The sequence below is a fragment of the Rhipicephalus sanguineus genome, chromosome 3, assembly GCF_013339695.2.
Source record: "Rhipicephalus sanguineus isolate Rsan-2018 chromosome 3, BIME_Rsan_1.4, whole genome shotgun sequence".
NCBI classification, from domain to species: domain Eukaryota; kingdom Metazoa; phylum Arthropoda; class Arachnida; order Ixodida; family Ixodidae; genus Rhipicephalus; species Rhipicephalus sanguineus.
In genome coordinates this window covers 210,463,913-210,588,583 of record NC_051178.1, presented here as the reverse complement: position 1 = coordinate 210,588,583, position 124,671 = coordinate 210,463,913, and the positions used below count along the sequence as shown (strand labels likewise).

General features: G+C 46.1%; 3 protein-coding genes and 1 long non-coding RNA gene across 5 annotated transcripts; 2 read left to right on the top strand and 2 right to left on the bottom strand.

Annotated features, from left to right (window-relative positions):
* Positions 1 to 18,834: 18,834 nt before the first annotated feature.
* LOC125757754 (uncharacterized) lies at positions 18,835 to 23,354 on the top strand. 2 transcript variants are annotated; one of them, XR_007415521.1, is made up of 5 exons: positions 18,835 to 18,868; positions 19,098 to 19,205; positions 19,434 to 19,554; positions 22,001 to 22,418; positions 22,648 to 23,354. It is a non-coding gene; the product is annotated as an uncharacterized LOC125757754 (long non-coding RNA). The 2 variants fall into 2 exon arrangements; XR_007415520.1 differs by lacking the exons at positions 18,835 to 18,868; positions 19,434 to 19,554 and having other exon boundaries at positions 19,108 to 19,205; positions 21,880 to 22,418.
* LOC125757752 (uncharacterized) lies at positions 21,949 to 23,552 on the bottom strand. The gene is made up of 2 exons (XM_049413866.1): positions 23,309 to 23,552; positions 21,949 to 22,163 (listed from the first exon to the last, which is right to left on the bottom strand). Exons 1-2 carry the CDS (start codon positions 23,550 to 23,552, stop codon positions 21,949 to 21,951), a joined length of 459 nt encoding a protein of 152 aa, XP_049269823.1.
* Positions 23,553 to 27,009: 3,457 nt separating this feature from the next.
* LOC119388215 (sodium-coupled monocarboxylate transporter 1-like) lies at positions 27,010 to 76,101 on the bottom strand. Its single transcript, XM_037655882.2, is given in 17 exon segments — positions 27,010 to 33,600; positions 37,162 to 37,274; positions 37,863 to 37,963; positions 39,077 to 39,267; positions 40,290 to 40,376; positions 42,216 to 42,283; positions 42,422 to 42,479; positions 42,481 to 42,538; positions 46,001 to 46,089; positions 46,426 to 46,555; positions 47,104 to 47,244; positions 49,489 to 49,643; positions 50,398 to 50,465; positions 53,355 to 53,406; positions 53,492 to 53,557; positions 62,168 to 62,522; positions 75,694 to 76,101. Coding segments are annotated over 17 exon segments (2,814 nt in total). The 5' UTR covers positions 76,074 to 76,101; the 3' UTR covers positions 27,010 to 32,898.
* A 36,795-nt stretch (positions 76,102 to 112,896) lies between these two features.
* Positions 112,897 to 115,223, top strand: LOC119385245 (phospholipid-transporting ATPase ABCA3-like). Its single transcript, XM_037652739.1, has 2 exons — positions 112,897 to 113,026; positions 114,549 to 115,223. The coding sequence occupies exons 1-2, from the start codon at positions 112,915 to 112,917 to the stop codon at positions 114,842 to 114,844; spliced, it is 408 nt and encodes a 135-aa protein (XP_037508667.1). The 5' UTR covers positions 112,897 to 112,914; the 3' UTR covers positions 114,845 to 115,223.
* The last annotated feature ends 9,448 nt before the right edge of the window (positions 115,224 to 124,671 follow it).

Below are 124,671 nucleotides of genomic sequence, written 5' to 3'. Positions count from 1 at the left end.
CGCGTCTTTTTCGCATTTCTTCAAGTTATACACTCCTTTTAATAACAGTATGTAACGTACGACTTTGTAAGAAGGAAGCTACAGCATAGCAAGAAGCACAACTATTGGGAACGTTCGTTAGTTTAATAAACAAATAAAGATAAAAACTTGCAGAACAACATTTTGTAGCGAACGCTTAAAATTAATATTTCAACATGGGCAGTTGCGGACGTAAATAAACATCAACCTTCTTATTGGAAGGTTCATCTCCAATATTATTAGGGCTCCGCGTTTTCGGATAAATTCTAAAAAATCCGATAAGCATTCGTCGGTAAAATTTTCACAATTCGGATTTATCTGAGAAGCTCCGATTTTAGAAGGGCATTTTGAATGCTGACAAGCATCAGTCGAAAGCAGCGCACCTCCATTAGCGCCAGAAAGCTCGTAAAGTGTGCTTGCGTCTATTGCAACAAGCTTTAAGGTTGTAATACGAACAAACGTAGGTGTTTTGTATTCAAGTATTTGTGCTTGTATGTATTTGTGTTCGTGCGTTCAAACCTTCCGGACATCTAAAATACAATTAGAGTGTTCACACGTTTTCGTGTTCAGATATCATCTAAGATTTGAGAATAATAATAATAATAATAATAATAATAATAATAATAATAATAATAATAATAATAATAATAATAATAATAATAATAGGTCCCTTATTTTTCATGAAGAAGACGAGGGAGGCTGGGAGAAAAAATTCGGCAGATCCCACGCCTTGGGGGAATCGGTTTCATGCGAAGGAATCAGCGAGTAGTTGTCTATGCTGCATTTTTTTTTGCTTTGATCTAAGCGTTACGAGGTGGATCGACGTGTTTTTGCAAGCGTGGTAGTTGTGTGCACATCGTGGCCTTACCAGGCGCGTCAACTACACTGGCGTTTAAAGGATAACTTACGGAGCACAGACCGGAGTATTATCGAAACGAAGGGCACTTTACGGTGCGATGATGTGACTGTCATACGTAACTTTCGTTACGCCTTATTAGCAGGGTAAATGAACAGGGAGTGAGAAAAATGAAAGGATGCAAAAACAGGATTATGAGCAAGAATGCAGCGCATTTTCATTGGAAATAAAATTAATAAGAAGACATTGCAACAACTTATAATGCAAAATTAAACACTGAATTTCGGAGAATTGGAGATTTACGAGAAATAAACTCCGATAAACGCCCACTTTCCTAAAAAAAAACTCCTAAAAGCGCTGTCCGAATTTCAAGAAAAATAAACTCCGAAAACACGGAGCCCTAAATATCATGTCCCAAAAGCAATTTCTACGAAATTACGATAATAACAACCAGTTAACACAAATAATTCTGGGGTAAGAAAGGACAACAATTTCACGTAAATACCTAAAAAATGCTAATTATAATACAAATTGCTTGTGCAAAATCAAGGATTTCTGGAGGCTATTTCAATATAAAATACGCAGCAGCGAGCAAATTCTGCTCTCGTACATAGTGTGAACGTACAAGGGGTGTTCAAATGAAAAGGTACGAAACGAGACTGTGGATATAAATGAAGATTTCATTCAAAGTATACACCATAATCCTGATCACAACGATCCCTTCAATGAACGAGCCGAATGATTCCTTGTTCCCAGAATTCTTGCGGTCGTGACGAAACCCAGTCCTTCACAGCGTCCTTGAGTTCGTCGTCCATGTTGAAGCGCTTCCCATTTTCTCACGGACTTGTTGGACACAGTCTTCCCCGTGTACGGTCACCATCGCGCGATGAATGGTGGCCGGTTTAACACCTTCCGCTGTCAGAAATCTGATAACGCCTTGCTGCTTCTCAATCGTCGAATTTGGCAACGTGAACGCCACCCCATCCTCACACGCATTGCCGCGTCAATTGGACGGCGCTGCTTATAAGAGCCTCTATTCTTTCCTGCGCATGTGGGCGCCTCCGCATGCACCTATCCACGGCGGAGACTACAATCGCAGACCTAGATGTCATGCTACGTTAATCCCATAGCGGCATTGGCATCTATGTTAACGCTTACGTTGTTGCGACGTTTCGTACCTTATCATTTGAATACCCCTCGTACAACTAAAGAAAAAAAAATGACGAAGTGGCTATGGAACAGCGTTCCGCAGCCAAAGCTTCGAGACTAGCCCTTTAAGCCTTGAATTTTTTATTTTGGTCGGATACTGTTTTGGTGCGTGTTTTCGTAATAGTTGGGACCTCAGAAGACCAAAAACGAAAAATTGAGGCAGTGGTGCAAGTATTCATGGATTAACAAACAAGACGTCAAATTAGGTCATCAGGGCTCAGTGGTCGTGAAATGAGAAAAATAACTTCTTTATTCCTGCTACTCACTGGAGTACACAAAATTATGAACCAACGTCTTATTTGTCAGTGTGATACTCGGTGAAACATCTTCAAGGCGTCGTCTCGAAAATGGCGCTTACCCGCCTCAGCTTACCCGCCTCGTCGTCACCCATGACTTTGGCCAAGCTTCTTCTTCTCTGTTGCTACCAAGCTCCTCAAACATGCCTGCAATTTTCGTGACAATCGCAGTGGGGATCGTTGAAGAAGTATTTCCCCAGGAAGAGCAGTTTTGGTTTCATTTACGAGGTGCTGGGGGAAATGTTGTGTGGTGGTGTCATTGGACACCGCCAGGGCCGAAAGGGCTAGAGACAGGAATAATTCATTATCGACTGTTGGTGTCGAAAAAGAGCTCTGAACATTGAACGCCTCCGACATCGTATTCTGAAGCCAAATAGGCGTGGCGGAATGGGCCAATATAGCGATTTTATATAGTAAATAAAACGCAAGTATTTCAAAATCGACAGTTCTGGATGAAAAAAATTACAGTCAACTTCGAATGAGACATCACCTTCACCGTACTCTCATATCAGCTAGAACTTCTCAAAGAGGACCAGATTACTTGTTTTAAGAAGGGAACAAATACAGTCTAGTAGTGAATCAATGGCACCAAAGTAGGAACATAAGAGTCATGAGAAGGAAAGGAAGAGCTAAAAGAAGTTGCTACACTGAGCCCGTCACGGAAATTGCATTTAAAAAGAAGCCATCCGAAGTCCAGAAATGTAGTTTATTAAGAACAACACGCACAAGATTCTACTTTGAAAAAAAGAGGTTATGGCAAACATTTAAAGACGCCTAAATATGATGAAGTGAGCCAACAAAGCGATTGATTTAGCAACTATTACGGGATTATGTCAACGTCGACATTTCTGGAGGAAAAGCGACGCTGAGCTTTGAATAGGGCGTCGCCTTCATTGCACCTCCATATCAGTAAAAATCTCATACAGAACAGCCCCTTCTTTGCATTAAGAAGGTAGGAAATACTTTCTGTTTATTAAAATCACTGCAACCAGAGTAGAAGCATACGAGTCACGAGAAGGAAGGGAACAGCTTAAAAAAGTTGCTGCAATGGGTATTCTCTCAAAATTGCTGTTGTGTTTTAAGGGGAGCCCTCAAGATTGAAGAAAAGCAAGTTGGACCAGAACGACCTTATGAAAGTTCTGCCTTGAAATCAAGGAAAGTTATTTAACCAGTGAAAAACTCGAACTGCATAAAATAAGATTGTTTTAGAAATGGTATTAAAGGACTTCAACATGGATAGTTATCCACGAAAACTAACACTGAGCTGCGAATGAGACATTGCCTGAGACAACTGCGACAATGCGAGACAGCTGAGACAAATGGGACGATGAGACAAATGAGACAACTGCGAATGAGACACCGCAACGTTATATCAGCTAAATTTTCCAAGCTAATCCAATTGATGGCACCTGGTAGAAGCGAAAGAGCCATGAGAAGCAAAGGAAGAGCTCAAGTTCCTAATTAAGTACTGAATGGAAATTGCAATTGCGTTCAAGATACAAAGCTTACGACTGAAGAAATGTACTTGATTAAGGAATAAATTAAGAAAGTTCTGATTGGAAGAGAGAGATGATTATAAACGAGAAACATAAATGCGATGAAACGAGCCAATACAGCGACTGACCAAAAAACTTTAACGGTAGTATTTCAACATCTACAGTTAAGGACTAAATACGTTGCACTGAACTTCGATTCAAACATCGCCTTCATCGCACCCTCATATCATCTACAACTTCTTATAGAGGACCACATGCATTGTTTCAAGCATAGAGAATATACTTTCTAGTGAATTAATCCAATGGCACGAAAGTAGAAGCATAGGAGTCACGAGAAGGAAGAGCTTAAAGAAATTGCTACAATGAGTATTCTCTCGAAATATCGGGTTGCGTTTCATAGAGAGGCTCTGTAGAGTGAAGGACAGCAAGTTTGATCACAACGACTATAGGAAAGCTCTGGTTTGAAACTGCAATAACATGAACCAAGAAAATTCTAGTTGGATAAAATCAGTCAGTTTAGTGATTGCTTTAAAAATGGAAGCGAAAGCCTTCAACATTGACAATCTTGCGCGATCACAAAGCACTGAACTTCGATTGTAAAATCGCCTTCATCGCATGCCTACATCACCTAGAACTTCATAAACAGGACCACATTTCTTGTTTAAAGGAAAGAGAAGGTGCATTTTAGTGAATCAAACCAATGCCACTAAAGTAGAAGCATACAAGCCACGAGAAAGAATACCGTAACGACATTGCTTCAGTTAGTACTCGCTCAAAATATTTGTTGTGTTTAAAGAGACTCTGTAGAGAAAAAAAAAGCAAGTTTGACCACGACTACAACAAAGCACTGCTTTGAAAAAGTATGATGGACCAAGAAAATTCTAGCATGATAAAATAAGCCAGTCTAGTGATTGCTTTAGAAAGGAAAGTCTTCAACATTGGTAGTTTAGCGCCACAACCATAACTGAACATCGATTGAGACATCGTTTTTATCGCACCCTCATACTAGCTAAATCTTCATAAATAGGGCCATATTCCTTCTTTCAAGCAGGGATAGTGTACTTTCTAGTGAATCAAACAAAATGCACGAAGGTAGAAGCACACGAGTCACGAAAAACGAGACCTTAACGAAATTTTTACAATGCGTACTCTCGCGAAACATCTGTTGTTTCATACAGAGGCTCTATAGAGTGAAGAAAAGCAAGTTTGATCACGAGTATAAGAAAGCTCTGGCTCAAAAAAGTGCGAATAAAAATTCTAGTTGGATCCAGTCAGCCAATCTAGTGATTCCTTTAGAAATGGAAACGAAAGACTTGAACATTGATAGTTTTGCGCGATAACCAACACTGAACTTCGATTGAGACATCGCCTTCATCGCAACCTCACATCAGTTAGAACTTCACAAAGAGGACAACATTCCTTGTTTCAAGAAAAGAGATGGCGTTTTCTAGCGAATCACACCAATGGCACGATAGTAGAAGCCTACGAGTGACGAGAAAAAAAGAGCTTAAAGAAATTGCTACAATTAGTACTCTCTCGAAATATCTGTTGTGTTTCTAGAGAGGCTCTGTAAAGTGAAGAGAACCAAGTTTGATCACCCCGACCACTAGAAAGCTCTGCTCTGAAAAAAAATAATTATGAATAAAAAGGTTCTAGTAGGGTAAAATGAGTCAGTCTAGTGATTGCTGTACGATTGGATATGAAAGTTTTCAATACTGATAGTTTTCTGCGTAACCAGCACTGAACTTCGATTGAGACATCGCCTTCACCGCAGCCTCATATCAATTAGAACTTCACAAAGAGGACAGCATTCCTTGTTTCAAGAAAAGAGATGGCGTTTTCTAGCGAATCACACCAATGGCACGATAGTAGAAGCCTACGAGTGACGAGAAAAAAAGAGCTTGAAGAAATTGCTACAATTAGTACTCTCTCGAATTATCTGTTGTGTTTCTAGAGAGGCTCTGTAAAGTGAAGAGAACCAAGTTTGATCACCCCGACCACTAGAAAGCTCTGCTCTGAAAAAAAAATAATTATGAATAAAAAGGTTCTAGTAGGGTAAAATGAGTCAGTCTAGTGATTGCTGTACGATTGGATATGAAAGTTTTCAATACTGATAGTTTTCTGCGTAACCAGCACTGAACTTCGGTTGAGACATCGCCTTCATCGCAGCCTCATATCAATTAGAACTTCACAAAGAGGACAGCATTCCTTGTTTCAAGAAAAGAGATGGCGTTTTCTAGCGAATCACACCAATGGCACGATAGTAGAAGCCTACGAGTGACGAGAAAAAAAGAGCTTGAAGAAATTGCTACAATTAGTACTCTCTCGAAGTTGTGTTTCTAGAGAGGCTCTGTAAAGTGAAGAGAACCAAGTTTGATCACCCCGACCACTAGAAAGCTCTGCTCTGAAAAAAAAATAATTATGAATAAAAAGGTTCTAGTAGGGTAAAATGAGTCAGTCTAGTGATTGCTGTACGATTGGATATGAAACTTTTCAATACTGATAGTTTTCTGCGTAACCAGCACTCAACTTCGATTGAGACATCGCCTTCATCGCAGCCTCATATCAATTAGAACTTCACAAAGAGGACAGCATTCCTTGTTTCAAGAAAAGAGATGGCGTTTTCTAGCGAATCACACCAATGGCACGATAGTAGAAGCCTACGAGTGACGAGAAAAAAAGAGCTTGAAGAAATTGCTACAATTAGTACTCTCTCGAATTATCTGTTGTGTTTCTAGAGAGGCTCTGTAAAGTGAAGAGAACCAAGTTTGATCACCCCGACCACTAGAAAGCTCTGCTCTGAAAAAAAAATAATTATGAATAAAAAGGTTCTAGTAGGGTAAAATGAGTCAGTCTACTGATTGCTGTACGATTGGATATGAAACTTTTCAATACTGATAGTTTTCTGCGTAACCAGCACTGAACTTCGGTTGAGACATCGCCTTCATCGCAGCCTCATATCAATTAGAACTTCACAAAGAGGACAGCATTCCTTGTTTCAAGAAAAGAGATGGCGTTTTCTAGCGAATCACACCAATGGCACGATAGTAGAAGCCTACGAGTGACGAGAAAAAAAGAGCTTGAAGAAATTGCTACAATTAGTACTCTCTCGAATTATCTGTTGTGTTTCTAGAGAGGCTCTGTAAAGTGAAGAGAACCAAGTTTGATCACCCCGACCACTAGAAAGCTCTGCTCTGAAAAAAAAATAATTATGAATAAAAAGGTTCTAGTAGGGTAAAATGAGTCAGTCTAGTGATTGCTGTACGATTGGATATGAAAGTTTTCAATACTGATAGTTTTCTGCGTAACCAGCACTCAACTTCGATTGAGACATCGCCTTCATCGCAGCCTCATATCAATTAGAACTTCACAAAGAGGACAGCATTCCTTGTTTCAAGAAAAGAGATGGCGTTTTCTAGCGAATCACACCAATGGCACGATAGTAGAAGCCTACGAGTGACGAGAAAAAAAGAGCTTGAAGAAATTGCTACAATTAGTACTCTCTCGAATTATCTGTTGTGTTTCTAGAGAGGCTCTGTAAAGTGAAGAGAACCAAGTTTGATCACCCCGACCACTAGAAAGCTCTGCTCTGAAAAAAAAATAATTATGAATAAAAAGGTTCTAGTAGGGTAAAATGAGTCAGTCTAGTGATTGCTGTACGATTGGATATGAAAGTTTTCAATACTGATAGTTTTCTGCGTAACCAGCACTCAACTTCGATTGAGACATCGCCTTCATCGCAGCCTCATATCAATTAGAACTTCACAAAGAGGACAGCATTCCTTGTTTCAAGAAAAGAGATGGCGTTTTCTAGCGAATCACACCAATGGCACGATAGTAGAAGCCTACGAGTGACGAGAAAAAAAGAGCTTGAAGAAATTGCTACAATTAGTACTCTCTCGAATATCTGTTGTGTTTCTAGAGAGGCTCTGTAAAGTGAAGAGAACCAAGTTTGATCACCCCGACCACTAGAAAGCTCTGCTCTGAAAAAAAAATAATTATGAATAAAAAGGTTCTAGTAGGGTAAAATGAGTCAGTCTAGTGATTGCTGTACGATTGGATATGAAAGTTTTCAATACTGATAGTTTTCTGCGTAACCAGCACTCAACTTCGATTGAGACATCGCCTTCATCGCAGCCTCATATCAATTAGAACTTCACAAAGAGGACAGCATTCCTTGTTTCAAGAAAAGAGATGGCGTTTTCTAGCGAATCACACCAATGGCACGATAGTAGAAGCCTACGAGTGACGAGAAAAAAAGAGCTTGAAGAAATTGCTACAATTAGTACTCTCTCGAATTATCTGTTGTGTTTCTAGACAGGCTCTGTAAAGTGAAGAGAACCAAGTTTGATCACCGCGACCACTAGAAAGCTCTGCTCTGAAAAAAAATAATTATGAATAAAAAGGTTCTAGTAGGGTAAAATGAGTCAGTCTAGTGATTGCTGTACGATTGGATGTGAAAGTTTTCAATACTGATAGTTTTCTGCGTAACCAGCACTCAACTTCGATTGAGACATCGCCTTCATCGCAGCCTCATATCAATTAGAACTTCACAAAGAGGACAGCATTCCTTGTTTCAAGAAAAGAGATGGCGTTTTCTAGCGAATCACACCAATGGCACGATAGTAGAAGCCTACGAGTGACGAGAAAAAAAGAGCTTGAAGAAATTGCTACAATTAGTACTCTCTCGAATATCTGTTGTGTTTCTAGAGAGGCTCTGTAAAGTGAAGAGAACCAAGTTTGATCACCCCGACCACTAGAAAGCTCTGCTCTGAAAAAAAAATAATTATGAATAAAAAGGTTCTAGTAGGGTAAAATGAGTCAGTCTAGTGATTGCTGTACGATTGGATATGAAAGTTTTCAATACTGATAGTTTTCTGCGTAACCAGCACTCAACTTCGATTGAGACATCGCCTTCATCGCAGCCTCATATCAATTAGAACTTCACAAAGAGGACAGCATTCCTTGTTTCAAGAAAAGAGATGGCGTTTTCTAGCGAATCACACCAATGGCACGATAGTAGAAGCCTACGAGTGACGAGAAAAAAAGAGCTTGAAGAAATTGCTACAATTAGTACTCTCTCGAAATATCTGTTGTGTTTCTAGAGAGGCTCTGTAAAGTGAAGAGAACCAAGTTTGATCACCCCGACCACTAGAAAGCTCTGCTCTGAAAAAAAAATAATTATGAATAAAAAGGTTCTAGTAGGGTAAAATGAGTCAGTCTAGTGATTGCTGTACGATTGGATATGAAAGTTTTCAATACTGATAGTTTTCTGCGTAACCAGCACTCAACTTCGATTGAGACATCGCCTTCATCGCAGCCTCATATCAATTAGAACTTCACAAAGAGGACAGCATTCCTTGTTTCAAGAAAAGAGATGGCGTTTTCTAGCGAATCACACCAATGGCACGATAGTAGAAGCCTACGAGTGACGAGAAAAAAAGAGCTTGAAGAAATTGCTACAATTAGTACTCTCTCGAATATCTGTTGTGTTTCTAGAGAGGCTCTGTAAAGTGAAGAGAACCAAGTTTGATCACCCCGACCACTAGAAAGCTCTGCTCTGAAAAAAAAATAATTATGAATAAAAAGGTTCTAGTAGGGTAAAATGAGTCAGTCTAGTGATTGCTGTACGATTGGATATGAAAGTTTTCAATACTGATAGTTTTCTGCGTAACCAGCACTCAACTTCGATTGAGACATCGCCTTCATCGCAGCCTCATATCAATTAGAACTTCACAAAGAGGACAGCATTCCTTGTTTCAAGAAAAGAGATGGCGTTTTCTAGCGAATCACACCAATGGCACGATAGTAGAAGCCTACGAGTGACGAGAAAAAAAGAGCTTGAAGAAATTGCTACAATTAGTACTCTCTCGAATATCTGTTGTGTTTCTAGAGAGGCTCTGTAAAGTGAAGAGAACCAAGTTTGATCACCCCGACCACTAGAAAGCTCTGCTCTGAAAAAAAAATAATTATGAATAAAAAGGTTCTAGTAGGGTAAAATGAGTCAGTCTAGTGATTGCTGTACGATTGGATATGAAAGTTTTCAATACTGATAGTTTTCTGCGTAACCAGCACTCAACTTCGATTGAGACATCGCCTTCATCGCAGCCTCATATCAATTAGAACTTCACAAAGAGGACAGCATTCCTTGTTTCAAGAAAAGAGATGGCGTTTTCTAGCGAATCACACCAATGGCACGATAGTAGAAGCCTACGAGTGACGAGAAAAAAAGAGCTTGAAGAAATTGCTACAATTAGTACTCTCTCGAAATATCTGTTGTGTTTCTAGAGAGGCTCTGTAAAGTGAAGAGAACCAAGTTTGATCACCCCGACCACAAGAAAGCTCTGCTCTGAAAAAAAAAATAATTATGAACAAAAAGGTTCTAGTATGGTAAAATGAGTCAGTCTAGTGATTGCTGTACGATTGGATATGAAAGTTTTCAATACTGATAGTTTTCTGCGTAACCAGCACTCAACTTCGATTGAGACATCGCCTTCATCGCAGCCTCATATCAATTAGAACTTCACAAAGAGGACAGCATTCCTTGTTTCAAGAAAAGAGATGGCGTTTTCTAGCGAATCACACCAATGGCACGATAGTAGAAGCCTACGAGTGACGAGAAAAAAAGAGCTTGAAGAAATTGCTACAATTAGTACTCTCTCGAAATATCTGTTGTGTTTCTAGAGAGGCTCTGTAAAGTGAAGAGAACCAAGTTTGATCACCCCGACCACAAGAAAGCTCTGCTCTGAAAAAAAAATAATTATGAATAAAAAGGTTCTAGTAGGGTAAAATGAGTCAGTCTAGTGATTGCTGTACGATTGGATAGTGAAAGTTTTCAATACTGATAGTTTTCTGCGTAACCAGCACTGAACTTCGATTGAGACATCGCCTTCATCGCAGCCTCATATCAATTAGAACTTCACAAAGAGGACAACATTCCTTGTTTCAAGAAAAGAGATGGCGTTTTCTAGCGAATCACACCAATGGCACGATAGTAGAAGCCTACGAGTGACGAGAAAAAAAGAGCTTAAAAAATTGCTACAATTAGTACTCTCTCGAAATATCTGTTGTGTTTCTAGAGAGGCTCTGTAAAGTGAAGAGAACCAAGTTTGATCACCCCGACCACTAGAAAGCTCTGCTCTGAAAAAAAATAATTATGAATAAAAAGGTTCTAGTAGGGTAAATGAGTCAGTCTAGTGATTGCTGTACGATTGGATATGAAAGTTTTCAATACTGATAGTTTTCTGCGTAACCAGCACTGAACTTCGATTGAGACATCGCCTTCATCGCAGCCTCATATCAATTAGAACTTCACAAAGAGGACAACATTCCTTGTTTCAAGAAAAGAGATGGCGTTTTCTAGCGAATCACACCAATGGCACGATAGTAGAAGCCTACGAGTGACGAGAAAGCAGAGCTTGAAGAAATTGCTACAATGGGTATTCTCTCGAAATATCGGGTTGCGTTTCACAGAGAGGCTCTGTAGAGTGAAGAGAACCAAGTTTCATCACGACGACTATAAGAAAGCTCAGCTTTCCAAAAAAAGTTTATGAATAGAAAAGTTCTAGATGGACCAAATCAGCAGGTCTAGTAATTGCCTTAGAATTGGAAACGAAAGTCTTGAACATTGATATTTTTTTCTCATAACCAGCGCCGATCTTCGATTGAGACATCGCCTTCATCGCACATTCATATCAGCTAGAACTTCAAAAGGAGGACCATTGTTCGTTGTTTCAAGTGGGGGAGTTCTGGTGAATCATACCACTGACACGAAAGTGGAAGCATGCGAGTCGTTAGAAGGAAGAAAAGAATTTAAAGAAATTGCTGCAGTGGATGCTCTCTCGAAATATGAGTTGTGTTTTTAGTGAGGCTCTTTAGAGTGAAGAAAAGGAAGTTTATTCACAACGAATATAGGAAAGCTCTGCTTTGAAAAAAAAATATTCTTAATCAAAATAAATCCTAGTTGGATAAAATGAGCCAGTATTGTGTTACTTTAGAAATGAAAACGAAAGTCTTCGACATTAAACGTTTTCCCCGATAACCAGCACTGAACTTCGATTGAGACATCGCCTTCACCGCATCGTCATATCTGCTGAAACTTCATAAACAGGACCACATCCATTGTTTCAAAGAGTGAGAACGTATTTTCTAGTGAATCAAGCCAATGGCACGAAAGTAGAAGCATACGAGGCACGAGAAGGAAGAGAAGAGCTTGAAGATATTGCTACAATGGGTACTCTCTCGAAATATCGGGCTGCGTTTCACAGAGAGGCCCTGTTGAGTGAAGGAAAGAAATGTTGATCACAACGACTATAGGAAAGCTCTGCTTTGAAACTGAAATAACATGAACGAAGAAAATTCTAGTAGGATAAGATCAGCCAGTATAGCGATTGCTTTAGAAATGGAAACGATAGCCTGCAACACTTGTAGTCTTGCGCGATAACCATCACTGAACTTCGATTGAGACATCGCCTTCATCGCACCCTGATATCAGCTAGAACTTGACAAAGAGGACCACATTCCTTGTTTTAACAAAGGAGAAAGCAATTTCTAGTGATTTAAACCAATGGCCCGAAAGTAGAAGCATGCGAGTCACTAGTGTGTGGAGGAGAACTTAAATTGCTACAGAGGGTGCTCTCTCGAAATATCAGCTGTGTTTTATGGAGAGGCTCTATGGAGTGAAGGAAAGCAAGTTTGATCACAAAGACTATAGGAAAGGTCTGCTTTGACAAAAAAATATTATGAACCAAGGAAAATTTTAATTGGATGAAATAAGGCTGTCTATTGATTGCTTTATAAACGGAAAGTCTTCAACAATGAAAGTCAACAACAATGCTCCTTCTTTCTTTTATCGTCCTTTCTTTCATCTCTTTCTACAAACTTTTCTTTCATCTTTCTTTCATCTTTATCTCTCTATATTGCCCTCTCGTCTCCTGCCCACTTCTTGGTATGCTGTTGTTTACCCGTCGCACCTCCTTGCTTATCTCCTCCTTTCGCTCCTCCTCACGTTTCTCATGCGCTCGCTACAGTGTACAATACAAGGCTATGCCATGCTTCCTGTCCCCTTCCTCGTTTTCTTCCTTATTACCCGCACATAACTCTTCCACACCCTCGCTTCCCTTTCCACCCCCTTGCTATACTATACTATGCATGGCTATGCTATGCTAGGAGCTGCTTGGCACGTTTCCGCCGAGTTTTCTGTGTTGCAGCAGTAGTGTAGCACTGCTAGGCACGTGGATGAACATTTAATCCCAGGCGTGGAGGACGGAAAACAGTTTGGAGGGAGCACTGCGCAATGCAATAGAGAAAAATAAATGAAGAAAGAAGAATGGAAAAGCAGTTCCTCAGGCACGCCAAATTTGGCTTGTCCCCATGTTCTCGATTAGGGAAGGGCTACTGCATTTTTTGAGGAAGGAACAAATGCTGCCCTTGAGTGACATTGATGGCAACCAAAGTAGAAGCGTAGGAAGAATTAGGCAGAATGGAAGAGCTTAAAGAAATTGCTACAATGTGTATTCTGTCTAAATTGCAGTGTTATTTTATAGGAAGCTATATTAACAATAAATGTAGTTTATTAAAAACTAGCACAAACGTATGCTTCCAATAAATAGGGTTAGGGAAACAATAGAGAAACTTCTATGTTAACAATTAGCCAATATAGCTCTTGATTTAGCAACTGTAACGGAGTTATTTGAACACTGGTAGATCTGCATGAAAATGAACACTGAACTTCACATGAGATATCGCCGTCGTCGCACCCCGGTATTAGCTAGAAACTCGCGGAGAGCAGCGCCTTGTCTGTAAGAAAGAAGCAAATAGTTTCTAGTGAAACAAATTAGTGGTAACCAAAGTAGAAGCATAAAAGTCGTGAAAAGGAAAGGAAGACCAGGGACACTAAAGAGCAAAACGATTTTTCTCATAGTAGTGAAGTTATCTTTCAGGATACGAAAAACACCACGCTTGCTGCGGGACGACGCTTAGTAAGCGAGAGAGAGAGAGAATAGACTTTATTTGGCGCTGGAGCTGTTCTGCAGAGCACTGTTCTGCAGCATGCCTGTGGATGGGTCCTCAGTCCAGGACTCCCGCGGCCTTTGCTGCCCGTCTGGCGCGTTCAACCAGCCAGATCTGGTCGTCCGCTTCCCGGCTGGACAGCGCAGCCTCCCACTGCTCCAGCGTGGTGTTGCATATGATGGGTACTGCCGTTATATTCTGAGAAAACACGCAAAAACAAAATGTGTGTGGCGACGCCACCTTGAAGTTTCCGCACCATTCGCCGTGACGTCACATGTTTTGACGGCGCCTACTAGGGACTACGTGGTTCCCAATTGGTAAAAATGAAATACATTGTCCGCTGAGGGGGCCATAAACTTAACATACCAAGTTTGAGGTAATCTTGTTGAGCAAATGGCGGCAAAATATGATAAATACACTTTGAAATACGTGACGTCTCGCGGGGACATTTCGGCGCGAAATTTAAAAATTAAATTTTGAACTTGATTTTCTCCTCTATTAATAAACCTACGATGGCGAAATTAACGAGATTAGAGTTCTCGGAGCACAATTTATCGATCTAAACTGATTCATTGTTTCTCTTTAGTGTCCCTCTAAAGAAATTACTGCAGTAAGTACTGTATGGAAATCCGTGTATTTGAAAGGGTATCATTGTGAATCAGGAAATGTGGTTTATGAAGAACTCTCACAGAACGTTCAGATTTGGAGAAAGTGGTTATTATAAACAAATAAAGAAACCTAATGTGACGAAATGAGCCAATGTAGCGATTGAGTTAGCGACTGTAGTGAGACTATTTGAACACTGATATTTCTGGAGAAAAAGTGTCACGGAGCTTGAAATGAGACATCACCTTCCACGCATCGTCATGTCAGCGAGAACTTCATACAGAGCATCACCACCTTTGATTCAAGAAGGTAGTAAATACTTTGTAGTGTTTCATATCAATGGCGCCATAATATAAGCATACGACTAGGAAATAATGAGCTTAAAGAAATCTCTGAAACGTTTACTTTATGGAAATTGGAGTGTTGTTTAACACGGAGGCACTCTAGAATGAAGAAAAGCTTAGTCACTACCAGTGATATGGAAGTTGTCCTTTGAAAAAAAAAAAGAGGTGATTATTAACAATCGATGAAATTCAAGTTGAATAAAATGAAGCCACATAGCGCTACATTTAGAAACTAAAACGGAATTAATTCAACATCGATAATTTTGGATGAATCGTAGCATAGACCTTCCCTTTAGACATCGCCTTCATCGCAGTGTCATGTCAGCGGGATTTTTATACAGAGCGCCAGCTGCTTTGCTTCAAGAAGTGAGCAAATACCTTCTCGTGAAAAGCATCAGTAGACCAAAGTAGACGCATAAGACTCGTGGAAGGAAAGAGCTGTATTTCTAGGTAGCTGTATTGAAGAGAAAGCCATTGTAGATAGAAGAAAAGTAGTTTATCAAGAAGTAATTTCATTGTTTAGATCTCATCGCGTTTTGCAAACTACTGTTTGCAAAGTAAAGATGGAGGGAGTACTGAATTGTTTAGAGGAAACAATATGTGTTGTGGGAATGGTAACAAGTCCACTTTGGTAGCTTCTGAAAAAAAAATTGACGAGTCATCTTGTCGCATATTGTTCATATTGCACTCATTTCATGTGATAGATATACAAAAAAGCCAATGACGCCGAATTGAAGGTGTATAAATAAGGAGAGTGTTGATGAGGCTATTTGAACGTACAGCATTTAGAATGTAAGAAGCATATCTGCGAGAAAAACATATTGTTTCGGATCATGTTCGATGTGAAAAAGTAGCGCCCAAGAGATGTAACGTGGCTAGTGCAAATGCGGAGCTGGCTTCACTGCTCTTGTAGAGCTAATAACAGGTTCAGTTGCAGTAATAGAACACCTAGTGTTCTGAACATTCCCCATAGACTATCGCTTCAACGTGGCCCCCATTGTATTCGTGAATTAGCCAAAGCTGAGTCCAGAATAATCTAATGCACCGTGCGAGTGCTATATCATTCACAAGGAGACACGCCTGTTGGCGAGAAATTCTACAAACCCTCCTTTAAATGAGATATCTCTTGTATCCAGTGCTACCTTGGTATAACTAAACGGGTTAATATGAAGTGGTATTGGATATTAGTAGTAACTGTAATTTCTTGAAATTCCTGTAGATATTCGTAATACTGGGAATTGGTTCTGAAATCAATCGTGAGGTGGGACGTTTTTGAGTTGTCTGCACATCAATTGCAAAAATGCCGTAAATTCAGCGTGAGCATTTCTCGACAAGATTTAGCCTATACCGGTCCGCAGTAGGTCATCATGTTTGCGTAAAAAAAGCAAACTGATCATGAATTTGAAACATGCCTGTGTAGCAACAGCCGCAATAATAAAAAATCGACAGTTTGGTGGGAGAAGGAACTTCGAAATTTGTGATGAACAATGTCCTGAATAAACGGGTTAAGCAGCAAAGAAAATTTTCAGGAAACTAATCCGCGTAATAACAGAGTTAGCCAATCATTTGCAGTTTAAGAAAAAGGTAACATTGGAAGCATAATGACGGTGAGCAATACTTGTGATGTTGATCGTGTGAACTAAGCTAATTTTATAGTAGCTGGAGAGTTACCTGGAATGTGGTGGAGGGCGGTTTCACATACACTTGATGGGTGATAAAGGGTCACTGAGGAACCACATGGTAATCTTACCTAGTATATAGCATAATATTTAGGTTTTTGTTTGAAGTGTACTTTGAGGTACGTTTATGTTTGTGAATTTCTTGATAATACGTCATTTGGAATCTTTGCAACCACAGCATACTGTGCCAGAAAAAGTTACGGAGTAGGCGGCATTACGAGACGATTCAATATTATGTTCATAAGCGAACTGATTAATACTGGCTACAACAAAATTATTCAAAATTATTGGAAGAACGCATGAATACTCGCTCCAGTACGAGAAGATCTGGCGGTAATTAAACTCCGATACGAAAATATTCCAGCATGCCATCGTTTGAAATTTCTGTTCACTCAAAAAGCAAGTACTGGTGACCCATAAGAATGAGTTTAAAATTCTCGAGAAAGGATGAAAGGCTGTGAAGAGGTACTGAATTATGAAGCATATTATGGACATTTAACAATAATGACGACAAGAAAATGAAGACGAAAATGACGAACTGTAATAAATAGCTGCAGAAAGTTAGCGTTGACTTACTTGGAGCAAACGTTATGTCGTTCGTCATGTGCTAAGCATAATCATAGATGTGTTCGTCATGAAGTAAAAGGATGCGGACTCCGAAAAATAATCTCAGTGATCGAACTACATTTAACGAAAATATTTTGGAGAATGAAGTACAGTATACTAAAAAATAGATCTAGAGCTAGCTAGACCTATTGCTTCAAGATTGCATAAGTTTTCTCTAACGATCTAAAACGGCAGCAAGTAAATGATGCGAAGAAACGATTCAACATCGAATTATGGAATTTTCGGGTGCGTTGTGAGTAATTCGCTGCCATCACTTCAATGCAGAGGTGTACGAAACATACTTGCCGTTATGTATTCTTAAGTAAGTATGATCTGTTGTCAGAATGATAATGGAGATACGTTATGTACATATATTATTTAAACATTCACGTACGAAAAAAAACTTAACAATTATGCAAGGGCAGATGTTCTAAGGTTTATAAAAAAACGTTTACAGAATGTAATAATAGTATTATTAAAACGGTGATTAACTGTCACTACTGATTAACCTTAGCCTACTCGAAAACTGTCGGAACCTAAATAGGGAGGAGTTAAGCGCTGACGTTACCGTGATATTGTTCAACAAAAACAGTCCTACATCAACATTTCACAAGCAGTGTATTAGTAGAACAAAGGGAATGAAATTAACAAATCTTTTGAGATCGCTGCGAGAAAGTGCTGTTTGAATTATTTCAGATTTGTGTGGATGTCTTAGATTGTATCGTCATACATTCCAGTACTCGTATGCATATGCATTTGTTATGGTGTGGTCATTCGTTTCTAAATGATCATCCGCTATCCGCTGTCAAACTATTGCGCCTGCGGACAAAATAAATAAGTTAGGGCTACCTTATTCACCAAAAAGACAAGTAAAAAAAACAAGAGGAAAGTGGTGGAGGGTGGGACTAAATTTAACAAGCAAAATCTCAGCAATGCAGCATCGAAACTTCACCAGAAACATGTTGTCGATCATATATGAAGAATTATTTGTAGGGTTTCATAGCTTATAACTCATCAACACGCGTTAAATGTAATCTCTGTAGAACCTCAAAGTGGAGGAGAAGGAAAGGAAGCAATAAATGCTATGCAAGACATTTTCGCCTAACATAGTGTTCAGGTCCAACCTAAATTTTGACCGAAGTAAAGGACGGGAACCCTATTAGAATCACCTTATTGCGAACACGATCGGCGGGATCTAGATGTGTACGTAAAAGCGGCAATCTATTATTATTTCATTTCCCACGCTCAATTACTTCATGAAAGCATTTGAGCGGGAGGAGTAGTCGGGGAGCATATAAAATATATGAAGAACGCCGCGCTTATCTCCGCTCATCGTTCTGCTTAAGTGCACCGCTTACTTCAGTAGTACACTATCTGAAAAGCCACCAGGAGGTCGACGAGGAGGGAGAATAGGACGAGGACTGCGTGCGTGGTGCATGGTGTGGGCACCAATGTGCAGCTTGTACATCACACAACGAGGTCTGGGAGGCCGACCAGGTGTGCGTCTGCGTCCGGGAAGGTTTAAAGCCTCCGGACACCGCGTGCAACACCCCGCTGCGGCATCCGGCACCGCCGCTTGGAGTACGCGGGGAGCCTGGCCGACCCTCTCGTATCCTTCGTGCCAGAGGTGGCTGGCCTGCCTTCCTGAGTTACGTGGTCGTGACTGGGCAGCTGCACCAACCTGCTGCTTGCACATCACACAGCGACGTCTGGGAGGCCGACCAGATGTGCGTCTGCGCCCGGGAAGGTTTAAAGCCTCCGGACACCGCGTGCAACGTCCCGCTGCGGCATCCGGCACCGCCGCTTGGAGCACGCGGGGAGCCTGGCCGACCCTCTAGTGTACTTCGTGCCAGAAGTGGCTGGCCGGCGTTCCTGCAGTTGCGTGGTCGTGACTGGGCGGCTGGACCAACCTGCTGCTTGTACATCACACAGCGACGTCTGGGAGGCCGACCAGGTGTGCGTCTGCGTCCGGGAAGGTTTAAGGCCTCCGGACACCACGTGCAACGTCCCGCTGCGGCATCCGGCACCGCCGCTTGGAGTACGCGGGGAGCCTGGCCGACCCTCTCGTATCCTTCGTGCCAGAGGTGGCTGGCCGGCCTTTCTGAGTTACGTGGTCGTGACTGGGCAGCTGCACCAACCTGCTGCTTCTACATCACACAGCGACGTCTGGGAGGCCGACCAGGTGTGCGTCTGCGTCCGGGAAGGTTTAAGGCCTCCGGACACCACGTGCGACGTCCCGCTGCGGCATCTGGCACCGCCTCTAGGAGTGCGCGGTTAGCCTTGCCGACCCTCTGGTATCCTTCGTGGCAGAGGTGGCTGGCCGGCCTTCCTGCAGTTGCGTGGTCGTGACTAGGCGGCTGCACCAACCTGCTGCTTGTACATCACACAGCGACGTCTGGGAGGCTGACCAGGTGTCCGTCTGCGTCCGGGAAGGTCTAAGGCCTCCGGACACCGCGTGCAACGTCCCGCTGCGGCATCCGGCACCGCCGCTTCGAGTACGCGGGGAGCCTGGCCGGCCATCTCGTATCCTTCGTGGCCATAGGTCGGCAAAAAATGTGGAGCTCACTCAGACTCACTCACGAAATGTATCTTGCCCTTAGGGCTCACTCGGACTCAGATTCACCAAAACTTTCCTGAACTGGACTCACTCGGACTCAGACTCACTGTAATTTTACAGCGAAAGCTGTTATGAGATCATTTCTCCGGCCGTTTTTGGCGCCGTAGTTGTCCGCCGCCGCCGCCGCCGCCGCCGCCGCTGCCGCCGCCGCCGCCGCCGCCGCCGCCGCCGCCGCCGCCGGTGTCCGTAACCAGTATCGCTCGAAATAAGAAAAAAAACTAAATAAGAAAAAAATTCCAGGATGGAACGAGGTTCGAACCTGGGCCCTCTGCGTGGGAGCCCAGTATTCAACCTCTGAGCCATGCCGGTGCTTGAAACTGCTTTGCAAAAAGGTCCTATACAGGCTTCATGTCGGGAAGGAACCACATTAGCATATGCAATATAGCGTGGTAGAAGATTAAAATAAGCACCAAGCATCGCACAACGCGAATTCTGTAACCAGGCGTCAAACAATTGCGAATTGCGCAACGAGTAGGTTGTTGAATGCTTCCAACCCATTACAAAGGGCTCTGCCATAATTCTTCATCGTCATCAGGCGTAGAATCAACAAAGTGCGCATAATCACTTACATGCGTTTAGCTGGTACCAACGTTCTCTGTAGAATGACGAAAAATGGCACAGTGCCTGCTGCCCTACTTCTAAAAAATTACAATTATTTATAGCGTAGTGGGTTCCTCGCAAGTGCACTTGTATTGGTTGCCAAGGAAGCCCATAAGCGCATGATCCACTTCCTCGGGGTCTCAGTAAGATTACAATGATTTATAGCGTAGTGGGTTCCTCGCAAGTGCACGTGTATTGGTTGCCAAGGAAGCCCATAAGCGCATGATCCATTACCTCGGGGTCTCAATAAAGTTCTTCGCCCCCCCCCCGTCTCTCTTCCACGTCAACGTATACAGCATGACGGGAGAGGGAAATAGCGACCGGGCGTCACCCAATGGAAATTACATAACTGGTGGGCCGTTTAAAGATGCCAACCCATTACAAAGGGTTGAGCCATAATTCTTCATCGTCATCAGTCGTCAGGTCAACAAAGTGCACGTAATGCCTTACAGACGTGTAGCTGGTGCCTCGCTTCTCCATAGAATGACGAATAATGGCTTAGTGGGTGCTTCCCAACTTCACAAAAATTTTGATTTGTGGCGTAGTGGGTACCTTTCTAGTGTACTTGTATTGTAGCCCCAAGAGAGCTTAACGGGCTCTAGAAACGCCGCTCTTCCAGCTTTCGCTGTGACTGTGCTGCGGTTTCAGCGCAGGCCTGGCGTTTTTTCTCAACCGGACTCACTCGGACTCCTCAGACTCACCAAAATATAATTCACTCGAACTCACTCAGACTCACGGCTCGATCTGAGTCTGAGTGAGCCTGAGGGAGTCGACTCATGAGTCCATTCGCCTATAACTAGCTTTTTGTACCGCAGTGTCAATGCTCTTTAACACTAATATCTCGCAATATCGGCGTTCTACTTTGCACATTTTCATCTCGCACCTTCAAATACGAGTTATCAAAGTTTGCAATTCAGTAAGGACATCTTTATTAAAAGAGATGACTCACACGAGATATCTTTATCAATAACTTCATGTGAAAGAATCTGCGGGGGGAGGTCAAGGCACCTCCTCCCCTCTCCCTGCTCAACTTACGCCTCAGATCAATAAATATCGAGCTGACGTATGAACGGTAGCGCATGAAAGTATGTGTGAGTAGACGTGAGTATAAACGTGAGCCGAGATAAGGCTGATAGTAATGCTGAACTGAAGTAATGTGGCAAATTGGGCTAGTTGGAACGTACTCGCCATGTTCAGCGCAAAAAAGGAACACGAAAACACAAGGAAGCGCTTGTGTCGTGCACTTCCTTGTGTTTTCGTGTTCCTTTTTTGCGCTGAACATGGCGAATAATGCTGAAGTTGAGGCGACATGACCATAGATCTGCACAAAATATGGAGCTCACTCAGACTCACTCATGAAATATATCTTGCCCTTATGGCTCACTCGGACTCAGACTCACAAAAATTTTCCTCGACCGGACTCACTCGGACTCAGACTCACAAAAACATTACTCACTCGGACTCACTAAGACTCACGTCTCGATCTGAGTCTGAGTGAGTCGACTCATGAGTGAGTTTGCCGACCTATGTTCGTGGCAGAGGTGGCTGGCCGGCCTTCCTGCAGTTGCGTGGTCGTGACTAGGCGGCTGCACCAACCTGCTGCTTGTACATCACACAGCGACGTCTGGGAAGCCGACCAGATGTCCATCTGCGTCCGGGAAGGTGTAAGGCCTCCGGACACCGCGTGCAACGTCCCGCTGCGGCATCCGGCACCGCCGCTTGGAGTACGCGGGGAGCCTGGCCGACCCTCTCGTATCCTTCGTGCCAGAGGTGGCTGGCCGGCCTTCCTGCAGTTGCGTGGTCGTGACTGGGCGGCTGCACCAACCTGCTGCTTGTACATCACACAGCGACGTCTGTGAGGCCGACCAGGTATGCGTCTGCGTCCGGGAAGGTTTAAGGCCTCCGGACACCGCGTGCAACGTCCCGCTGCGGCATCCGGCACCGCCGCTTGGAGTACGCGGGGAGCCTGGCCGATCCTCTCGTATCCTTCGTGCGAGGGGTGGCTGGCCGGCCTTCCTGCAGTTGCGTGGTCGTGACTGGGTGGCTGCACCAACCTGCTGCTTGTACATCACACAGCGAGGTCTGGGAGGCCGACCAGATGTGCGTCTGCGTCCGGGAAGGTTTAAGGCCCCCGGACACCGCATGCAACGTCCCGCTGCAGCATCCGGCACCGCCTCTTCGAGTACGCGGGGAGCCTGGCCGATCCTCTCGTATCCTTCGTCCGAGGGGTGGCTGGTCGGCCTTCCTGCAGTTGCGTGGTCGTGACTGGGTGGCTGCACCAACCTGCTGCTTGTACATCGCACAGCGAGGCATGGGAGGCCGACCAGGTGTGCGTCTGCGTACGGGAAGGTTTAAGGCCTCCGGACACCGCGTGCAACGTCCCGCTGCGGCATCCGGCACCGCCTCTTCGAGTACGCGGGAAGCCTGGCCGATCCTCTCGTATCCTTCGTGCGAGGGGTGGCTGGCCGGCCTTCCTGCAGTTGCGTGGTCGTGACTGGGCGGCTGCACCAACCTGCTGCTTGTACATCACACAGCGAGGTCTGGGAGGCCGACCAGGCGTGCGTCTGCGTCCGGGAAGGTTTAAGGCCTCCGGGCACCGCGTGCAACGTCCCGCTGCGGCATCCGGCACCGCCTCTTCGAGTACGCGGGGAGCCTGGCCGATCCTCTCGTATCCTTCGTCCGAGGGGTGGCTGGCCGGCCTTCCTGCAGTTGCGTGGTCGTGACTGGGCGGCTGCACCAACCTGCTGCTTGTACGTCACACAGCGAGGTCTCGGAGGCCGACCAGGTGTGCGTCTGCGTCCGGAAAGGTTTAAGGCCTCCGGACACCGCGTGCAACGTCCCGCTGCGGCATCCGGCACCACCTCTTCGAGTACGCGGGGAGCCTGGCCGATCCTCTCGTATCCGTCGTGCGAGGGGTGGCTGGCTGGCCTTCCTGCAGTAGCGTGGTCGTGACTGGGCGGCTGCACCAACCTGCTGCTTGTAGATCCCACAGCGAGGTCTGGGAGGCCGACCAGGTGTGCGTCTGCGTCCGGGAAGGTTTAAGGCCTCCGGACACCGCGTGCAACGCCCCGCTGCGGCATCCGGCACCGCCGCTTTGAGTACACGGGGAGCCTGGCCGATCCTCTCGTATCCTTCGTGCGAGGGGTGGCTGGCCGGCCTTCCTGCAGTTGCGTGGTCGTGACTGGGCGGCTGCACCAACCTGCTGCTTGTACATCACACAGCGAGGCCTGGGAGGCCGACCAGGTGTGCGTCTGCGTCCGGGAAGGTTTAAGACCTCCGGACACCGCGTGCAACGTCCCGCTGCGGCATCCGGCACCGCCGCTTGGAGTACGCCGGGAGCCTGGCCGACCCTCTCGTATCCTCCGTGCCAGAGGTAGCTCGCCGGCCTTCCTGCAGTTGCGTAGTCGTGACTGGGCGGATCTACCAATCTGCTACTTGTACATCACACAGCGACGTATGGGAGGCCGACCAGGTGTGCGTCTGCGTCCGGGAAGGTTTAAGGCCTCCGGACACCGCGTGCAACGTCCCGGCAGGCATCCATAGGGTTCAATGTTGTCATCCACTCAATACAACAAAGCTGTCATGAAATTAAACCTGATTTAACGAAATTCTTCCTGTACCAGAGTGGTAAAATATGCAGCGATCTTTTTCTCATTTTGACATACACGGGTTGTCTTCTGGCGGGCTCTGTGAAGCTATTGCGTTAAATCATCTAGCCGCCCTTGTCACGACACTGGTGTTATATTGCCGAGGCTGCACGGCGCGTCCATATGCGGAACGAAGTACTAAACAGACGGTAGCGCTTTTGCTTACCAAATTGCGCTTGGGGCGGTGGTGGTTTGCTGTCCCTGTAAATGCTCCCACAGGAAGACGATGGTCCCTTTCGTTAATTAATGGTTTAGGCGACATGGTGCAATCGTACTTTGCAACTTTCTTGCTCTGCCCGCTCACCCAATCACTGCATCGTTCTCCCCGTCTTTGCATATCGGCAACTTGTCGTAGCTTGACGGGACCATCCAGGCGTGTGCTAGGGGCAAATAAAATGCAGCGGCAGCTTTCGAGTGTCGCTACGTTCAAATTTTAGATTTCGAAGGACTGGAAATTCCCTTTATCAATTTAGAAACTTGCTGATTTAACGAAATAATTTGAGCTCGCTTATCAATTCTTTAAATCGAGTTTCAACCAGTGATAGCTGTAGAACTTGTGCAATGTAGTTACTCGAGGACGAAAAAGAAAATGAAGTAGACACGCTAGGAGATGCTGCAAGTGGTGAAATGTATGATGTTACATGTATATACTACCATACTTATTCGACAAAAATGTAATAGTGCAGTGATAAAATCGAGTATCGGAAACAACAGCGTTAAGAAGACAAATGATTGTAAATAACCGCTGAAGCTATCGGAGAAATAAGTGAAGACAAATAAGCCAAGTGGAATAAACGAATGATACGGCTTGAGACGTACTTCAGCAAACACTTCTTGAAGAACGCAGGCAACGTAGCAAGAGAAGATATTCTCACGAAATTGTTCGTGCAGGCTTAAGAACAGTTGCGCCAAGGCAATGCAGTTGAAAGTGCGAGATCCCTGCTTGCACATACTCCCATCCGAGAGACAGAAGGTTACAATACGCCGTCCAGGGTTGGCAGACGCATTGGCAAACTTGTAAGAGCTACTTATTGAAGAGGCTAGGGACTCCGAATCGATGAAACACCAGGGAAGTTTTAAGAGGAGGAAAGAAATAAAGCTCTACAAATGGTAGAAGAAAGTATACGTTTCCGGTTGCATGGACCGCCGTTTAACAGCAAGACAAGTGTATATGCGGCGGGTTACATTAGACCGACGGCACGTTCCGCAGAACGTTGCGTCTAAGAACGTTCTCACTCGGTTCATTGAACACGAAGCTGCTGGACTTTTGAACTCATGGCGACAAATGGAAGACATGAGCGAATTATCCACATCAAGAAATGTTTAGAACATCATAACTCGGGAGGAGTTACATAAATGTTTAGATTGACTGCCTGATAACGGTAATAACTGTTTCATAATAAGGTGCAAATTACTAGGATGAAATTAAGCAAACATAATACACCGAAAAGAGATGGTGATTATCGATAGTCAGAGATATCAGAGTGACATTATCTTCGCGGCTGTGTTCAGCATCGCTCTGGACTTGTTCACGCTGTGAAAGCTGCTCGCTAAAGCATGTGATGGCATTGGATGAACCATAAGTGGAGAAGTCACGTCACTGAAACACTGAAGCCCAGTTTTCACTTTTCAAGAGTAGTGGCTTCGCGGAAGCAGCTTGCATTAAGGTTACGCTGGCTCCAGAAAAGTAAAAGAAGTTGCGAAGAATTCTGGCAGAATTAACGCATGTCACTATGGCTGTCGACATTAACACGACTTGATATTTCATAACTGAGCAACTGCAAGATGAGCGAGAGGGAAGAAGAGAATAATACTCTAAAATAAACATTGCTATTATAGGATACGTTGACGCCTAACTAAAGAAGTAAATAAAGATATAAAAACGAATACTGAGTTAGGTAAAATAAAAAAAAAACATGGCTGATACCTCCGTCACAGGAATCGGTATAACACGAAAGTGAAACGTGTCTTCACAGAAGTAGTGCTCATTGTGTAGCGATATATGAGAGCTTGTACAATGTCTATTCGTGTTTGGCAGCTACAGCACCGTTTGACGTGGATGCACCCATGTTGACAGCATGTCTCTATCGCGACGACTAACGCCCATGATCATGATTAAACCGTTGTGGTAGCTGACGGTGTGAACATATATTTGGACACAGCGAATCGTGAACCCCGCGTAACGATGATATCAAGAAGCTCATAATCAACACTGGTACCCGGTATGCACTTCTTCAAAGCGTCGTCAATTAAGGAGAGAAACGGCACGGTGTGCGCTTTCTAGTAATGGGTAGCCGACGCCTGTGCTCGTGCATACACAACACACACTGCGTTTCAGCAACACGGGAGGTAGAGGTTCGTAGCCTGAGCCGCAAACGCGTGCGTCCCGCTGGCCTCTGTCTCGCAGTCGCTGCTCTCGCTCCACCAAGGCACGACATTCGCCCGTCGAAATCGCGTCCTTTCTGCAACAGTCGGTGCTCTCGCAATTGAAGCAGTCGGCGGCGGAGTTGGTACACGTGGAAGCTGCACTACGCCGATGAGCCGGCGCACGCTAACACGAAGCCAAAGGCAAAGAACGTAACTGCGTCAAGGGTGCCTCGGCGACGCCAGCGCGGCCAATCTACTTCTCTGGTATCGAGACGCTTTAACCATGACCTCCGATATCGCGTGCAATCAAGCGCTAGTAAGTGTCGATCGGGAAGCATTACTTCTTTTCACATCTCACAGACGGCGGCACCGCCCCGCTCCGCCGCGAAAGAGAATGTGTGAAAGATATAAGGCGCGTTCGCGCCGTGTCTAGCATCTCCCGAGTTAGCTTAGTCGGTAGGGCGTCGGGCGCTTGCCGTCGCGGCCGCAACGTCGTGGATTCGATTCCCAGCTGGGTATCTTTTTCTTGGTTTTTTTTCTTTCTCACCCGTTGGCGTCCATTTTATCAACGTCATATCCGTGATGGATGTACTTGGTGGACCCCTGGCATAAAACACTTTCGTGTTAAAAAGGAATCTTTGCAGGAAGTTTGGTGCAATGCAACTTACATGCTTAATGAAAGGCAGGCGCAAGATTGCCCGTGACGTCATCCATTGCATACGTGACGCAGTAAGTACGTCTTTCTGAGTGAAATAAAGGAATTGAAAAAAACACAGCGGAAGAAAATAAAGTGGAATTGCAACAGCAAGCACAGCTTTAAGGTAAGAGGGCTTGCTTTCTGCACTGACATTCTGAAAATGTGAATGAACTGTGCAATTTCGCACATATAGGCGGTCACGGCAATGCGCGCGCAGATATACTGATCGCGGGCTGTTGAAATTTCGGGCCAGACCGTACTAACGAGCCCTCGTACTAAGAACTGAACTTTCCAGTGCGCTTTATAAACTCCTTACTTCAAGATACACCAAGATCCAGCACACAGCTTGTGCAATGAAACCGACAAGTGTTTTCGTAATAGAAGTGTGTTCGCGAGCGCTGGCGCGCGCGCTATCTCGACAGACATCAGTAGACAGCTCGTATACCCTTTCACGTGCTCTGCTCTCACAGCTTACTTCGCGTTGAGACGACAGACAGCATGAAAACCACTTCGCTCCCTGGACCGGCCGTATTCCCTTACAACAGCGTTTTGTAGAGTTACGCGAGACCAAATCCAAAAGTGTTAGCTGCTAGCCTTACTTCGTATAACATTGCAATTTGTTGCTGTCGCATTCATTCTTCCTCTCATGAGGCGAAACGGTGATTATTGCTACCATGGACGTGTCTGCATTTCGAGTGGCGTTTCCAAAGTCCAAGGTTTCCCTTAGGTTAGTGCCCAAACATATACATCATCATCATCATCATCATAATCATCATCATCATCATCAGCAGCAGCAGCAGCAGCCTCACTGCGCCCACTGCAGGGCAAATGCCTCTCCCATATTTCACCAATCAACCCGCTCCTTTGCTTGCTGTGGCCATGTTATCCCCGCGAACTTCTTTCATCTGCCCACCTAACTAAACTTGCTGCCTCCCCCTCGCGCGCTTGCTTTCTACAGACGGGTGAATATATTCACATTCAGATGAAACATGCTCCTTCGTTTCCTTAGCATTCCCACGGTATTAAGTACATAGTTTTTCTTCTTTGCTGAATCTCGCTTAATTGATAACTACGCTTTCTAAGGCCACCCGACCTCGCTTCGAACAGTAAAGCGCTTCCTTTTGAGTTGTCATAAAATGCCTCCCTTCTTATTTCGCCTGTACGCTTTCGGTAGTTACTCATAGTCGGCCTTTCCCCCATCGCTGCTCTCTGATAAATCTTCTCCTCCTCTCTCACTTTTCGCTTAACGCCATTTGTTACCATATCTCTCACGCTGCCAGCCGTATACTTGCTGGTGAGCCACCTAGTTCTTTGTGAATCAACGAGCTTCCTATACATATACCGGAACAGCTCCTCTGCCCATGTATTGTCCTTCACATTCTTTAGCCTCTTTTGGAACCTCACTTTCCTTTGAGCTTCACTCACCTCAAAACTTGTCTATCCCATATCCCCCTTACAGCTTCATTTGTCGTCTTCCCGTGAGCGCCCAATGGCATCCCACATTCCTTTTGTTTCACGTCCAGTCCTGATTACACCTCTGAATTTACGCACACCACTGACTTCATGCGCACCATCCTCAATGATCCGCGTCATCTGCCGAAAGAAACGTAATGGACGACCAAAAATTTCGAAGCGCGGCGGCCTCGTTCAGATTATTCCACCGCCACCTTGATGATGGTTTGAGGTTTAGAAAGATGCTTACTTCTGCAACTAATAAGGGAGCGTAGCACAGCGTCATGGTGGCTCGGGAGGGGAAGCGGAGTGAATGAGAACGGAAGAGGCAGTCCACCTTCTCGAGATTTGTGCCGACACCACCGAGCTCCAGGTTGAGGCACTTCTCTTCCCATTAGGAAAACTGGTAAATGTCAGGCGTCAATCGAGCCTAGTACTTCCCGAATTGAAATCAGGTGCTCTGCTTGACCACTGCCACGGCTTGGATGACCCTTCCACTGGTCTACCGTCATTGCACTCTCTTCAATTATATACCCTTTCACGTACACGAGATGGTTCTTTCGCTGCTCCGCCCTCATCATCGCTCTCCGCAGGTCCATTTGACATTCTGTCAAATGGGCTTCCCACTAGCTTACGGTCGTCGCCGCACATTTCTTTGCTTTAGGATGGTCATTTCGATGGTACACCATCAACAGATTGTTGGCGAAGCTGTAGCCTTAAGCGTTTCATGGTGAGATTTCCGATAAACATGTCTTACACAGAAAACAGGAACCCATGCAGGTGGTAATGCTTTTTGACGTTAACAATGGTTTGAAATTAAAGGGCGCAGAAAATGAAGTAAAATTATCACGGAATATGAACAGGAAAGAAAAAGCAAATAAAAGTAAAAATGGCCAAGAAAGGAAAGAACAAAACAACAAAAGTATATTAAAATAAAATGAGCTAAACACTGCTGTATACAAAAATAACGAAACTATGAGAAAAATAAATCATAACTAGAGACCGGATTTTAGGCAAATGCCTATTTTGTTCCCTGCGCTCCTATCGCGCCATTTTGGCATATGAGCATGAATTAGAGGTTAAGAAGGGCTTTTATAGTGTTTTTATAGTGCCTATAAATGCCTATTTTTGGCATTCGTGCCTAAATGCTTGCAAATGCCTATAAATGCCTATTTTCAAAATTAGCGCTTATATGAACGCTATTTAGCCTCAAGTTTCGCTCCCGGGTGCTGTTTGAGACCACTATCCATGTTACCGCGTAAGATTGACTGTTGGGAACTATGGGGTTCAACCTATAGTCCTCTAGTTCAACCAACTCTAGTCCTCTAGGTCAACCAACCAACCGCTGTCAGCAGTGAAGCGGGACACGACGGCGAGCATTTGCCGCCGCGCTGACGTGGCCCGAGCGGTTGGCGAATGCGAAACCGCGGAGAGCCGTCAGTGGAGAGTGAAGAGCAAAAAAAAAAAAAAAAAAAAGAAAAGAAAAATGTGAACTGCACGCAGCTTTTGTTTTGTTTGTAATTTACTTTTTAAGGCGTTCACTGCAGTAGCGTAGCCAGAAATATTTTTCAGGGGGGGGGGGGGGCAGTTGACAACCATACTTTATATATGTTCGTGCATGCGTTTGTATGTTTGTATGTGTGCGTGTATATACGCACACGCAAAACTGAAAAGTTTCGGGGGAGAGGAGAAGGTTGAAACCCCCCCCCCTGGCTACGCCAGTGGTTCACTGCCAGGGGAGGAATTGGCTCTACGCAATTCGACCCGGCCAATAGGAGGAATCCCTCCCTTCTGGTCTTTTAGCAATCTGGCTGTCTGCTCCTGCTCTGCACTTCTCAGTAATGCCGGAAAGACAGCCAGGAATGTGCTGATTCGACAGTGGACACATGACTCACTCTGCAGAACACGGGAGTGCGAACCGTGCGGGACAACGCACGCTATGTTCAAATGTTGGCGCCTTTGTGCCATCTTAAGCAATAACATTTTTGTTTTCCTGTCGTAGATAGAGGTCGCGCACGTCTTCGTTTGAAATTATTTGCATTTATGTGAAAATTTATTGTGCCTATATTTACGATTTTGGAAGCCTAAAACATTGTCTTGCCTGCCTATTTTTGGCGCCTAAAACGAGCTTTTTTAGGGCCTAAAAATCCGGCCTCTAATCATAACACTGCAAAAATAACACTTACATGCATGCAATGCCGCATATTTGTGCGTATTTACATACAATTATAACGAGAAAGTAGCTTTTGCGGGACTCCGCCAAGAATTTCTCGCGTGCAGGTATGTCATGGAAATGACGTCACGAAAAGCTAGTTTTTCTAGCATCCCCATGCGACGGCGCATTTCGCCATTCTCTGAGCTATTTGTTGTGACGATCTGGGCAACAATGCAGCTTTGCCACATCGATTTTTTTTTTTTTTTTTTGCGTCGGATTGGCCTATGACATCTCGTGGCCTCCCGCGTGCAGTTTAAGCGTACAACAGCGATGTTTGCACGCCGCCTGCTGCTTCCGTTGCAATGGCGTCAAATAACAATGCTACTACGTTAAGTGCCGCAGAAAGCTAGCTACGTAGGCGGGATTATATGAAACTGACCGAGTTCGGCCAAAGAGAGACACGCCAGCAGGTAGTACGACACATTCGCGCGTGATCGGCGTGCACAACGAACACTCGCGTTCGAAAAGCTGAGCACGTCGCTAGTTCCCTGGCCATGTACCAAGCACTAACGCAGTGTGTTAAACCTTCATCGAAGCCGCTCGCTAAACATAGCCCACAAGACCAAACGGTATGCCTTTCTCGGCAGTGTACCGAGCGAGTTCGCGAAGCGATTTGTTGAGAACGCATTTGGCTTCGCTCGTTGAGCTTAGAAGCGCCTGTGGTTGCGGCCCTTATCATCCGCTCAGATGAGTCCAAATGTGACGTCAGTTCCTTGAATTGCCACGATGAGTTACTGATGGTCGTCATCCTTTGTCCTCGGATGGGCGTCAACTTAAAAGCCTGTGTAAATCCACGTAAAATCATGTGCAAATGTGTGATCTTGTATTCCTTACCCGTTCAATGATGATGATGAGGAGGAGAAGGCGGAGGAGGATGTTGTAGGTTGCCGGCGGATCTAGCCTTGCGAGAGTTGCAGGCAGTTGCCCCGCCCGGTTTCCTCCTTTGAGATTATATTCGAGTAAGCGCAGGCAGACTACCAAGAAGTCGCGCGTAGCGCTACGCAAAAATGCCCATGCCGGCGGCCTATGAGCTATCCCGCATACAGTGTTTTGCCGGACCCCCATATCACTACACCACGCCCCTACATAAGTGTCACTCATCACCAGTGACATGCGAGATCTGTAACGTTTAAAAAATTCAAAATTAGCCGCGACACCTCCTTCCTGAATGTCCAGTGACCACGCGGAAACGCGATACCATTTACACTGTTGTATGGCGAGCCTAAACGTTGCAGTGCTTCAAGGAAACATTGACGAGCTTTCTCAAGTTCACCGCACTTAAGCAAGTAGTGTTCGATGTCACCGCAGGTCTTGCAGGCCGGGCACAGTTGCGTCGCGGAAAATGGTCTCGTGGAGCCATGCTGGTGTACGTGCTGACCCGTGCGAATGCGACGTAACAGAGAGGCTTGCTTCGTCACTATGATGCGATTATACGTTATGTTCTATTTGCACAGCGTGAACGTAACTATTTTCTAACGTTATCGCAGCTTCTCGTTAGAGTCACTCCGCAAGATGATGCGGACAGTCCACAGGAGGATCAGCGATGGGCCGTCAAATCACACTGTTTACTGAAAGTAATTGGACTTCTGTGCATTTTATTCGAATTTAACGTCACTCCAAGTATACAACACGCCGCAAACGTATATTTTAACACAGCGCCCATCTAATAATGCGTTTTCTTTTGTACTTTTACGCCGCTGAAACGCAGCGAACTTTGTGAGGTTGCAGAAAATTTCGTTACCATATGACGCAATTTTCGGCTACAATAATTGTATTATTGCGTATGACTGAGGCACAACAATGAACAAATCAACAGAACAACAAGTAGGAGGCGATTGGATGAAAATTGAACCTGCAAGCGCTCTTGGTTTCCAGGCTGCAAGCAGGAATAGTTGTTTGCGCCGTCTCCGGATGCGCGAGTAAAATAGCTCGGCGCCCTTTCATCTTGCGAAAACTAACGTCACAGTTACGATCGGGCATTCCAAGTCAGTCATATAACAATCGCATTGCTCTCAAAACTCGTCGCCGGCGTAGTCCAAGCCGTAAAATACGACGAATACAGGCGACCGCCACTGTGACCTGCTGCCCGAAATGTGAAAGTGCGACTCGGGTTTAACATGTATAGCATACTGTCAGTGCGTCCAGCGCATACCATCACGATTCGGAGGAAATGACAAAATGTTCAGAATGCTGTCGCTGATTCATTGCCCGCTGGTTCACACTTCGGCGGCGAGGGCCTGCGCCTGGAGTCTGGTGACGAGGAATGCCTCGTCCGGCGATGCTTCTCCCTCCTAGAAGACCCGGAGCGTCGCGACCTGTGGACGCTATGGGATGGGGACGAATCGACTGATCCGGGCTCCCTGATCGTGGTCACCGGGCTTTTGTCGGGATCGTCGGATTCGCTTTTCGTGCGCGTATCTCGGCCTGCCGAAGGCGCTCTAGAAAGTCCCGTTGAGTCGACATTTATCCGCTTTTTGGCGTCCTCGGCAGTGCTTACGGCCGCATTTCCAGCTGTCTGCTGATCGAGCGCAGGGGGCGCAGATTTTGCGCAAGCCATCGCCGAAGCATCGCTCGAGTAAGCATTTGCGACGTCCCTATTTGTCGATGGCGCTTGCCAGTACTCATTCGTGACTGGGCGAAAGGCGATCATTTCCGGGCTGGAAGTGACGACGCCTGGCATAGAGCGTCGATGAACGATGCTGCCGTTCGTAGCGACGCTGTTCACCGTTGCTTTGGAGGAGTCGGCCGGTGCCACGAGGCCGTTGATGCTGGGCTTCTCGTCACTGGAGGCGAAGCCCGCATTGTCTTTTCCCCCGGAAGAAATGTCGAGATAGGCCTTCTTCGATCTTCCCAGCTCGATCATGTGCTCGACCTCGTACTCGTCCTGCACAGCAAAGGGGCAAAAAGACAAACAAGATAAAATAATTCCTTTAGTGCGTTTAGTGCGTTTAGTGCGTATAATATTAAAATATTGAGATTTCCAGTCAATATTATGTACGGTTTGCTCTCTGAAGGTATAGGTCCTCCAACCACCGTCAGTGGAAGTCGCAAGCTGCAACGGATCAGTAATTTTGCATACGCATCAACAGAGCAGCTAGAAGATGCAAGACAATTGAAAGACACGGCAACGCAATCAGTCGTTTCGCGTGTTCCTACCGGCTGCGTTATATGTTGTGCGGAATACCAAACACCAGCTCGTATGCCCGCCCATATGCACGTGCTAGAATGAGGGTGAACGTGGTCGGTAAGCTTCAACGTAACCTTGAAGCACAGCAGAGCGTATTAGTAGAACTTAGTGTACAGGTGCCGTTCACTGCTGTAGTATGCGTTCTAGCGTTGACCTTAACTGCGCTGCGAAAACACTGGCCCTTGTAACCGCGAGACGGCAGCGGCACACCAAGGAGCTCCATCGAAAATGACGAGAGCAAGTTTGTCGCTCTATGGCGACACAAAAACCGCCAGGCTTCCACTGTGCATGCGCTAGTTTTAATGCCTTCCTGCTGCAGAGGTGGTACTTCATGAAATGGCGAGGGTTGTGGCATGGGTTCTTTGATGTGCCATCTTGTAATAGTGTTGTAGCAGAATTTAAAACTGGGCGAGTTGATTAGAATCAGTTATAGTGGTAGCGCAAATGGGATGGCAACAGAATACAACAAGCGCTGCGGGGATTCTCCGGTGTTGTGCACACGAGAACGAGGCAACAAAACGCACAGATAACGTCTCTATGCAAGGCAGTTCAAGGGGTTTAAAGAAAATCGCAGAGCAATGCTGCACAAACAAAACTATAGAGTCACTAGCGACTGGCGTGCGTTCGGTATTTCTTGCTGTGCGGTGAATTTGGAGAGCCGCCGTATGAAGGAGAAAGAAGGAAAAACAAGACTGCACCAGGTCCGCACACCGGACGAGCTGTGCGCAAAATTATTTTTCAGGTTCGCCGTACAACGATACAGCCAATTTCGCAATCGGACGTTTGGGTGGCTCGCGTGAGCGAGCGAAATATGCTTTTGCGTCAGGGACAAATTATTTATTTCAATGCAAAAAATCATAATTGGCCTCATTCGATGAGACTGCAAGGTCGGCTGAAGATGCGCCAGCTCAACGCTTCCTCGTCTTCAGCGAACACTGCCACATTTTCAGTATTTTCTGTGTTTTACAACTGAAGTCTACGTTAGAAGCTACATAAAATCGATGTATGAAAATTACAACGAAATCATGAATTGGCCGTAAGTACAATCTTTTTCCTTGCATGCCTGAGATACTGCCGTCCATTGCTTACTTCCTTGATAGAATACAGGCTACTTCAGTCGTTGCTGTCAAGAACCCGAATGTAGTGCGCAAAATGCGAGCGCAGTGCCTCTGTAAGCGCAGCCTCGTTTCATGCTAGAGCATTCCTGGTGTGTTAAGCGCGTCACGTGCTGTTTGTCGCTGCTTCGTGGTTGTGAGCATGCTGCGAATGGGAAACACAATAATGCAGCCAAGAAAAGGGGAGTGGGAAAGCGGCTTGTGTTTCCCCGTAAAATTATTTCTTTCACTGCGCCTACAAAGTGTGACATTGCTTAGTGAAAAAAAAAATTTAATGTTTGCCTTGACCACTTGCTCCGTGTGACCGCTATCTTTAGTGGACGGTGAGCCTTGTTACGCGAAGTTTCATGCTCGAAAGTAATGCAAGTGTTGTCTTCCTGTTCTACTTAGGGGTCACCATCCTGAGAGGATATGTGTCAGCTGCAAGGAAACAAAGCTGGAAAACAAAGCCTCCTGATCCACCACGCTGCGTTCAACGCTGTACCTCCCATAAGAAAATAGAAAAACAAATTAAACAACCGTCTTTAAGCTCAATTCCGCTTGAATTTTAGTGAAATGCGACGCATATAATTAGCTGCGGCATTGCCGTTGTGCAACCGGCTGATAGCGCAAGGCCGCGAGGTAGATTTTCGGCCGCAGCGACGTCATTTTGATAAAGGTAGGGTGCGAAAACGCTGATGTTGAAACGTTTCGGTGAACGTCACCAGTTCATCGGTACTGGTGGGCAGAATCATTCCGTCGCCTTCCTCTGTCTCCCAATGCATGAATGCATTTCACCCCAAATCTGCCATCCTCTGAAAGGTACGCGCTTCTCCCTCTTTCCGCAAATTCCCGCCGACGCATTCGTGCAGCTGCACGTACGCAGTGTGCCGTACCGCTGACAGTTGCTTGCAGTTCTCGCTCATGAGCACGTGCACTGAATTTCGCGCATCGTAGGGAAATATTACCGTTAGAGCTCATTGGAACTGGCAATTAACATACGTTAAAGTGGTGCAAAGTAAAAGTAAAAGAACACAATGAAGAAAGTTTACCCTTCCCGTACCACTAAGTAGAACGGCAGACTGGCAATTGGCAGAGGTCGCGCGACCGATTGCGACTGCCAACCTGGCAACGGCTCGAAGGGACCACCGTTCACAGCGGCAGGCGTGTATAGTGGTCAGTTGTGAACAATGGTTTCGGTATGGCGACGAAGCCGTCGCCACACCGAAATACAGCGGCGTCACCCTTCCTCGTAAAATGAGAAGTCGTCCTACTTCTGCGCACCTGGTAGGTCCACGAGTTTTGCGACTACACTCGCGCCTATGAGAAATCGAGCAGCTGGCCCAACAGTCGATTTTAGACAGAAGCGACTATTTGCGTTTTGCGAGCGGCTCGGTGGCGCACACCTTCCGATAGTCGTCGATATGAATGAGCCTGTGTCTGGTTACGGTAATACTACCATATCGTCCCTCGCCACTTTAGAGCCTAGGCTGGGTGTACTGTGAGTGCAATATTTGATCCCTATATAAAAATCAGGATGGCGCATACGCACCACAAAGGAGCCTGCAGCTAACTAGTGATCGGCGATCTATAGTTCTCGCACAGCAAGCGAAGAGTTCGAAAGGTTGTGGCTCCGCGAATTACCTTTATGTAGAGGAGATGCTTAGTGAATGGTTCAACTTTCGCCATCGCGAATGACGAACACGGCTGACGCAGATATTTTCTTCGCTTGAAAGGTACTCTATCAATAAAAACCCCTGAAACGTTTCTCTGTTTCCTGGTCAATTATTTTCACTGCTTGTTTTGCAGTGCTTTGGAACAATGTCCCGCGGGGTAAGTAGCAATGCAATGTTTGCGTCAGAAAAGTCAAGATGAACTGCGTCGACCCGCAACATGGCAAGTGACGAACAAGAGAGAAAGTGCATTTTTTTAGAGGTAACTGCGAAGCAAGGAGTGAAAGAAGAGGATTGGATTGTCAAAAGGGTTAGCTAGCGGCTAGACTAGGTGGCTACCCTGTGCATAAGAAAGGGCATATTAGTTACCACGAAGGCTTCCTGGAAAACAATCTTTGTGCCTGGGGTGTTATTTTAGGCCATTTTCGTTGGTTATTATTATGGCAAGGCCGTCACAGACTCGACACAGCACAAAGTATATGTCGACTCACCGCACTCTTGACCATGAATTTGCCGTGGAGGGAGGATGGCAGCATCACTCCGCAGAGGAAGTTGTAGATGGGGTGGATCGTCCGCGGGTTCACCTTGCTCGGTCTAGTGTATCCTGCAAAACAGGCAGCGCCACATTTCGTTGTAACTTGGCGTTTTATATCTTGCAAGTCAGAATGCTATGCCATAGAATAATGACAGTTACGCAGCAGACATTCACTGATTGGAAAAAGATATCGCGACCGATACAGTGCTCACGTAGAGTCTATGGGTGACTTAGAGTATGTGTAGGTAGTTGTAAATTGTATTTATTGTTTTGCCGCACTAAGATGTTTCTTGCGTGCTTAGGTTCAATTTCTTTTCCTATTCGCCTTACTTCCATATAACCATTATCTCGGTCCCTTGACTTTTTTTAAATTTTACTGCTATGTGGTTTCATTGATCATATAAACATTCAAGATGGTCCAGTAAAGACATTTGCATTGGGGCTTTTTTTGTTAATCCTTGTGTCGAAAACTATAGCCCTAATGTGAATAAAACTGAAAGAAGGTTGCATGCACAAACACGTCGCGTAATCTCATCTCATGTTGTCGATGTAGAACATTTGGTTTGTTAGTTCGCTCAACATAGGTCAAGGAGGCTGTTAATATCTAGGCGACAAACAGAGGGAGGTATTTCTTTTATTTGCCTTTGCTGAACGTACCTGTGAACAAGCTGACGATGAGCCCAATGACGACAACTAAGACGCATCCGATCATGCTGTACCAGACATACGAAATCCTATAGATGACCAGGATGTCTTTACTGAAACAAACAGGGGCACAAAAAAATTGTAGTGTGTTGAAGTCACGCGTGAAACAAGCTTCACGAAGTAAAACGCTAATTTTGGCCACCCTTCGCACATGTTTAACGAGCTGCTTTTAGACTGGAAGCGTTTCTTTCGCATTAATTCTGTGATATAATTTCTATATATTGATTTCACTGGATTGTTATTTTTTTTCTAATTGTGGGCTGTTCGAGCAGTTCTAGATCTCTACCTATAGTAAGTGTTCACTTAGGATGACATGTACAAATGCAAGTGCTTGATGCTTCGCTTGCGTTTTAATTGATTGATCTTAACAAGGAACAAAGCGCTGGCACAACAAATCACATGTCAAGCGTGCGGCTGAAGCACATCCGCCGTCGACTAAACGAGTGCCGTGCACAGACTGTGCTAAGGGAAGAAGGCGTCGCGAAACGAGACGCCTTCAAAACTGCAGTCGACCCGTCTTGTTCTCTACTTGCGCGAGTTGCATGCGCCGCATGAGATAGCATGAATTTTAATGCTACTCATACTAACACTACCGCCGTGTTTTAAGGGGTCCTGTTAAGTTGTGGAGCGAGGCACTGACTGTGCGGGCGACGATAACCAGGGCGATTGCTTTTTGTTTCGCTGACCGTATCCATGTGTAAGTGCATACAAACAGCCCTGTACAGGTGTGACATATACCGCAACAGTGAACTTAATGTATGTTGTCTCACAGCTTCCTGTGATACTGAAACAAAAAACAACAACAACGAGTTAATGGCCATTTTTAGATATTCCGGAAATAGCACGATTATAATGCCTATGCTGGATTTCTCATAAAAGCGGGCATTACTTGCAAAAGAAATAGAAATTCATATTTCTTATTAACAGAATTTCGCTAATTGGCTCTAACTATTTACTGTAGGGCGCATGTTGCAAATTACCAACAGTGTCCAGTGAGTTCACAAGGCACACGCACACTTATTTAAGTGCTCAAAAGGCTTACTTACATAGAGCAGAAACAAACACAGCAGAAGAAGACTACGGGACGAGCGCTCGTCCAATCGGTTTCCGCGCTATGCATTCTGCTTAAGTGATGACAAGCCCTATCCCTTGTGAGCTAGGCTTACTTGACGGCAGCAACGTCGACAGGCCTCGGGTAGGTGATGTTGTTAATCTCCTGTCCCGTGGCGTTCAGGTAGTCGCCGATGCATCCGAGCACCGATACGGGGGCCTTGCGCACCGCTGGCTTCGCGGCGAAAGCACCGAAGCCGATCCAGAAACAAGCCACCAACGAGGTGATAGTGCCTACACCGGCGCCCTGTATGCGTATGACAAAAAACAGCATCGCAGTTGCTTGTTGTGGCTATCTGGCAATAACACTTTGTGGCACGTATTACAGGCATCTCATGACAGTGCATAATTCGACTTTGTTGTTTTTCGATAGCGCAGCGCGAATAAAACAGGGACGAAGGGAAGAAACAACGACATCACGGGCGCTGCATCAGTGCCTGCGATGTCGTTGTTCCTCCTCCTTGTCCTGTTTCATTCGCGCTGCGCTATCGAAGGAGTCTAAACCAACTTGCCCGAATAGATGTCTAACATTGCAGGTTGGTATTTATGAGATGAACGGCAGATGTTATGAAAAACGTGCTTTAGCTAACGTCTTGTGCAGAGAGACAGCGTCGGATAGATGGCTTAATAGCCCGCGGTGAGCCATGGAGGCGTTTTTTAAACGACTTCTTCGTAGAACAGAGGGCGATATAAGGAAGTCACTGGAGAGAGGCGATGGACGAGAGTAAAAGAGTTGAACCAATCGATAAAGGCGCTCGTTCACAATGCTTCTTTATATATAATACAACAACTTCCACGTTAGTTAAACACTGATCGATTTCTTCAGAACACCTTATTCTTTACTACCAGTCATTGTTTTAGGGTACTTCTTTGCAGACTCGTCGTTTGTGACAATAAGGTGTTCGACAAGAAGCTCATAGGGTCCCTCATGGATTCGCCTAAGACAACTCGAAGGCGAAATCCATCCGGTACAGATATATCTTACCGTGCACTTTAAATCGACATCCAGCGTTCACTAACATCTACTAATTAATTTTCACTAACATATATTTCTCTCATTATCTTTTACTGATCTCTAATTAAATTACGACTCATTAATTTGATCATTATCATATACATGCACAGTCATGCCTCGTGTATTATGGCTTTCGCTCCCCCACAGACGTCACGTGATCATTTTTGCTTCGCTTCTCTCGCGCGGGATTTTCGTTGAAGGCCACGTTCGCATGAGTCATACAAGGCTTTCGCCTCACTATGTACTATACTCACAATGCTGTTGGCGCAGGGGAAGAAGATGCCCAGCGTGAAAACACCCAGAAGCGGTCCGCCGACAATTCCGAAGATGGAGAGTGCAGCCTGAAACGCAGATTTAAGTGGCCTTATTCCCGTGTGCGCTTTTCAATGAGCAGAAATAAAGATGAGTACAACCGTGTATAACAAACGCGGGCCCGGCCTAGCAGCCTTAATGCACTTGAGCTCACTGAGATAGGACTCTTAGACTTACTCGAGCGCGCACATACCGTATCTCGAACCCCGTCCACGATCTCTACCATTCTACATTTGGGGTGCTCCGCCGCACTGTCGCGGTGGCGATGTTGTCAATATAAGCGTCGGCAAGGCGGAACGTTAGGCAATAGATCGCAGTCACCTGAATACCACTCTTCTTTGTCTTGCCAATAACCGGCAGCCCTGCACGTCCCCCCCCCCTTTCTTTTAAACACCCATATATGAGAACGTCCCTTTATTTTCAATACCGGTGTAGTCTTACGTAATGCCAGTCCGCTAAATTGAATTGAATCTTTATTTAATTTTGAGTACAACTGGAAGAAAGGTGCAAGAGGTGAAGGGGCGTAACACCTGACAAAAGCACCTGCACTCGTAAAATATAGCTCGACATGATTTTAATACTGGCAGTTTGTTGGCACTGAAGACGATGTGATATATTGCTACACACTTTCCGTGAACTACGTAGAATTGTTGTTTGTTTGTCTGTAGGTCGACAACATGGGTGACATTTTAGTGTGATCAATTGTCAGCGAATAAATTGGTCTTACAATGAGTTATTCATTTGGGTAGTTTAAACTCTCAAAGCAAACCACAGTTATGCGAAACGTCGTAGTGAAGTGCTCTCCGTCGATTTTGGCCGTGTAATGTTATGTAAACGTAGTACGTCGACATCAAAAGTGCTTGAGCGTTTCTTCATTCTGAAAATGTGGCCACCGCGAGCACGAATCGCGCCCGTGACAACAGGCTCAGTTGCATAATGCGATGGCAGCTGAGCTACCGTGGCGGCATGCAACATTTGTGCGAATTGAAAGACCATAAACGATAGGAGAGAGAGATATAACGCGCCGGGCTTTCGAATGGCTCTGATCACATCAACTAAGCGAAACAGTCTTTCAAAGAAACGAATGTAATTTCTATACACAGAAGCCAACGGCCTCTAACTTTCTCTCTCGCCATTCTGCCTCGCACGAAAGTGCTCCGTATAGATGTTCATGAGATACAGACTCGTCCTTCCCACATAACTGCAGTTCGTTACCGGCCGTGGTAGCTTATCAGGTAGAGTGTCACACTGCTAAGCTAGAGAGCGAGGGTTCGAATCCCGGCCCTGGTGGCCGCATTTCGGTGGGGGCGAAATGCAAACAACCCCTGTGTATTAAAATTTAAGTGCGAGTCAACCTTAACGAAAACCAAGAGATAACGAAGCCAAGGAGGGTATAGGGGACGTTAATTGTACTGTTTTAAGTGTATCGTATTAATTGTGACATAGATGCGAAGAAAGTAAAGTGGACGAAACGACAACTTGCCGCCGGCTGGGACCGAACCTACAACCTTCGGACGTAAGGTTGTGTCAAGCAAAGAAGCGAGCCCTCAAAATTCCCTTCTTAGGTGCACGTCAAGATAATGCGTAGTCCCCCGCTACGGCGTGTCCTCGTAATCATATCGCGGTTTTGGCACGCCAATACCCAGCAATTATTAGTCATTGTTATTCCGATAGAGCTACAGGTTGACACGAGCTTCGGCATTGTGCAGTGTACAAAATTTTGCTAAAGTGGTAGTAATGTAGTATGAGAGAAAAAGAAGAAGTCATCTCTGCTCGTCAACAACTGAGCTCTCCTGAAAAGCTGTAGCTACTGTGTCACGTGGCAAGCAGTATAAACGCTTGCCATACTTTGTATTCAGAGTGCTTACTTGAAGAACGTTGCCCATCATTTGCGCTCCGTAGACGAGAGCAATGGCGACCAGGCCGTACGACATGGCTGATAAGAAAAAGAAAAAGCAAAGATATGATTAATCATTCATTTGAACCTGTGCACTCTACATTAAACTTAGGTATCGTTGTAATGTCGCCAAAAGAACGCTTCGTCATTCTTGGCAAGGATCCTTTTGATACGTACCAATCATCTTCGTGAGATTCGTAGCATAGCGGTCGCTCATGTCTCTCTTGATGTATCCTCTTGATAATATCTTCGAGCGTGACGGCAGCTAGAGAGTTTACGCCCGACGAAACCGTGCTGCGTTCAGTGAAACACAGTTAATGTAATTAGGCTATAAAGCTATAAGCCACACGTCAAACATCATCACACTATAATATGACTATACGTACAAGATAGCACATAGCAGGCGATTTGAGTTACAGAACTAGTTGTATTCCGAACTACATTGGCGAAGACCACATATACGATTGCAAAAAAAAAATTAAAAAATAAAAGTGAGGATGGTAGTATTCTTAATCACGCCTATAAATAATTGTAATTGAAATTCAAAAACGATTTGTCCCGGCCTAGCTGACGCATTTTGTACTCCCTCGGTTTCAACATGAGTCGTTGCTTTTCGTAACACTTGAACACCAGAAAAATTTCAATTTGGCACAGTTGGTATTTGCTGCGTGAGGCGTTTACAGCTAATAATCTCGCTGTGCTAAACACATTATTGAATTCAGGGCTGATTCATCACCCTTTAAAAAAATAATATCGTGCGAGCGTCGACTGCATGGTATGTCAGCCTGTGAACGGCGAGAAGCTGCGAGATTGCAACCGTATGGGAAAATGCAAACTCTCCGGTGCACCTCGTACGCTTCTCGCTTCTACACACCGTGTCGGAGTTATCTGTGCAGCGCGGTTCTCTGAAATCATCTTAGAAAACAAGTGGGAATTAAGGGTGCGTATCCACGACTCACTTTGAATCCGTTACTGCATTGCTGAAATGGGCACATGCGCCAGAGAATAAAGATAGAAGAGGGTCATCTGTGAGGGCTTCCGAGGCATTGTCACTTAAGATTAAGTTTGAACAATGACTGCGAACACCTGCACCTGCGTAGCCTGGTTATTTGTAGAGTTGCCGATGGGGTCTTGTGAATAACGAAACGCAGGGCGCACGCATTCTTTAAGCTAACAACGTGACCCGCCGCGGTGGTCTAAGGTTATGGTGATTGACTGTTGAACCGAAGGTGGCAGGATCGAATCCCGGCCGCGGCGACCGCATTTAGATGTAGGCAAAGCACTCGAGGCGCGTGTGCTTAGATTTAGGTGCACGTTAAAGAACCCCAGGTGGTCGAAATTTGTAGAGCCTTCCACTAAGGCGTCTCTCATAGTCATATCGCGGTTTTGGGACCTAAAACCCCAACAATTGTTATCATTAGCTAACAACGTGGCGAATAGAATTCTCGCTGGAAATCGCCTGGCGCACTTGCGCATACTGTTGCCGATATCATCGTCTTTTTTGCCATTAAAAGCCGGTAGTGCATTTAAGCCGGTAGTGAGTATATGTAGCAGGTTATATTTTTTAAAGAAAAGTGAAGTGTGTAGTCTCATAGATGCCTAGAAAAGGACTCGATGTCGGCACTTACTGGGCAATTTAGTTTCCATAAATGCCAGAAGGTCGGAAACGGAGATTAAGGAACGCTCATGTCAATCGCCGTTCGTACACAGCTCCATAGGCCTTGCAATACAGTTAAAACTCGATCTAACGAAACTCGATTTTACGAAGTTCCCAACCTAACGAAGCAATTTTCATTTCCCGGCAGGTAACCATATCGTCCAATGTTACCATCAACCCGAATTAACGTATCTAACGTGGTACCAAATTCGATTTAATGAAGTTTTTCCTGAAATATAGATCAGTAAAAAGTGGATTCCTTTGTAATTTTCACACAGATTGGCTTTTCTTCGAGCGTTCGCTTTAACACTATCACATTAAGACATCTAGCCGAGTATTATTTTGACGAGGCTGCACCCCGCACCTATGCAAGGAACAACGTACTCGCTAGCGGCAGCGGTGGTCCCTGTATACGCTCCCACCGGAACACTGCTCTGCTTTGCGGTTTATGCAAAAGATGGAACCTTGTTGCTCGGCCTGCTCGCACAATCACTTCATTCGTTCTCTCCGCCTTTGCATATCGGCAGCTTGTCATAGCTTCACGTGACTGTCTACCTGGCCTGGATAGCCCGGACATGGAAGGTGCCACGTCCAGGCCGCGCTCGCGCTCTTTTCACACGCGCAGGCGAGGGTTAGAAGTAAATAATGATGTACAGCGGTATCTTTTTGTACAGCGGTACAGCGGGTCTAGCAACATTAAAATTGTCGATTTCGAAAGAACAAATATTCCCCTTCTCGATTTTACGAACTTCCCGATTTAACGAACTTGTAGCAGAGAGGCAGAGGAAGAAGGATGCTGCTACACGCGTTACCAAAACCAGCTGCTTTATTCCGATGGTCCACGCGCTCGCCTCCTCGCGACTACGCCGACTTCGTTCTCGTCGCTGCGTCGGCACGCCAGTACGCGACAGGGACCCCCGCTGTGTTAGACGGAGTCGTAGTCAAAAAGCGTCCATTAAACAGTCCTTGTCGAGAAAGTGGAGTGGCGAAGGGGTGCTTAGATTTTTTCGGAGGGTCGGCGCTGAGTGTGGCGCAGAGGACGGGCGCGAAGGACGGGTAGAGGACTACTCCGCCAGTAGTAGTACAGGTGAGGCTCTTTCGTGTGTCGGGTGAGGCCTTTTGTGTGTGGATCTGCGCGAGCACGCGGCAATGGGACGCGGCTTCTGTTGAAACACGAGCAAGAAGGTTGACGGCATGGAAGAAAGACTGCTGCACTTGACCCACATTGACTGGAAACCGCACGTCGCTCTTGATTAGTAGGTAGGAGCTTCGTGGCGGACGCGTGTAGCGCAGTGCTTGGCGTTCCTTGATTCCAGACAGCTGCGAAGCTGCGTCGAGCTTTTGTGCCAGCAAGGGTTCATCAGGTGACGAAGTAAGAGCTGGCTGACCGTATGTACGATGCGGTGGGCTTACAGCGTTGGCGATAGTTCGCTGCTCAGGCAATGCTTCTGGTGGTAACTGATCGGCATTCGAGGCGTTCGACGGGTATGTCGTTCGTGCACCTGGCAGAGAGGGATCCGTTGCTTCTGTGAGTTCAGTTCTTGTGTGGCCGTTGGGACTGGCACATCAGATGATGACGCAGGTGCTACATGACTCTGAGCATGCATTGATAGATGAACGCTGACGTCGGCGATCGCAGGTGTGGTAGACAAAGCTGTTGGCGTGAGGCGACACTCGTTCGCGGCACGTGACGTGCGTAGTGTCGTCTTAGGCGCCGCGTCGAAAGCGATGTCTTGCAATGGCTCTGTGGTTACCTGCGAGTTGATTGATGCCGTATAGCGTCAAAACCCCGTGGAATCGGACAGCTTGACTTGGCTTGTTTGAGCAGCATGGTTGTGACGGCTTGAGCTTCGAAACCAACGGTTAGCGCTGCAGGGAGTACGTGACGGGCACTCCCGTTTGCGGTAGCGCTAGCACGAAACCTCGAAGTCGGTCATATGCCTGTGGTCCTAGGGGAGGCACAACGCATCGCATCGCAGAGCATCGCATCGCAGAGCGCGCACATCACTTCGTTAAATCGGGTTTCATCTGTATTGTACTCTGGAATGGTACCCTCCCATATACCTGATGTGAACTGCTACAAATACCTTCAAGCTTACCTCAGAGCGCCGCTAAATATACCCGAAACAAATAGGCCAGGAATTCCGTGTAGGCTTCCCAGGATGTCCATTACATAGAGAGGAAGTAGCTAGAACAAAAGTTCAAGAAGTATGAGTTCACGTGCCTTAATGTTAGGAAAACATGGGACTTCATTAGCCAGCTAACTTCAGGCTATGGATTGTCGCGCTTAACCGCCTCTTCAAGCTACACAGGCATGTGCTGCACAAAAATTAAAAAAAAAATGCTTCTCCTGCAAAGGGATAGCCTGTTATATTTTTTGTGTAGATAAAGAATACAGTCTATACGAAGTCAATCAGAGTAACATTTAAATGAAAAATAGACTGTAAAAATTTGTTTATATCAGAAAAGTGCGTACGAACAGTATTTTCGTCACCTACAATAATAAATGCTTAGAACTGTTTACCTGGTCAGGAGCTGTCGCTTTCTTGGTGAGCAGCGGGTCGCAATCTTGGTACCTGGCGTACATGACGAGGCCGGCCAGCGCGCATATCAACATCAAAAACGCCAGGCCAGGAAGGTTGATCCAGATGGCTCTGTAACAGTAACAGCCAACGAGTGCTTGCGGTTTCACATGCTTACGGTCACATTTACCGGCTGAAAATTATACCGTTGGCCTCTGCACTGGCATGCCTCGAATAGAAATAAGCTTCACCGGAGATGTAACTATAGTTCTATCTCACGTTGTTTCTCGTCACGTATGTCTGCACGTAACTTCTGTGCACGTCCATGCTATTGCGATGCCACTGATGTGCGTGGGCCATGTGCTCCAGAAAGTGGGTCAAACTGCTCGAGCGTATTAGAGATGCGAGTTGGGCTGGTTGGTGCGAATTAGACTTCGGATATAACTAATTAGCGCAAAAAAAAAGATGCAAGTAGAAGAAAACAGGCAGGACGCGTTCTGTCTGTTTTCTTCAACTTGTCGTTTGTCTTTCTTGCGCTAATTAGCTTGTGCCGGAGCCAGCGCAACCATTTGGCGAAATCAGGCTTATAAATAAAACACGCGAAGTTATCAGCAATTACAGCAAGCGCCACAGGCTACGTAAATCTTCATAAACGAACAAGGATAGTCCGTCGAACTCACATTCGCGCGCCCTTGACGGTGGACACGGTGAGGTATCGCTGGACCATCGCTTGGCTGACTGCGTACACCGACATCCAAGTGAAGAAGCAGCCGATGATGAGGCCCCACACGGTGTGCCTCTCAGTCGGGTCTAAGCTGAAGCTGGCGGGCAAGAAAGCGCCCAGCAGGAAGTTAGCGAAGCGCCAAACCAGCAATTAGAACAAGTGTTCCATCAGATATTGTACACGTGATACAGAGCATTTTCAGCACAAACGGGAACATACAGAATGTGTCGAGAGCGCCAAAGGCATGCGGCACCATATTAATGCACTTTGGCTTTTCGGCAAATAGGTTACGATATAAAGTGCCAGTAAAATTGCTGTATGAAATCTATTTTTTGGCGCAAGGAATAAAACGTTCGCAGGGTCTGCTGGAAACTTATAGAGCAGAAATGAAAACAGTCGGCATTCAAAATGGGTGACAGTTCTGCGAAGTTGCTATATATTTTATATCGGCTCAGAAATAACGTAACCATAAAGTGTAATAAATCAGGTGATTGGTAGCGAGACATCAGTGTGCTAAACAAATTGGCTAAATATTCGCTACTTTAACACAAATGCAATTTCCTGAGGTATTGCCTCAATGTTTCGGTATCTGCGATAAGTTACTTTTACTTAAATCACTGGTTCTCATCCATGGATGTTTCGGGGACCCCTTGTGTACTGGTGGAAGCGATGAGGGACCTCTTCCAGTGCAAGGAAAGAAAGGGCAGCGTGAAAGAGGTGCCTTTTATTTCTCCCTGACGAAGAATGGTGAATCTGAAAGTGTCACGCCGTTTCGATCTCAACAGCTTGCCACTAAGTTGTGCGGTCTGCAGCCACATTAAACCTGTTTCTAGCTATGCTCGCTCTTCAAATATGCAAGCCTAGAAAAAAGTATACTCGCATGCATATGTCGTAGAAAACTGCAACAAAAGCATTACAACCATCTCACGAAGAAGGGGAAATATAGATCAGCTCCGCCGCAATGCAATATCGTTATGCGGTGAAGCATACCAAAATTTAGAAGGGGCCGCTGTCAAGGACATAGTGCGCCTCCACGCGTTTTTTTTTTCTTTTTTTTTTTGATGATGGGCTTTGCGGACACCCGAAAAGGCCTTCGCGGACCCCCATTTGAGAACCACTGACTTGAATAATACTAAAACACCAAGTCCACATTTATTTTTCTCGCAGGTAGTTGTGCTCAGATATTGAAAAAGGAAAAAAAAAAAAAAGAAGAAACAGCTGGTTTACTTTTTTTTTTATCGAACAGGATCGTATATAAATGACATTAGTCGGAGATTTGCACAAAACACCAGCCTGCTGAAGATAAAGGGAGAATAGGTAAAAGAAGGGCATCTACGTACTGCCCGTTTGTAATGTAATTTCGAGTGAATGGATGTTTCTGTTAGTTACACGAATATTATTGTGGAACGATTTAGATTCAGCAAAGTAAAAAGTTGGGCGAGTTGGTGTTGGTTCATGATAAAGAGAGGGGCGCGATACTACGGCACACATAGAGAAAGAAGGACATAAGATTAACATAAAACTCGGAGTTGAATGAAGTCGAGAAGGCTTTGTACTTATATTAAATTGATTTGTTTTGTTCTTAAAAGGACTCTAAAGACGATTTTTCTCGTATTAGCAAATTACTCTTTCGCGATACTAAAACTACCGCGCTTGCTGCGAGAAGACGCTTGGCAAGTGAGGAAACGCGCAAAAAGAAAGTGCGGGTGGCGACGCCACATTGAAGTTCCCGCACCAGTCACCGTGACGTCACAGATTTTGACAGTATCTACTAAGGCCTACGTAGCTCCTAATCAGCAAGAATGAAGTACATTATCTTCAGAGGGAGCCAGGGACCTAACATACCCAGTTTCAGGAAATTTCGTTGAGCCAATAAGGCTAGAATACGACAAAAAAAAAAAACACTTTAAAATTTGTGACGTCACCATCGGAGATTTTGGCGGGAAATTTAAAAGTGATACTATCGACATTGATTGTCTCGCCTATTAATTAACCTATGGTGGTGAAATTAACGACACTAAAGTTTCCAGAGTACAATCTATCAGTCTAAACTAAATTATTGCTTCACTTTAGTGTCCCTTTAGTAGTACAGGAGGTTCCCTACAGTGCAGAGCTTTCAGACCTTCTCGTGTGTATTTTGAACACGTGTGCTTATACTTGAGCCTGTTCTTAGTCTGCGTTCGCATTGTGCAGAACTATAAGCTTTTTAGACGGCGAAAAAAAAAATGAAATAAAAACGTGGGAAGCGATAGCACTGGCAGCTGTTGTTATTTTTAGGAGGAGGCCACTGGGACGATGACTTAGAGCCGTCGGACAATGTTTATAGAAGAACTGGACTCACTTGAAGAATTCGACTCGGTTTCCGTCGGAGGCCCTGTTGTAGACGACCTTCATGCCGCCGATGTCGTATGCCCCGCGGATGGCGATCATCAGCATCGAGCCGAACATGAGGCATATTTGGAACACGTCCGTCCACACGACAGCTTTCATTCCTCCCTAAAGGAAGGCAAGATTGCAGTGTGAAGCCTCGGGATAAGCATTAACGCATTTATCCCTCGCTTATCCCGACTGACTAAAAACGACCTCAAAACTCTGCACAGTTTTCCCCGGCCAATGCAACTCGTCTTGGTATTATTGATGCCTCAGAATCATGATTGCAAACGAGAACGAATAAGCACACTGATGAAGCGCAGTGTGTGTGATGTGTCTGGCTCTTGCACATTTCGATATACAAATATGAGTCAAGAAAGAGGGACGTAGACTACCTCATTTCTTGAAATCACCCCTGCTCTTATCCCTGTTTCTGAATGCTGCCGAGAGATTAAGATGAAAAATACAACTTTTCTTTTTTCCTTCTCGTCATCATCGATCTTCTTGCCGATCGAGTATCAAAGGAAAAGCAAAATCAGAAGCAATCTAATCGTGGCACATATATAAATCGCATAGTTTGAAATTGTATTGACTGATAAAAAAACAGAAAATAAAAGCTGTCTGTAGTTGACGCTTGAAATGGCAAAAAGCAAGAACGAGGATATGTGTTTCCGAATTCTTGACCAATTGCAACCTCCCTTTATCTCTCGAAAATCTCCCAGCGACGCGACTAGCCGCGTGATCACGACTGAGACAGAGTTTGATTGCACCCTGCCCGAGAAACAAAAAAAAACAGAAAAAAAACACGGTATTCAGCCACTTGTGTCTCAGCTCACGTTAACGCTTCAACAGCATGCTAATCAAGGCCGCGCATACTCACAATGCTTGTGTAGAAGGTGCATACAATGCCTATGGAAAGCACCGACGTCCATACGCTGATTCCCGTCACTGCAGGAAGGGAGAACGACAGCTGTCACGAACATGAGCACCGACTCCTATTCGTAACAAATGATCTGTCTTTGACACGGCTGACTTATATCGGAAGTGCTCTTTCCACTGTGTATCTGGCGTCTGTCTATAGGGAACCCCCATTTCGAGGCACCGCTTGTTTGTCACTGCATCGTCCTCGATGCATGACACGTATCGACGATTGCGTGGTTATAGCGTCTAGATTTTTATCGCCGGATGGAAGGAAGGCGCGGGTAACCGAGCTTTCAAGGTGAACACATTTTTCGCAGTCAGCACGTTTGTGCAAATGTCGGAGACAGTCGCATGACCAAGCAGAGATCTGTATGACCGAGTGCACGCGATTGTGCATGGATGAGTGCCGTTAGAGGAAAACAGAAAACTGAATATAGATTCTGTTTCTAGAAGCGAATGCACATACCGTATACACAATCGACATACCCAATATCCTTCGCGACCGTATTCGCGTGGCCCCTAATGCGACGGCCGCATGCAACGTATTTCTGAAGTATCACCAAGTTTAATTTGTGTAGCGGTATTCTCGTTAGTAACAACAGTTTCATTGAATCCGATATAGTGGCCACTTTAGGTGGCCATCACGTAGAGCACCTTTGCGGCCTACATCGGGGAGCGCAAGACTTAGCGCAACGCAACGCAACGAAATCGAAACGCAATCTTCGCAACGAAAACAAGACAGAGAGTGCTGCTCTGCTAGATCGCGTAGATTGAGCCTTAGCTTGTTGTACCTTAGTTCTTACTGGCAGACGTTTAGCTCAAGGGCATGTCCTCTAACGAGAATGTGTCAAGTTTTGTACTGATGTTGGTATTATGGCATTTTAAACGTGGTAACATCTACACATGTGCACATTTACACGTGTTGATCGTTAACGGTGCCTTTGCACTAGCAGCGGTGATATAACGTGCATGATGCGATATGAGGTCTCAAGCCTACACCATGCAGTAGTAAGCTTGACAAAAACGAACAGCATTTAACTACAGCGACGTACGTTGTGTTGCCTTATTAGCGTGTGTAAAACATGGCACCTGGATCGAAGTACACGTTGCTGCTCAGCATAAGATGCCACACTGATATTTAGCAGTACAGTCGACCAAACATGTGTTTTTCTTGCCATTTTTTCTGCTAAAAATCTTAGCCTATGTAAAAATATCAGGACGGTCCCGCTGAGAGAAGTTGCTACTTGTAGTCTGTAGGGCATTATGCAGTGTTTCCAGCGCTTCATTTTTCTAGCAGCGTTGCATGTGTCTCTTTCCTTCATGACCGAATGACATAGCCTTATTTTATTTTATCGCGGTTGAAAGGCGGAAGAGAAACTTAGGCTTTTCTTCGCAGCAGCGTGGGTGTCATAAAATCGGACTCGTACGTAACAACTTGCATTCAGATAATTACTAGTGATCAATTGCGTGCTTTGAGGGCCTTCCAGCTAGATAATCGATCAAGTTTTCGCTAGGGAATGCCCATTTAACACCTAACCAGTTACATTACCGAAGATATTCTATAACATGCAACGCAAGCTTTAACACTTCAGCTCGGCGAGAAATACACTTGAGCACCCACAGTGGTGTCTCGGGCATCCTCCCGCTCAGATTGCCTTCGTCTTCGTAGCGCTTACCGACCGTTGTGATATTTTAGCTAATTAAATAGGGGCTTTCATGACTCGGTAGCGATGGCCACCTCAGGTTTTCATTAGCCCTACAGAGAGTGCCTTCTTCGAGTTATAGCAGCTGAAATGAGCTGTGCATCATAGAGGACCAGACGCCAGCATCGCGGCAATGTAGTCCCAGTCGTATGTGCCAAGGTTTTCGTACGTTACAACACCGGCCTTCCCTCCAGCGCGCGCAAAGGACGAGCTTTCAGTGTCGCTAGCCGCTGCTAAACGAACAGCCAACATGAGCGGCAAAACTTTTGAAACGCTGTTGTTGATGGAGATGAACTGTGTATGAAGGACGCCACAGTTCACATCGAATCAGTAAGGCCAGATCGTTCTCTTTACTTCATTTGTATTTTAGCAAACCCCGGAAGAAAGTTAATTATATTTCATTAATTCACCAATTACATTCTTCGGACCTTTAATTGATCACTGTAACCGAACATATTACTGAAGGAATGAACGAAAGAATGAGAATGGATCGAGGCGCCTATTTTTTTTGTTAGACGCAACCATACGAAGCCAGCAGATGGGGAAGAAAAGAAAGGAGCGGGGGGGGGGGGGGGGGGGGGTTATGCGTGGCTTTGAACTGTGTAGACTGCGGGATCAAGAGCAAATGAATTGTAGCACACGAAAAAAGCGCCGCCGTTGGGAAACAGACCCGCAATCTTTGCAAGCTAGCAATTGCAATCTTAATTAATTACTTCTGCCTGTAACCTATAAAAGTGAGTAAATGTCAATAATAATTCAAACAAAAGTTGCTTTATAATGTTAGTTTTCTTTAGAAATAAATCTTATATAAAAATTACGGGTGAATCACGTGGAGCAGCTGCGTCACCATACTTAATACGTCAGAACATCACCCACCCACATACTCACAATGTGCGCGCGCGGCAAAAGATACTACGGGATCGAGCCGCACCGAAAACTAATCTGGGCTATACCGTGAGAACCGGCTATGTGCACGCTATTTACAACTGCCAACAGGGGCGTAGCCAGAATTTTTTTTCGGGGGAGGGGGGGGGGGGGTTCATTCATACCTTATGTATGTTCGTGCGTGCGTTTTTATGTGTGCGTGTAGATATACGCAAGCAAAACTAAAAAATTTCGGGGGGGGGGGGGGGCAATCCCCCCTTGGCTACGCCCCTGACTGCCAACGTATGTCCTTGCGCTTTGTAATTGTGCTTTCGTTAGTGATACTCACCTTGGGAAAGTGCAAGTGCCGGTGCGTAAAGCACAATTGCCATATATATGAGCTGCGGAAGAGGAAACGATAAAGAACGTGTAAAAAGAACGCTCACATTTAGTCTAAGAGACAGCCGCAAAAGACAGTGCACTCACCATTTGTAAGGAGAACGTTATGCACCCCATGGCTCGAATAACGTGGTTGAAGCGGAGCTCCAGATACTTCGCCATGGAAGACACAGAGAGAACGGCGATACATCAGAATGCATGGACACTTGACAGCAAGTTTTGGCATACAAAGAAACACAGCAGCCCATAGAGATGAAAATTGGTGAATACGGGGTGTGGCCGGAGCCGACGTTTCGACAAGCGGACTTGTCTTCTTCGAGGCTGACAAGTCCTCCGCTGGTCGAAACGTCGGCTCCGGCCACACCCCGTGTTCACCAATTTTTCATTCTCTTCGTGTTTCCATCTTCCCCTGAACTTGTGCCTTTTTTGGATATAGCAGCCCATAGCCACTGATACTGAAATGACGCCGCGGCTTCAATGAGAAGCTTCTGAGCATCAAATTAAAGCTTGAACCTTTGCTCTTGCATTGACCGGTGATGCAGTTCACGCGCTATATGTTCTTAAAATGAGTCCTGCAGCCAGGTAAAAGGAGCCTGTTACTAAAGTGACCATTTTCTTTCTCACTTTCCCTGATTTTCCCGATGGGATATCTCCCCTCGGATAGCACAGTGGGTGCGAGAGGGTGGAGACAAATTGTTTTCGCTGTAGTTGATACTTCGCGGTAGAGGAATAGAAGCGGTAGTACAATTGAATTTAATACGAGGCTCGGTCGAGCGCCGACTTTTCTTTGCCCTTGTCTTGTGTCTGCCGCCACGAATGGAGACGACACTCGTATCTGTGTTCTCCTCTGTTTGTGAACATGAACCTGATATGCGCTCGGTGGAATTCATACAGTGCCGATCGGTGCTCACGCAGGTGGCCGCTCTGTAGTTTTCATTCCATCGTCTTCGTTGCACCGCTCGCCCCTCCGTGAATGAGACATGCGCGTCTGCACTGGCATTTGAAGTGAAACGGCCTATTTTTTTTTTACTGTTTCTGTTTTTCCTTGCTTTAGCAACTGTTTTGCGTTGTCTTAAACTTGCTCAACAGAGCAATATAATACAATTTGGAAGGTAGAAAAATTAATGTGGCGGACTCAAATATTACTGCCAGCTTGTAGCAGTGTCTCGCTATTCTTTTCTGTAGTTCAGAAATAGCGGGTTCGATTCCCGCCCAACTTTCTTCGACAGTGGAATGCGAGGAAGAACGCTGGCGTGCCGACGTTTTTGAACAGCTCAGTGAACGAAGCACAGGGAAGGCTAACTCGAAGCTCGAGTGTACGAGTTCTCCGAGGCGAAAAAAGACCATAAATTACGCACGATGCTTTCTACCGCCGTAAACATAGTGGCCAATGATAAGGTAGGAGCACAATCGTGCATTTTTTGTCCTTAACGTGTGTCAATTCAGGGTAGTCCTTTTTATAGCTGGCAGTCGGTGTGCAAGCATAAAGATGTCCCGGTGTGTATATACCCACTGGGAAATACGTACGAAAAAGCCGCGTTTCACCTCGAGTGGCAATGCGCGTAGTGGCGAAGCCGTTCTTTCCTGCGCGGAGCACACGTGCGAACGTGCAGTCAAAGAAAACACGAGGCCGGATCTTGTGGCAAGAGCTTCAGTGCAATCTTCTATATAGTATTCGCGCGAACCTTCACGGTTGCGTGCAGCCGCTGACCGGTTTGTCTCTTTGCAGTCTCGACTCTCTCTCTTTCGCGTCTGCAGCTGCTGTTCGGCACTTACAACCGGTTCACGCACGAGTTACGCACTAGCGCCGTTTGTCTGCACTAAGGCCTGAAAGTACGGTGCAGCGTAGCGAAATCTAGAGTTGTAGCTAGTCAATATCTAATATTCCAGAGAATAGCAAGTGTTCCCAGCAACGCTAAAAATAAATATGTAAACAATACGTATGCCTGCGTATGACTAAAAGCTAACGGTCAAAAAGCGATGCGAGTGATCCTCACGGCGACTGCACATATATAACAACCTCACAGCTTGTGTATGACGCCGTCTGCTGTGCAGACGACTTCGAGTGGGCAGTTCTTTTTGCAAAGGCTTAATTGTAGGAACGAAATCTAGTCGCGAGCCCGACGGTAACCTCGACGTTCTTTAGCGTGTTTGTTAACGAATGCGAGCAGTTGAGTTGTGCTCATCGTCATTGTTGCCTTTTCACCCATAAATAAGGCCATAACAATCACCCTTTTCTTGTTTTGTCGACCAGTTCGCGCGAGAACATTTCTACCATGTTCATACGTGCGGGTGCTCGTTCGTGTTTAATGACATCTGACAAAGACAGGGATGGAAATTACTGGCACCGAAGTAACATGCGGCACCGCCAGTGCGACGGCCTTGCCGCGCCGCACACTGAACCAGTGTTCATCGCACAATTTCACGTCTCCTTCGCAACTGCCGAACCAAACGCGTCTCCTAAGACCGCGCTTCCTTCACTGGCTACCCAGGTTATTTTTACTCTCTCTCTCTGGTCTGTTCACCTCCTCCGGCACGTGGCGTTCTCGGCTTGACCTTCGGAGGCGCTTCACTTTGTGTGGCCGCTCATTCCATCGCATAAGTTCCCCTTATTTAATCACATTAGCCTAAAAGTACATATTTATATTCTGATGTCTTACTTTCCAAACGCACGATTTTATTATGAAGCACGCCGTTTAGTGGGAACTCCGGGCCAATTTTGACCAACTGGGGTTCTCTTATGTACACCTAAATCCAAGCACACGAGTGCTCTTGTTTCGCCCCCCATCAAAGTGCTAAGCAACGAGCGCCGGCCGGGCTACCGGAACCAAGTCCTTAAAAGCTCGCTTAGGTTGCAGGGCAAGCGATGCTTCTTTTAGCGGAATCACGACGAGTTTCATAATGAGTTGCGTAAACGAAAGTGGCACTTGAACTGGTACAGCGCATCGCCGAAAACAAGGGAAGAAAGGGCCGAGCCGGCAAGCAGAAAAGGACAGAGCGCTCGGTCCTCCTTTCGGCCGAGGGCTCGGCCCTTTGTTCTCTTTTTTTCCCGTCATGCGCAGTACCAGTTCATGTACGACAACCCAACTTGCCCAATCTTTAACACTTGTCGAAACTGGCAACTATGGAGGTTATCTGCGGTCACCATAAAAATAAACTGCTTATATAGTATATATGGAAACTGTTCCTGCATATACTAGTTTCAGTTTATTAATATAAGTTCAACATAGAAGAATTGATTGGAGATATTATGCAGACGAGGGTCCCAAAGTCTAGTGAATGCAGCTGACAATTGAAAATAGGAATATCAGGCGATGTGTCGACGCTGAAGAAATATTTGAATTTTACTCGGAAGCAGCGATCCGCCGGCTTTTCATGCCGACTCAGTGGTGTAGGCAGAAAGTAATTTCGGTGGAGGCAAGTCCTTAATTCGAAGTGACGACAGCACAGGCAAGTGTGATCGAGTGTCATTTTGCGCTCTGTGCTGCAAAGAAATTTCGGGAGGGGCACGTACCCGGTGTGCCACCCCCTGGTTACGCCACTGTGCTTACTGTACGCACTTTCGAACTAGCTAAAACTAAAATTAGCGTAGGCGTCGACAAAGAAGCACGCTTTTTAGCTTTCGCCCATAAATTATCGCTTACAAGAACGATAAATTATCGATTGGCTGGTTGTTCCGACTTGTCAAGCCGATGAGCGCCGGTCAACGACCAACTTTTCATGATCAAAATAGCAGAGCGTGAATTCCGGTTATATCTGACGCACTCTATTGGTGGTTGCACGGTATTAGCGGTACTGAGCGCAGATGGCATGCAGACGACGATGCCGTTAGGGGGTCAGTTGAGATGCTACGGTGGCTTACCGGCTGTTCAGCTTCCTCGAATAATCCGAAGCGCCTTACGCAATCATGTACTCCTGCCCTCCAACCCGTTTGATTATTGCGTAAGCGGCAGCTGACATCGTGCCAATAGAAGCGGCACAATCTCGTTAACGAAGTCAGGAAGTAGCTGCAGGCACCTTTTTAGCCTTCAGGTGGGAATCGCACAGCTATGATTGTATTGCGTAAGGCGATATGCACTTTCGTCGGCGAATGTTCCCGCTGTCATGAGACGCAGTGGCTGAGGAATGATCGAGCAACGGTATACCAGCGTCGGCAGTACGGATGCGGATATAGAGACCTCATCTTATCGAAAAGTTCAGGAATGAGCGTGGTGCCATCCACTATACTACACTCCGTCTCGCCGTGTTTATGCCTCTTCTTTCATATTACGTTGGAAATTGAAGCCAACAAAGAGAAAGAAACGGGAATATTAAGAAAGCGAGATATTCCATACATGGCCTAAACGTGATCAATTAATTGTGGAAAAATGAGTGCTTAAGCGAAATTGATTAGCGTATTGCAGAACTGATTAGCGATACTGCAAAATTGTTTGCTTCAGAGCTCAGATTTCAATTGTGCGATTGAAGCTAGCCCTCTATATAGATGCTTAAATTCCTTATGAAGAATAATTTAAGTGCAATAACTTGTTCCACCGAAATATATTACCTATTTGTAGTTATTGCACAATGCCTTGAACACTCCGCTATAAAGATTGTGTTGCGAAAAATATGTTTCCGAAATGAACGATGAACTGTAACGGCAAGTCTTGATACTTTTGGTTTGTCGTACTTGAACTGGTGTGTATAGCGCACCACGGAAAATGAAGAAACGGCGCTCTGTCCTTTCTCGATTGGTCGGCTCTACATTTTCCGTGATGCGCTATAGCAGTTCAATTTCAAGAGCTGCTACGATCGCTTTATTTTCCAGAGAAAACGTTTATCTTGAACTCTGGTACAGTGTTAAGAGGAACATTAATGCAGTGAATGACGCATTACGCAAGGCGCGGCTTTGGCGCCAGTAATAAAATTGAATTACGTGTTATATTTTGCGGACAGAAGCTAACGAGGCCATTCCGAGTAGACGCACATCTGTAAAGCACAATGGAATTTACGCTCGCTATTATTTTTCTACTCGGGGAGGCAGAAACGGGGAAAACTAACCCTGAGAGCACGCCTTTATGCATCGATGTTGTCCTACTACCGATGGATGCAGGTGCCCTACTGCAGCGGTGGCGGTTCCTCGCTAACAAATTACCAGGGGCAGTCGAGCGTGAGCTATGAGCAAGGAGCCGAGAGCTGTTCATGACCGTCGTTGACATGACGCAAATAAAACAGGTGGCATAAAAATAATGACCTTCCACCGAGATAAAAGAAAGGTTCCCCGTTATCTGGAGAAGGACTGACGACGCGTGTGCAGGGCCGCATGCAGGAAACTCCGAGCTCGTTTGCCTGCTGGCTCTTTTACGGCATGGTGGGGACAGCTCATTCGTATATACGCGTTTCTCGAAGCGGACAAGTGTTGTTTCTCACAGCATTATCAAATACGCCAGTGGTTTCATCGATGGCAAAACATGCGAAAGTGAACAATGCGTCACGAAGAGAGTTGACAGAGTTTGTGCAAGCACTCGCGTAATCTTCGTACGAGTTCAACTTTTTACGCCTTTTTCTTTTTTCTAATACTTCAGTGTCGCTTATCATTGCCATCAACATAGCGAAGGGCCACCATAAACGCGAAAGTAAATTAGTTCGGTTCTGAAGATGAACGGTATCTGCCAGTTCGCAGCGCACTAACGCATGTCAGAAAATGAACATCACGTAGAGGCCACCACAAAGCTTCAAAAACAATGTGAAGCGCAAATAAATCACATAACGTAGCATACGAGCAATAGCGAACGCGCAGACATTTATTATTCAACAAAAATTGTTATCTCCACCATATGTGCACCATTAGTAGACCTACAGTCGTTCTTTTTCTAGGGCATTCTTAAACAGGTTCCGCTACAGTATACTCTATAGTACTGGTGCATCCGAGTGTACTGTCTTGGTTGTTTTTATGTCTTTCTGGTGGGGTATTGTTGCACATTCGAATAAATATCTTATCCTACATTGCGTATAATTCGGTCATAGGGTAAATGTGTGACGGTGATCTTATTTCATCGTGGCTTCATGGTTAACGAAATATTTCTGAGCCAGATCGAGTTCAACAAGCGCCTATTTTCGTCCTCGTTTACTAGCTTTTCGTCAGTGTGACCTGCGCAATGCTACGAACATCTGCGCCAGGACTTATTCGTGCGCCTAAACCAACCACCGCTAGAAGATAAGCTTTCCTTCTCTCTTTGTTTCGGCACTACAGGACTGTGGTCGTCGCAACGGGGTATCGAACCCGAAACCCGGCTTACAACCACGGATCATAAGCGTAACCGCCAGACTCGAGAATTCATCACGCATTCGGAAGCTATGACCCAGCGGCTTGTTATTCAAGCATCGCCGCTGCATTCAGTAACAAAAGCCAACACTTTCTTTCCGGTGACGACGCTCCCTCGTGAGTGCTGGTTGAACTGCGTCACTCCATATTCAGCGTGTGTCCGACGGAAGCTTTAGGAAGAAGGTGGCAACAGAGAAATTGGGACAAACGGAAACGTTTTCGACGTTTTTGTGCAGCACTGGCGCGTGGCGCGATTGCTTGTGACGCCACGGGCCTCACGAACGGCATTGTTTTGCAAGCCTTCGCTTCTCGTGTACAGAAATCACTTTCGGCCGTTTTTTCTTTCGTTTTCGGTTCTCCATTGCCTTTTTCTTGCTTTTGTTTCACGTGTCCGGAACACTGTCAATTTTTACCGCCACTCACCTGTTCTGGACTAAGAGATAGACGTAAACAAAAAAAAATAATTGTGGCGTTTGTAAAGGCCTCTTCGTGGCAGAAAAAAAGATACCGCTAATATGAGGAGAAACGAAAGCAAAACGCAAGAACGATGAAAACACACTTGTTGTGAATTTAATAGAACTCATGAATGTGCTTTTCGTTTTTTCTTGCGAGTGGATGGGTGACATACGCGTCGCTTTAAAACAAATGCGAGCTTCCAATGCTAGATGTTAAGTGAAATGCGTCTAAAGTGCACAGAAATAGTTAAGAAAGCCTGGAAAGCTTTTCTCGTGAGTATACTTGGTTGTCTCAAGTTTTTTGTCATTTGTGGGATGTGTGGGTAAAAAACAAATACTTACAAGTCAGATAACAATAGAGAGCAGAATTCCGACAGCTCAAGGCTGACACTGACGTCAAGACAAGCAACGCGCGCAATGCAAGCACGTAGGGAAATTCGATGCTGCTCTTGGGACGCCTGGCAGGAGGCGATTCGAAGCGAAACGCGATACTTCGCCATGCAGTCGTCACGCCATCGAAAAGCCTTGCGTGAGGTGGAAGTTATTGCTGCAGCAAGACAGTGCACGAAAGAGAAGCATAGGAATGATGGCGTTTAACCGTTGCCGAGTTATAGTCGACAACAATAAATATTATTTCATTCCCATATTGCCATCTCGCAAGAAATAGATCGCATAGAGGTATGGTGCTGATCGGCTGCACAATTAAGGTGAACACGGCTCAGCGTGGCCGCGCTCCGCGGAGCGCCATTGCATTCGGTGTGGCCGCGCATCGAATCAAAGCGGCGCAGGCGCACACGAGCACGCTGCTCTTGCTGTACTACAGCCACGCAAGAGCACCGCCACGGCCATGGCGGCTACTACGGAGCGGCGAGCTCCAGCGCTACCAGCGCGAAGTATCACTCCCGGGTCCCTCTGCGCATGCGCCGCTAAGCGTCGATGCGCGGCAGCGCCGGTTGCAATGGCGCTCCGCGGAGCGATGCTACGCTGAGCCGTGTTCACGCTGAGGGTGGATTCCACAGTACGTACTCACCTGAAATGTTACATTGCATTGCCAGGAAGCTTTTGTGCCGCGAGTCATTGCTCAACATATCTGCGTCTAGTTAAATAGCGTTTCTGTACTGTATAGACGTTAGTTAGCTGTGCTGCAACAGATTGTTCTTCTACGTTCGGAAGTTTCTGGCAATTACTTGTGAGATTTGAAACACACTTCTATATGTGCGGCGACTGTACTTGAAGTAAATGTGTTTAAAATGTAAAGGCTAAAATGCGATTTTTTGGTAACTTCGGTTTTTGTGCCTTCGTGATCACCCGCTTTACCATGAATGTCTTGATGACGCTGCAGGTAACTACAAATGAATCTATTAATAACCTAGAATGCGACTTTCCGCGTGGAACACAATACGCGCACAGTGAGAGCAGGGGACGGGCTCCCAAGCCACGTAACGTAGGCATTTGGTAGAACAGGTGAGCGGCAAAAGAGCGAGGGATTGTGGGATGCGTCGTCTGCTGCCGGTTTCCGGTTCGAGGCAAGCACACGGCGAGCCGCTCGGCCGTAGGCATCTGATTGTTCGGCACCCTCGCACGAAGCATTATCGCCTTGCAAAACCATGGTCGGCTGTTCAGCCGTCGGCTGCTCCAACCCGAGCGTTAAAGGAAAACGTGAATAGCAGGCTTACGCATGTATTTTATATTATATCGAGAACCCGGAAATCTCGACCATGTAGTGTTCTTTAACGTGCACTGACATCCCACAGTACACGGGCCTCTAGCACTTCGCCTCCATCGAAATGCGACCGCCGGGGCCGGGATCGAACCCGTGACCTTCAGGTCAGCAGCCGAGCACCATAACCACTGCTCCACCGCGGAGGACGGAGCGGAAAAAAAAAAAAAAAAAAAACGTGCATCCCGCTGCCCACCCGCGTGGTGGGTCGAACCGGAAGCCGCCGCATCCCATAGTTCCCTGCGATTGCTTATTTTACGGGTCACCTATTGTGCTCCACTCACCTCGTAGGCGCTGGTGACATGCAGGCTGTAAAAGATGGGCATGTACAAGTACGCCGTGGCCGGGATGACGAGGCAGTAGGAGAAGATAATGAACAGGTACTGCGTGCCGTAGATGTACATCTCGGAGGCTGTGCCGAGCAGCGTGATGGCTGACATGAAGCTGGCCAGGATGGAAAGCGCCACGGGAAAGACGCTCATGCTGCGGCCGCCCATCAAGAAGTCGTCGGTGGTGGCCTTTCTGCGGACGCCCATCACGGCGTAGTAGATGCCGATCGCTGCTGAGACGCACAGCATGCCGCTGAACACCACGTAGTCCCAGACCGTGAACCGGCTCACCAGGTGCGAAGCTTGCATGCTGCGAGATATTCAGCGAAGCACAATTATAAAACCGTCGGCGCTGAAAGCCTCACTAAAAAGGAACAGGGAGTTAAAGTGTTGTAGTAACGCTTCCGCATCAATGAGAGTTTGCTAGGGCACGTTGGTACAGTCAATTTATGGGGTTTAACGTCCCAAAGCGACTCAGGCTATAAGGGATGATGTAGTAGAGGGCTCCGGATATTTTCGACCATCTGGTGTTCTTTAACGTGCGCTGAAATCGCACAGAACACGGACCTCTAGAATTTCACCTGCATACAAGTGCGACCGCCGCGGCCGGGATCGAATCCCTGTCTTTTCGGTCAGCAGCCGAACATCGTAACCACTCAGCCAACGTGGCGGATCAACACTTGGATCTGTATTTAAAAAATACCGCATAAACGATCTATCGATGTTGGTCACACTCAATAGCATTCAAGCACACTAGAGACAAATGTGTTTGGAACGGATGAACAAAAACCACACGATATTCCTATATCGTCGTTGACGAAGTGTTCCTTATGGTACCCAACTGCATCAACACTCGATTAAACGGTCACTCGAGGGCGCTTCCGTCGGTGTGTGAAAACGCGCAAAGAGTCTGAACGCCATTCTTTACGCGCGGGACATTCTCAAAGCTGTTCCATAGCAGTCGCCATAACGGTTAACACTTTTTTTGCTTATACGGTGTACGCATTGCGTCACGCTGACGTCACTGCGGGGTGTGCCGTAGAAACCGCCGATGATATATGTTTGGTCCTGAAATGCGCAGCGCTGACTTCACTGGAAGCTCTAGGTAATGGGTCGGTCGTACCGATGCGGCTGAAACGAGCTAAAGAAATGCTATACACATTTCAGTCTGATCGTGCATGACTGCATCGCCCTCCTGGCTGTTGCTGGTTTGCTAATGGTGAATTCCATTGGCGGATTCGGAGTGGCCGACACTCTACGCCGGAGCACTCCACTCCGGCGGAGAGCAACCGAATTAACTCTGCTAATGGAACACAAGCGCCCCCACCAGAGCAAACGGTAGGGGGAGCTAGCACACATCTGCTTTGCTGGCGCCCAGCATTCCTCGCGGTTCGCGCACTTTTCGCCTTCACGGGGACGAGCGGAAAGAACGGGCTCGGTCGGACAGCGCATTTCATAGCGCACGCGGTGCGCCACGCTCTGCGCACGCGCGGGGAGCTTGGGACTTCCCGTCGAATCCGCCGCTTTTCGCGGAGTAGAGAGAGCTGCTCCGTGGATTGAATCGGGCTCCGGAGCTGCTCCAGATCTGCCAATGAAACACACAGCGAGCACTCTCAATTAGCCAATGGAACAGACTTGCTCCGAATGGAGCAGAAAAACTGCTACCGGATCCGAATCTGCCAATGGAATTCATCATAAGTTTTGGAAATGTTCTCTTTCTTACTTCCTTTATTTCTTTATTTTTCTCTCTTCTCTCAGTTACGCGTGCTTGTTTTCTTTTTGTCTCTGTCTATTTCTTTCTCTTTCTCGGTATTTCTATCTTTCTCTCTCTCTCTCTTCCCTTTCTTTCTCTGTCTGTGTATTTCTCGCTTCCTCTTTCTTTCCACCTCCTTCTATCGCGCCCTATTTCTTTCTCTCTTTGACTCTCTCTCCTTCTTTCTCTTTCTGCCTTTCGTTCTGTCTATTTCTCTCTTTCTATGCTATGCTTTAATCTCTCCCCTCCTTTCCCTCCTCCTCACCCTCACTTTCCCACCTTCTTGCTATACTGTACTATACAAGGCTATTCTATGCTCTGCTAGCGTGTCTGGATAGCCGATAAGGTTTCGCCTTCGGATCGTGGGTACGCGTGTTCGAATCTCGCCTCGCGAAGAAATTTTTTCCTCCTATAATTTCTCTCTGTCTTTCTCTCTTTCTCTCTCTCTGTACTCGTCTCGCCCATCAGAGTTATTGCATCTCGCGCCGGAGAAATTGGCGCACGTGTTGAGGGAGCGAGGCAGAAGATGAAGAGGAGGGCGACGACGAAAAAGAGGACGAAGAGAGCGCGGTACCTAAACGGCCACGCGCTCTCGCTCGGCGAGGTTTTTCCAGTCGACGGATTACACCTCACGCGCGGCTTAAACAGCTCGGTTGTTAAAAATAAATACACTAGCCCTGGTTTCCTTTCGCAGCGTTCATTCAAAGCCTGCGTTTCTGTAAGGTAATGTGGTTTTCTTGAGGTCCGACAGCGCTCGTGGTCTTCAGTATGTTTCTTACTTGTGTCATCATCTTTTAACACGAAAGTGTTTTATGCCGGGGTCCACCAAGACTTCAGTGACGTATTTCCGTCACGGAAATGACGTCGAAAAAATTTACACAATCAGATGGCAAAGAAAAGAAGTTCCGTCAACGGGCATCGAACCCACGACCGCTCGGTCCGCAACAAGAGATGCCGGGCGCGCTATCCACTGCGCCACGGTCACAGCCTCTAGAGGCTTTACAAACGCGCCTTTTATATCTACCACTCTCTGGGTCGGCGGGGTGGTGTTGCCCTCTGGGAGCGGCAAAGTAAAGTAATTCATCATTACTGTGGCTTCCGCGATTAGTACCTGCAACGCGTTACACGTTCGTCCCATTCGGCGCGTTTTCAATAGAAGCACAATTTTGTCAATGCCTTAACACACCGCGAGGTGGCGACCTTAACGCAAGCGTCGTAAAAGCGTCGGCCTCGGTCATAGCATCACGCTAATCAAACAAAAAAAAAATAGCTATGCGACGCGCGCCAGCCTAACCTGGCTGTAACACCGCGTTCCCCGCCTACGCGCTCACCCCGAGAAAAATTGTGGCCGGGCTACCGGGGTGGCACGACGCGCTTTGCGTTTCCCTCTAGTGCGGCCGTGGTGTTCAATCACATTTTAACATGCCGCAGGATGGCGACCAAGTTCTGCGTGCAATATGCGACGCTCTTGTGGCTATCACAACTCGTTCTCTGATTACGCGTTCACCGCTAACTTGTACAGCTACCACAAGGGTTTGTTTAGTCATTGAACATGGACGTTAGTCGTCGGCATGGAGATGTACCACCAAGCATCAAAGTGGGTGCACCCACGTTAAACGGTGCCATTAGCTGCCAGACATCAATGTACATTGTTAGAGGTGTGCACGGGCTCCGGGTAGCCCGAAAGCCCGACCCGGCCCGCGGGCCGGGCTCGGGCGGGCCGACGAGTTTTCACCTCGGGCCCGGGCCGGGCTCGGGCTACTTGGAGTTTTATCGGGCCGGGCTCGGGCCCGGCTCAAAACCCGACTCAAGCCCGAAATATAGAGAATGAGCGGGAATTGTTTTCCAACACGCATACAGTGCCTTTTCCGCGAACGCCCTTTACCGCCTTTCTTTTCCATTCGCTACTTTAAACAAAAGGGGAGCAGGTAAAGCACTGCCTCTGTTGCACTCCGACAAACAGAGAAGTAACGCCACCTGAGCTAGTGACGGCGCCACGCGACTGTTCGCGTTAGATTTAAGGGCAAATCCCATATGAGTGAAAATGCACGCGACAGCGACGAGCGACCCGACGCAGATCGCCTTCGTGCAAGCTGACGCTTGCATGGGCATACCCCATACACGTGACGGCATTGGCGAGCGAACATGAGGCCGTCTACTTGTATTTTGTAATCTGTGTAATAGAGACTGTTCGTCGTGTGTCGTTTGATCATATTTGATATGCTCAATAAAATGCCAAATTACCGGAAAACAATGTTTTGTCCTCGCAACGAACCTTCACAAAGCCGGGCCGGGCCGGGCCCGGGATTGTGTTTTCGTACGTCGGGCCGGGCCGGGCGGGCTCGCAGCCCTTTGCCGTCGGGCTCGGGCGGGCCTTCGACAAGGTCAGCGGGCCCGGGCCGGGCTCGGGCTCGGAAATACGGCCCGTGCACAGCTCTACATTGTGCAAACTCTCTTATATCAATGTACAGTAAACATTCAGTTACTTCTGTAAGGGCACTTTTGCTTTCGTGTTATTCCGATTCCTATGACGGAGGGATCAACCATGTTTTTTTGCTCATTTTAGTAACGTTTAAAAGCTATGAACCAACTAGACTGCCAGAACGTCTTGAGGTCTATACGCTGTCACGCCCGGCGAATTTGGCTCACTAATGGCTGCGAATGAGTCACCGCCCGTGTGGATATCTGCAGCTGCTGGACTGTTTTCACTTGCGATCCAAACTTTAAAGAATCTTGCGAATAAACCCTGTCCTACTTATGCGGCCTGTTGTTAATAATAATGAAGCACAAAGCCATACCGACATGCATGTCAACAGTGTGTCGACATCCCGACATACGGTTCAGGAGCTCGAGGTCGACCGACTCGTGCGAAAGCGACCCAATGAAATATATGTACCGTACAGACGTCCACATATGCCGGAGTAACGAAGACAAATAAAGAATTACTTGAAATTACTGTTCACTTAATGATCTTCTATAACGTAGACCTCCTACCCAACCAACAGCGCCGCCCCCTTTCTCGAAATAAATATCTTTCATGCATTCACATTTTCAGTATTCCTGCCCCACTCGATTAGTCACAATTTATGCTCTACCAAAAGGGAACGTTTGTATTATCGTTACATATCGCCAAGCCTATACAATAATCAGCTTGCAATTCTCGAATACCACATTCCTGTTTGTATGGCGTTTGTTAGCGTTTCGCATTTGTCTGTCAGCAAAGATTAATGAGCCATGCCAGGATAACCGCCAGTAGTTACATACGGCAAAAGTATGCAGCATCAAGGTCAAGGACAAACGGCAATTGTGTGCTAACTATACGGAAGACGGAAGAAGACAGGTTATGCGGCACTTGAATGGGCGCACAATCTGTGCCCGAGCCTTCCGCCAGTGTGGTCTTCGTGGAGGCATTATCTCTTCCAGAGGCATAACAACTTCCCTTGACGCGTGGCAGCTTGTGGTTCGAAGAGAAGGCCGTCCGCCATCATTCCTCTCCGTGGGTCACCTCAAATCGCTGCACTGCTCGCCTGGGATGTTACCGTTACAGCGTCATCGCGTTTCGCAAGACGAATGTCCGCGAGCCAGATTGCCTCGTATTGCTCAAATTCTGTCCCTCGTCGTTGCACAAGCAGTTGAAAGCTCGCATAAATGTCTTATCTGGCATAGCGCATAACATGGAATGCCAATGAGAGAAGCGACACCAGGCCGTTTATCTATCGCATATGTGTACCCGCACATACACATCATCCCGCGTTCGGCTACATAAAACGAAACAGCAGAACAATCACCTCGCCCAGACATTCCACTCTGCCAGGCTTATCTGGCACACATGCGCCTTACTCTGCCAGTTCCTATAGAATATAATATGTTTCCACTGAGGTACATGTCCTCGTGCGCAGCAGGAGACCATGACGTGACATCACAAATCTAACAGTCCATACATATATGCAAGTGGTGCGGACGACGATTCAGGGGTTCCTTTCCCACCATTCCTTCCCCCCCCCCCCCCCCCCCCCCCCCGGAAGAAAAAAGACATTTCTCTTTAGACCTCTGGCTGACCGTTTTTAAGTACGTCATTGTCAGAGCGTATATACCTCTTGTTTATATAATGTTTACATAATGTTTGCATAATGTAATGTAAGTTTTCGACGCCTATGAAATAAATAGAACTGAAAAAAAAGCGGAAACTTTTTTCGCTTGCTGGCCTCGTTTGATCGCCAGAGCAGCCCCACCTGTGAGGTGTTGCACCTCTGCACCTAGGGCATGCTCAGCATGGATATCCAGTTTTCTGTGCCGAGCTGCCAGAAGCATTAACAGAAACCGCGAGGGTAGCTCGCTGAATTTAACACCATTGTTGTCGGGGCAAATCGACATGACCAACATTTATCGCATCTGGTAAAATAAACTAAACAAAGCGATATGCATTTCATTGACGAACGTCGGTATGACTAAAGGTCAAACAGCGCTGAAAGCGTGGAAGACGCCCCAGAAGGCAGGATAAAGAGCTGACCGCCAATTGCAATGTTTAATCACGTAAGGTGGCTTTTGTACGCTTACAAAGGAATACAAGAAACCGCGAAACGTGAGAAAATAACCACGAGAAAGGTCAAGAAGGCCCAAAGTTCGACGTGTGCCCTAACCGCAAAGGTAAGCGATTTTACTATCGCTTAGCACCACATATGGAACACCTTTCGGCATCAAAAGGTATACCATGGCGCTAGCAGGCAGGGACGAGGAAGACAAAACGGCACAAGCGCTAACCTTCAACTGAATGTTTATTCTCAGAAGTAACGGTGTATGTAGATCCGTACACAGAAGAAGGCCCAGTCACCGCAAATGGAAACCTGTCGCGTCCAGAAAGGCGAATTCATTTGCAGTCAGCGCCACCGAAGGGCAGCTGACACAGCTATTACCGGCCTTCGCTATCAGGGCGGCTTCAACAATCTGGCGCGTAAATTTATCGGCATTCCTATACACAACGGCGCACTCTTTTAACAAGGCTTTGCATCCACAATCATTACAATGTACAGACACGTGACCATCCCAATATCGACCCACCTTGTGCTTGTGTTCTCTTAGCCTATCGTTTAGCCATCTCCCCGGCTGTGCAATGTAAACTTTCCCGCAGTAAAATGGAAAGCGGTACACTACATTGTTTATACATGAGACACATGGAGGCTGATTTTTCCTTACACATCCTGCACGTTTCTTGGCTAACAGGTGGTCTGCGGCCTCGCGAATGGTGATTAGTTTCTGTGGAGCGGAAAATAGCACATCTTCCTTCACCTTTCGGCCAGCGCTATGGTAGCTTTTGATGCGTCAGCCAGACATCGGTATCTCTGCATGAAAAAGAAGTAAACCTAATCAGTTTTGTCTGACTTGCTCTTTTGTCGCGCCTGTGCAGTTTGCTCAGCGAGATTTCTTTCTATTTGCATTGTTGTGTTTCCTCGCCAGCTCCTCCGCGGATGTCCATTATGTATATCGTGTATGTTTAAATAATATGTACATTCTAATCGATAAAGTGCGTTGGGATTCCTTAATGATCGCCAGTTGAGAGTCAGCGCTTGTGTTGTGTCACCTATCTTCGTCCCGTCCGTTTGCGCGCTGTTTTTTGCCAAAAACGCGACGTACATACCTGCACTGCCTGCACCGCCAGTCACCGTCGGCTCTCGTCGGCGCGGTGTGCGTGCCTAAGATCGGGGATAGTCATAGCTACCGCAGCGGGAGGCCGTTCTACTCTTTAGCGATTTCAAAGAAAGCAAGTGGCGCAACGAGGCTCGCGAAAGGTCACAGATGCTTGCGAGTCTAGCGCATGGCCGAGTGCCTGAAGGCGACGGGACTCCGCGTCCTCAACCACGTTCGAAAAGTAGATGTTGATGGGAATTGCCACATGCGATGAAGATGACGGCGAAGATAAATATGAATTTCGCGCCAGCTTGGCGTGCCTTTTCATCCCCACTTCGGATCCGTACTACAGAAGAATAATTATTTGTTAGCATTATTCCTCTTTTATTCGTTTTCTGCTCTGTCTCTGTTCGGTGGCATTTTGTTTCCTTCATTTAAAGCAGAAAAATGCATTTCTGCTTAACTTTTATTTTTAGCCATTGTTTCATTTGCTGAGCTTCAAACTTAAATGGAAATAATTAATCTGCAATGATCCGCCCGAATTACGGACGACACCCTTTACTGGGTATGGGCCACCATTATTTTCTGCGACGCTTCTTATAAGTACTTTTGAACAGCAAGTGGACGGTCGTCCCATGTGGGCAACGGGCACTCGTTCAGAAGCGAGCACGCCTCTGACAAAACTAAGATTTTTTTCTGTAGCGTCGAATCTAATGTTGTCTTAAGAGCAAGCATTTGGGCGAGTTGGCTCGATTGCATGACGGAAAATAAACCGCGCAACTTTAAACGCAGACAACAGACAGGAACACAAACGCTAGCGCTGTTTTCACGAAGAGCAGTGCCAATGTTTGTCGTCTTGTCTGTCATCTAAGTTAAAGGTTGAGCAGTTTACTTTCGCTCCTGTCTGACATACGCAGGATGTCTGTATACTACGCGGGCTAGTTGTACTCATATTCGCTTATTTTTTCTTTTATTGCGGAACCAGAACTATTACGTGGAACGAGAAGCCATTATAACGTTGCAATAATATATGACGGACAAATTCGTGAGTAATAGTTAATTGTTAATCTGCGTAGTAATTCATTCCTACAGCCGGCTGGTCGTCCATGTAGTCAACACGTTCGCGCTCACTGAAAACAACGCGCGTAACTTAAATCGGAATAATTTCACTACCCTACTTTCTAGCGCTACCTCCGCACTATAGCACACAGCCTTGTGTATTTCCAGAGCTGTCAAGAAATTAATTCTTGACTGGGGTCGTTTGAAGCAGGAGAAAGTCAATTGCTCGGCATATAAAAATTGGTTTTGTCAGGTTTGTCATCATGTGTTTGCGTATTCAGATGCCTAATGTGCGATTGCGCTCTGTCATCTCTTTCTCTGTTTTTGTGTTACCTCAATCTTTTTTTTTTTAGTTTGGGTAGTGTCGCACTCGTTGCAATATCGTATCCTACGAGTGGCTGGAAATATCGTTAAAGGGCCTTCTTTTTACTGGTATGTGTGCCAGCTGAAATTCTAAGTTTCGCGTTTAGGTAACAAGTACGTACAACTCAAGTCCGTACCTTTTAGAGATCCGAGAACCATTGTAATATGCCGGCCCGTCGTGGCAGCTTAGCTCGTGTAGTGTGTCGCGCTGCTAAGCTCGAGGGTGCGGGTTTGATTTCCGGTCACGGCGGACGCACTTCGATGGGGTGAAATACAAAGAACAGCTGTGTATATACTGAGATTTAGGTGCACGTTAAAGAACGCCAGGTTTGTCAGCCGCTCTCGGGACAGTTATGTGGCGTCAGATCACTTTCTTCTTCCTGTCAGTCAATGTCTGTCAACCAAGACAAAACAAGAATGCCAATTTTCGGCGCTCCTTTTGCTTGCCGATATGAAACTGAAAAGCATGAAAACGAAAGCAATGATTATTCCTTTTCCAAAGGGCAGGCTCCCTCTGGCTGGTAGCGCATTTATTCATCCCGCATACGCACTGTTAGAACCCTGCCAAGGTTTTCTAAACGCAAGACGGTTTCCTTCCGCTGAAAGGCATAATTTTCCTGCCGACTACACGAAGAGATTGTGCGACTTTCTGATCGCTAAACTATTAACTTGTGTTTGTGGATATATATGACCTTCTACCCTTGGCATGTCACGAAGTTCGCACGCACTGAAAGAATAACGCCGCCTCACGCGATGCAAAACCCAGTCAATTAAGGCTCGCTCAGTTACCCGAGGCGTTGAATTGTGGCACGAACTCCTTCATCGAGTTAGGGGAACGAAAAAAATTCAACCAAACAAACGTAAGCAAACGTGCACCTATCAGCTACGTGATAAGCAACCACAGAACAGTTCCGTGGTTGCCTGACGTTGTCATTATCTCTTGCATCATCTGGCCGAGCTGCAGTGCTAATTAGCCTCGCTGCTTTTTTCTTTGTTATATAATACGTGTCTTTCACGATGCTTCGTCTGGATACTTGTACAGGCTGGCCTTCAAAGCATAAAAAAGAAAAATACCGAAACACTGCGTTTCCGCATTGGTTGTTATATATCACTGTAAGCGTCACTTCAACATGTACAGGTATCATAATTTGAAATTCTTAAAAATACATATATATATAGCCGTCACCTGTGGAAACGCTAAGACGTTGCAAACACCGTCTGCTACGCACGCTGAATGGCGTTTTCGAAAACGACGGAAATGCGTACTGGCGCATTGACGTAGCATTGATTGAAATACTCTTAATACTGACCCAAGTGGAAAAAAGAAAAAGAAGTGCTTTGTTCGGCTCTTTTCTTTTTTCATTGTTAATGCTGGGTAAGCGAAAAATTGTAATTCGAAACTGTGTATCCTAAAAGTTATGGTTGGCTTGGTGGAACATGTGTCCGTGACGTAGCGCGTTTATAATTCCGAAAACATTAACCTTTTACCTAATGCGTAGAAAAAAAGCTGTGCTTCGCGCAATGTTCACACGCACACCATTTCAATGCAATGCGAGGTGACATAATCATTCTCCTTTCAGTAGACGCAGAAACTACAGATCCTGCGTAAAAGCTATAAGAAACATCCACAAAGATAGCCGATTTATGTCACGTTTGGTTCCGAATAATGATGTGAGCACTGCCAGTCCTAAAGGAGGAAAGAAAAATGTAAAACCTTGGGATCAGTATCGTTCTCTGCAGTCGAATGTACCATGCATGAATGATCACCTTCTTTGCAAGCAAGGCGCTGGGGTCTTGTCCTAGCGCTGTTTCATATTTCAATTTCAGTATGCACCAACCAGCCCAATTCAATATGCTGATAGAGAGTTTATACGGCCGCGACCAAAACCCGTGGCGTCATACGTTTGTTGCAAGCGGTATGCACAATCCGATAACGAAAGTGATTTCATTGGTTGGGGCACCTGAATTTGACGCGCACTTTGGTAAGTAAGCGTCTATCCTGTCACAACGTTTTTTTCTGTGTTTTGTGTAGCTGAACGATTTCACAATGCTCTAACTGGCCCAGCAGTCAACGCTTGTGATTTCATGGGTAGGCGGGAGTGTTGAAGAGTGCTGCTGTACGCCCTCGGTTATAATGTCAAGTGAATACGTTAATTTGTCGTGTGATTTAGGCAAATGCTAGTGTGTACACAAATGTGTACATATATACTTCGTATTTAGCTTGAAATTACATTTACATGAGATCAACCTTCGTAGTTATTGGAGCAATATCTGCAATAAAAGTGAGGGTGTATTCAGTAAAGCGTTCACACGTGAGCTTAGGTTGCGTGCCTTTCATAACCTCTCAGCTACGAAGCACCGCGCGAGCGTTAGTTAAAAGCGTTAGTTAAGAAGTAACCCTTGCGCAGGTGCTTTACGCGCGACATTTCAGATTATACCGGTCGCTGGGTAGCCTGTTCGTCGTGCCGGTCTTCTCTGTGTGGCGGCTCGGGCGCTGGTGCCTCTAAGTGTCACGAAAAGTCGTGAGCGCTGCTGCAGGATTGACTAAACCTGCCGCCCTCTACAATCCCGTCCCGCTCTACTAAATGTCACGTGCGAGCAAGCCGTTCAGCTCAGCGTTGTCTGCCTGGAAAATGAACTCACAAAAGGGGTGACTAGGAACGCGATTTCTGCGACTAGTCTTGATGGGCAAGCATAAAGCAACGATGCATGAAGTCTCACCCTGGGGGCGAATGCAACCCTTTCCTAATTCTCTTCATTTAACCGTCAGCGTCTTAAAGGTTGCTTAAAGGTGATCACTCTAGCTGAGACTCTACCATGTTGGACTGAATGTTCGACGCGGAGCCAGCGACAGAATTTTGCGGAAGATCTTTATTTCATTCCTCGTAATACTTTCAACCAATAAGTGACTAAGCATTTACTTCGAGTCGGCGATTCAGTTTGTTTTTTCTTTCGTGGAAAAACGCAATATGATCGAATGCACAGTAAATCGATATTCAATTACTCGATAATTATCGTGGTTCCCTAAAATGGGCACATAGCAACATCCTACTACCTGAACTTTCTTGCAACCAATTTTCCAGCGTTTTGTGATTAATTATTGTAATGCGTTCATCAACAGCTCATCATAATTCGTAAATGGAGGTGCTAATGACCTTCTGCTGTGCTCGTTTGGCATTTGTTACTTGCGCGCTAGTTCGAACACGCGTAACTACACAAGCCGAAAAGAATGCGCGAAACTGCGAACTGTTTGCGAAAAAGCGGTGAAACTGTTTCGGGTAGAATCAAACGACGTCGATAGAAGAGCAGCACAACCCCGACGGCAACCTCGGACGGTGGCTCAGCTAAATCATCTTTTGTTGTCAAACCACACGTACGAGCAAACGCCGGTGAAGCCAGGATGACTGAAGGTTTGTTGAAATTAAATTATGTGGGTTTTACGCTGCCAAAACTACGACGTGGTTATCAGGCGCTCCGTAGTGAGAGACTCCAGATTATTTTTAACCATCTGGGGTTCCTTAACTTGCACCTACACTGATATCTGTTTTCTTCATTGTGCCCACATCTGAATGCGCCTGGCGTGGTCGGGAACCGAATCCGTGCCCTTTAGCTTATCTGGGCAACACCTTAGTTGCTGATCTACAACGGTGAGTCGTTTCAGGGTCAGTGAAACATTTTAATGGCGCAGTCAATTCACAATTTTTTAAGCACATGTTGCCACTTGAGTGAAAGTTTGTTGTTGGCTGCACTTGTTTTTTTTTTTAAGTATTCACGGGACTGAACAGTACTAATTTGACTACAGACCTCGATGTCTGAGTGATCTGTTGCACTGCTCAACCGTCGCCGATGCTTTTCGTGGCTGCAAGGGCCACGTTTCGAGTGGAATTAAATGCAAAGATGCTCGTGTACATGAACTCAGGTGCGCGTTAAAGGACTTCAGAAATCTCACAGTGATTCCGGGGACTTTTACTATGAATACCTAAAGCAGTCCCACATAACACTCGGCAGTTTGATGCTTTTAAAGCCAATAATAGCTTTTGAACTCATCACTCAGAATGTGGACAAAACGTAAGAGCCTCAAAAATTATGTTGGCAACGAAGATCGGTGAAAGACGAACACGAGACTGCCTTTTAAATCAACTGCAGTGCTGCAATGTTTATGGGAGGGCCCAATTGACGACGCTTTGCGTTCATCAAATCTCTGGCGGGCAGTTCGTTTCTAATAACATTCTAGCTGTTATAGTTGACTGGAGCCTGATCTTAGACGAGCCTCTCTGAGATGGTTACACTCCTGATAAAATATGATCCCGGGAACCTATTTAACAATTATTTGAGTTTGTAAGGGTTATTCGTATCCGTAAGGGTTATCTCCGTTATATTCAACATCACGATTCGTGCTACCTGCTGTAACGAACAGTTTTGGCAGTTGGCACTGCTACGTTAACTTACGCAGGCACAATGCTTATTCTGCTGGTTGCGCAGTCCTGCGTTCTATTTTTTGAAGCGTAAAAGGCAATGCAATAAAACATACAAGTGTTAATTTAATTTCGCTCCGGGCACATGAAAAGCCGTATCCCAGAGATTTGCTAACACGTAGCGCTCAATAGAGTGGCTACAGTCAAACGGTGGCTATCATGTGACAAACCAACGGCAAATGTGGAAATCGCAGCCGCGAACTCACATTCTGGTCGCAGTGGCCGCAGACGTCACGAAGAGGGAATCACTGTACGGGCCGCTTAGCAGCCGACAGTATCGTCCGACTGTGACACCCCGGATGGGCAGCGCTTCACTGCCGAGTTCGCGCCTAGTATTCAGGCCAAGCGATGCAAAACGTCGCTGGGACTCCGGGAGCGCCGGCGTTGCATCCGACGTGGCCGCGCAGCGAGTGAAGTGACGCTCTGCGATGTATGCAATTTTGCCTTTCCGCGGGAGAGCTGCTGCATTGCCGGCATCCCTCGTCAGCCGGCGGCAATGAGGAACAAAAAAAGGGAGAGAGCGAGAAAACCTGCGAGTGTTCCCTCCTCCGAGAAAGACCTCGACGCCGCCAGCCGCTTTCGACATTCCCTTCGCCTCCAGCGCACCTTTCGTGCGTGCGTTCACTCGCCGCGCTTTGTCGATGCCTCGAGGGCGCGTCTCTCCGTTAATGAACGTGTGTCCGCCCGAGCGCGATCGCCAACCAATTTGTATGCCGCCGCAGTCAGTGAAGCTCCCGTTTCCGAACATGTGCGATTCAGTTCGCTCAACCTGAAGCATGTCGGCGGCTCGAAAACTTAGCATCCGCGGTTAAAGAACCTTCGCGCGTGTTACAATTCGCTATTCAACGACAGCGAATGCCAGTAACAAGATAATAGTGAAAGGGTGAGTGATACTTGCTGAGCTTTCTTTCGGCGCGCAGTGACGTGTTGGTTACTTTATTTACTTATGTTATTTTATTCAATTATTTGTTGGCTCATTTATTTTATTGATTCAGGAATAACCATTCAGATGAAGGGATTACAGAGGGTCAAAAAGGCAGGGCTGCAGCAATTCGTGATTATGAAGCGGCGCAACGAAAAGACAGTTGCGCCGCTTGATAATCACGAACCCTTACCAACTCGCCCAACTATAGGCACTGGAGCCATTCAATGTGGAGAGATGCACTATGATTGTTTGACAGACAGTGGCTTGAGCGGAAGATGCATATCGGGACATAGCTATTACGAGGTATCAGGAACGAATTTCAATTTAAATAACGAGCTTCTGCACATATTAGCGCATCAGAGGGGAAATATGAATGAAAAACACACGCTGGCAAAAACATTGCTGAATAGAAAATCATTTAATGCTCATTATGAGAAATAAACCGCTTAGAAAATAAAACTAAGCTATTTAATACAATGAAACAAATCATAAATGTAACGCGTAAACATTTATTGCAGGGAAATTGCAAGTGACAGTTAATTTAATGCACGACAACATGAAATCAAACGAAACGAAGATAAATCCCTTCAAAACTCCACTCATACTGCTCGTGCAAGCGTTTGTGTGTGTGTGTGTGTGTGTGTGTGTGTGTGTGTGTGTGTGTGTGTGTGTGTGTGTGTGTGTGTGTGTGTGTGTGTGTGTGTGTGTGTGTGTGTGTGTGTGTGTGTGTGTGTTTGTGGCATGGGAGAGCCCGCCTTTTCTCGTATTCATTTTGAGGTGAAAGCCTTAAATGCCTCATCGAACGCGAAATTTATCCGTCGGCGTCGGGGATGAGCGATGCCAACAATCATCATCACGTGATGAGGTCACCGTATCACGTCACGATGACGTCACAGAGTGCAAAATTTTGTGCCGCCATTATGACGTCACTGTAACGTCACGTGATGTAACATCAACAATGTCGCCATCGCATGACATCGCAGATTGCTCAAGGGTGGTCCGATCACGGAGGCAATGCAAAACCAGGTGAGGTGCCTCCGATCTTGGAGGCAGTGCAAAACCACGTTGGGTGCAGAAAGCTTTCGGAAGGTGGTGGGGCAGGATGAATATATCGATTGAGAAGAAGAAGAAGATGGCTTTCGCCTTCGAGTCGTCTTAAGCGAATGCATATGTGACCCTGTGAGTTTTTATTTACTGCATTAGGAATATTGCCGTGGGAACTTTGTAAAAACTCCTGTTGAGTCGTTCCAAAGCATCCAGAGAGTGGCGATGCGCGCGGCTGCGAAGCAGGGCTGGACGACGGTGGTGATGTGGCTTTTGAAAATAAATAAATAAATAAGTAAATAATATACTCAACATAGCCAATAAGTATGCAAGTCGGAAATATTGTACAGTTAATGTAAGACCGGTAAATTTAGGCTATAGTAGTTGGTTTTCACTCCTATTACTAAACAGTTTTATTTTAATGTTTAAATATTTCACCTTTAACAATTCTCCGACAGTTTTTTTTAATGTTGTTAAATATGTGTCGAAATCGGTAGACATCTAGGAGCAAAGTGAACTGGGCTAGTTGGTCTTGTCGCGCTGTAACACAATGAACCTGTAGACATCTCTTGCTTTTATTTCTTAATGTCTTCGTTTGCGTCACCCGTTACTGACAAGATGTCGGTTGCGTGGCCGCAGGAAGCATCTGCACAATTTAGCCGCATTACCTTGTGCATTTAGTATTTTCTTTCTGTATTTCTAGTACCGTTATGCTGTACATCCGATTCGCATATACAGCGTCGTAATTTCGAAGGAATGGTATTGCATGCAAATGGTGATGGTAATCACGCTAGCTTGAGTACAAACAGACATTCTTGGAATGTCCTATTTTAATCTCATTTGTTCGAATTTGTACCTTATACCAATATACTGTAACGTAACTTGTAATATGTTGGTGAATAATTCAGAAGTGTTATTATACGAAACAAGAGTTAGTGCGTGACTGTATTAATTAAACAGATGCTTCTAGAAAGTTTCCAGCGAAGAAAATTTAGAAGCATATTTCATGACAGCTCTTCGCTAAAGTTTCTTCCTGTGAACATTTACTGCTACGTATTGCTTTATAAAAATATATTTAAAGACTTTCTGTACTACGTACGCCTTCAAGCTTTCGCATTCCGTGAGCTAAGTATAATTCCAGTTTTATTCAGCTGAAGTTTGTCGATAACTAATGAGGCAACACTGGGAGCGCTACAATATGCGATACGAAAAAATTGTTCCATTATGTAGTTCCTCAAGAGCTTGTGACAAGTACAGCTTGAAGACGCGTTAACTGAGGCGGCAGTGCATGGTTGGGGCTCGTACCTCGACAGGGGTTCTAGTCTTAAACTTTTTTTAAGCGGGCAAGACTTTGCTGACGCTCGACTTCAATTTCGCGATTTGGACATGTGATCCAAAGTTGATAATTAAATGTCTAGTATTAAACACTTTATTCGTTCATTAAGAAATTCAAATTTGTCGTGAAATTAATGCCTGCCTCTTTAAGTAATCAACCTCTAGAGGCGAAATTGTATTTGACGATTTATGCAAATTTGTATTGTTATAACTAAAATCAAAGCGAATGACCAGCACCCAAAAAAATAACAGAAATAATTTTAAAAGATGGCGAGGTCGTTTCATGACGGAGGACGAGAAATCAAACTATAGGAAGCAGACTAAGGGCAACTCTACAGCTATTTTCGTTGGAAAGCAAGGTGCCGTATATAGTGGAATCTAACAGTCAACAAGTTTCTGGCGGTGTCAACCGACGCTTACTCCTCCAGGCAATTCATGTGTATGAGTCGGTGACATTTCACGTAGGCGTGATTAACACGAACAGTTATTCTTAGAAGCACGCAAAACATTCGTATTCCGCTGCTTCGAGGAAAGGTTCATTGAAGGGCGACTGCGCAAAAAAGAAAAGAAAAAGAAAAGGGGGGGGGGGCGTAAACACTACTACGTCAGCTGCACGAGTGCCACGCATCCGCTTCCGCGTTCTCTGCGTCACACAATTGCTCTCTCTCTCTCTCGCTCTCTATTGTCTGAACCCCGTGTCTCGCAGTTTTCTATTTTCATTGATCATTCTTCTCTCCTCGCGCGAAACATCGTATTGGCTCCGACTAGTGTATGTGAACATATTTAAATGTCAATACTCCCTCTCTGTAACTGCTGCTACGTGTCGTCTCTTTTTCAGAAGTTCGCTCACAGGAAAACACGAGTCGTCGAACGAGAGAAGAATGAGCGGTCCGACGTCAGCGATGGAGACTAAGGGATCACCAACCTGTTTGGCTCGAGGCCCGTATTCCAAACACTTCAGAGAATAGAGAGCTACATCAGGATTTGGTGAACCTAATAAGAGTTTTCTAAATGCACTTTCCCTTCGCAAATAAATAACAAATTACCATGTCATGCCGTATTTGCAAAACCCATGCTTGCATAGGCACTACATTTTCAGAGAGCGGCGGAGAATGTTTACATATCTCCCTTGAAGCATGCGTATTGCACATACGGTAACAAAAAAAAAAATTTCAACTGTGTAACTGCAGCAAACGCAAGGCACTCGAACGCGCAGTTATGCAACAATATTCCTTTCGCGCATTGAAGGGCAAGACAGGACCAGAGGTCTAATGAGAATATGAAACAGCCGTTCTCAGTTTAATGTTTCGCTGAGCTCAGGCTGCAAGCTCGGAGAGCTATTTTGGCGGGAGATCATTTGTTTGCTTGAGAAGTTTGTTCTCCACTTAGCTTCGATTTAATATTCCTCCTGAAGGTATCTGTTCACAGAGGCATACGTCGCTAAAAACTGAAGATCCAAGGATTTTTTTTTTCATTTTGTTGAAGTGATTAGCCTTGTTATCTCTGTTTAATCACATATTTTAGCTGCAGTTGTTCGGGAAAACTGTCGGCATTGCGGGTTTGAAAAAAATGTCGGATATTCTCACTTTCTTCACTTCCTCACCCAAATAAGTGAAGTACTTTGTAAATGGTTTTAGTGTGTGCCACAGGCAGGTATCGTAAGGACATCGTCACCTGCACCTGGACATTCGCACACAACTACGCGCAACGACGATAGTGTTCCGAGGTGTGAGTTTCAACTGTTTCTTTAAAGAAAACGCCAGGCCTGCGCGGAAAGCGCAGCACAGTCACAGCGAAAGCTGGAAGAGCGGCTTTTCTAGGGCCGTTTGTAAAACCTCCTGGGGCTACTAATACAAGTGCACATGCAAGGTATCCACTACGCACTCGTGAGGTACCCACTACGCCATATATCACTATAATTTTTGTGAAGTAGGGAGGCAGCGACTATGCCATTTTTCGGCATTCTGCGGAGAACCGTGGTACCCGCTAAACACCTGTAAGGTATTATGTGCAGTTTGTTAATGCTGTGCCTGATGACGGTGGCGCAATTCGCATAGTGTGACGCCTGGTTACAGAATTCGCGTTGTGTGACGCCTGGTTGTTATTTTGCTCTTCTACCACGCTATATTACATGTTAATGTGGTTCCCTCCAGATATGAAGCCTGCATAGGGTCTTTTTGCAACGGAGTTTCTAGCACCAGCATGGCTTTGTGGTCTGGGCTCCCGCGTGGAGGTCTCAGGTTCGAACCCCGTTCCATTCCGGATGTTCTTTGTTATCCCGCCTTTTTTTTATTTCGTGCGATAGTGGTTATGGACACCGGCGCTAGCGGACAACTACGGCGCCAAAAAACGGCCGTTGTTGTGATCTCATAATAGCTTTCGCTGTAAAATGGCTGTTTCACATCGTAGATATCAGTAACAAATTCTTGAGCGAGGAGAATGACTGGAAACGAGAGGTTGAATTATTGCAATATTTTATCATAGGGTCATTCAAAGCGAATCTTCTCGGCTTGTCCTCGAACGCTTGCATGGCTTGCGACTCGCGAGGAGCGATAGGATGTTATGACAGCTGAATTTCATCATGGTGTCGCCGTGATGTTTCGCATAAAGTCCAAGTGCGATAACGTTATATCGCTCGCCGAAGTCCCTGCGGAGACGAATTATACTTTTTGTTCTTTTCGCCGCCTGCCGTCCCACTAGACTGCTGTCACGATTACCTGGCAATAAGTCCAGGCTAGATTTCTGTTCCAAATGCCGCTCTTTTGTGACAGTTTAATCCAAACGAAAGCAGAATAATATGTGCGTGGGAGAGGAGGATTGCCAACCTCCTTCATTCCATTAGGCCTCTTTGCCGTCACCTTTTTACAACTATATGAAGCGTTAAGTAGTGCAGTAGTGGTGGCACGGCGAGAGAGTATAAATATTTGCCTCGTTTGCTTCTTTAATTATGGTGACTGTTTAGTGACCAAGTTGTCCAGGTAATACTGTCTTGGTAAATTTCTTCAAGTGACGGAGTTCGATGCGCATATTGATCGCGAGATGGGTGCCTGTACCTGTCAGCATACTTTCATAGATATACGTTTTGTATGTCCCATTAGTGCGGCATCTGGCTGGCCATCAAAGCCGATAGGCATGGCAAAACCACGGCCGCTGGATCAAAGCGCACAAGGTGACAAAACAATCATATTAAAGCGTTAGCGTTAAAGAGCTCGTTTCGCAGAAATTCCGGTGTCGGCGTCGGCGTCGGCGTCGGCGTCGTTGGTTGTGAGCGAAAAATCAGCGTTGTCCGTAAGATTCGAGATAGATGGAAAAAAAATTAGCATAGCTTGCTCTGGAGCCGCCATGCTAAAAAGACAGCGGAGTTCATGGCCACCTAAGTAGTCCTGACTGTTGCTGTTTTACAAAGTTTTGCAATATTTCGCTTTCTTTGTTCCTCTATCTCCTTCCCTTTCACGGTCTTTCTATCTTTCTTTCTCTTTCTTCCCTTTCTTTCTCTCTTCCTTTTTGTATTTCTCGCTTCCTCTTTCTTTCTATCTCTTTCTCTTTATGCCTTTCGTTCTGTCTCTGTCTCTCTCTCTATTGCCGCGTGCGCTTCCTTTAACGTCTGCACTAAAGTTAGAGCAGAGATGCATGTTTTATCGCGAACGGTCCGATGATGCATACTGCCACCCGCGCTTCCTTCATTATTTTTATCTAACAAGTCCGTTGCACGCGTAGCCGCTGCCTTGCGCAAGCCGCGCCCGAATGCCTGGGAACCTTCCAGATATTATATTAGAATCTTGTTATAGGCTTGAGCGCGCAAACGCGAACGGCTGAGATTATTCTGGAACTAACGCGGCCATTAGCGATAAGGCTCGAATGTTCGATGCCGCATGTATAAAATGCCGGCGCGCCTTGCCGCGGTTCTGTTTATCGACGGCCGACGCTCTGTTCGCCGCTATCAGTGTATACATCGTGTATTGCTGTAGTTTGACTTTCCGTTTCCCGGCCACAAGTTCGGATAAATAAAGTTTCATCTTCGACACGCCGACTGCTGTCTTCGTCGACGTCACGACCCCGTGACACTATGGTATGCTTTACTCTCTCCCCTCCTTTCCTTCCTCCTCACCCTCACATTTGTCCTTCTCACCCTTACTTCTCTTTCCCACCTTCTTCTTGTACTATGCAAGTCTATGCTATTCTTTGCTAGCGTGTCTGGATAGCCAAATGTTTAAGACGCTCGCCTTCGCATCGTGGGTACGCTGCTTCGAATCCCGCCTCAGAAAGAAATGTTTTCCCCTAGAATTTCTCTCTTTCTCTATCTTTATTTCTCTTTCTTTCTCTCTCTGTACTCGTTGTCTCGCCAATCAGAGTTATTAACTCACTACATCCCGCGCCGAAGAAATCGGCGCACGTGTTCTGGGAGTGAAGTAGAAGATGAAGAAGACGACGACGATGAAGAAGAGGACGAAGAGAGCGCGTGCCATTTCGGCGGCAGCGCGTGACGTCACACCAGCTGCGCCCGTGTTCTGGGAGTCACGTCATCGCTCAGCGAGGTTTTTCCAATGAACAGATAGTAAATAACTTCGGTTCCGTTGGGAATCGAACCCAGGCCTTCTCTGTGGCAAGCAGGTGTTCTACCACAGAACCGCTTAGATTTGTTTTCTTTATTGCCTGTTTTTGACATGTAACGAACAAACACAAGAGTAAACGCTATTTACAGTACAAATATTGGTCGCCCAAAAGAAACAGACAGAGAGAACAAAGAACAAGAAGGCCGAACTAGGACTAATGAGGACACTCTAAAACCCATTCATTGCTAAAAAGAGCTTTACGCGATCTAACCAATCTAGAACATCTTCAAGAAGTTTTTGTTCTTCAACAAAACGGGTTATGCTTTCTTTGAAGTATTGAAGCTGTAGCAAAGCGTTGGAACCCTGTAATGGGTCGTCCTCTCGAGCGCCTTCCAGTGAGTCGTCCTCTTCGGCTCTTCTCCTAGAGCACGCCCCTCGTGCTTCGAGTCTGCGCTCCGTCTTGACTGTCGCCGTAGTGCGTCGTCGCTTAGCGCCATCAATAAACGCCTTTACAAAGCTTAGATTCAGGTGCACGTTAAAGAACGCCAGGTGGTCAAAATTTCCGGAGCCCTCCACTACGGCGTCTCTCATCATCATATAGTGGTGTTGGGACGTTAAACCGCAACAATTATTACTAAGTATTGAAGCAACGGACGGGCGTCCACATCGGCGTTCCGTATGACCATCCTGCACTTCCATATGCTGTGGAGTGTAATCAACATTATTAGATCGAACGGTGTCCCGTCATGATTTTCAATAGAGAGAGAGCGAATGCCAGTGGGGTTTAAGGGGAAATTCTCTTGGATGGTGCGCTGCAGGACGTCCCATAAAAACACGGCGTCCCAGCAGTCAAGGAACATATGATCTATCGTTTCTACTTTTCTGCATATTAAGCAGTCGGTTCCCCACGGCACAAGCATACCCTTTTGTCCAGCCAGGGTCTGACGGGAAGTGTTTGTGTATCTAGAGTGTACTCTAATGTATACAATTGACAGAAGAAAGTTATCATTCCTGCAGGTACCATCGTTCTCTTGACCCCTTTTAGTACATTTATCCCTCGACCCCGAAACTGTTTAAAGACATTTGTGACGTTGTACTACCTGCACCGCTGTATATAACCATGTACCCTCGACCCCGAGGGTACATGGTTATATGCAGCGACGCAGGTAGCACAACGTCACAAATGTCTTCCGTGCTGCAGTAGAAAGATAATCGAGCGAAAAGCGATCGGACAAGAAATTACTAGCTAAAACTACTTCTTTTAGAAAGCCATGTAAGCTTCCAGGCAAATATTTCGCAGACACAACAATGTTCGGCAACGGTTTGCACAGGCGAAGCTGGCACATACAGTGCGCAGAAAAGGCTCCTGTACATTGCGTGAGAGCAGAAAGCCATTAACAATCTGGCGCAAACAGAGGTGTGTCACTCCCAGCCCCCATTTCGCACTCGCAAGAGCAAATTGGTCCGACTAGTCCGTTCCCATGTTAATTTCCACACGAACACTGCGCGAACACGGTTAACTCTAGAACAGCGAAGAACCTGGAGCCCATACCAAATGTTACTGACCAAAAATAAGTTACGGACAACTGCTCTAAAAAATATTGACCATTTTCATCCATTCTATTTGTTCGTCGTATTTATTTCGGTGTCATGTAAAACAGGATAGCAGCCACACTCCCTGCAATGTGCCGCAAGATGTGAAGCTCCTGAAGATTTAACCGCTGATTGGTGCTCTCTTAGACGCATATTGATGCATGCGTCCCGACTGACACCGAAATAATTTTTCGAAGCAGCAATCAGCTAATCCGAGAGATGACTGAAGCATTTCATATAAGAAAAAGGGGAGATCAGTGCGTCAGCCAACCTTCAGTTTTGTATCATGAGAACGAGTTTGTTTTCCTTGATAGCATTTCGTAATATTTTATCGCCATAGTTAACCATAAATGTCTTGTCGCGCATGCGTCGATCAGTTGTTTGTTGTTTTTATATGCTTTCTTGTTCAATAAATCTATTAGTTGCGAGTAAGCGCTTGTCCTGTTGCCTTACCTTTTTTCGTCTTCGTCTGCGTGCGCTTAGATCAGTCAAACCATGCATTTCAACCAACTAACCCAGTTGTCGATTCTCTTACAGCATGTATACTCGTGACAATCATCCGACCTTTAATGCCACATGCTTGATGCTAAATCTGTAATGACAGTTTGCAGACATTTCGCAACTATTCTTATAAAAATTTCATAGTCACAATTCGTTGAACATATGGGGCGGTATGCCGACACTTTGCGGCGGACCAACGGGTCTTCTAATTTTAGAATTAGAATAGTGTACGATTTCGAAAATAGCGGTGGCAAGCAATTGAGGTCGAAGGCTTCATTGTACACTTCTGCTGACCTGGCGCAATAGCATGCTTAAACGTTCTGTAAAATCTGCCGTTAAGCCATCCGACCCAGGCGATTTCCCAGCGTTCATTTTTTTCTATTGGGGACTTAACTTCTTCTGCAGAGATTTGATGTTTTAATACTGTAATGTAATGTAATGCAATGTAATGTAATGTAATGCAGTGTTGCGTGGCAGAAACGTAGAATGGCACCAGGCCTCAAGACATGTCAATTGCACAATGGGTTAGGGGTTTAAACGCCCATCCACCACAAAGCGCTGACATATTCAATCATCATCATCATCATCATCAACAACAACAACAGCAACATCAAAAGCATCAACAAAGTGAGCAGCTGCGTTGGTTCGCGTGTTGCCATACGGACGCATAGTGGGCCCTTCGCCGATTCGCAGAAGGAAGAATTGGGGCATATTGGGCACTTCGCAACTGTACTTGCAGTAAGCATTCTAGGATAGTTTTAAACTGCCAGTGTTACTCGCTCCTTTCCTTACGGCATGGTTCATGTGTCCACGGAGAAGCGAAGCGAGGCTACCGATTCAGAAGGCGATGCGAACGGGGCCCGATTACGCTATCGTGTTCTACTCTTGAAGGTAAAGCTCAAGCGTCCTCCAACTCTTTGATGTATGATGACTAGAGACCGGAAGTTCAGGCACCAAAAAACAAAGTTTTAGGCGCCTATAATAGGCCCTAAAAACTGTCATTTAGGCATATATAGGCGTTAAAAACTATCGTTTAGGCATATATAGGCGCAATTCATAATTACTTCAGCAGCGTGTTTCAGGACAAATCTTCGACTTCTAACAAGCACAGCAGGCAAATCCTGTGCTTTGGGAAAGTTAACTATTTTTTTTATGAAAAGAATTAGAAGAACAACCATTTGAACAGATTGAAGTGAAACCTGGGATGATTGGACACCGTGAGAGAGACTATGAAAGCAGTGGCAAGCCAGCACCATCTCAAGGTTTTCGGGCTTGAAGTTGTGCGTTCATTCAGTCAGTATTTGTTTGTATGCGGAAAAAGAACGCTCGACGTCCACTCAAGTTAGTGGAGCGTACTTGTAGTCCGGCACTTTTGATGCTCTAACTGCATCTGGAATCTTTGAATCTGCACCGCTCAGAACTTTAGACACTTGCTTTAGCACACAATATCCGGAATTCCTGTGCAAGACAGATTTAAGCTTCGAGCTGACCCTGTCAGCGACAGGTCCATTGGGGGGGGGAGGGGGGGGGCGGTGGCGAACCTTTCCTGCACGCCCAAATTACCTTAACGCTCCGAGTCAGAGCGGTGCCCCAACTTTCAAGTTTCTGTATGCTTTCTGCAAGGAAAGTAAATTAGGCACACAAATATCCCAAGTCAGATTCAAGTGTATCGTGATGTAGAATAGTCTGGGCTCTTCTCACGGCGAGGCTCTCGTCCGCTGCAAAGCTGTTAATAACAGCCTTAACACCAGCGAAGTGTTTGTTGTAGTATAGTCCACTGCCTTCAGCCAAGTTACTCAGCGGGTAACAACGGGCTCTGGTAGAAGAGGCACATTCGGCAACTGCTCTTTAAAGGCACGAACGCGCGAAGGCGTCTTAAGAAACACTGCCTTGCCTGCAGCTATTACTTCGTTAACAGAACTGAACGATTTTCTCAGCTCTTCACAGACCCGATGAATCCCATGGGCAAGACAAGTGACATGCAATAATTCTCTGGATAAAAGACCTTGAGAAGTGCAGCATTCTTGTGCATATAAGCTGCTGCATCTGTGTAGCTCAGCAGTACTCGGTCGTCGTGGGATCCGGAGGGGTACATACCCTGAAGGACGAGTTCACAAAGTAGGTGATGGTATCCCCGCTCATTTTTTCTAGTTGTTTCGAGCATACCAAGAAAGGTGTTTTCTCTTTTGCATTCAGCTTTGCATTCAGCTGTTGTCTCGTCCACTGAAGTCCATATGTATAATTCACTGAGTTCTCGTCTGATTTTTGCTGTGTCCTCGTACATTGGGCGCAGGTACTGCTTGCGAAGGGTGGACTCTGATGGTATATTTTGTTTGCAGACTTTTGCGAAAAATGCTTGAGTGTCTTGTTTTCGATCTTCGCCCAAGGGATGTTAGCAGCGACCAATGCTTCGCGCGCTGAATTCACTTCTCTTTCCTTCAGCAAAAGTTTCAAACAAGAACGACTGCCTCGACGTTGACGGTTGGTTGCGCATAGCGTTGGCTTGATGCAACGTTGTTTTCACGTGCTGCTCCAGATGACACTTTTTTTTTTTCGCACGGTACCTGCGAGAAGAAAAGAGCGAATTGGGCACCAGGAAAGTGCGTTGGATATGTGGAACTTCTTCAGTGCCCTTGCGCTTGTACTTTTTTTCCTTTGCGGCTGTTGGCAAACGCTGAGGAAATTGCGAAGTTAGATAGCAGGAGCCCAAGTGTGCATTTTAAAATCGAAATGCTTATACCTGTATCGGACCGAGAATACGCAGCACATTTCGTCTTGCATGCGAGTTCACAGATCCGGATACAAAAATAACAAAACAGTGAATATGAGTGCCCGTGAAATGACCACGAAATGCACGTAATTTGCGCAGGGTTATTCATATTCGCAGTTGCGTAAGCAATGTTGGTAGCTTTATGCCTATGCGTGGTTCAGAGTGCACGTCAAACGCAAAATATTGTTGACCTTTCCAATGTCTTCTCACCTGCTTTCCACATGGATGGCAAAATACCTTTTCTCCATCGACGGAGTAGCACTGCGTTCCACTGGTCTGTTGCCTGGCAAGGACACTTTTCGGCGTCTTTTTCTTCGGCATTGCTCGGCAGACTCCTGACAGCTGCCGTTGAAGAGCATAAATGCCAACGAAACTGACGTGTAGGCAGTAGGCTGCAGCGCTAGCCTATATAGCTTAGCTTTGGCTCGCTAGGGTACACTCCAGCCTACCTCAGGCAACCGCCGAGCTGCACTACTTTCGAACCAAGTGACGGAGATGTTCAAGGGGGAGGTGGGCGGCCACTAGCGCTAGTCTAGCCTCGCTTTGCCTCGCTGGGGTACACTCCAGCCCCGCCCACGGAAAGGCGCGTTTATAGTACGACGCTATTGGCGCACTGGCGAGCGTCACATGCGGCGGAGCGCATCGGCCGAGTCCAGTGATACGTTGGCTGTGACAATGCGCCGAACTATGGTCTGTTTTCGCCGACGTGACGCAGCGCATGCTTGCGTGTATACCCTACGTCGCACTATAATCGCGCCTTAACAGGAGCTAAAAACGTGAACGAAAAAAAGACATGACTAGCGCGCTATGCGCGTGTTGTAGTTACTATCGCCACACTAAGTGTTTTTTGTTTTACTCCATATGAACAGCTCATTCAAGCTAAACTTGTACTCACGAACGCGAAAAGGCATTTTTAGGCGCTGAAAAGCTGATATAGGCACGAACCTCGAAATAGGCACTTATAGGCACAATAAATGTGTGATTAAAACGTTTCCCTTCCCTTAGTTCGTGCTTATATGTTAAATAGGCTCGAAACGGACTCCAGGAAAAAATAGGCATTTTGCCTGAAGTTCCGGTCTCTAATGATGACGGTATAGTCGGTTTCTCCGCTGAGACATTAAAAAATGGACTTTGGATTACAAGCACAAGGTCCAGGAAAGGTGGACGCTGTTGCTGTCCCTTATATGTGTTACCCTAAGCGCATTTATTATATTGCTGAAGCTTCAAATGATAGGTGTATTACCATTTTAGAAAACAAATAATGTTGTTTTGTGTTGTAATATAACCAGTCCGCCTGGGTGGTACAGTGATTACGGTGCTCGGCTTCTCACCCGAAAGTCGCGGGTTCGATACCGGTCGCGACGGTCGCATTTCGATGGAGACGAAATGCTAGAGGCCCGCCTACAGTGCGATGTCAGTGCAAGTTAAAGAACACCAGACGGGCGAAATTTCCGGAGCCCTCCACTACGGCGTGCCTCATAATGATACCGGAGTTTTGGCACGTAATATCCCCATATAATATTGTTATTGGAATATAACCACCCCTGACTCAGCACAGCATGCAGGTGGCACCAAAAAGCTGTAGTCAAGTAACTCTTAGTAAGACACCAAGGAATAATTAAAACATCAAGACACTATTTCGAGCAAGTTTTTACCGTAATCATCCTGATCAGTTAGCACCTCTTGAGTAATGTTGCCAACGGTGCTATCCCGCCTACTACTAAAATAAGGGCACCCTGCTCCACCGACAGAACAAGCGCGACGCCACCTATAGTTTTACTCTTTGTATACGGCCTTCTGAACAGCGTTCGCCTGCAGCTGTAGCGGGCATTTTATTTGGTTCAGTCCTTTTGAGTCTTTTAATGTGCCTGAGTACAGGTATATTGGTATCTGCTAACACGACTTATCGGTATGCGCACTCAACAGCTCAATATTTCGAGTCATTTTGAGACAAAACGGGAGGTGAACGAACCTCTACTTGCGTCATTGTGGCATTGGCCTCTCTGTGCGAGAGGTGAACAGCGCGAGCTGGAGAAGCTGCTTATTTTTAGAGCATCTTCTATTATCATTTATTTTAAAGTACTTTTTTTATTCGACGTAGACAAACAGTGCTTAATGGCATAGTACATAGCTAATTCTACATTTCAATACTACTGCTAATGCTTTCGTGCACTTCTCGCTGGGACCGCTATGACAAAGTTGAAGAGCTGCAGTTTCTCGCCACGTCGGTATCAGCGGTGGCCGCCGAAACCGAGCGAGGTCGCGCGTCCTCTTCTCAACATACGCGCTCCTAAAAAGTAAAAACGCTCGTGTACAGCACACGCAATGTGTAAGCGTTATATATATATATATATATATATATATATAACTAATGGAATAAAAACGGTAACTTAAGCAGCCATTCGCAAACTTTCAGTTGGATCAGCACATTTACCTCCACAATTTTTTCCACACTCAGCCTGAGCAAAATTCTGTAAAGCGCAATAAAATGAAACCTGTTGAATAAAGCTTTCAATAACGCATCATGTGCTATCAATCTGGAATGAAACCGGAACATAAGGATGTGGACTAGAAGTCAAATTTTTCAGACAACCCGATGTCAAAAATGGCGTCGTGTTGCCTCATTCTTAGAGGCTTATTTTTCGAAAACGGGGTTGTCCATCACCATCGTTGATAAGAGGTGCGACTACGATAGCACTGTGATACGTACTCTTCGCAGCTTACTGTTACCAGCAAGCTTATTGATAACATTAAGCTCAGCGACATGACAGAGCGCATTCCAGGATTGATTTGGCGAGTACGAAAGTGCTGTCGCTAGATGGCGAACCAAGGTTCACCCCACTGTACTTAGCGTCGCTAAGTGCGTGAAGCGAGAAATTCTGCAAAATGCGAGCGTGAACATTATTCGTGCCATGACACAGTATTCAAATCCCCTAGAGAGGCAACACTGTCTGCAGATTTGCGACCGACGTAGTCGGAGTGCTCATTGAGAACATGCTAACACATACGGGAAGCCGTGCACATCGTCACGCGTCAGCGCTTCTTTGTCATAAATCATCGCACCCGCCATGAAGTATATATATAAAAAAAATAATATTCAAAGCTTAACGCTTGCGAAGTGTCGGCACGTGGCTGTTTCTTTTTAACCGCGTTTACGGAGAAATCTCGAGAAATATGATTTGGTAAACAACAAGAAAGGCTCACTCGACCTTCGAGTTACAAAGCACACGCACCCGTGTCCACAGGGAGATGAAACAGGTTATTACATAGTAAAGAATTATTTCACCTTGACGTCCTTGTAGTGTGCTAGAAATGTTTCGGAGGGAACCGAACAAGCACCATTGTTAATACGTATTGCAGCCGCTCGTTTCCCGCTGTCCTTCGTACCAGTTGCACCCTTAGAGATGTACATGCATGGGTCTAACTGGCTTGCATCCTCAAGCACATTTAGAACAGCGTGAGCATATAAGAACAATTTTGCATCGTTCTTGCAGAAAGTTTTGTGCTGGCCTTGTAGGTAACAAGATTATCATAAATGTTTTCTTCAGCTTTCTTGTGTCCTAGCCACTGGGCTGAGCCCATGCGCTCGCACAACGTGTATGTTATACTGGTACCATATGAATGCGACCTACAGGCGATACATGTAAAGGTAGAACACTTTCTATGCTTCGTTGAAATCTTTCGTGATGGTGGAATAAAAGCTCTCCTAGGACAGCATGTAAAGTCGACATGGAGCATTCTAAAAAAAAAAAACATCAGGAACATTTCGACTTTCCGATCATTTATGCTAGAGGCCCGTCATTTAGTGCACGTTAAAGAATACCTAATAGCAAAAATTTCTGGAGCCCTCCACTACGATGTCGCTCATAATCGTATCGGGGTTATGCTACGTGAAACCCCAACGATTAAAAATTTCCGATAATTTAATGCCAGGACACGTGTTTCGGTGATCGCGGGTTGCGCCTCCTCCACAGACGATCGCCAGAAAGAAGATGAAAAACGCCACGCCGATGCCATCCGACAACGTTCCGGGGTTGGCCGCAACTTCGTACAATAAAACTCTTTGCGCATCACTCAGACAACTCCCAAATTAGATTCTGCGTGAATTCTTTTAGTTTCCTACACTCTAAGAAAAAAAAGAGTATACGTGACTCTTTTCGGAGAGTTCTGACTTGCCACGTATAGGACTCTCTTTAAATAGTCACGGTGACTCTCTTGGTGGGTCAGTGTCGGCGCGCTCTAGGAGAGTTCCCTGACCCTCTAGGAAGAGTGGAAGGACTCTTATCTGAAGGATCACGTTACCACTTATAGGGAGTCAGACGACTCTTGATCGGTAACACTGCTACGGGGGTCAAGTGACCCACACCGAAGCATCAAGCGACTCCACAACTATTTTAAGCTCATTTGACCCTTGCTCTACTTTTGCGCGACTACTGTTGAAATAGTGAAGTATTCATTTTAAGCAAGCCCAATAATACTTGCCGTTCTGCCCAGCGACTGCAAAAAAAGAATAGTTCAATTTTAGCATTATTTTAATAAAACTCGTCAAAATAACACATTTCGCAGCAAAGTAATATAGAAAGTGCGAAAAGATGGTCTGTGATTTCCAATTAAGAAGTTTAGGTATTCCTCATTTACATGCTTGTATGAGTATAGCCACTAAAATGTGTGACTGATGTGCATAGTGTCATATGATGCAAAATATAACTGCAGAAATCAGCATCATGTTTCAATCTTTATTCCTTACGATTAAGAATAAATCAAAAAGTGGTGACGGCTGGAGGCATCAGACCTGGGACTTGCTAGGCTGTCGCTTCTGTTCAGCGTGAGCACCGCAAAAACGGTATCTGAAAAGCAGAAGGTGATATATGATGAGAAAATGAAATTGCAGTAAAAGTTTGCAAAATCTACACAATAAGTAGTTCACACGGACATAATGAAGGCTCACAACAAAACAACAAATGCAAACAGCCATAGTAAGGAACCAATCTTTTTGCCGTTATCGTGTAAAACACAACTTGCAAATAGTAGCTTTCGTAACACGTCATTTGGCGACAAACTTGCAGCACAAGATCATGTGAGCCTCTTTTAAACAACAAACGAAATTGGTTTAAGCTCCTTTGCGTGGGTGCCACTCACCTCTTTTCCTACGTCGTCTTGTCCAACCAAAGGAAATGTAGGACCGACTGCCTCGTTCGGTTGACAGGGCGAACGCCGCTGCTGCTTTTTCCATCACGAGCAGTGAGGCGCCAGACCAAGCGACACCTTCGTTTCCCCGAGTGTGGCTGTCAACTGGAGTGAAGAGATGGGAGAAGTGATCTGGGATTCTGGGAATAACCAAACATACACACTGCTTATTTTTATTTAAAACCACCCCTTGTTCAACAAGCCGTTACTGTTACACATCTGACGCGAGTGTTTCGCTCAAAATAATTTCCCAACGAAAACAAATTTTCACGTAAAAGGCAGCGGGAACATCGTTTCGCAATAGGCACTGGCTATGCACGAATGAAAGCGCTTCTTTTCTGAGAAATCGCTTCAAAATTTGGTTTCAGAATAAGCACGGCTTTGCACCAGCATATTCCGACACCCAAGCACATCCTGCGGCAGTCAGGGGCACGCCGTGAGCGGTTACTGACCGCTTGTTTTACAAACGTAACCCATCCTTAAATACTCAGCAAACACATTCGAGTACGAGCGCCCGAACGACACCCAGCGCGCGCGGGCGCCGTCTACGCCGAGATCAGAGCACGTCATATGCTAGAATTAGCGCGCACAACTCCCGCAATCACGTACAATCACTTGATTCTGTTATAGCGTCATCGCAGATGTTGGCAAACCCCGAAAACAACAAACAGAAACGAAGGAAAAAGTGCACGGCGGCGGTCGCAACAACGCGCGCCGTCGAAAGTCTCTAGCTTACCGGCGAGGCGTGTCCAACCTAAGTGACTAACGCGTACGTGCTGGAAGCATCCTACTATATCGGCACCTCAAACTACCGTCTTTAAGCCAAGAAAAACCATAATATATAGGGCGTCTAAGCGTTCTGTAGACGGTCTTTTTTTCACGTTCCCACGCGCGGAAGCACGCTGCACACTCAGGGTTGATGGAAATGTTGTTATGAAGTAGACTAAAGTGCATCTCAAAACGACATCTTGCGCCGTCAGCAGCGCAGACACAATGTGCGATCAGCAACAAATGACCCTTGATAATTGTTTGCATCGCTCATTTTATGGGAGCAACGCGCATAACGGTGTCAACCCGTTAACTGACAGCTTTAGTTGGGCATCCGCAACAGCCCCGCGGACGCAGGCTGCTATTGGAAATGGCTGGCAGATAACTTTTGCAGAGCTGCTGCAGACGCCCAGCTAAAGCTGTATAATTAGTACCTACGAAAGTACACTCACCGTTAACGGACGCACGGTTGTCCAGTGTCCGCAGCTTCATGAATATTCCGCCCTCCAAACGTGACTTCGAGCACGGGGCCTGGCGTCAACGCCACCGAAGATGCGAATTTTTGTTCGAACACAAAACTGCACAACAGGCAACTGACGCAACCCGCGCAACCGACGCAACGCATTCCAAGAGACCGAGCAGACTGAGAGAGGAGGCCGAGGCGCGGCGCGAGCCCGGCTGGCTCCTTCGGCGAGCCTGGGCGAGCCACCGCGCCAGAACGGCGCCGAACGGCAAACGCGCGATACGTATGGCGTATACGACGGCGCCTTCATCACGGAAGCCAATCGAAACGCGCTTCAGGAGAATTGCGTGACTCCAACCTAAATGCTAACTCTCTTTCTCTTCATCTGCCTTCCAAAAGGGATCAAATGGGCACCCGAAGGGAGTCACGCGGCCGTGACCCTCTTTTGACTCTTTTTTTAGGGGCGAAGCTCCTTTGGGTGTGGGTCTGTCCCTCCTCTGTAGTATGTAGTAGTAGTAGGTAGCCACCTCTAGTTCTTAGAGTGTTCACTAGATGGCGCTGTCGTAGCCACCTCTAGTTCTCAGAAAGATCCCTAGATGGCGCGGAGGCGCTCGCTGCGTTGCAGATGCGTGCTCTAGCTCCACCCCCCCCCCCCCCCGGCTCTCTCGCCTCGCGAGGCCGACGCAGGCAGCGTCTACTAGCGAGTTTCTTGATTGAAAAAACCGACTGCTCGCGCTGCACAACCGTTCACTGACCACCCCGTATATATAGGCACTGGATTTTGACCTCCAGTGCCTGTGTGAGATTTCTCCTGTGCGTGATTAAACAATAAAAATTCACAGCCTACATGTAAAATTAAAGTCAGCTGCAATTCGCCATGACTCTCATCGACCCTTTAGTATAAACGGGCCCGATCTCACGTCGTTGATGATGTACTGGGCAGAATTCACGGAAGATTCACATATGGCGCGTGTCATTGGTGGAAGGCAATCGTTCGATTTAGTGCGGCGATGTACGCTAAGGGGACCGTTGTAATGAAGGGACCACGTAAACCAACAGTACAAGAAAAGTTTGATGTTTAATATATACACGGTGTTTCTCACGTGTTTATTTGATCATATACTGGGCGAATTACCCGGAGTATTCACGGTTTACCGATGATTCCCTCCGGAGCTTCGCCCCACTCATCATCATTCACCCCGTGGATATGCTGTGGATTTTTTCTTAGGTGTAGTAGCATCGAACATTCTCATCCCCAAATAATAAAAAAAGAGTCTTAAAAAGGACATTTTACCCGTGAAAGCGGAGCAACAGAGTTTCAATATTTATCTTCTCCTTAGGAATTAGAAAGAACAGCCGCGTAACGCCTTTCATTGTGTAGTTTTGAGTCCCCATGACGGCACTGACGGAAGTCGGGAGAAAGGAGCGCAAGAGAGAAGCATTTTGCTGCCGGAAACATTTTTTCCCCTATTTCTTGTGCTCTTTGCCATCCAATGCATGTACGCTTGCACATCCATGGCGCATCACAAAGACACACCGGAAGGACGCCAGCTCAGAAGGCGGCGTGGAAAATGACGTCGGCCCATAATCACATGCACAAAAAAGAAGAGTGTTGTATATCTGCGTGTTTCGGAAGTGTCGCTCTGGAGCACTTCCTTTTCATTTTGATGGAGGGGCTCGTGATCGACGGGTCTGTCAACGGCGTTTAAGCTCGAAAGCTCAACGTTGCGTGCCGCTTCCAGGCTGCTTCCTTCGTGGCTCTCACGTGTGGACACCATCCACCGTCGCCTACAACACGTGTCACGAATAATCTTTTGTCACAAAATATTCTCTTGCCCTTTTGTGGCTGGTAATGCGTTGTCGTAGAAAAAAGACGTTATTTTCACCGCGCTACTCAATCTGACCGGCTGTCCTTTACTTGCATGCGCGCGTCACTTCAAGGGAGGACCAGCTAGCATATGTATATACCCGGACGCTGACTGCTGATACGTTTCACGATGAACAGCTTGTTTACGCTCTTCGAAATAAAACTTATCCTTTCTTCTACGTTGGCCGGGATGTTTCAGTTTTTTGGGAATCCTGCGGCTGCCAACGATGCTTTGAGTTCACTGCAAAACCCATGCTATCCCGTTGCATAAAAGAGCAGCGAATTGGGTTCATTGGGCGAGAATATGTTGCGAGGGCGTTATGTTGTGGCAATGCTGGCAATTCAAAACATGACTGGGAAACTAGCGTTCTCCTCTCTGTGATGACGGCAACCTTGCTGTTACATCTATCTATCTATCTATCTATCTATCTATCTATCTATCTATCTATCTATCTATCTATCTATCTATCTATCTATCTATCTATCTATCTATCTATCTATCTATCTATCTATCTATCTATCTATCTATCTATCTATCTATCTATCTATCTATCTATCTATCTATCTATCTATCTATCTATCTATCTATCTATCTATCTATCTATCTATCTATCTGTCTGTCTGTCTGTCTGTCTGTCTGTCTGTCTGTCTGTCTGTCTGTCTGTCTGTTGAGCCACTCCTTATGCCCGACATAATACTTTATATGAGGATGTTGGTGGGCTAGTGATTAAGATAATGTATGTATGTATGTATGTATGTATGTATGTATGTATGTATGTATGTATGTATGTATGTATGTATGTATGTATGTATGTATGTATGTATGTATGTATGTATGTATGTATGTATGTATGTATGTATGTATGTATGTATGTTTATGATTTGGCATCACATTATCATGTCATTACAAGCATGCTGAGGTGTTAGAAAACGTCCGCGTGTCACTTAGTGCTTGCATGTTCCTTATCTGCCACAGTTTCTTCGAACCTCTCATTGTAGTGCTGTCTTTTAACTGGCGTTGAACAATGGGAACATTTCAAGCTTAATAATGTAAGAACTCAACTGTTATTTTACTGGGCCAGTATAAGCTAAAATCTCTTAAGCTGGTATTATTCGCCGAGAGAAAATTTCCACGTAGCGTGATGCTTGACAAACTATTAGTCCTGAAGGCCGGATAATCGCAGCACTTAGGAACCAAATGATTTGTAAATTTGGCCCTCGGTTCATAGCTGTTGCAGAAATTATTTACAAGAACTGCAGTATGATAGGGTCATCGATACTTTCTGACACGACTGGCAGTGCTTTTCTATACTCCTACCTCACTGAAGACGATCCTGACAAAAGAAGTGTCTGCATGAGCCATTCCTACGCATTCGATAACGCTTTTTCGCCTCGAGTCCGACAGAATTGTGAGCCACCAGCTTCTACGTTTTTCCAAATTCTCATTCGCTGACAAGTCTCTTCCCGAAAAAAATCCCTGTCACGTGGAGAGAGAGAGAGAACAACTTTATTGGGGTCCGTTAGAGACGCGGGGAAGAGCGCGTGGCTGTAGCTTGATCAGCGCTGTTGTGTTGCTGCGGGAAACGAGATGCGAGCGTTCGACATTTTCGTGTATTGGCGGCCGCTAACGGTGACAGGCGAGAACGAGTTCTCTGGGCGGCGATGAAGGCATGATGCTCAAGTGGAGTTGCGCGTCGGATCAAGTTTCTTCGGCCTCTAGGTTTACGTCGTGGAGGGGATCATGTGCGCAATATATATATATATATGGGTCATTCAATGCCCAGTGTCCCGGACGTGGCGCTCGCACATCGCAGATAATGCTGATAAAATTTTTGCCTTCTTGTGCCTTCTTCCTGCGCCACATATTGTGGCAAAACATTTTTCCTCGAAAAAAATTTTGCCGATCATGGCGCCCCCTCTTGAGCTATCTGGAACTCTTATAACCAATCTTAATAACAATCTTAATAATAGTATGATATTCAGGAAAGTGTATTTTAGTACAAGGATGTTCAGGGGTAAAATAGACTTCAAATCTGCGCCGAAAAATATTTTGAAATTAGAGAAAATATGCGGTTTGTCGCATGTTTGACCGTATTTTTCCTACTAATGCTGTTCCAAGTAAAAATCCTCGTCATGCGGCGTTTGATAGAAGACTTCATCGTTAAGTAATGAAGAAAGTCTAATCGAATCATTTTTTGTTTTAAGGAAGAAAATAATTTTTGAATTTGGCCCTCCGAACGCGCCCTGCATTTCTTTTTGTTGCCACTTCGCCGCAAAGCACGTGGTCACCCTTGCAGCTGAAACACGTCACAGGCAGCGGCAAGATGCGATATGTATGTCAGTGGCTCGTGAGTGGTCGAAAGTCTTGTCACGTGGATGGCAGGGCGACGTGTAATGAATTCGCGTTACAGTGTAAGCTTGCTTGGCGGGCGGGCCCAATGGGAAGTATGGACGGCCGAGAGCAGCCCATGGCGTCGTTGGCACAATGTGCTACAGGGCCGTCTGCACAACTAGCATACACATACTGAAAGAAATAATGCACATTGTATACACTTGTTTGTCTGGCTATACGTGTTGTGCAGACGGCCCTGTTATTGCGTTCGGGTTTAAGTACAGATTCCCGCAATACATACACAGATGCACGCACCGTCGCGATGCGTTGGAACGGGACAAGGGGAGTGTGTGTGTGTGTGTATTAGTATATGTACAGGGTGTTTCAAGAAATGTGTCCAACCTTCTAAAAAGAGAGAGAGAGAGGATGTGACCGTGGAGAAAGCGCGCTGGCCCCTTCGGTATATCGTAAGCGAGAAAGCGCGACGTGCGTCGACATACCTTTAATCTATTGTCCAAGGTTTCGGCTGGTGAGTCAGCCTTGGTCAGACGAAGGCTGACACTTTTTTAAGAGCAGAGAGAGAGAGAGTGGTTAATTAAAGAAATGAAAAGGGGCGCTATTTTCTGCCTCCCGCTGTTTGGGCACGGCTCAGCGCCCTGCAGGACTACGCCGTTAAAGGCGGGACGTCCTGTCAGGCGTTACTTTCTCTTGCCACAATCCTTTGCTTTCTATAAATTGTGTAATATATTCTTTTTTCCTTTTTCGAATATTGGCTGCGATATGACACATTAGTTCAGTTGATCTATAATCATTGTTTAGAGGAATGTCATTCATGTTTTTGTTATACTTCCACTCAGTTACTGGCCTATAATTCGTAGTGGGTTTCTGCCATTTTTAGGTTCATCATCTTCGCGCTCTGGTTTTTGTACTGGGGCCACGTCGACAGCAGTGATCTCGGAGATGGAATACTTGCTGCCAAGAAATTCAAGGACACCGCTGCATGTGTGCGCCGTTGCCTCCACCTCACTCACCATATCAGGCACTGCTGCACGAAGAAAGAAGCGGTCAGGGGTTGCCCTGCGATACGATCTATTACTGTCGGGACTGCCACCATGTCGAGACGTTGCCTTTTGAGACAATCGCAGTTCAACAGGCTACTTTCCCGGTCAATTTCGTCGTAGATACGTTAACCACACCGATGGAAGACAGTAGGGTAATGCACCCGCCTACGTCCACCTTTCTGTTTGAATCTATGGATGGGCAAAGCGGAAGTTGGCCGAAGCAGAAGCGGAAGGGCACAGCAGCGATGACGTCTCGTTTCTCTGGAAACGGCAGCAGTAGCGGCCAGTCGGCAGCTGCTAAGGGCAGAGGCAGGCGCGTTGTCGGCGGGCTGGACTCAACGGCGCCCAGCATCAGCAGCCTGGCCCCGAACTGGATGCCAGAAGAGATCAAACACTACTTTCGCAAATACAACCGCAAGAGCCGCGGCGGAAGCCCGGGCCACTCACCTCTCAGGACCAGGGAGGTCGTCAGCTAGCCGCAAGCGCAAGAAAGCCACGTCGCCTGAAAGCCCGCCCTCGCGCGTCATGCCTCATCAGGCGCTGCTGGCTTTCCTGGCCGTCGCGGTGACAATGCTTCTGGCTGGCGTTAGCGCAGACCTGTACGCGACCTTGTCGCGAGGGAGCGGTCGGCGTCCTCTTCGTAATACCCCTGCACCGCTAGAACCTTTTCAGAAGAACGCCGACGCCGAGGCGGCGATCTCGGCCGCACCGCACAGAAACGACGAGGCCACAAGTTTCACCAAGGACCGCCAAGAGCTGGTGACATACCCGGCTCGACGTGCCCAGCGTGCGATGAAAAGCACGGTATATTCCCCGTTTCGTAGCACCAAGAGCAGCGCTGAAGAAACAACTCAAGAGATAAGTGTCGGTTTTTCCAATGCCAGCGACAAGGAAGAGAATGAAGTGATAAGACCTGACGCAGAAATTCCGAAGGCTGCTGCCGTGAACGCGACACGCGTAAGTGCATCTTGAATTTCCTCCCTCTATTACGGTATCAATTAAAAATCAGTACGAAGGTGATCCACACGCTTATCGTGTGAAGAACTTTATTTGAAGCCATACTTTGGCCGCCGCGACAGTATAGAGTGCTTACAGTGCTCGGCTGCTGACCCGAAAGTTGCGGATTCGATCCCGGCCGCGACGGTATATATATACTTGAAATTTTCTGAGCCGTCCACTACGGCCTGTCTCAAAATCGTATCGTGGATTCGGTAACCGAAACCCGAGCAATAATTTTTATACACATTTTATGCCCGTCGCGATTGGATCTATAGGTATACCTGGGGCATTTCACACCTTTCTCTTCTATTTGGGCTCGTGTAGAACAGGAGGCCAATGATAGCAGCAAAACTTTAAGCACTGATAATGGGTGCCACTGCCCGATTCAATACGGCACAAATGCGATTCAAAGATGGTTTGCACAAACACTTAGGGCATATTACTAAAAACCGTTCATCTTTTGTTACAGACGCAGTCACCTTGCGACGACTTCGCGTTCACCTACTGCGACAGCCCGCGCAACGAATTCTTCTTCAAGCGCTCCGTAAATGCTTGCGTGGCGGTAGCCACTGACACGGTTGGCCTTTGTATCAGTGGCCGTAACCGATTCACTTCCAAGAGAAGCTGTCGACAGGCATGCGTCGATGTAAAGAGAAGCCCCGAGCACTGCCTCGTCGATGCTGTCTTCAGGAGATGCGAAACGTAAGCACACCGTAGAATATCGCCTTAATATGCATGTCCCACGCACTACCGGATCGGTGTACGCAAAGCTTACGAGAGCGGCGAGTCGGGCGGGTTACGTGCGACAACGCGTGTCACGTGTAACTTCCTTCTTGTGTCCTTTTGCACTATTCGACGATTCAACATACATCTTACTGGATGTAGTGCTTTCGGAAACGGTAATTGCCCAACTTTTATGTGATATAAACTATTGTAGGTAAGAGAAGTAGCGTTATAAAAATTCTTCGCTAATGTCATGTCTACGATTACATTACTTCTGTTAAGGCAATACACGAGAAAGTAATAAAGCTGACTTTAATATTCGTCGGCTGAAGGGAATGGTCGTCACTGCTTCACATTAGGGCATTACTATACCTGCGACGACTTGCTTCCATCACACGGCCAATGCAGCGCACCTACTGCGACCTGTGTATACAGACCCGTGTTTCAAGAAATGTGTCCGAAAATTCCCAAATATAAGGAAATGCGATATTTGCTCGCTGTCTTCATGTTTACTTTTTCTGTATCGGCAGACGTGTCAAGATCGCTAGAGATATCAATTGCGACAGTAATTAAATACATTAGATTAATGAACTTCTTAATTAGTGGATACAGGCGGTCGGGTCAAATGTCAGTATTGGAGCATTTGCAGCGAAAAGCCAAATGCCGCTTTGAGATTTATAAAAGTGATGGCGGGTAATTTTTGCATAATGATGAAATGCGAGCAATTTCGGCGGCGCAACCGCCACCGATAGGCAAAAGAGCGCAACTGCGATACTCTTCAGAGACGCCTGGCATGAGCAAGTGTCTGTATATTCACGGTGGGTCTACTTCGCTTCGTGAGTGTGCGGGCTGCGCTTGCGATTATAGCACGCAGAAGAATTAGCGCCACTATAATCGTTGTCGGAAACAGCGACTTCATTCTGGGCGTCTGCTAGCTGCGCTCGTCGGCGCTTCGGTTTCGGTTTCACTTGTTAATCTAGTGGAATTTCATCACTGCGTAATAATTACCAGAGGCCGCATTTTGGAAATCTCAGAGCGGCAATGGGCTCTTCACAGAAATTACTTCAATTGTTCCATCTTACCCGACCGCGTATCTCCCGTAACCAAGAAAGTTAATTATTTTAGCTCCTTTAATTAACGCTGTCATGTTTGTCTCTAGTCATCTTAAGATTTCTGCCGCTACGGAAAAAGTAAGTATGAAAGCAGCGAGATAACATCTATTTTCTCTAGTTTTTGAGGATTGTGGGACACATTTCTCGGAACACCCTGTATAAGCAATTGCAGGTACGCACGTATGTGTTCAAAGATACTAAACATTACGCTTGACGGGTAGCTATGTCTACTCACCTTACAAAGACATCATCCACTTCAATTACAAATTGTGACACTGGAAAAGCTTTCTTTTTTCCCATGTTGCATTAAACCTTACCAACACCACTCATGACGTGTACACAAAGCGGCGCCACTACGCAGGTTCCTCATTTCCCCACTCCTCATTTTTAACGGCCGAACTAAAGAAATAGAAGCGAAGCAAAGAAAAAAAACGCGACACGATGCACGTGTCAATCTTCTGTCTTTTCTTTTTAGTTTGCCTTTGTCTAACCTCACGCAGCCCCCTCCGTGCATAGGCTACGCACGTAGAGGACTGCCGCACGCTTGAACCAACCAACCAACCAAACGGTGGTGGCCTGTGTGTCTACACGCGCCAGGTCAAGAGCCACTGCGGAGACAGCAGCCATAGCTCTAGCAATCAGCGAAACAAAACGAAGTGGTCATCCCGCATACAGTCCTGAGAGATTCAGAAGCCGCCTGTCGGTTATATCTTAGAGGAACACTTCCAAGGCGCATCACCAGGGACCCCACGCTGACTAAAGGCTATGGACCGCTCTGGTACATGCTGGACTGCGCCCGAAGGCGACGGAGAGGTGGATTGTGCAGCTCTCGAACTCACTGGCCGAGCCACGAAGCCCTCCTTGGGCTACCCCACAGACTGCCACGAAGGAGCCTGACGAGACTGAAATGCGCGCGTCCGCTTCCCCATTTAAGCAACCAACAGGCCAGGGACTGCAGCAGGCTTCAAACGAACACCTAACCGCACATATTGAGTCTGCACAAATTCTTTCCTGAGGTATACACAACCCGGACATGCCCCTAGTGCAACGGCCACACAGCCACACTCACACACATTACTTGCCAGTGTACAGAGTGCCCAGTCGAGGCAATATCCAGGCTGATGGTCTCATCACAAACGCTTACAACGTGGTCTTGGGAGGCACGACTTTCCGAGCTGGCACTGGCCACTTCGCACCAGGCCCGGTGAGGCGTCGTGGCCAGTGGGGCTCTAGAGAGGGCTCCACCCGAAATTAACTTCGCGGAGTCTCTTCGTAAAGGGAAGTACTTCATCATTCCCCTCCTCCCCCAATATTCGGACGGGGGATTCAAACCCCACCCGAAATGATTTCAATTTATGTGTATATATGCAGACGCACACATACAACACACGCACGACCATGTGTGAGAGAAGTCGGGCCCCCGGCACCGGGGCAACTGAAGTGGTTTCTTTAACGTGAAGGCAGTAACTCTGATCCCACGCTTTTGTTCAGTCATGTTCCATCGCACGGCGAACGTCTATAATACGCAGCTTAAGCGTATAGAGCTACCTCGTTTAAGTGCCTTGCAAGAGGTAATCGCATAAACAAAATGATGAACGCAACGCGCAGGCGGGACGTCACAGGCGAGTGGTGGCACTTCAACGGCCGTTCGTGCCTCCTGTGGGACTTCACGTCTGGCCTGTGCCCTTCGTACCACAGCGACGTGTTCTCGTCACAGCATGACTGCTGGACCAATTGCTTGGCGAAGCCCCGCAAGCGGCTCTGCCGAGCGGCCACCGCCGACGTCTGTTACAGCGCACACCTCAGGTTCCCGTACTTCGCCGCTGGTGGATCAATGGCGCAGTGCCTCAAGGTGTCATTGCTCAGCTATCCTGGACGTCGCTGCCTGGTCGGTACAAACCGGTTTCAAACGATGCGATCCTGCCAGGAGGCTTGCGTGTCGAACACTGAAAGCGCGTCAACACACGTGAACCGACACGCTCTCGCGGCAGAGGCGAACCGAACTTTAGATAAAGAGACGCATGGATAGACAAATGAACCTTGCATCAGTATTAACGTAAACACACACACACACACACACACACACACACACACACACACACACACACACACACACACACACACACACACCACACACACACACACACACACACACACACACACACACACACCACACACACACACACACACCACACACACACACACACACACACACACACACACACACACACTTGGAGGCGGCCGAGTGTCTTGATGGTGGCCGGCGTCTGGGCCTCCGGCTTTTGTTGGATGACGGCGCAAACGCATGCAGCTGGTCGAGCGCTGTTGTGGTGATAAAGCGCGTAAAACGCAGTGGGCGCCTGGTTCACTCATTGCACGCATGAGAGCAGGATAGCGATGCGCAAGCGCTCCGCCACGTGGTTTGTTTTGTTTGTTTGTTTTGCTCATCTTTCGGGGGCTTCCTTTGCGACACGTAAAAAAGAAGTACGTGAGAGAGAGAGAGAGAGTACAACTTTATTAGAGTTCAGTGGTGACACGGAGGTTGCCCCGCACCACCCGGCCACTCTCTCGTGGGGACTGACAGGTCTAGCCTAACGGACCTGTCGCGAGCGCACTGGATGGCCAGTATTTGGTCTTGAAGGTGATTGGACCTTGCTGTATAAGTCAGGCCAAGTGACTCATACAAGAAACAATTCGGTCGGTGGTTTCTCAAGGTGCTCTACACGTCCGCGTTCATTATTGGAGGATTCAGCCAATAATTAAAAAGTTTGGTAATTAACTGTAATGAGTTAAGGGGAAAATAGAAAAAAATCAGGCGAAGCTTGCACTAAGCTGCGCAAGGCTTGAAACAGCGACACTGAACGATTCTGAAGACTAATCTGGTTGCTTCTGGGTTGTTTCTAGGCCTTAGCTAGGTGGTAATAATAATATTTGGGGTTTAACGTCCCAAAACCACGCTATAATTATGAGAGACGCCGTAGTGGAGGGCTCCGGAAATTTCGACCACCTGGTTCTAACGTGCAATGTACACGGGCCTCAAACATTTTCGCCTCCATCGAAAATGCAGCCGCCACGGCCGGGATCTTATAAAGGTAGTGCAGGTTGTTTCTAGGTTGCTTCAAGGTCGTTGCTAGGCTTTAGCTAGGTGATGCTGCGTTGTTTCTACGTTGATTCTCAGCACAGAGAGGTTCGAGTTGATGATCATGATGCTCCTGGGATGATTGGCACCTACCCACTCAGGCGGATCGGCCAATTGAGTCGGGCTGATCATAATAGTCTGAAATTTTTAAGTGCTAATACAGATTACAGAGTCGATTAGAATGAAGTTATTTTTAATGAATACCAGTTTTAGCCTAGACCATGTTGCATAATCTCGAAACTGACCAAAAATCATGTCATTATGACATAATTTAAAAATTATTAGCGGTTGATGTGTCGAATAAGACGATTTGATTTGAATATGAATTTCTGTATAGCACTGCATCTATTTCCGTCCGAGTGTCCCAGAACAGAAGCCCCAAATGACAACAGTACAGTCGTAGTAACTGGCAGACCAAGGTGCTGCATTACAATTTCAATAATTCGTTTTCTGAGAGGCGAAAAAGTCGGCAGTCCAGCAAGAATGCTCGAGTGTTTCTACATCATTGCAAAAGGAACATGCGGGAGAGATCGCCAGACCAGCTCTGTGCGTGTATAAATTAATAGTCACAGACACGACACGGATGTCCAAATTCGAGAGACAGAAACTCGCGCTGAAACCAAGCGTTCGCACCTCGACGGGAGGCGTAGGCCTCCCGTCGCTTCGGGGTCTTCTCGCAGCCTCCGTTGCCTTTCCCGTTACCTAGCATTCTCTCGTTATACGTACTCGGGGTCTTCGGCTCGTCGCCGACGCTTCGCAGCCATTCGTTGTTGGGCTAACTGTTGCCTTCTTCATTTATAGTGGACCTGTAGTCAGTAGTGGGATTTACCCAATTTCTGTGGCGCATTTGTTGGGGTGATTGTTGTTTTCTTCATTTTTAGTGGACCAGTGGTAAGTAGTGGTATTCGCCCAATTTCTGTGGCCCATACCCGTTTATGATAATAATGGTTGACTTCTTCGTTTTTGATATACCAGTGGTGAGTAGTGAGATTTAACCAATTTCTGTGGCACATATCCATTTAAGATGATGATAGTTTTTTGGTTCGTCGGACAAGGGACGATTTGCTAAACAGCTGTTAAAAACATGGCTGATCCATCCGTCATAAGAATCGGTATAACACGAAAGTGAAACGTGTCTTCACAGAGGTAGTGGAGCGTTTATTGCGCATTGTTTCGCCGCAACGGCGAAGCAATGAATGCGATAGCAACAAATTGGAATGTCACGCGAAGAATGGCAAGCAGCTCGAAACTTGCAGCGTGCTACTCAAGCACACGCACGAAAAGAACACACACAGGACGAGCACGAACTAACAACTGTCACAGTTGTTAGTTTGAGCAGCGCGCTCATTTAGCAAACGCGGCCGCTGCAGCGAGCGAAGTGACATTCATGCACTTTGTGACTTCAACGTAAACTTGCGGTGAAAGCACAAAACGTATAAACCGCCCCCATGACGAGATAAGCGCGCGCGCGCGCACGGTCGACCACGGCCTGTAGTGCAAAGTACATGTCGGGGGCACGCGCGCATCGCAATGAGTGGTGCGACGACCTTTAAAGCCGCGCCCTTCGCGCCACCTCGCTGGTGATAACGACAGTAACTGCATCCGAGCTCTGCGTACCGCCAGCGGTAAATGGCGAACATAAATAGCTCGCCGTTAGTATTCTGAAGAACGTAGGCTTTGTGGCAGAGTCGTTTCGCGCTGTGGAGCGAGGGGTCGTCGGTTCGAATCCCGGCGACGGCACTTTTTCTTCTGGTTTTTTCTATGTCATCTGTTAGTGTATATTTTACAGCGTCATAGCCGTGACGGAAATACGTCAGTGAAGTTTTGGTGGACCCTGGCATGAAACACTTTCGTGTTAAATAGAGCCTGAGTAACTATAGCCTAGCGCGACTAGGATGCGACATCTTCGATTCGCTTCTGACGCGCCTTTCAATCTTAACGCGAGCGCGTTAAAGAGCTCGCTTAGCAGAAATTCCGGTGTCAGTGTCGGCAGATACGAGCGAAAATCGGTGTTGTCCGTGAGCGAAAAATAGAGATATGTGCCAATAATTAAATAAATAAATAAATAAATAACTTCGGTGCTAGTGGGAATCGAACCCAGGTCTTCTGCGCTGCAAGCAGGCGTGCGCTGCAAGCAGTCATGCCAGTGCTTGAAGCCGTTCCTGAAAAAAACCCTATACGAATGTCATGTAGTCGCGAGGAGTGTCTCTTACGCATGTAATGTTGCGTGGCACAAGCGCAGAATCGCACCAGGCGTGAAAACATGTGAATTGCGCAACGAGGTGGTGGCCCACTCATTACAAACCGCTCAAGCATAGTTAATCACCATCACCAGCAGCAATAGGATCAACAAAGTGGGCAGTTACGCAGTGCACGTGTTGCCTTACGGACGCGTAGTGGGTACTTTGCGAATTGGTAAAAGGAAGACCTATGGCGCAGTGGGCAATTCGCAACTGTATACTTGCAGTAGGCATTGTAGGATAGTTTGAAGTGAAGTGAGAAGCGAGAAGTGAAGCCAGGCCAGGGATTGAGAAGGCGATGCGAAGTGCGCAGATTGCGCTAATCGCGTTCTGCTCTTGAAGGCGAAGCTCAAGCTAATTTTTTGTCTTGGCTAATTTCACGTGGGTCACCCTGTATAAAGCTTTCGCCTTAATAATGAACGGCCAGCCTGTGTGTATTTTTTGTTTCGTTCGTTCCTGCTCTTTAGCTGCAATGCTTCTACTATGCATCGTGAATGTACCATCTGAATACTTCTTTCAGATCTTCTCTTCTGACAGCCAAATTCCTCATTTCACAGCGAAGCTGTTATCAGATCACAACGGCAGCGTGGTATAGTTGTCCGCCGCCGCCGCCGGTGTCAGTAACCACTGGCGCGCAAAATAAGAAAAAAATGAAATGAGAAACAAATTCTAGAAATATCGGTCGTTCTTACTCACTATCATCATCAACCAAGCATTAGCACCACTAACAGCAGGTAAGGTTCCGTGCCCTCAACCTCGCTTTTCAGGATGAATCGATGGCGTCATCCTGGGCGACAGATGCCACCGGTGGTGGCGGTTATTCCTTGCTTCCACCCACCATCTACCTAGCCATTGGTAAGCAGCCACTATGTGCTCTCGGCCATGGCTCTAGTGAGAGTGATGGTGTTTGAGGCCCATTATATATTACAGCGAAAGCTGTTATGAGATCACAACAAGAGCCGATTTTGGCGCTGTAGTTATACGCGGCCGCCGCCGCTGGTGTCCGTAACTTCTATCGCGAGGAATAGGAAAAGATTAAATGATAAAAAGTGTCTAGGAACGGATGGGATTTGATCCCGGGCTCTCTGCGTGACATTCGAGTATTCTACCACAGTGCTTGAAACTTCTTTGCAAAAATACCTTATACAGGTGTCATGTCTGTCAAGGAATCGTGTCGTAGAAGAGTAAAATAACTAGCAGGCGTCACACAAAGCGAATTGCGCAAAGAGTGGGTCGTTGAATGCTTCCAACCATTAAAAAAGGTTCAGCCATAATTATTCGTCGTCATCAGCCACAACACAAAGTGCACATAATGACTTACAGAAGTGTAGCGGGTACCTCGCTTATATGTAGAAGGGCAAATAATGACATAGTGGGTGCGTCCCTACCTCATGAAAGTTACGGTGGCTTATGGCGTCGTGGGTACCTTTCATGTGTGCTTGTATTAGTTGCCCCAAGAGAGTCTACAACGGGCTCTGGAAAGGCCGCTCTTCCAGCTTTTGCTGTGACTGCTGCTGCGTGTTCTGCGCAGGCCTGGCGATTTTTTTTGATAAACTTTTCTTGCTTTATGCAAGTTTCTCAATGAACGATCCCTAACGTAAGATCAAAGGAAGAGGTTCTACCGCCAGTACGAGCAATCTATCTGTCTCGAAGAAGAAGAAAAAAGAAGCTGTGAGCGCACAGCCCTCGTGGTCCCACGCGCTTCCTTCTTTCAGCCGAATTCCATTCTCGCGCCGCTGTTCGGGAGCAAGGAGGCGCCGCTCGCTCGCTGGCCAAGCAGCTAGACTCTCGGGTGAGCCAGCTTGTAAATGTAACCGCACCAATCGCTATGTTAGTAACCTTACTTGTCTTTGAAGAGGTCCTTACTTTTGTTTGTCTTGCAAGGCGAATACCCCCCCCCCCCCCCTTTTTTTTATTTTGTGTTCCAGCGGAACCCTCCATTCATTCGCTAAATCTCGACATTACCCTATCGAAGGGGACCAGCGCAACGCGTCTACCTTATTTCAGCGAAAATATATCCCACAATAGGGACCTATAATGGGTCCGTAACGCACGGTATCGCCGTACATCTTGCAGTTTTAGCGCCAACTTCAGCGATAGAAGAGGAAAATTCTTGAAGAAGGAAAGAAACATTTATTCGCAGGAGCGAACTGGTTCGGGGTGGGAGGTGCGAACCTGGCAGTGGTGGCCGCCCTTTAGTCCACAATGCCACAGGTAGTTAAAGCCTCAATCTTGCATGACCCACTATGTTATTCGGCGGCCGAAGATCCTCAATTGTTCTATTCCCAGCCGCTGCAGCCGCATTCTTCTAGAGGCGCGATTGAAGGCGCTATGTATGGTGCTTTGTGTGCGTGTTATACCCCAAGTGGTCAAAATCTCTAATAAATAGCGAGTTTGTTTTTGGACGTTAAAGGGACACTAAAGAGCAAAACGATATTCTCGCATTAGTAAAGTAGTCTTCCACGATACCAAAAACACCACGCTTTCTGCGCGAAGACGCTACAACGCGCTAAAAGAAAGTACAGGTGGCGACGCCACCTTGGAATTCCCGCACCATTTGCCGTGACGTCACATATTTTTGACGGCGCCTGCTTGGGCCTACGTAGTTCCTAATCGGTTAAATAGAAGTACATTGTCCTCTGAGGGGGCCAGAGACTTGACATAACGCGTTTGTGGAAATTTCGTCGAGCCAGTGACGCCAAAATACGTTAAATGCTCTTTGAAGTCTTTTACGTCACGAATTACAAAGTTCGGCGCGAAATTTAAAAATTAAACTTTGAACTTGGTTTTCTCCTCTAATAATAAACCTATGTGTGGTATCGGACGTCGAACGCGACGCCCGGAGAACAAAGGGCACGGCGCTCTATGGTGGTGAAATAGACTTACACAAGAGTTCTCCGAGCACACTTTATCAATATAAACCTATTCAATGTTTCTCTTTAGTGTCCCTTTAAAAGTCATAACCTATATGTTAACTTTAACTTTTTAAAGTAGGCCACCTCGATGCTCAGCTTTAGGGGTAACCGTTTAGTTAAGTAGAAATGATCTATGACTTTTCTGAGAGTTATTCTCTTCGGCCAGTAATTGGTGAACGTATTGTTGTCATTCTAGTTTTTTTCTTTAACGTGTAGAATTCACTGGAGGGCGGAGCCGTCGGTGTCGCCATGGGCGTCATCTGTGCGCACCTGTGGCTGCTCGTGTGGAAGTGCTACGTGATCGTGGTGAAGCGTCACTGGGTCGCCTTCGTGATGGAGCTGGTGGCGCCCGCCGCGGTGTCTCTGACGCTGGTGTTCGCACGCCAGAATATGGAATACGCGCGAGTGCGGAACGTAACGCACTTCGAACCGTTCTCCTTGCAAAGGCTGCCGCCGCGATTCCACGTGCCACCGCCCAGCGCGTCTCGCTGGTTGCTGCTCTACGCACCGGAAACCAATGCCACCAGGGCTGTGCTCGAAACGCTGGCCGAAAACTCCAACCCTCCTCTCGCGGGTGAGGCGAACAAGTTACGTCTTAACGTATAAATAGAGATCGCGGATGTGCAGCTTGTTTGTATAGCGTGGTCGCACGGTATTAACACGTTAGAGCTCGTTTCGCAGAAATTACGGTGCCGGGTGTCGACGTCGTTGGTTGGGAGCAAAAGATGGGCGTTTTCCGGGAGCGAAAATTTGAGATAGATGCAAGTAAAGAAATAATAAAAAGCTTCGGTTCGAGTGGGAGTCGAACCTTGGCATTCTGCGAGACAAGCGTGCCTTCTACCACAGAGCCACGCCATTGCTTGGAACTGCTTACGAAAAAAAAAACCTATATGCGAGGTCTCCTTAACGTATACAATCTTAATAATAATGATAATATTAATAATAATAATAATAATAATAATAATAATAATAATAATTGTTCGGGTTTAACGTCCAAAACCCCGATATAATTATGAGAGACGCCGTAGTGGAGGAAATTTCGACCTCCGGAAATTTCGACCACCTGGGGTTCTTTAACGTGCACCTAAATCGAAGTACACAAGCCTCAAGCATTTTCGCCTCCATCGAAAATTCCGCATCTAATATTGAGTGGCATAAGCGTGGAACAGCGCCAGCGTCAAGACCGTGAATTTCACGAGTGAGGTGTTTTAGTCCCGTTCGTTACAAAGCGCTCATACATAATCATCGCCAGCAAAAGCATCAACAAAGTGAACATCTCCGTAGGTTCGCGTATTGCCTTATGGACGCATAGTGGTATACTTAGCTGATTCGCAGAAGGAAGAATTGCGGCGTATCTGGTACTTCGCAACTGTACTTGCAGTAGGCATTCTAGGATAGTTTTAAACGGCCAGTGCTACTCGCTCCTTTCCTTACGGCATGGTTCATGTGTCCATCGAGAAGCGAAGCGACGCTGCCGATTCAGAGGGTGATGCGAACGGTCCCGATTACGCTATCGCGTTCTACTCTTCGAGGCGAAGCTCTAGCGTCCTCCAACGTTTGTTAAGGTGTTTTCCATTAGCATGCTATTATTAAGGCACTTAGTTTGGCTGCTCTCTTCCAGTGCAAGGATTCGAGACGGAAGACGCCATGGTGAACCACTACATGGCTGCCATGGCGCACCGGGACTCGATCCTTGGAGGCGTCGTGTTTGTCGGCCTTAGTCCGAATGCCAGTGGAACATTGCCTCTGGACATCCATTTCAAAGCAAGTATCGCAAGCTCTGTTTGCCGTATTGGACCTGATTTTGGGGATTGGATCTCCTCACCCCGAAAAGCTCTTCCATCAGAACTGCTACGTAGGTTTCCAACCTCTGCAGATCCGGCTCAAGGCGGCTCCTCGGATGAAGCTGTCACAGGCGGAGCCCTACCAGTCGTGGAGCACCGGCAGCAACTTTCCTATGCTGCCTTTGTTCTCTCCGCGTCATCCCGAGACCAAGTTTGACGGTAGTCCAGGTAAGTGCGCAGGTTTTCGTGTCATCCGCAGCTAGGTGGTACTCCAGCCAAATGTCGCAACTACTTATGAACGTGAGAAATGTGTGCTTATATTATTATCTGTTAAAATTAACTGTACGATAAATATTTTTGTATATTAAACAGGAGGGCTGCACCGCCGTGCTCTTTCTTAAGTTACCAACGTGTCTCTTTCATGACCAGGCCATTTTTGGGGGGAGAGAGTGAGAACGTGGGTGTATGAGTTATCCCGCGTCGTTTTATCTCAGCTGTCCTACGGTGAACCGATTTTGGGGGGTCGAGGAAAGGAGGGAGAAAGGGGGCAAGTACTCGCTGGTTTACCTCATGGCACAGCCCTTACGTGAACACTAATGTCGACTGCTTCAATACAGCGCTTGACATCATGATCTCCTTTTCTCTGTTTATTCTATTTTTGTTCATTATTAAAAGCTAAACTTCTGGCGGAGGATTCAATTCCACCCTTCCCCAAGTAATCCTACATTATTTGTCTGCTTCTGAACTGCACATAGGAAATATGGATCGTATATAGTCTACCTCACAACATGTTGGAAGTCAGAGAGTCTACAGTGTGTTTTAGCTAACCAGGTTTGTGACAGTACGAAAGCACCGTTACACCTGTGTCTTCTTTCGGAAACAGGCGACGCCGTAGCGTTGAGATGGCGCCCTGCAGCGGCAAGCTCCTTGACCTGCTGGCGGCAAGTTTCTTGATCGAGTGCAGCCAAAAGGATGGATGGTCGTTTCTGCCTTTTCACGTCAATATATTCGTGTTCTAGGCACATAAGCATGATATACGCTTTTTAGTTTACTTTAGGCAACATTCTGAAACGCGCCTTGTATCATTGAAGAGTTGAGCATCAACACGTGTGATTTTCACGCTGAACGTGCTGCGGTTACTTTTTACTGAAGCCGAACTCGGCTGCGTGCTGCTCTACTTTCACAGAACATCTGATTCGCTGCACCCACGGAGGAAGGCACTTCAGTTTTCCACGACATTTTGTTTATTTCACAGCGAACAACGCACCGTGCTTCCACAAATAAATATGTTCATAGATTGCACTGCAACTTACAGCGGCTGTAAGTCACTGTTTTATTGTCTCCCTGGACGGCGTGCTCGTAGCTTTGGCTGCACTGCCAGTATAGTGTGCGACAGAGTTTATAATAATTTATTACCCGCAAGCAGTTATAGTTGAAAACGTTGACCAGTTATCGCCCGTATCATGTCTATACGTTACGTGGTATAAACGTAGTGCAGCGATTCATGGCTATAAACGGAGACTTACGACGTGGTATTTTTAACCCTGATTTATGCGAAACCTATTGGTCCGCACGGCATAAATTGTAAATTGAAGTCTCCGTGAGTCTCTCTATCATTATATATGGTCTACTCAGAGCGAGTAATGCGCGAATACGCTACGCTTAACGAAGCGCCGACATTCCAGGGCAAGAAGGCTGGCCTTGACGTCAACGGGAACCATTGTTTTCCACTTGGGTCATGGTTGCGCAGGTTACGTGACCGAGGGTTTCCTGTACCTGCAGCGGCAGGTGTTCAGGCATACACTGGAGTTCCTGCAGGCTCAGGAGCAGCACTTCCCGGACCAGAATCTGCCAGTGACGCACCTGCGTCTACAGCGGTTCCCGCTACCGCCGCACTCGGTGGACAGCTTCTATTTCATTGTCCAGTACTTCCTGCCCATCATTGTTCTGCTCAGCTACATCTACCCTTCGCTGGCCGCCGTCCGCCAGGTCGGCTACGAGAAGGAGTCCGGCATGAAGGTCCGTGCGTCCCATCAAGAACTCTGATGCTGTTATTGTCGGGCAAGGTGTATATATACGCGCATTGCAAGCTTTCCGAATGTGGTCCCCAAGTTCTGCGCGTAGTTTCTAAACGCTTATCGCATGCTTGTCTTCTTGCATTATTACATCGGTTTCCTTTTTTTCTCTCTCTTTTCTACTTGCGCACAATAGATATCTATGGTTATACATTCGAGCTTCTCATTATATAGAGCTACATACTAAACAATTTTCAGTGTTGTGTGCTCAATTTCTAACCTTTATGAATGTTCGATACTTATATAATCACGTATATGTGATTCTGCGCGCATTCCAGATACCGAACTCATGGGTTCTTTGAATATTGCTCGTTTGTATTTTGATTCCATAGTTGAAATAAAGTTCACATTTTCCCTCTTGTGCTTTGTAGCGGTTTCCGAAAACCCATCATTTTCTAATCCGTGGTATCGTCCAGCAGGGTGTTTTGTGGCGACGTTTGCGAATAAATATGTTGCCTTCAGCTCGCTCAAGCATGTGGCACAAGTAATAACAAGTCTGCGTTCCACGGGAATCTAGTTACCTCAATAAACTTTCGCTAGAAAACACCTGCAACACCTCTGACTTTTAAAATATTGTATCTCTCGGTCGCGACCAGTTATTATTAAACATCATCACGACGTTTGTCATCTTGAATTGCACAGCTGTATGTATAGTATAGGGCTCCGTGCCCTTCGCGGTTACGATAACCGCCTGGGGGACGTGCATTTCAAGCCCAGCACATCACGATACTGAGTCTTCTCTCCACTATTATTGGCAGTGCCCAAATACACCCCTCAGCGACGGCTTTATCTCGGTAACAACCGATCTCGAACGCCATGCTTTTGCTAACTGCATGCGCCAGAAGCCGCTAGGCAGCTAGAACCACTTCGTGGGTGCCTTGTTTTAGACACCGCCCATACGGCCTCCTCTACCGGAAAATTTTCCCTCGTATTCAGCTGCACAGCGCCATATAGCCAACGCAGCGGACCCCTTCTGTCGAGAATATTGGGCTTCAACTCGGTGCTGATGTCGTCGGTGTTATCTCGTGAAATAACCGGAATAAAAGGTTTGGTGCACTCACAATTCAGATGCACGCTTGTGTGCGTGCGTGTGTTGGGGTGGAGGATAACGAGAACAGGAACGTTAGTTAAATTTATTCGATGCCCCAAGGTGGCCTTTCTCCACCGCCAGGACCTGCTAGAGATGATGGGCGTGAACCCGTGGCTCAACTACGCGGCCTGGTTCCTCACCACGTTGGCCGTGATGACGGCCAGCTCCGTGCTTCTGGTGGTCGCAGTGACTGCGCCCATCTCGAGCAACGGGCCTGTGCTGCGCAACAGCGACCCGGCCGTCTTCTTCCTGCTGCTCGTCGCGTATTCGGCCAGCACCACCTCGTTCTCGTTCTTCGTTGGATCATTCTTCAACAATGGTATTCCTCCGTGCAGACTGAGACATCGCAGAAACAGGATGACGTGCTACACGCAACGTGTTAATATAGCGCTTTATTCTGACCGCTCAAGCAGTTGAAACCCTAAATTAGCAAATCATCAATTTTATTTATAAGTCTTTTATTTTTCTGTAGACCCCATGCCGTATTGAAGCCATGTAGCGACTGACATGGCCGTGTTCCGGGAATTGAGATTACCACTTCTCAATCAGCGAGTTTACTTCTGTAAGCTGGGCCGGCATTACGATGTTTATTTTTTCATGTTCTGTTATATTCACCAGGCTATATTATCTGCCACACTGGACGGTGAGTGTCCCGAAACCTCTGTGAAGAGCAACGCGTGCAGTGTACGAGATCGGCATGGAGGTGCGTTTTCCACAGAATATGAAGGATGCTAAGGTGATGGTGAACCACAAAAATGGAGATAAAAACACTTTAACTAATTACAGGCTGATTTCAATTCTCCCGCTTTTTTCCAAAGGACTTGAAAAAAATTATTCATGCTAGCTAGCTAGACTATCGAAATTTTTCGACAAACATTCCGTTATAACTCAATCACAATATGGTTTTAGATCAGGCTTCTCAAACGAAAGAGCTATATTGTTTCAAAAGGAATTGAGTCTCAAAAATATCGAGGCCAAAAAGTTCATACATGGGATATTTTTAGATATGTCGAAAGCATTTCACAAAATAAACCGCAAGACATTATTAGGAAAACTGCAGTGTTATGGAATTCGTGGTGTAGCCCTAAATCTGATCGAAAGCTACCTAACAGACACCAGTGTGTATCTATAAATAGGGAAATTTCGTCTGTGCACACTGTTAAAGATGGTGTTCCCCAAGGCAGCATATTGGGTCCCCTTTTTTTCATCATATTTATAAACGATATTAGGGAGTTTTAGCTTGTAACGTATACTTCTTTACGTTACCGTTACCGGATTACGTTTACCGTTTTACCGGAACTCGAGTTTTAGTAAAGTTTTTTAGCTGCCCAAACGTAAACCTTTACGTACGTACGTAAACCTTTACGTTTGTGCAAACCACTAAATGTTGATGTTAACAGCAGTTAAACTACATTTAATTTAGACAATATTGAATTACGCTGCGGCAAAATCATTAGAGAGGTTTTTAGCGTGTGCAGTATCCCGGTATAAGCGAAGGGGTGTAGCAATACCAGGTTACCGGGCGATGGTGTCGACATCTTGTGACGCTTCTCGCAACCACAATCATAGACACGTTTGTTCTCGCTTAGTGTTCTTGAGGGGAAAAATGATTAAAAAGGCAGCCCATTCGTAATAACGCCGCTGCAAGGCATTTACATTGGGAGTAGAATGCCCGATGTTTATGCAATAACAATTTTGTGCTCGCCTGGTACACCTTGGCCCCGCTAGATGGCGCCACTTATCTAGCCTGTCAGCCTCTTTAGGCCTCTCACGTTTGCGGATTCGGTATTCTATGTCGCTCTAGCCTAGGTAATCCGGCTGAAATAAGGTGATCGTAAGTGGCGCTCGCACTTCGGCTTATTTTGACTCGGCGACTGGAGTCTCCGCGAAGCGTATATCGCGAGTAGCCACGAACGAAGGTGGATTTGCTGGATAGGGCCGAAACGTAAAGCCTATCCGGCGAGTAGTTTACGTTCCGTAAACCTTTACGTTCCGTAAACGTTCGCGCATGCGCAGATTCCATCCGGTATCCGGTAACACGGTAACGTAAAGAAGTATACGTTACACGCTAAAACTCCCTAACGTACATGTTGACCCTTCAGCCCAATACATAATCTACGCAGACGACACAAGCTTATTTTTTTCAGGAACGAATTTTAGTCATCTCGTAAATACAGCTAACTCAACATTACAAAAGATACACAGCTGGACCCTTAAAAATTCTTTAGTTATAAATTGTTCCAAAACAAAAGCTGTTCCTTTTCGCTCCAAATCCCCCCTTAATGAAGTCACTGGACCCTACAATCTCATGTTAAATAACAGCATAATCGAATTCTCCTCCATCGCGAAGTCTTTGGGCGTTGTTTTCCATGAGCACATGAAATGGGATAATCATACAGAATTTTTATACAACAAGCTTTGCAAAGTCTTAGGTGTCTTGAGAAAATGTCAGGGTCTATTGCCAGTTCCTCAAAAACTCCTGATATTTAATGCGCTCTTTACATCACATCTGAGTTATTGCAACTTAATTTGGGGTAATGGAACAAAGCAATCTATTAGTAATCTTATTATCTTACAGAAAAAAGCGCTACGTTCTGTTGCTAACCTCCCTTTTAATGCCCATACTTCACAAATATTCGTTAAATATAAAATAATCAAATTAAACCTGCTCTACAAATATTCCTTAGTAATCTCTTTTAGATCTGATACCATAAAAGGTCGCGGCTATATACGTAGTTAGCTAACTTACAATTAAATCCTTCGACGCGCCTAAACCGACATTCCGAACATTGGCAGGTGCCGAGACCGCGCACAAATTATGGTTTTGAGACATTGCATTATTGCTTGCCGAATACACTAAATAAATTAGGAATTAATTGTGAAAATGTTCGTACGCTCTCTAATACTTCTATTTTAAATATGCTTTATTAGTTTATGTGTGTAGTATTATTTGCTGTTTTGTATACTTCTTTCTTCCGATGTATAGCATGTGCGTTGCTGGGTTGTATAAGTTTGTATAACTTTGTTCCGATGCAAAGCATGTGCATTGCTGGTTTAAACTGTCTTGTGGTTTACTTTGCTTTTGCCGTTTTGTTGTCACAGTGAACATGGGGATGTGGGGCTTTGTCAAGCTGTTTCTATACAGCTTTTTTCCCCTCTCCCTGCCACTTACTGTACAACTGTACGTGGTAAATAAACTCAACTCAACGAGCCTTCCACACAGCTGCCGCTGGAGACCTCCGACTGTACTTTTTAGATCGCTCCTTGCAAGAAAAGCAAGAACACATTGCGTAATAAATTGCAATAAATGCAACAGAATAAATACAAATAAATATACAATAATAATGATAATTGCTTATTTGCATCATGCACAGTCAAATTGGAGGTTCGCTGGAAATGCTATCATGACAGCTTGATCAGGCGGCAGGCCCCCGCATTGGCAGTATCACATAGTGGTCAGCAAATCATAAGCATTAACATAGAAATTCACACAGACTGACCCCTAAGCATAAAAAAAGCATTCAAATTTTAGGGCAGCGCTTTGCAATATCCAAAAAGACAAACTACATGCATTCAAATTTCAGCACACTGTATAGAAAGTTTAAAGGCATAATCAACAAGTGGAAGGCATACGTCTTCAACATAGATACTTCACACAAAGGCTTAACTCTAAACGGAAAGCATACGTAGAAAGGGCATTGTAATTAAAATGTGCAAATGAAAAGCTAGTGAAAGAATTTCATTTTTTAAAATGAAATATGTCACGAAACTTCTTAAAAGTAATCTTCTCAGGTTGAATGTTTTTCTGATGAAATGTATTTAACAGTATCGGTAGCCGATTTTTTAGCATTTGTAAGCCATACGTTATCCTACATGAGTCAACTTTCCATCTCTACACAGTTCGTGTATTAGTATATGTGGTAGAGCGTTGCTTGTTTTCGAATTGCAAACACAACAGAGAATATGGGCAACATACTTCGTAGGGAAAGTTAATATATCACTTGTCTAGAGTTCCACTATGACAGTTCACCTACAGGGAAGAAGGCAATTTCGTAAGTACTGGTCCTGGAGACATGCGGGGTTGATGCATGGGGGATCGTGCCGGGTGCGCCTTGTGGACATAGGGGGGTGATTCCACGTAAGATCGAACAAACGATGGCTGGTCGACCTCTCAAATTTATTTCAAAATTTTATATATTATTGCCTGATGAGTGGAAACAAGAGATCCGCAAGTTGTTTTGCCGAAAAAAATTTTTTCGAACCACATGAAATCAATAATGACGAAGAGGTGGAGTGGAGCGCTCATTCGCTTTGCTGTTTTGGCCAACTTTCGTTACGAATTGCACAAAATATATTAAGGTTAGTTAGCTGAAATTTATTTACCTAAATATATGCATGTTTTTGCTTCTGCTCAGGTATTTTTAGTTTTTATGTGTAGTGTAGATGTTTTTATAAAAAACCTCAAAAATGGCCCAATCGGCAAAATTTTCTTTACTTTGAAGGTCTTTATCTCAAAAAAACCTTGTAGCAGAGCGACAGAAATTCTGCATTACGTTCTTCGCATGCGTATCTACCAAACTGCCGAATCTTGTATTTATATAACTTTTCAGTAAAGAGATATGATCGGGCTAATTTAAAGAAAACACCGAACAATGAAAACTTCTGACGACAATTAAAAAAAAACCCATTTTTTAATATTCTTAAACTTTGTCCACTTATTCTCCTCCACATCAGCTTTCACAATCATTAAAAACATGTTGCATAATGTCGTTGCACTAATAGTTACGGCCCCTCCAATGAGACCCTTAGGCAAGGATGGGCAATTCCGACTTCTTGTCCAGCGAGTGTATAAAATGCAGGCAGGATTGAATTTCTTTTTAATAAAAGGTCAGCAGGTACCTAAAAAGAAGTCGCCGGCACTGAAGACGTTAATTCTGAAATTATTTGGTCACTGCAGCGGCCACGAGCGCGGAGCTACCGAGTAGGCACGCGCGCACCCGAGATGCTCGTTGTAAGAGACGGCGCAGTGAGAGCTCGTTCTCGCGTCCTCTGACCGATTGAGTTCGAAACAGCAACACCTCTCGGGTGACATGAACGCACGTGCACTGGAGCTTCGCTATTCTATCCGCCCTCTGTTCGCATCTCAGCTAGGTGCTGATAACACGGCGGAGATGGAAGCAAGATGAAAACTCTATAAGGAAGCTATGAGCGCTCGCTTCACGCACGCTGCTGCCACAGAAACTGCGCTGCGCCAGTTGCGATCAGTGGAAAGCATGAACGTGGCGCTCCAGTGGCAAAGCAAAATATGGATTGTCAAAGGAAAGAAAAGCAAAACTATCGGTAACCGGATGCGCTTGCCTATATTAGATGTCGGCAGCAGACGGCGTGAACTGGCCGCGCTTTCGGTGCGCTGTTCACACTTCATTAGGTGCGGATAGTTCTTGTGCTTTGCTCTTACTCTACTGCTCCTGTGCGTCTCATTACGAGAAAGTATAGCTCTGAATGAGTCTATTGTGGAGACTACCTTTCGAAGCACAAAAAGCTTAAAGGAGTTCTGACACGAATTTTAAAAAATTTCGGATTGTTGCTCTAAATAAAAATACTGGTGTCGAGAAACCTAAAACGACTATTGTGGTGCCTGGGAATGCATCCTATATATTTTATTTAGCGCCACCTTAAAAAGAAACTTTCGGTTTCGATATCGAGGGGGTGACTTCTCAGTGTCGTTTCATAGCAGTGTGATGTCACGGAGATACAGAAATTCGCGACGTACCAGCGGGAAATCCGTCATCTGCTCGTGGTGCAATAGACGATGAGTGAATTGTCGTCCAGTGACCCTGACAGTGATTTCTACGATTTAGGCTGCATGCAGGACGCAGAACTCGCGAACTCGGAGGAACTGTCTTGACTTGTCGGGATAATGTCCTTGCAGTGTGGCTGGCTTGCAAATGCTCAGCGACGAAAACTTCAAAGTCAAATTAAAATATTTTATACGTGTTCTCCGACTCCAGTGTGTGGACAGCATGGACACTGCATACCAACGAAGCAAAAAATGTCCCTTTTGCGATGTCTCAAAATCGTGTCAGTACTCCTTTATTTTTGCAAAGAAGCCAAAATTTCGCAGAGTTACCGACCTAGACATAAATGCTTTGAAGGAACGTTTAATGCCCGAAAGATCAGTGACTGTCAGTGAGACGGACTACTTGTGCTACGCGTGCTTTTGTACCACTGACATGAAAGATCTTCACGGAACGCACAGTTTAACGATGACAGTCTTATGCCCCCTGAAAAAGAAATCGACGCAATTAACGAGATCACTGCGACTACCGGTGCACGTGCGTTCAAGTCACCCGAGAGGTGTTGGTGTTTCGAACTCAATCGGTCTGAGGGCGCGAAAACGAGCTCTCACTGCGCCGTCTCTTACAACGAGCATCTCGGGTGCGCGCGCGCCTGATCGGTAGCCCCGCGCTCGTGGCCGCTGCAGTGACCAAATATTTTCAAATTTAACGTCTTCAGTGCCGGCGACACCTTTTTAGGTACCTGCTGGCCTTTTAATAAAAAGAAATTCAATCCCGCCTGCATTTTATACACTCGCTGGGAGAGAAGTCGGAATTGCCCATCCTTGCCTAAGGGTCTGATTGGAGGGACCGTAACTATTAGTGCAACCACATTATGCAACATGTTTTTAATGATTGTGAAAGCTGATGTGGAGGAGAATAAGTGGACAAAGTTTAAGAAATTTAAAAAATGGGTTTTTTTTTAATTGTCGTCAGAAATTTCCAATGTTCGGTGTTTTCTTGAACTTAGCCCGATCATATCTCGTTACTGAAAAGTTATATAAATACAAGATTTAGAAGTTTGGTAGATAAGCATGCGAAGAACGTAATGCAGAATTTTTGTCGCTCTGCTACAAGGCTTTTTTGAGATAAAGACCTTCAAAGTAAAGAAAATTTTGCCGATTGGGCCATTTTTGAGGTTTTTTATAAAAACATCTACACTACACATAAAAACTAAAAATACCTGAGCAGAAGCAAAAACATGCATATGTTTAGGTAAATAAATTTCAGCTACCTAACCTTAATATATTTTGTGCAATTCATAACGAAAGTTGGCCAAAACAGCAAAGCGAATGAGCGCTCCACTCCACCTCTTCGTCATTATTGATTTCCTGTGGTTCGAAAAAATTTTTGGCGGCAAAACAAATTGCGGATCTCTTCTTTCCACTCATCAGGCAATAATATATAAAATTTTGAAATAAATTTGAGAGGTCGACCAGCCATCGTTTGTTCGATCTTACGTGGAATCACCCAGGGGTTACATATAACGCGGGCTCAACGGATGATTCACGATTAATTAGCGCCTGCAGGAAATTCAGGTCAAGCATCTGCCTCCGGGTTTCGGGGAAGGGAGTGGTATTTCCAATCATCAGGTTAGTGGAAGAATCGGTGCGCTTAACTTGGAATAAATAAAACGGCCTTGGAGAGAATTCACAGGAATTCTCTCCGTTATTTTAGTGTTATGAATATCATATTACGCAAGCGTATTCTAGGTTAGGTCTAAAGAAAGTTAGGTAGCGTAGTAATTTAATGCTGGCAGGAGAATCTCTGAGCGCGCTTTAAGAAGTGAAGTTTGAGGAAAGAAATATTGCTGTACGGTGTGACGCAGCGAACACCTCTGTGGCGGCGTTGGCCGTGGCTTACATCACGACCTTCTCGCCGTTCCTGTTCTTCTTCTCGCTGAACAACGACCACACGATGCCCACCCTGGTTGCCGCCTGCCTCCTCTGCAACACCGCACTGCCCGTCGGCATCACCGTGACCACCTTGCTCGAGGCCAGCGGTGAGCTGCGCGTCTTTTCCCCTGCGCTGTCGCCGAGGGGACCTGCAGCGAAAGGCATACGCTGAGAAGCGCGCACTGGTTTACAAACAGAAAACTATATTGAAAAATAAATGTAAGAACAGCGCAACAGAAGAGGACACGAGGCTAGCTGACGCATCATTCTTATGTATACGGTGCGCCCCTGCGTGCAAATAACCGAAAGAGAACACAATAGAACACATGCAGCTCTGCGCCACGCTGAGTGTCGTTAACTTTTTGGATGCGCGTGGAGTCACTTTTGTATCTAAAAAGATGTTCCTGTACTTTTACGCTCTCCAGGTGACGGCATCCAATGGCGCAACATTGACGTGAATCCTAACCCTGGTCAAAGCCTGTCGCTGATGTCGGTCATGCTGTTGCTTATATTCGATACCTTTATGTACATCGTAGTGCTCTGGTACGTCGAAGTGCTGGCTGCTAGTCAGCCGAGGATCAGCTGGCGTCGGTCCCTGATTAAGGTGAGGACTCGCTCTTACCTCGACAGACACCGCGGGAGTGGCGCCGCCTGCTGACCAATACCTTTTCGTATCTGCATAAGCTTCGCGTCCTGTACCCAGAGAGATATCCCAACGCATGCCCGTGGTTCGGAGATATTCCAACACTCCCACACATAACCTACCGCTGTTTCGAGCGACCCGCTACAGTTGACACAGGACAGGCACCCAATACACACGTGGTCGTGGGAGGCGCGACTCGCTGAACGGACCCTGGGAAGCTAACTGGCAACCCTAAGTCAGGCCTGCCGAGCCGCTATAGCCAGTGGAGCCTTGGAAATGGGCCCCAACCCCAATGAACCACCTTTTTTTTCTCACACAATGTTCTTTCTCTCT

Excerpts from the sequence above, each read along its gene's own strand:
- LOC125757752 (XM_049413866.1), bottom strand. The coding sequence starts at position 23,552 with ATGTACAAGCAGCAGGTTGGTGCAGCCGCCCAGTCACGACCACGCAAC. Across the intron at positions 22,164-23,308 it reads GTGGGATCTACAAGCAGCAG|GTTGGTGCAGCCGCCCAGTC; the intron begins GTTGGTGCAGCC and ends TACAAGCAGCAG.
- LOC119385245 (XM_037652739.1), top strand. The coding sequence starts at position 112,915 with ATGAAGCTGTCACAGGCGGAGCCCTACCAGTCGTGGAGCACCGGCAGC. Across the intron at positions 113,027-114,548 it reads CAAGTTTGACGGTAGTCCAG|GTTACGTGACCGAGGGTTTC; the intron begins GTAAGTGCGCAG and ends ATGGTTGCGCAG.